This window comes from Mytilus californianus, unplaced genomic scaffold, assembly GCF_021869535.1.
Source record: "Mytilus californianus isolate M0D057914Y unplaced genomic scaffold, xbMytCali1.0.p SCAF_11, whole genome shotgun sequence".
NCBI lineage: Eukaryota > Metazoa > Mollusca > Bivalvia > Mytilida > Mytilidae > Mytilus > Mytilus californianus.
Window position 1 is genome coordinate 2,124,151 of NW_026262593.1, and position 144,179 is coordinate 2,268,329.

Consider the following 144,179-nt stretch of genomic DNA (forward strand, 5'->3'; position numbering starts at 1 on the left):
ATTATATACAATGTTCAATAATGATATGACACACTAATCCGAAATTAATTATCTACTGTTTTTTTACAATTAAATACAATGTTCAATAATAATATGATACCCTTATCATAAATTATTTATCTACTGTCATCTCGTTTATCAATTGCATGATTGAAGTGTGTGGAATATCGATTTTCTTGATCGGATGATTTACCTTGTTTAAAGATGAGAGCATGATTTTTAATGGATATTTATTGTGGAATTTGCCGATTTTATATCTTTATACTTGGATTTTAAACTTATTAGGTGAGTAATGCCTCATATCTTGACTTACATCTATAAATTTACAATGAGGGTCGGTTGAGAACAAAACTTTTCGACAAAAGAGATGATTGCAGCTTCCCAACTGTGAACTTTCAATTTATATGTAGCAGCATTCCAGCAGCGCCTGCGTGTGGAGTATATTTTTCCCAGTTAATACGATATTCAAGGGCTTGCATTTCCTATCTGATTTCTTTGATAGAAGGTTGCTGCTTACAAGGAAGCTTTTAAACCAAGAGATCCAAGTGGTGAAGTTGAAAATTTTACCGACGCCATAACGAGTTGGTTGACCGTTATGGAATATGTGTTTCACAAATGACGACGGATATGTTCCTATTGTCATTGTCGTAACCACAATCCCGTCCTCTTTTCCTTGAATGTGACCAACCAAATTAGACTTATCACCGGATTTGTACTCTCGGTATATTTTCGACTTATGAGTTTAAGTGTCCCTTTGGTATCTTTCGCCTCTGTCATTGATAATCAATAAACTTCTCCATGACATTTGCAAATCGTTCCATTACAATATCATGGTAATGGTTTTCAGGAAATTAAGATAATTAATCAAATTAGTATATTAGATAAATAATTTACGATTTCACAATTTCAGTGTAGCAGTATAGAAAAGCCGCAACATTTATGATTTTAGAAAAAATCTAATGAACTATTTATATATGGAATATGTTAGTAAGTGTTCATCGCTAATCATAACATTACCACCAATTAAAAGTATGTACGTTTAAGCAGAATTAGAGACATTCGTTGCTTCCTTAAACCCGACTTAATGTGTAAATGCAAAATAGGTAGAGGGAAGAGATCAACTGTTAAGGAAAATATGAACATCACCGGTGGTAAATTTTACATTGACGATGACAAATATCTATTCGTTTTTTTCACTGCAGGCTCTGCGATTTCGTATGTTTCTATGTTATTCAACATCGCCATATTTATAATAATGTTTCGTAAAACGTTGATATCGATTTCTACAATACTCATGCAAGGACTAGCTGTAGCTGACTTTTTAACGGCGTTTTCTTCCTATGGACAACAGCCATTGTTCCAGTCAAAATATATATGTGAGTCCAACCACTGTATAACACCATACCCATACTGTTATATGGCCTTTCACATGTTAGTATCATCCGTCACATTCCACACTTCATCTTTCATGATAACAACATGTCTTGGGATACAAAAAGTTATTGCCATCATGTGTCCAATTTGGACAAAAAATAATATGACCAAAAGTAAAGCTGTGTTTTGTTGCGTTGTAATCTTCATTTTGTCCATTGCCATCAGCTTTCCACGACATTTTGCTCTTGAATGGACACAATGTTCTCTCTTTCATACGATGAACAGAGATGGGATACTACAGTATTCTTCTATTTATTACCTTTTAACCCAAACCGTTCTTGTGACAAGCTGTTGCATCGTCATGCTACTGTCTTCAGCATACATCGTCTACAAATTGATTACCAACAAGTTCCGGGGTCGGATGACAGAACAAAGAAGACAGGAAAGGAGATCTGTGATCATGATAGTTATGGTTCTGATGATATTTCTTATTACAGAAGTTCCAAAAGTATCTTTGTACTTGTGGTGGTGTACCAAATATATGTCTGGTGAGTTCTTGTCAAATTTGAATAGCCAAAATAAAGATGATAGTCATGAAGCTAAACTAAGCTCTGTGATGTTGCTGGTAAACTTTGAAGAGGAGATGGCATGGCAGTTGTTTGCACTTAAAGAAATACTTGGTCCTGAATCCATGAATATCATTCGCTATCTCTTGGAGGGAATTAAAATATTTACTGTGGTAGGATGTCTTTCAAACTTCATCATCTATATCATCATGTCAACAAAACTGAGAAATGAAATTATTTCGGTTTTCATCAAAAAGATTAACAGTCTTACACCTGATAAAGAAATAAATCAGATACAAGAACACGGAATCCGAAGTACAAACGAGATAAAAGTGGATCAAATAGAAGGATCCGGTAAACGCCGTAAAAACAAGAAAGAAGTGAATCAAATACATGAACCCGGAATCCGCTGTACAAACGAGGTAGAAGTGGATCAAGTACAGGAAACCGGAAACCGTCGTTCAAATGAGGTAAAAATGAGTGGAACTTCAATCCGCCTTTCAAATGACATACTAGTGGATGAAACACTGGGACTTCGGATTCGCCGTACAAATGAGATAGAAATGGATCGAGTACAAGGAACCAGAAACCACCGTACAAATGAGAGGGAATTGGATCAAGTAGAGGAAACCGGGAACCGTCGTTCGACTGAGATAGAAATGAATCAGAAAATGGAAGGCAGAATACGCCATACAAATGAGATGGAAGTCGATCAAATACAAGAAACAGTTATCCGCCGTACAAAAGACATAGAAGTGGATAAAATACAAGAAACAGTCAGGAACAATGCAAATGATATAGGAGTGGACCAATTGCAAGGAATAAAAAACTATCGTACAATTGACATAGAAATGAGTCGTATACCAGTGAGCGGAAACTTCCATTCACATGAGAAAGGGATGAATCCGGTACATGGAAACGAGACACATTGTACAAACCAAGTGGAAATACATCAGATGGAAGGAATCGGATATCGTCGTACAAACCAGGTGGAAATACATTCGGTACAAGAAAATGGAAATCATTGTACAACCCAGGTGGAAATACATCATGTACATGAATACGGAAATCGTCATATAAACCAGGTGGAAGAACATCAGAAAGGAGGAACCGGAAATCGTCGTAAAAGCCAGGTTGAAATACACCCAGTACAAGGAACGGGAAATCTTAGTACAACCCGGCTAGAAATACATCATGTACAAGTATACTGAAATTGTCGTACAACCCATGTGGAAATACATCAGTTACAAGAAACCGGACGTTTATAAACATATAAGTTAGGAAAGAATTAGATGCACGGAGAAACTGACTGTAAGATAAGTAGTTTTTGAAATGACATTGATATAGAAATGGCTACACTGATGCTAAACTATTGTCTGTCTAAATCTACAAACATAATTTGTCAAACGTATTGCTTTGTTGTATAGGTTTATTATGATGAACATAAGGGACCGTTTAATATTTATATGAGGGGTGGGCCGGTGCAATTTGGGGCGAGGCAAATACTTCTTTATGCTATATATTTGGCACGCCAAAATCATTTTTTTACTAAGAATAGTGGCGAGGCAGAGACTTTTTTTGTTGGAAAAATTTTTGCTGTGAATGGGGACTCAACCTCATTTTTATTTATAATATCTATATGGAACAATAACTATTTCAACAGTTTTTGTAACAATTATTCCTGATCAAAAACGTTTAAATTCAATGTGTATATAAGTCCAAATTAACAAATCTTACAAATGCAGTATTAAGGAATAATTTGCTTTTTGAGTATGCATGCAAAATTGTATAACATTATCTTTTAAAATATGAAAAAAATAACAATTTCTATCATTGACAGACATAATGTATTGAAATTAATTATATGATTTGATTATCTAACAAACAGCATATCTCTAATACTTCTGCATATTGTAACAACAGTATAATCTAGAGATAGAAATTCTCAAAGGTGACTACCGGTATCTGAATTTGTTCCCAACTGAAAATTCTCAATAATCCCCATTTATTTAAAAGCATAAAATTTGTGAATTCCTTCATAATCCTTTTACTCACTGTTTCTATCATACCACAAGCAATTAAAATTAAGTCACACAGCCATATCATACTAAATAACAAGTTATTGCTCTTTTAAGTCACTCATTTGAATATTATTTATTTGTCTTTTAAACATTCCTCTTAAAGTTAAACACAAATTGCTCTTCATGAACACTTGGTTAATTTTGTTGTTGGATTGCTGTCCCATTGAAGTACACACCAAACATCTCCTTTATTTATACTTAACATCAAATATATTTTTAAGATAGGACATTTGAAAATAAAACATATGAAGTTCTCTTTCCCAATGCTTACTTTTTAACTTGAATCAATAATGCACGAGTTACTATGCTCACAGGATTCAAATGCTGTTTCATTGACATTTACACAAGGGTATTTTATCATAGGAATAAAACTCAAAGAAAGATTGAACTCTATATTTAAACCATATTAAATTGATTAAATCAATATTGGCATCTTTCATAGGAAAATTTCAATCAATATTCTACACTGTATACAAAAACAATTATCAAAAGTATTGAAATCTGTTGTAAAAAGTAAAATAACAAAAATACCTAACTCCGAGGAAAATTCAAAACGGAAAGTCCCTAATTAAATGACAAAATCAAAAGCTCAAACACATCAACAAATGGATAACAACTGTCATATTCCTGACTTTGAACAGGCATTTTCTTATGTAGAAAATGGTGGATTAAACCTGGTTTTATAGCCAGCTAAACCTCTCACTTGTATGACAGTCGCATACAATTCCATTATATTGACAACGATGTGTGAACAAAACAAACAAGAAAAATGTAAATGTCTATAGCTGTTGTCTTGGTAAAATAAGAATATATGAATAGAATAGAATAGAATAGAATATTTACAAACTAGGGCCCCAGGGAGGGCATATAAAATTGAGAATGGAAATGGGGAATGTGTCAAAGAGACGACAACCCGACCAAAGAGCAGAAAACAGCCGAAGGCAACCAAGGGGTCTTCAACACAGCGAGAAAATCCCACACCCGGAGGCGGGCTACAGCTGGTCCCTAAACAAAATGTGTACTAGTTCAATGAAAATGGACGCCGCACCAAACTCCAAAACATATAAATGAACTAAAATTTTAAAAATTACAAGACAAACAAAGGCCAGAGGCTCCTGACTTGGACAGGCGCAAAAATGCGGCGGGGTTGAACATGTTTTGTGAGATCTCAACCCTCCTCCTAAACCTCTAGCCAATGTAGAATAAACAAACACACAGCGATACGCACAGTAAAACTCAGTTTAAAAGAAGTCTGAGTACGATGTCAGAAAAAGTAACAAAAGAAACTAAGCAAAATGACAATGATACATAAATTAACAAGGGACTACTTGCAGATACTGACATGCCAGCTCTGGTCTGATTAAAGTTTTGGTTAGCTGTTGAAGTGAATGTCGACTTTTTTGTGCTTTGTATAGAATATTACCATAAAAGATTGGATGTAAAATACCTGAACGTATAAGATGTCTGCATGTTGATTTATATTTACGAATGATGTCCTTGTACCGATGATAAAATTTAGTAAATGTTTTGACTAGTTTGTGATATCGAAAACCCTGGTGTAATAATTTTTCAGTAATACAGAGATTTCTTTCGTTAAAATCAAATATGTTGTTACATACACGATCGAATCGAACAAGTTGAGATATATAAACACCATAAGATGGTGACAAGGGAACGACACCATCTAAAAATAAATAATTAACAATAGGAAATGAAAAAATCATCTCTTTAAGCTTCCCATTAAAGATATAGATTGTTTCGATGGGTCTTTGCTGATTTTAGTCATAAATTGTAACTCATGACAATACAGAAATAGGTCAGCAATAAGTGGTGCACCGTTAGTCCCCATAGGAATTCCGATAACTTGACGATATTCAGAATATCAATAGCTTCGGAAGCCAGTACATAGTTGGAACTTTCATTGTATTTGGTTCTGCTTGTAAAGAAGTAGGTAAAAGTTTATGTGTGTTACAGATGTTATTTTTCGAAAATGGAGTCAGTTGGAATGTTGGTGAATTCGTGATTTCCTTTTGCAGAGCAGCAATGTAAAATTTACGTCAAACAATAATGATATTACTAGCAGCCTTATCAGCCGGGACAAAAACAAATTCCTTGGCGAGTTCTTTTAGCTTATGTTTGATACGAGAAATTGGGCTATTATGGTTGTTGTTAGGAATAAAATGTTCTTTAAAATGTTTATTACGAATATCAACTATGTTCATTACTGAATTAAAAAAAGAATCTACGGGTTTTTGTCAGCTTTTTATCGTTTTATCAATTTCGAGCAGTAAGTACGGAGTGAGTCCTGGGTGATGTTACGACACTCATTCCAATTTATACTTGACAAGGGTGATATTTAGGTCCTTTACTGAGGAATGATTTCAACTCTCGGTCATGAACGATGTTAAGGTCTCCTGTTATAACATGGGAACTGGGGCCATAAATGTATCTGGAATAACTGCAATTTCATGACATAGGTGTATTGTCACTGATATTAACACCTTTACATACTTCGCTAAAATTAAACACATATTTCCGGGTAGATTTTTTGTAAACATAACAAATAAGAGGGAGTTCAATATTATCAAAAAAGCTAGGAATTTGTTCTTTAACAGAATGATCATTAAAAATACCGGCAATATTTACAAAATCATAACCTTTATTGACATAAAATGGTTTTTACGATCTTCAGTGCGATCAATTTTAGGAAACAATTTAGAATAACAATATGCAATTATAATTTGGACGATTTCATACTTAAGACTGCAATATGGAATTGTGTTGCAATCCTCTAAAATTTGATGTAATTTATTAACAGGTAAAGAACAGAGCTTGGTTAACAGACAATGTATGCCGTTGTTTTTTAGTTAGTTTGTTTAGTAGTTAGGTCCGAAATATTTGTATTGTTGGTACGAAATTTTCTCTAATTGCGATTTATTCTACGCCCATGAAAACGGTTTTTACGAACAGTTTCAGAAACTATATCCAAAATGTTAACAGAATCGGTTCTTGATATATTACCAATTCCTATGATATTATCATTAAGACCGAGGGGATAGACTGTCTGTATTTTTTTAATCCAATTTAATTCAATTATTTTCCGTGATCGTACAAACTTTGAATGAGATTCGCCAGGCTGCTTATTGACTACTTCTAAAGATTGAACTGTTAAAAATATAGCATATAAACAATATCATTATAAACAATAACAAAAACAATTAAAAACCAATTGTTCAGAGAACAATTGAAGGTCTTTCCACATCAATTTTCTAAATAATTGATGAGAGGCTAATTTTGGTTTACTCAAAGCTACTATTGGCGTCCATACATAGGTTTCTTCATACCGATTCAATAAACATATGGTTTCTATAGACTTTTGCCTGAAATAAGGGAGATAATTGTCAACTTCCGGTTTAGAAAATATCACTTCCGGTCTCATATGATAGCTTTATTTACACTGATTCCAAAAATATATGGTTTATATATACTTTTGCCTGTAAAAAGGGAGCTAATTGGCTACTTCCGGTTAAGAAAATGTCACTTCCGGTCTCATATGATTGCTTTATTTACACTGATTCCAAAAATATATGGTTTATATATACTTATGCCTGTAATAAGGGAGATAATATGCTACTTCCGGTTTATAGAATATCACTTCCGGTCTCAAATGATAGATTAATGTATGACCATTCAAAAAATATATGGTTTCTATGTACTTTTACATGAAATAAGTGCAAAAATTACTACTTCCGGTTCACTCAAGGTGACTTCCGGTTGACATTTTTCAAGGTCATATGTCACCCAACATTTTGCAAAAGATCTTATGGCTTTATCATGTACCAATATGAAGAAATAATCAATTTACCTTAAAATAAAACATTTCAGGGGCAATAACTCCAATAAGATGTCGCTGGATTGTCTCAGACCAAATGTATCATATCTTCATCACAATATAACAAACATTTTGCATTAGTTCTTTTATATAAAACATTAAAAATATCGGAGAAAATGCAAAAACAAGCAAAAGACAAAATTCAGAACATGACCTTGACCTTTGACCTTGACCTCATTTTCTAAGTTAGGACCTAGGGGTCTCAAATAAAAACATTCCAGGGTTATACGGTTAACAGTTGATTAGTTGAAAACACATACCGACAAATTTATTGTGTAAAGGTAGATAACTCCTATAAAATTTCATCGAATCGCTTCGATCCAAATTAGCCAAAAATTCCTGAGAATGTAACGAGCAATTTGTAAAAAGAATTTTGTCGATAACTTTTTTTGTTACGAAGGAGATGCACACAGATGATAAACAGTTAAAGGGAGATAACTCTTGCAAAGAAAACGGTTCGGCCTAGCAGGGTGAAATTTAAAAGCACATAAACTATACGATACAATATGAGAAATATCTAAGCGACATATTGCGAAACAAACATTTATCGCAAGAACAAAATTTGGCGGAAGAAAAAAAAAAAAAAAATAATAATAATAATAATCAGAACAAATACAATAGGTCTTTCCACAGAAAAGTGGAAAGACCTAATAACATTCAATGCAATGCAATGTAGACAATAGATATGTAACATGTGCAATACAAACAAAACAAAAAAGAAACACACAACAATATAATAACAACATGTCATAATTCAGTTAATATTATGTTGATATTAACTTAAGTGCACCAGGTAAGTGTGTTTTGGCTATTAAATAAACAGGAGGCTTAATTAGTTTGTGCGGAGAAATCTCTTATAAAAAAAAAACAAAAAAAACCCCTCACATTTAACTAAAATGTAAACTGCAAATAACATTTAATAAAGGATTGTATGACTAATCTGCAGCAAGCACCAAGAGTCGATGCTTAAACGGAAGTCCCTACTTGAACTTAATGCAGTTGAGTCAAACTCCCAAACAAAATTTGGGATACAATTTTTAAGATTATAGATTCTGTGTCTAGCCAGCGATGATAATCAAGGGACGGTGCCCCAGAATATGCAATTCTTCTTATGATCAGTGCAGGCTTAACAGAGTATCCAAACTCATATCAAATAGTCATATTGAAATTACCTATTGCAGATTATTTTTTTTTTTTAATTATTAGTATCTTTTATATATTTATAAAGTGCAAAAAGTGCATTTGGATCTTCATTATTTATTAACCAAAAAATGAACTTTATCTTCAACCTCACCTGAGGTGTACCTGAGACAAGTTCGGTTTTGTCAAAGAGTATATGTTTAAAACAGAAATTTGCTACTTTTCCAACAAAACTTTTATGTTATTCTAACTATTGTTTTAAAATAATCCAATGATAAATTAATTTTCTAATTCTAATAAGTCATTAGAATCCAGCCTATTCAAACTCATGCTATCATTAACAATATTGACAGTTCCTTATGTACAAGTTCAACTCATAAAGTTTTTTGTTTTTACTTTGTTCTTCACTATAAACAGATCCAATATATAGAAAGTTCATTATGACTACAAGGGAAATCATTAGAATCCAGAATATTCCAACTCATACAGTTTGGCCTTTTTAGTGTCGGGACTTCCGTCTGCACTAACACATCCTATATAGATAGTTCCTGTTGTAGACAGAGCAAGGGAGTGTGGACCTAAGATCCCCATGTCACGGAGATTGTAGTAGGTAATAATTTGTCCTTGGGCAGTCAGTATACGCAATGAATGATTTTCCATATCAGTAACAACAATATTATCTGATGGTGTTGTTAGTATTCCTACAGGCTTAAATGGATCCTTCTCAGTGTTGACACCAGGGTGACCAGTGTAAGTCCCTTGTATATCTCCTCCTGGTGATAACACAACCAATCTTCCTCTGTGATCAGTATCTAAATGGTCCACCACACAAATATTACCATTACTGGTAATAGATATACATCTAGGGTAGGTAAATAATGGTTTGTTATGCTTGTCATGTTCATATTCCTTAAGTTGTTTTCCTTCCTGATTCATTACCACCACTACACGCCTTCCTGAGGCAGGGAATGCCTTACCTTCAGACCAGGCTCCTATGATGACTCTGTGATCACTGGTCACATGAATACTGATTGGTTTCAAAGGGTTTAAATCATAAATGGAATCTGTTATCTCCCCTGTCATGGCGTTGATTAGTTAAAGTTTAGTCTCACCTTTTGTCTTAATAAGAATGTTATTTGAATGAGTGGTTGCTATTCCATATATCTTAGTGTTTAAACTTGTTATTACTTCAGTTCTATTCTTCTTAAGTTTGGCATGTTTTAACTTTGATCTGGTATTATCCTCCATCCACATAGAACCATCAGAACATACTGCTATGAGGTGAATATTTTTAAGATCTGTTGTATAACTTTCAGATATTTCTAACTTAATTTCACTTTTCCGTTTTGGCTTCAGTTCTATTTTGTTAAAGTCTTCTTCTGCAATTAACTCATGTCCATTATGAACTTTAGTGATACACATTGGACAGATAAGCTGATTACAAGTGTTACAGTATTGACAGCAAGCCTGTTCGAAATGTTCGTTACACTTGAAATTACTGAACATGATTATGTTCTTTGACCCTTCCTGTTTTCCTATGTCCTTTATGTTTAGTATTCGATGGTCTTTAGCAATCCCCAGATGGACTCCGTCCTTACACTTGTCGCACATAAGCAAGTCACATGTGATACATTTCCAATGTATCTTATATTCACCTTCAAATAACTGACATCCAATTGGAATTTGACCTTTTTGTATTGAACTTGCGAATGCCATTTCAAAATTTAAAGATGTCTGTCTTTAATACTTCCTTGTAACATTATCTCTACAATAATTTCATCGGCTTTATGCTTAAGATGACCTCATTACCGGTATTTAAATTGTTATCCATTTAGGGTAAATACACACTGTGAGATCTTTTTAAGATTGAATTGAATATTTCCTGCAAACATATATGGTGTAATACATCAACGCCTTAAAGGCCTTTGAAGCAATTGCTTCCTAGTGAATGATTTCGTAACTTTTATTTTTTATCCACATGTAAAAGAATTAAACCTGACAGGAGTCTTAATTGTCTTGTGACAAGTAACCTTATATCAATAAAAGCGTTATCATTTATTTGTACAATGTTTTACATTTTTCCAGGGGGACGACACGTTTACCCGGCTCACGGTGGAGGTAAACATATGTGCGGAAATGTATATCTCCAGAAGCAATCATAATAGATTATCCCCTGGTAGAGTGTTTATTACTGGGCAATAATTCATATGACAATCCATGCACATGGCTTCGTTATCTTTATTGCTTTAATTTTAATTTTAATTATATCATAATGGGTTTAAATTTAACCATTTAGTTGATGATTTCAACTTTCGTGACGCGAATGTTCTACCAAACTATAGGGTTCTTTTTATAATAAGATTCATCCATTCATACATACCGATTAAAGCTTTTGAAGAAGCGATCAGCTTCTGAAATCTTCATGAAATTCACGTTAACTGTCGATTAACCTGGAAACTGGCTTACGGTTGACCCCTTAAGGCTTTGATAACTAAGGCCAGGTTTTTTTTTTAATTTGTTGGTCTTCAGATTTTTCACATAAAAAGTCCAGTCGGTCGGTCGGAAAAAAAAGAAAAATTGACATCGTACAAGTCATAAATATGTAAAAAATAAGTATATATTTCAGCTAGTTAACAATATTTTTTTTATAGTAGTCTCAGCATCGTCATATAACTTCGAAAAAGGGGTTTTCACGGACAAACATGAAACTAAATCGTTATTTCACGAACAAGAAAAACACTTTGCTTTTTATCAACTTTCAGGAAGCATTGTGAATAATGATTTTCAAGCACGAAAACATGTGAAATGAAATTGCAAACACGTCGATTGAAAATAAGATCCTTATCGTGTCAAAAACGAAGTATAGACTCGTCCACCAGAAAGACGAGGATATCGGTTTTACATTTTATAAAACAGTCAACACCAAGTGATATTAAACCAGTAACATCCTTTATAAAACAGTCAAAACAACTGCTGAAAGGGGATATTCATACCCATTTGCCGTTTATACTATTTGTTGGTTTTTTTTCTTTTGTCTTATCATATATATGTTATTTGTATCCTTGATTAAGATTGTTTTGAATTAATACAGATAATGACTATATTTTCCTTTGCTTATTATTGACAGCCGCATGATGCATGGTCTATAGTTGTTAAAATCCTTTTGTCTTTTTGTGGATAGTTGTTTCAAAGGTAACCAATAATACCATATCTACATGTAAACTGGTACCCGACCGTTTTTTGACTAGTTTGATATTTGTATATTCCAAAGGCATACTGAATATTTTACGGAGGGAATCAACTTAATCTACTTGTTATTATACTATTGAACACCAGTGTGCAACCCAAGCAAAGTGATAAAAGGGAGAGAAAAAAACAACAGTCTTCAACGATGAAAAGATACAACACAATGGCCAAAAAGAATAACGATGTAAATCCTGATATCATTTCACAAACTCTGCATACGAAAAAAATAGTGAGCAACAAAAACTACACCAAAACACGGGGGAGAACTAAGGTGTTGTGCATCGTCAGCAGTTCCTATCCCCCTAATGACACCCACCGTCTTACTTTTGTTATTAATCATTGAGGAGTCATATTCAGTGATCAGACATCTTAATAAACTGGACTGATAAATTTCTGTTTTGTAAAACCTTAGAAGACAGACGGAAAATACCAAAAGGAATAATCAAAACCCATAAGTCGAAAACAAACTGACAATGTCATGACAAAACAAAACGACCAAAAGACAAACAATATCATACAAAACACAACATAGAAAACTAAAGACTGAGCAACACGAATCTTACCAAAAGCACAGGGGAACCCAGATGTTGTTCAAGTGTCAGTGGTTTCTTCACCCCTAATGGTCAAATTATAATTCATTGATGACCCATACTCGGTGATGAGGCTTTTTCAAAATATAGTAAACTTAAAAGTATCTGTTTTATTAACCTAAGAAGAGAGGAGAAAGATGCTAAAGGGATGATAAAACTCGAAAACAAACTGGTAATACCATGGCAAAAAACAAAAAAGGACCAAAAGACAAACAACGGTATACAAAACACAAATACAGAAAACTAAAGACTTAGCATCTACCACCCCATCAAATACCGCGGGTGATCACAGGTGCTTCAGAAGGGTAAACTGATCCAGCTCCGCATGTGGCATATGTCGTGGTGGTCATGTTTTATATACCCGGTGATAAGTCTTTTTCAGAAGGATTGTGGTTACGACATTTGGAACATGTAAGTCGTCATCGGTTAAACAGATGTTACTTTACAATCATCCAACTCGTGACTGCGTCCGTAAAATTTCTAAGAGATGATGTTAACTTCACCACTAGAGCTCTTGGTTTAAAAACTTCCTTGTAAGCAGAAACCCTCTATAAAGGAAATCATTACTTTTTTTTTAACGTAACAATATCTTTTTTGCATATTTGCTGTAAAAACTTACTAAGTTTACAGCTTATAACTTAGTATCCCTCATGTTAGTTTACCTTATAGTTAAGGGAAGCACTATTTGGTAAGATATAACTTATTCATAATATTAGTATCTATAATGTAATTAATTTCACAATTATATTCAATAAATTATTGTGAATACACATACAGATCTTTTGTTTATTCTTTCCTTTTTTTAAACATAACTTTTCCGGAATCCACTCCGTTATCGATATGATCATATGATCCGTGTTCCATTTAAAATATGGGCACATTGTTGATTCAGCAAATATGTGCGTTATCGGATGACCTCGAATGTGTCTAAATATTCTTATCATAAACAGGATTTAACTTATTTGATCAAATTTGGTGAGTATACAAGTTTTTTTTTATAAGTTTTCTACTAATCTATTGTTTGCCGACGTGTACATGTATTGCACAAGTTAAATTATTCATCTGAGAATACACAATATTTCTCTACACTATACATTAATAATCGTGATGATACATGTTTAGGAAATCATTACAGGAAATGTAAACTCTGGAATATCGTATAAACTGGGAGTTGTCTACTCCATATGCAGGGCTGTTTAAATGTTACTACATAAAAATGGAAAGTTCACAATTGGGAAGCTGAAATCATCTTTATTGTCTTGTTTTTATTCTCAAAATATCCTCATTGTCAATTTCTAGATGCAAGTTAAGATATGAGGTAGACTTAACTGTTTCTGTTGTATCCTTTATTTCAAGTTCGATGAACGCATGCGCTCAACATAGTAACAAACTCTGAATTATTTAATGAGAGGACATCCTCTACATATCGGAACGTAAAATTAAGGATGTTCGCTCCTCTTTTTTTTGAATTTTTGCCAGATATTCGGAATCCTCTGGTTTTATCCATGTACTGCCATTAAAAAAATTTCCCCGCTAACCCCTACTTTTCTTTTCATAATTTTATTACATATAGTTTAAAAAGCCATATTTGAAAATGCTATAAAATCCTTGTTATTTTTTTCATAATTTTTTAAAGAAAAAGGGTGCCAATATTAAATGTATGAAAAGTCTAGAGAGAATTATTTCCCGCCAAATTTTCAATGGTTAATATATCGAAAACAAGCACACGGACCCTTCATTTTTTTCTGCTTTTTTAGTTCCTTTATTTATATACTATCAATTTACAACAGTCTTTTAAAAAGCTTGTTATTTTGAAACAGAGTAGCGAACATCCTTAAAGGATATTGCTAGCTTCTTTTTATTCTTCCGAAAAAGCTACTGTATGGAAGTCTGCCCGATATGAGCATAAGAATTTTTTGTTTGAATCCAAGTGGGTTTTCACAAATTACGATCTTTCCTCCCTAAGCCGGAGAAGGTACGTGTTTCTACGTCGGCCTTTTTTTTTTAACAATTATAGCAGGACCAATTCTTTCAATTTGTATTTTAGTTTGGAATGAGGAGTACTTGTGTAAAAGGGTAGAAAGGTAGAATATTTTAATTCTATTGCAAGAGGAAAGAGGCTTAGACTGTATGTACCCAAACAGGTCTTTGGAATAAACTAAAATATAAGAAGCAGAGAATGTGCACTTACTTACTTTATCTTTTAATAGTGGCATATATCAAATGTGATATTATAATAACATTGTAGAGCTTCTTCGTAACATTATGATACATATCATGTTCAAAAATGAAATAACTGAACTGAAAACAATCGATTTTTCTGATTTGGGTACAACTATAGCTCATGAAAAACTGAAAACCCGTTTGGAAACAAATACCACGCAATGTTTTCTATATAGCAGGGAGTGACAATTAAATATACAATATGCACAAATAAAACCAAACACATAACTGTTCACACTGAAAAACCAGCTTGAGTTTCATTGATAATTTCCTTTGTAGTTTATGTGTGTCGAATATTTTCATACATGTTGAACAAGGTGTCATCTCTATAGATTATATATTATTGAATAAACATTGTTAAAGTTAAAAACCGGAAATTGCAGAAAAGTCCTTGCAAGCAACACTTTGTTGTAAGGTTTCTGAAAAGTAAAATGACACAAAAAGAGGGAAAACGAAAAACAAGTAATATAAAATATTTTATATGCTTATTTGCTGTTATATGACCTTTCTATTTTATAAATCCCGCATATTATTTGAGATGTTATCACTAATAGTTTGAACTTTTCGAAAATATTCTTATTGAGATGATTTCATAGATATATATTATCCAAAACTTTTTTCAAATGAATGTCCTAGACTATCTGTTGTTATATTAAAATCATTAGTTTCGGCGTTTGTTTGTTTTTGTTTTTAAGCAGACATTACTGGCATTTTTTTTCTTTCTGAACCAGTGACGAACTTAGCAATTAATGTCACAACTCAATGAAGTATAAGAAGCTGTTCCCCACCCATAACTGTTTAACATCACGACTGTCGCGACTTTCATACAAGTGAGAAGTTTAGCTATCTATAAAACCAGGTTTAATCCACCATTTTCTACATAAGAAAATGCCTGTACCAAGTCAGGAATATGACAGTTGTTTCCCATTCGTGTGATGTGTTTGAGGTTTTGATTTAGCCATTAGATTACGGACTTTCCCTTTTGAGTTTTCCTCGGAGTTTTTGTTATTTTACTATTTGCTACCAGTCGTTATTAAGTTATGAAAACCCGTGTATTAGACTGATACACCAAAGAATTGCATGGACTAACAATAGAACAGTTTAAATATTACTGACCTTCTTTATTTAGTCTCAAACCTTTATATTGTTTTCAATTTCGTCAAGTTCTGGTCAGATAATAATTTCTATGTAACAAATTTATTTAAGGCAGACTTAGAAGTCTCTGTTTAGCGTGTCTTTAGATAACTAAATATACTACCAAGTAGAAAACATGTTGTTTACAAAACGTTGTGTGGACGAGACGAACGTCTGGCGTATTGAATTTTAAGCCTAGTACCTTTTGTTAGCTATTATTCGTGTGTTTCTTTGTCCTATATGTTCTCCCATTTATTTGTATTGTGGTCCTGTCATGTGATGTTGTCGTTTTGGTGTTGTGTTTGACGTTGCCATTAAAGCGGGAGGTTTGGCATGCCACAAAACCAGGTTCAACCCACCATTTTTTTCTTAAAATGTCCTGTACCAAGTCAGGAAAATGGCCATTGTTATATTATAGTTCATTTCTGTGTGTGTTACATTTTTAATGTTGTATTTTTGTTGTGTCGTTGTTCTCCTCTTATATTTGATGCGTTTCCCTCAGTTTTAGTTTGTAACCCGGATTTGTTTTTATCTCTATCGATTTATGAGTTTCGAACAGCGGTATACTACTGTTGCCTTTATTAAGGTTTGCAAAGTCATTTATCACAATTGCATAAGGGTTGGCTAGTGCATATGCATACAGCAATATCTATATGCAAGTATACCTTTGAGCTTGCTTTCAGTAACTGCGAGCAACCTTTAATACGGTATACATTGATAATTATCATTTTTGTTTGTTATCTAATGTCTCATCTTTTTTAATTGAATATAAAAATAAGGGGGTATGAGACAACCGTGAGCAAAACTCATACCGTATAGTAAGCCTCAAAAGGACCCAGTACGACAAAAATTTTAAACAATTCAAAAGAGAGTTTTAACAGCCTGATCATTCTAATGAACGAAAAACAAATATGACAAACAGCGACCAACGACAACCTTCGGATTACAGCTTCCTGGCCAGAGACATGCACATATAGAATGTGGTTTTGTTTAACAGCGATCAAAGCTCCAAAAACCCAGAACAGTGGAGTAACAACATAACATAAAACAAATTGTATGCATGCATGTTCTGTAATACACGTTTTGTTTAATCTCCCAATCGAGATTTAGGTAGGAAAGTGTTATAAAACTAGTTTTGTAGGCTGGCTTATGTATTTGATGGTTGAAAAGAGAAATAAAAAGGTACTCTTTTTGTCTATATATTCTACATATATATGCATGTTGCTGCACTATGTAATTTTTATAGAGCAAGTTGAACTTAAGAATATGTGATTGGTAAAAAATGACATTGTCACTCATTATAATCTAATAATTTAATTTTGGATGTAACGCGTCTTCTGATTGGCTGACGTTGTATTGTTTATCAGCTCATAGACATAACTTTGTCATGTGACCGTAACGTCATCAACGTTTTTCATGGTTTACTCCGGTTAAAAATGGAATTTAGAATTAAATTATAAGAAATGACTGTAATATTTTTTCTGTCTATTCGAAATAACATAAAAAATGTGGTGCACACTTTCGTGTTGATACAGATATGATATTGAAAAAGCCATATGATATTCTCTATGTATTAGTACACATTAATTCATGTATTGATTAATAGGGATATCCTATCCTTTCTTTGCATTTATCAACCTCTGTGAATTGAATTTTTTAATGTATAGTCCTGGAAAGTGATTCGGTGGTATTAAAAAACATCATCATTCCGCATCATTGGCGAGTTTACTTATCATCTACAGTCAACATTAAGGCAAAGAATGTCCCATTTTTTAAACTTATTTTTTCATGCATCGATTCCGATTCTTTTGATTACTTGCTTTCTTGTTTTCGCTTCAACATCCGAGGTAGCCGGGTTTAAAGACTTTATATAGGAATAAGAAGATGTGGTTGAGTGCCAATGAGACAACTCGCTATCCAAGTCACAATGTGTAAAAAGTAAACAATTATAGGTCAAAGTACGGCCTTCAACAAGGAACCTTGGCTCACACCGTTCAGTAAGCTATAAACATGATAAAGGGCCCCACAATGAATAGTGTAAAACAATTCCAAAAGAGAAACCAACGATCTAATCTATATAAAGAACGATAAACGAGAAACACTTATGAACCACATCAACAAACGACAACCACTAAACAACAGGCTCCTGACATAGAACAGGCGTAAACAAATGCAGCTTTGTGTGTTTTGTCAATGTTGCTATTGTCATTATAAAGACGGCATAGTGTGGTCGTCTTGTTAATCTCTGGTGTATTGTCTTACAACTGTCGTCATTATACTAATGGTAAGAACTTTCAACTATCTTTTGAATCCTGAGTGACACTATGATCTTAGTTGCTAAACCGTAGCTCTTGGGTCATCTGTTCATATCTGATTTCTATGACCGAACCACACATTTACATTTCTACTTCTATCAGCTTTAATTTCGGAATGTTTCGTCCCCGAGGATACCACCACCCAAGTAGTTAGCACTCCTGTCCCGACATACAACATCTCTGATACGTCATATTGTTTGGTAATTTTAAAGTTAAAAAACATTTTTAATCATTCGAAATACTAATTTTGTTGTACCCCATGCATAGATGGCATCAGCAAAATTTGTTACTCCTTTTTGTAATTTTCAATGCTCTTCAACTTCTAATGAATTTGGCCAACCGAATGTTTTGATTCGAGCGGTAATGATGAGTCTTGTGTAAACGTAACGCGCGTCCCGCGTACAAAATTGTTAACCTGATATCTATGATGAGTTTTTGAAATAGTAAATACCTTAAACAAATAATCTATTACGACAATTGATGATTTCTGAAACCCTAATCATATAGTTCTACACTAGCAGTCGATAGTATGACGATAAATTTTCACTTCTGTAGTACTGTTGTAACCGGAGAGCATGATTCTACTTGCAAAATTCTCCATCAGAGGGGAGGATGTGATAGTGTGGATTTTTATCATATTAATCATTTATATAGCTATTATGTTTTATAGGTTATTCCGAGACACCATTAATTATATTCTTTCATTTGCAGAGTAGTTTACTTAAGTTTACCTTTATTCTTTTGATTGCCTATTGATTATTCATTGGTCCATAAAATCTAACTGTTTACCTTGTAGCATTTACCTATTATTGATTTTACTATCAGTACTCACTGTTCACTAAGATTGTATATGTTTTCTTGTAATCTGATTGGTTTATAAAGCCTTGCCCCCAGTTTGGTGGTAGTTTCGAAAACAGTAATGGAGGCTTGATGTCTTTGTTGTGATCTTGATATATTTGTATGTTTTGATGCACTTTGTGCTCATAGACTTTATATTGCGATTGATTAGTAGTTCCAAAAGTTCTATGGATCAGTATAGTGATGGAATTCATCCTGGGACAGGACATCATGACTCTATATGAACCATATTTGATGTGAACCTCTGTTACTATTACTGTAGAAGTATGAAGATCGTTATATTATGTAGACTGTCGATGTTAGTTATAAAACTCAGTTCCACAGACTGGGTTTATGATTATATGATTACATCATTGTTGAATAAAGAACCCTAGGAAAAGATGAAATGGACTTGGTGTTATTTGATTGTCCAGAAATTCACCTTTCACACTGTGAAAAACAAATTTATTAATTTTGTAAAAAATGTTTACTTCCGTACTCCTAACAACACAATTCTTATATTAATTATAATTTATTATTATTATATATAGATTTACCTGTGTGCGCTGTTTTATTTAACGCCATTTTGTCCCAAGTAAGAGTTGACAATGTTCCTACATCCTTCTTTATTAATATTGTATGTATATTGTGTCATAGATCAAACTTATTCGTTCAGTGTATGTTTACTTTTTTTTTGTTTAAATGTCTTTTTGATCAAGTTAAGCCATTTCAATTGATATTTTATAATTGTCTTGTTATGTTGTAATGTTACACTACTGTCTCAGTTTACGGTGAAGGTTAGCGCCTGTTAAGAAGTTTAAACCCGCTGCAGTTTTATGCGCCTGTGATAAGTCAGAAGCCTGTTGTTTAGTGGTTGTCGTTTGTTAGTGCGGTTCATAAGTGTTTCTCGTTTCTCGTTTTTTATATAGATTAGACCGTTGGTTTTCCTGTTTGAAATGTTTTAAACTAGTCATTTTGGGGCCCTTTATAGCTTGTTGTTCGGTGTGAGCCAAGGCTCCGTGTTTAAGGTCGTACTTTGACCTATAATTGTTAACTTTTTATACATTGTGACTTAGATGGAGAGTTGCAGTTGCAGAACCATAAAAAAATCATCAAACTGAAAGGTTCAAATTTTAAAGCATCTCTCAAGGTACTCACAATCTGTAAAAAAAAATTAGTTTTAGAAATCTCATGAAAAACATAATGATCACTTCAAGACATACAAAATATAACAGCAACGAAAGGTTCAGATTTATAAAGAAGTAATGGACAACCCTAGTGATGAAATATTCCATACACACATGTTGTGCACACGCTTAACCTATCATACATTGTTTAATTGTCATTCGGAAACGTTTAGGGAGCAACCATTTAACGTCAGGGGGGGGGGGGGGGGGGGTTATGGTTTTTTTTTCTGAGTCAGAATTTCTTTTTTATCAAATGATCAATTTTATTCAGTTTTACGACGCTAGCAATCCAATTATTTTTTTCAAAATTTAACACTATAAGGTATTGGGTAAATCTGGATTCAGAATAATTGTTTTGTCATCTTGACCAGAATATTTTTTTTTATCAAATTGGGGATCAGAATATTTTAGGAAAAAACCATAAACATCATGAGCAGGGTGCGCTTACCCTTCCGGAGCACTTGAGATAACCCATACAAAGGCGTAGGAGCCGGGGCGCGGGGCAAAGGGACAATGGTGCCCTACTCTTGGCAAAGTTATTGTGATTTTAAAAGGGAAATGAAAAAGGACACTGACTATATTCTAGACTTTAGATGTGAGCGGGTTTTTTTTTATTTGCTTGTCACTTGTCAAAAGTATAAACAAAAATATCGAACTCAAAGGTAAATTCAAAAAGGGGAAGTCCATAAAAACTGACAAATTCAAACGTTAGACTTTATAAACCAACGGAACAAATAGAAAACAACTGTCGTTTTTTTTTTTTTACCAAATTAATAAGGGAAGGGGCCAGAACAGCAGTCGACATTTTGACATTGGTGAACCCTGACAGGTCCCTTATTTCCAGTGTTTGCTACTCTCAGTTGTTTTGAGGTAGCAATTTACGAGTTTTGCGGGGACAAAAGGGTTGGGTTTGTACTTTGTGACTGTGTTTAGTCACGAAGTAGTTATTATATCGAGGTATATCACTTAGCCGTTCGCGGGACCCTTGTAGGGAAAGGTGTGAACCCCATGTGATTAATTGATAAATTCCTGGGTATTGGAATTTAGCAGCCGATATTATTAGCAATATTGCCCCTGTTGGTGCTCCTGACAGTTCATCAGCAGAATATATTTTTTTTGTGCTGTTACTTTATTATTGTAGAAGGGAAGAAAGAGTAAGTTGGAATTATTTAGTAACTTGTTTTCGTCACTTTCAACTTTCAGGGAACTCTTTATACAGTGGCGACGCTGTTGTGTTTGGGGATCTCACATTGTATGAGGGGTTCTCTAGGGGAAATTGCAATCGAAAAGTTTCCGTGTATTATATACTGTCAACACCTGGTAGGTAAAATTGAACAGTTCCAAGGCACCAGTGTAAAAATCTGGCATCCTTGAAAATTACTTGCGCAACACCACACACGAAAACATTCCAAATCGAACAACATTCACATGGCAAGGTTGAACATTAATTCGGCCACCTTTAAGGAGTTGTTATCCATTCCTGGGGTGGGCCCTAAAATTGCAGGCAAAATATGGGAATTACGGGATGATCTAGGGGTCCTTGACATTGAGGACCTGAGTCAGATACAGTATTTAAGATTGACACCAGCCGCCCAGCAGGTCATGGATTTTAGTCATTTGTCTGATAATAGGGGGCTTGTGGAAGGAGAGATCCTAGGGCAAAAAAGGAAAGTGGGCCTAGAGAAAAAGTTCAGCGAATGGAGAGCTTAATACAGACTAGGGGTAGCGGTCCCGGGGAACCAGGATATGTGCCCCCTGGGGAAGCAATTGGTTATGATGGAGAGGCTATGTCTAGTCGGGGGCTACGGACCCCAGTGCAAATAACACCAAGGGAGGAGATGTCAGTTCGGTCATCTTTCCCGCCTTTCGGGAGTAGCCAAGACTTTCAGGAATATGGGGAACTTCACCGTGGTTTCGGGGAAGAAGGTGGTGGTTATCAGGACAGGGGGCTAACTCCGCTGCAGAAAATAGACAGGGGGATAGGCAAAGGCCACAGTATAGTCAACCCAGAGATAATAGGTACGAGGGCGCAAGACATTGGGACAGAAACCCTGGGGATACCGACAGGGAAATGGGGGGCCTAGCCAACAGGTATACCGAAAAAGAGACACCAAGGTTTTTGGACTTTAACAGGGGAAGTGAAATCCCAGTATCGAGGCATGTCAGTAGCATCGGGTAACAAGGGGCAACAAGACTGGGAACAGGGAAACACAGAAGCTCACAACGAGTTGCTTTTGAGCGGCAGAAGGGAGTTGGGATGGCATACACCCAGAGAGTCCAAGACCAACCAAGGGGTCCCCCAGGGGATAGACCTCCAATCCTACAAAGAACCCTCAGGTACGATGGAAAAACAAATTGGCAGGCCTTTTATGCCAAATTTTCCCGGCTGGCTCAGGTAAGCGGGTGGTGCCCCAGTCAGTGCAAGGACCAGTTGTGTTGGTCCTTGGACGGAAAACCAAGCGAGTTTTATGCCTTACTGGTAGAAAGAAGGCATGACCTGACCTATGAAGACCTGGTTCATAAATTGGCCAAACGTTTTGGGTTTTATGAGTTGCCTGAAACAGCCCAGGTTTTTAGACAATCCTCAAAGGGAAGGAAAAGGAGTCATTCAAAAGGAGGGCATTGAGGGGATACTTCCAGCCCAGCCCGTCCAGTTTGAATATGACTTCCAGTTGTAGGGAGGGGAACTAGGGGATCAACCAAGCAGGGGACATGCCAGCAGTGCAGGTTGATCCTCTTCGAAGGGGAATAGGGATCTAATTTTTAAAAGGGGATGATGTGGGGAGATATATAACCTCATAAGATGGAAAAGGTAAGCTGTTTCTTGTTTGGCCTTTTTTACCATTCACATTTGGAGGAACGTGGGTGAAACCTAACAGGTCATCCCTGGCTACTCTTAGCTTGGGGACCTTGGACAGGTTTACCCCCACCAGGCCAATGTAATGGCTCTGGCTACACAAATGAAGTGATGGGGGTGTACATAAATGTAAATACGTTTTTTAATATTTCCTATTGTTATGTATCCTGTTACATTGTTTTATTAGGGAAGGGCCTGGGATCTGAGGGTACATCTAGTTGTGTATTCATACCGAAGGGGACCCCTTGTTATATGGGGGGTCTTTCTTGATAAAATTGGGGGGGGGGAGTGTAGTACCCCGGTAGGTATTTAGTCGCACCATCTTAAGGCGATCTACCGGAAGTACCCAGAATCCCCCTCTTTGGAATAATGTATACCTAAAGCAGAAGCTAACAGCCAGCACAGAGCCATCCAAGAGCATCAGTGCGATTATGCACATAACCTAAGGTAAGTAGACGTGTCAATTCTTACAGACGGAAGTTAGTCATAGTGTTGTTTCTGTTGCACATTCTATTAGTATTCTGTTTGATGTACTGTCTGGTCCAGATGCTTTCGACGGATTGACATGTTTCAAGGCCTTTCGTAGTTATTAGTTGTTCAGGTATGGGTTCGTTGACGTATTTTGTTGTTTTAGGTATTGATGTTGATTTGTCAATTGTGAATATACTTCTAAATTGTTGGATTAGAAATTCAGCCTTTCCTTTACTGTCACTGATCAGCTTCCTTTGTTTTTTTTAAAGGTGATACTCTAATGTTATCTGTTTTCCTGGATTTGATGTACTTCCAGATCGGCTTGGTGTTGTTTGTTTCGAGGCCGTTGAATATAGCATCATTGATGTAAGAATATTCTGCTTTGCTGACTTGTCTTTTACTTTGTTTTGGAACTGTTTGTAATTTGTTCACTTTTTAGTTGGTTTAGTTTGTTGATATAGCCTTTGTTTCTTTTTGAACAGCTTCCTTATGTTGTTGCTTATCTAGGGTACGTTGTTCTTAGAGCGGATTTCTTTATCTGAAATGTGTTTGTCCATACTTTAGAAAAGTTCTTTCTTGAAGGTGTCACACATTTCTTGTACATTTATTCCACGATCCTGCATCTGTCGGGTTTTTTGTTGATGTCAAAGTAATCTCCTCTTTTATGTTGTTCCAATTTGCCTTTGAGTAAATATAACATTACCTGGGTTTGCTACGCTGATAGTACGGTTTGGTGTCACTGTCTGTAACTATCATTTCGTGGTCTGGTATGCCAGATATGTTTTTGGATGTTTTGACAAGTGATGGGTTTGTAGTTAATACTATGTCATGGAGGTTGTCTTCTCTTTGTGGTGATTCATGAATTTGAGTGAGTTGGAAGGATGCAACTATTTCCATGAGTTAAGTTTGTACCTCTTTGTCACTTGAGTTATTTGGTACTGATATTTATTCCTAGATTATATATAAAAAGTAAAATCACAAAAATACTGAACTCCGAGGAAAATTCAAAACGGAAAGTTTCTAATCAAATGCCTAAATCAAAAGCTAAAACACATCAATCGAATGGATAACAACTGTCATATTCCTGACATGGTACAGACATTTTCTTATGTAGAAAATGGCGGATTGAACCTGGTTTTATAGCTAGCTTAACTTCTCACTTGTATGACAGTCGCATCAAATTCCATTGTATTGACAACGATGCGTGAACAAAACAAACAGACATAATAGGTAAAAATGTCAAAAAAACAGCAGTCAACATTGTGTTCTAGTTCGACTAGGAATTTATAAATTCTGTGTTGCATGTAGAATGAACCAAAAAGCAGCTCTTTTTTCTTTAAGATGTATTTTTACCCATTCTATTTCACAATTGGTGACTAGACTAGATTGTTCTACTGATATGATGTCTTTGTGGACCAGGATAAATACTCCCCCTCAAAGAATTCCCCTGTCGTTTCTGTAGGCGTTGTAGTCATCTGGGAATACTTCGCTGGATTTTATAGCGTCTTTAGTGCTGGTTTTCCCTGTTTTTCCTCCTTTGCGCCAGGATTCTGTTCAACAGATGATGACAGCTTTGATGTAGTTAACGGTTGCTTTTAATTCTGAGGTCTTGTCTTTTATGCTTTGGCAATTGACTATATTATCAGGTTCCTTTTTTCAATTAAGTTAAATATGTTGTTACTTTGCGTTTTACATCTATTACTGCAACTTTTTGAGTTGTTTATTGTTGAGGATTGTGTTTTGACGCTTGAACTGCTGGGCTTTAGAGGGTTAAATATGCTTGATGAGACGGATTCGAATAAAATTTCATGTGTGAGTGCTCATAGTAATTTGATGTGTTCAGTTCGTAGCTGTGAAATGAAAAGAGGACACATTTATACTCTCGCATTTACAGAATTTCTTTATTAATAATTTTAAAAACTTCAATAGCCACTGTCGGTTATAAGTCTATGTATTATTTTGTAAACCATGCCGACTCTAAATAAGCTAATTGATAAGTGTTATTTATTTATTTATTTATTTATTCTCTGATAGGCCTCCACCGACTCCAATCGCAACATTAAGTCCCAAAAACTGAATAACCGGATCCAACGCTCTTTATTTTTGTTGTTCACTGGTTTCCGGTCTTAAACGGAAGGGGACCAAAATATATCCTGTCATCATGTCACATGCTGCACCCGGAAAACAATACAGGATAAATAATTGTTAATTTCTGTGTCATTTTGGTCTCTTGTGGAGAGTTATCTCATAGGCAATCATACCACATCTTCTTATCTTTAGAAAGCATGAAATATCTACAAACTCAAAATTCTGTTTTCGTCATTCTTCTCACCTACATATCAACAAGAGTTTACGGACAAAACCCGGCCCCATTATGTACATTCAAAACCCATAAAACGGCACAATCTGAGATGAACAAGAGGCTACAACCATTGCTTGGAAGAGTGTATGTATACATTTTTTTACTCTTAACTATTTGACCTAAACGACGTTGTTTTCACTATAAAATTAACTCTTTGTGAAGACAAACTAGTGCAACTGAAAATGCGAGGGTCTGTCAGCCACAGGTATTTGTTTCATGCGATGGTTAAGGCCGTCCCTCTTTCATTGTTTTGAAAAGAAAGAGGGAGGCCTTTATTATGAGTACACCCAATAACCCAAAACTAGTTAATTCCGAAAAATGTTTGATATAACCCAAAAACTTTATTTTTATATTGACTATTATTAGTCTAACATTAGCAAAAGTCGAATTAAATTTGGTTTGATCTAGTCCAAATATTTATGACGTCTTAAAAGGCATTTTGAATTTTTTGCTTTGACGCTTTCCTACGACGAAATAACACCAAAATTTAATCCATTGTTTTCTGCTTGACTTTGAGAGCAAATATTTTCTCAATTTTGAATCCCAATTTTGCCATGAAATATTCACTGAAGATCCTTAATTTCCGGATAATATAAATCGAACGTTCCGGAAATGAGGGTCCGGCAAATTTTACAGAATGCTTTGTAGATTTAGTTTATACTCTCCGAAAGTGAAGGATCTTGGGAACTATTTGAAAAAAGAAGTAGGTCATCGTCATCTCGGCTCGAAATGTAACTTATTTTACCATTACTTTTGAATATTTCTGGAAATATCTTGCACGAACAAGCACACAAAAGGTAAGAATTTGTTTATATTCAAACATTTCTAGCCGTATGAGAAGATTCGTGGCAAAATCTCAATGTTGAGAGGAAAATAATGGCTTAGGCGTTATGATGTCGAAGGAAGGCGTCAAAGCAAAAAAATAAAATAACCTTTCATGATGTTATAATTATTTGGACTAGGTTTGATCTAGCTGTAGAATGTTCTTTCTTACAAATAAAAGTTTTCACATTATATTATGTGTCAAACATTTACTAGTACTTGTAAAAACATGAATAAGGTTATAATTTAAAATAATTTACACAAGTACTATCTTTAAAAAAGATATTTGATGCCTTCAGATGGGAGCATATTTTTAAAAGTTAAATTTTTTATATCTTTTTGATCATATTCAAATGCCTTTTATTTACCGTCAAAAGTCTGACAATTCTGAGCATTGAGCACACGCACTTGCTCTGACAAATATACATATATACCGTTTATTAACTTGTAAAGGTATGTAGAGTGTTTTCTCAGAGACAAGTGCCTGTGAAATTAAGATAAAATATATATATGTAACATAACAACTTTAACAAAAAACTGTTTTAAAACAGGGAAGAAATGTCAATGATAACATACAAGCATCAATTTAACAATCAAAGACCCAAACCCTTTCGGCGTGTATAACGGACAGACGCCGAAGGGAGATAATCTATAACAAATCTTTTGACAGGTCATTAAATTTGTTATATATATTTTGACATTCTTTATTTCAAGTATTCTATTTTGTACCCATAAATATTCTTATACCGATTCGTAATTATGTCTATCAAATTTTTACTGCACTTGCATGTACACAAACTTTGATTAATGTGGAAACTGAAATTTCTCTTGATACGTGTCAATGAAAGATATTGTATAGCATTCGAGCTAATAAAACTTCAATTGTAGATGTACTGAACCTGATATAAACCAAGATTTACCTGTACAGACGGTATAAATAGACATAAATGATTAAAGTCATATGAAACGAGTTTCTTTAAATTTTAATGTTATCGAAATTATTGAACCAGTGCATGCATATATACTAAACTAAGTTCAGTATGCACGTTTTTTTTTTATATTTATTACGGATCTATAGCGTATTATCGTCAAATAACATTTCATTCAGTGATTGTTGATATCAAGCTTATTAACTTTCGAGTTAGTTGCCGCAGTTTACCGGATAGTGACATTGATAAACAATTAACACAGAGCACGTAGAGCTCGTGATAAATAAGTGAAGTGATAGAACCATGATATTTGTAATTTTTTACGCGTTTCCATTTGTTCCATTTGTTACTTTAGCTTTTCCTAAACAGTTGTTAAATGATTTGTTGTATTAGATTTGTTCTTTTTAAGTAAGTTATTACTAGTTACCTTCCAGTGCACGTTTGTGTACATTCTTTCATCACGGTTTTCCCCTCGCACTTGCGCTGTGTGGTGGCCGAAGTTCTAACGAGTGGTCATGAAGTTAAGGTCACTGCATACGCGAAATTATCAGCGAATCAGTGTACGGGAAGACAATAATTCAATATCAATTCATCTATGAAGATTTTGATGATATAAAGGATTTTCTTTTACAAGAAAGTTAACATACACATGTTATATAGTCAAACTCAGTCTGTTCCTATTGTATCCTAGTTACACCAAAACCGTTGCACCAAAAATATTAAACTATAAACAAGCGTTACAGGACCTTGATTTAGAACAATACCTAAAAAACCCTCTGACATGTGACTGTTCCTACTCGCCTTACAATTACAGCCCCTCTGGTCATGTTATTACTGGGGATCTAAACATAATTCAACATGAAAATCTCCGAAAGGTGATTTCTCATGGTCCTAAGTTTAGAGAACCCCAACACATCAATTGGAACCATAACTTCAAAATAATTATGGATTCCATTGAGGACTACTCCAGAGCATGGGCTAAACGAGAAGAAGTTCAACTGGACACTTTGTCAGAATGGGTCAAAACAATCAGGTCTCTGATAAAACGTCGCATTCATAAGTTGAAAAACTGTGTGAATGATCGACCAAAGTCCGTTTTCAGAGACAAAGAGGCTGTGCAATGTCTATCATCTCTTCACGATAAGTATGTTGTTGTTCTTGCGGACAAAGCATCAAATAATATTGTCTTTATATGTAAATCATATTACTACGAGTGTCTTGTAAAAGAATTACGAATAAATGAGCACTCAGGTAATCCCGATTCAAAAACATATCATTTGACAAGCATGAGATTTTGGCGAATCATAAGTCCTTCATGGCTTCAATGAACATTGCATTGAACAACAAATCGGAGGACTTACCTTGTTTGTATTGGATACCTAAACTTCACAAAATTCCGTACAAACAACGGTACATTGCCGGCTCATCTGCATGTTCCACTAAAGAATTGTCCATTAGATTGACTAAAATTCTGTCCGCAGTGAAAGAGGGTCTTCAGAAATACTGTGAAACTGTTACTCGCGTAGTGGTATTAACCATATGTGGATTCTTAAAAACTCTAAAGAACTTCTGGATAATTTTAAATCTCGGTCTTTTTCTGAAATAAGTTCTATTAAAACTTTTGATTATTTAACCTTGTATACCACCATTCCCCATGTGAAATTGAATAACCGTCTAAAAGAAATAATACACAATGCTTTTCATCGTAAAAATGGTAGCATACGCTATAAATTTATTACTTTGGGATACCATAAGGCATATTTTGTTAATAGTGAACAAAAGGGTAAAACATGCTACATAGAGGAACAAGTGATCAGTATGCTGGAGTTTCTTATTGACAACATATTTGTTGAATTTGGAGGTAGACTTTTTCAACAAATTGTCGGCATTCCTATGGGAACGAACTGTGCGCCTCTCCTTGCCGACCTCTTCTTATTTTCATATGAATTGGAGTTCCTTCAGACACTTGTCATAAACAAGAAGATCAAAGAAGCCAGGTTATTTAATTTCACTTTCAGATATATTGATAAATGTTCTTTCCATTAACAATCCGAACTTTTCTGATTGGGTTCCATTAATATATCCACCAGAACTAGAAATTAAAGAAACAACAGACATGGCTTCATCCGCCTTATTTTTAGACTTATACCTCGAATTTGACATACACAGTCATCTCAGTACCAGAATCCATGACAAACGAGACGATTTTAATTTTGAAATTATCAATTTCCCCCACCTTAGTAGCAATATACCAATTTCACCTGCATATGGGATATACATTTCCCAACTTATTCGGTATTCAAGAGCTTGCAGCTCCTACTCAGACTTTGTAAAACGTCACCAGTGTCTGAGTAGAAAGTTGATGAACCAGGGGTATGTCAAAGAACGTCTCGTCCTTTATCTAAAAAAGTTCATCGGAAGGTACCAAGAACTTGTTGATAAATATTCCGTATCAACTTCACAAATAATACACGATGGTCTTGAAGTATAGATTTTGCATACTGACGTTGTTTATCATCTTAATAACGTGTTATAGTATTCTTTTATTTGTCTTTATTAATATTTCTTTTACTGTTAAGTCTGTTTTTTGAGATATCCATTTGACGTGACTCTGTGCTTATGTATCCCGTCATACTTTGAACGACAAAATTATTTTATTTATTAATATTACTTTTACTGTTAAGTCTGTTTTTTTGTGATATACATTTGACGTGACTCTGTACTTATGTATCCCGTCATACTTTGAACCACACAATTATTTTATTTATTAATATTACTTTCACTGTTAAGTCTGTTTTTTTGTGATATCCATTTTACGTGACTCTGTATTTATGTATCCCGTCATACTTTGAACGACAAAATTATTTTATGTCTACCTGTGCGAATTTCAAACGCGCGATTTTATGCCAGTATTTAAAACCTTCCATCCTTTATGGGTGGATTTTGTGCTTCTTCGTTACATTTGTTTGTTTTTATAGTGATTAAGATGATAACACAATGTTGACTGTTATACCCCTAATTTTGACATTTTTACCTATTGTGTCTGTTTATTTTGTTCACGCATCGTTGTCAATATAATGGAATTTGATGCGACTGTCATACAAGTGAGAGGTTCAGCTAGCTTTAAAACCAGGTTCAATCCGCAATTTTCTACTTAAGAAAATGCCTGTACCAAGTCAGAAATATGACAGTTGTTATCCATTCGTTTGATGTGTTTGAACTTTTGATTTTGCCATTTGATTGCGGACTTTCCTTTTTTAATTTTCCTCGGAGTTCAGTATTTTTGTGATTTTACTTTTTAGCCATTCAAGTATATAAAACATATTCGACTTTTTTTTTTAAATTTGAAGTTTCATATGACTTTAAGAGCGCGCGATCACGATGACTGAAAACCTGCAAGTTTGGAACTAATTTCGTATTAGCGTTAATGAACATTTCAATAACTTCTTCATTATGTTTATCTGAATGTTTTCATAGTAAAGATGTGAGATTTCCTTCCGTAAATAATGTTTCATCTTGAAAAAAAATTAAAAAAATTTTGACAATTATTTATTAAATATTTGCCAGGACCTATAAAATTCCTTCAAATTTCAAACTGGGCTCAAATTTACTGTAAATAATTATTAAGTATTCGTTAATGGACCATGTGATAACCACACAACTATGATTTCTTTTAATCTTATTCTTTCAGATTTGAGACAACAGACTTTGAAAATCTGTACAGCTATAATATTGGTATATGTGTGAATGCTGATCCACAAAAACAGTTTGGGGAAAATGTAGGAGTTGTACAAAATCTAATTAGAGATAGATATCCTAAACATGGGATTATTGGCTATTACAATAACTCCCAGCTTATAGAAGGAAGTACGTAATTAGATATAAGAAGATGTGGTATGAGTGCCAATCAGACAACTCTCCATCCAAGTCAAAATTTATAAAAGTAAACCATTATAGGTCAAGGTACGGTCTACAACACGGAGCCTTGGCTCACACCGAACAGCAAGCTATAAAGGGCCCCAAAAAATTACTAGTGTTAAACCATTCAAACGGAAAAACCAACGGTCTAATCTATATAAAAAACGAGAAACGAGAAACACTTATGAACCACATCAACAAACGACAACTACTGAACATCAGATTCCTGGCTTAGGACAGGTGCAAACAAATGCAGCGGGTTTAAACGTTTTAATGGTACCAAATCTTCACCCTTTTTCTGAAACAATAGCGTAACATCACAACATAGAAATAAGCTACATATAGGGATTATCTTACTATATAAATAAGACAGCAACCCTACAATACACCGCTATTCAAAATGAATGTCAATTCAGAAATTCAAATTCCCTTTTCTATAGTTTATCCTTTCTCTGCCTCCTTATAAATGAAGTATTGACAAATTAAAACATCCAATAATCATGATAATACAACACCATTTCTGATTTCACATATAAAAATAACACTAATAGAAAAAAAAATATACTTAACTTTATGTCTGAACACAACCTGTCTACCACAGAAATTGGAATTACCTATACACGTACAAGTGGCACTCATCTTCAGCCATAGATTATATACTCTTTCAAGACAAATTTGGATGTTGTATACTTAATATTGAAAAAGCTGACATTATCACAAACGTATCAGATAATTATCCAATTTTACTTAAACTTAAATATGAAACACTTCACAATAACTCTCTTAGTCATAAACTCAAATTGAACTAAATTGATAAAGACATAAAAATGGAATCGAGGATGGTATTGCCTTATTAAAAGACGACCCAAAGAACCCATTTGAACTTGATTAGGCATTCGTGACTCTCAATCAAACAATAACTAAAGCTACATTAACAGTTGTTCCCAAAAAGAAACAGAAATGACAATTCATGACAGAGAGCATTTTTCAGGCATCATTAGGAAAAAATATTATTTTATGAATGGAAACAAAATGGTCGACAATCTGATCCTAACAACCCCTACTCTCTTGAAAAGACAAATATCACCTCTTCACTAAGGAAACAATGCAGAATAGAAATTGCACTCCAAAGAATCCAAGAATGTCAGAAAATCAAAGATACAGGACATAAAGACTCAGAACTTTTTATAGCCTTATAAAAAAACAAAGAAGAAAACTTTCACGTTTTATTGAAGAATTGACAGTCGAGAAAGAACTCTTCCAATCTCAAGAAAACATAATGAAGGTTTGGTATAAACATGGTGGAGATCTTGCCAAATATCTAGCAATACTACTTTTGACACTAAACACTTAAAATCTGTTGAAAAGGAAGCTACTCATATTATCCAGATTTGCAAGGATAAATATAATCACGAGGACGATTCAATTGAAGAGATAAAAAGGCTGTCTCACAACTTAATATAAATAAAGCTGAAGACTTCTAAGGTATAACTGCAGAAAATATTATTCATGGTATCGAATATCTACTACTATAAAGCCAACAATTGTTAGATATTTGCTGAAAATTCTGTTACAAACCAGATTTACTGAAAATTGGAATTTTATTTCCGGTCTACAAAAATAAAGGGAAAAACAAAAAATGCCAAAAAATATAGAGTGGTATATTTATTTATTTACTCGAAAATTATAGAAAAAAATTTAAAGGGAAAAGAAAATCCTAAACTTCTAAATTCTCAAAATCCACTGCAAAAAAGCTTCACCGAGGGCTCTTCACCACTGAACTTCGAACTATTCATAAAAAAATTTGAAAGAGAGATCAAAATCCTTAAACTCCCAGTTTTTATAGCTTTATTAGCTTTATTAAGCTGACTTATACAAGATTTACATTAATCCACTGCTCATCATTCTAAGTACATCATGATTTGGCGGTAGAGTCGGAAACATCAACTGCTGGACCAATACCTGTGCGGATGATGTTGCACTTGTCTCTTCTTATAACCCTCTAGACTTACAAACCATGATTGACATAGCTGTAGACTTCAGCAAAAGGGAAGGTTATTAATTGCAATCTACAAAAAGTGTAGTCATCCCGGTATAAAACCTACCGGAAATATTTTGAAATTGAGGATTGTTTTTGGAAATTAAACGGAAATAATATGACAATTGTCCCTAACACCTCTTATATAGAAATTAAAACATCCGATAAAGACTCTGCAGACTTTGCTGTAAATGAAAACATAAAGAAAGCACGAAGAGCAATGTATAGCATAATGAGTACAGGCATCAATAGAGAAAATGGTTTAGGCTGTGAAACATCAATTTCTCTAATAAGAACCTATAATTGCCGATTTTAACTTATGGTTTGGAAATTTTATTTCCGAAAGGTAAAATACTGAACAATATTTCTATTCAATTCAAAAAATGGATTAAACAAATTTTGTCCTTGGATACTAATGTAGATTACTCTGCAGTTTATATTTTGTCTGGACTACTTCCTATTGAAGCTGAAATCCATGATAAAGCTGTCAATCTATTTGGAAATATAACAAGAACCATTGGCGTATCGATTGATTGGCGGCTAGCTGAAAGAAAACTACATATAACATCTCACAATAGCCATAGCTGGTTTATTGAAATTAAGGAAATATGCTTAAAATATGGCATTACGGACTTATACGATTATTGAATAACCGTATTTCAAAATATCAGTTGAAAAAGTTAGTTAAGTCGCATATTTACACTTATCGGAAATTAAAAATTATTGATGACTCCAAATGATATTCAACCTTAAAATATATGGACCATAAATATAGCATTGGATCTGTACATCCCTTTGGCTATTTTGGTCAGTGCAAACCTAAAAGATATAAGAAAAGTTCAAGTACGTCTCAAGATTGCAACTGGGAACTATATCCTACAAGTAAAAAAAAATCATTTACAAAGAAATATGTCAGCTCAAGTTGTAAATTGTGTAACTTAGCAGATGAATCAATTGAATACTTTAATTTATTATGTGAAAAGTTAGAAGAAGTCAGACAACCACTGCTTTCAAAAATTGTAAGAATTGGAAGTCAAATTCTAACAAAAGACAAAACATCCCAATCGGTTGATCTTTTACAGATAATCATCAAACCGTTCTGTTAGGTGGAGATAGATGTAAACAGAAATGTTTTTGAGAGCACCTGTAACATATTAGAACCCCTATGTAAACAGTTACTCTATGAACCGCATAATAAACGTTATGCCTTATTAGCTAGTCTTGATAACTTGGTCAGAAGAAAATCTAATTTCGGAATGCTAATAAGTCTTGTTTTTATCAATAGCTTGCATGGGCACACATGGTCATAGAATCTTGTTTTCAAAGAACTTGTAAGTCCTTTTACTGCTGATCGATTTTATCATTTTAAATATTTTTGTGGCTGTATTTATCCTCATGGTGGTGGACACATTTCTGTATATATCATTTGGAGATGGTTTATAAACATATTAATGATATTGTGGATTGACATTGTCTCCCGAATGATTGGAGGTGTGCCTTGATTGGCAAAAATTCGAATACAGATTACTGATTACAGAACGGTCTTTTTGACCTATACTTGTAAGCAAATGATTACCCCATTTGAGCAAATGATTACCCTATTTGACCAATAAAATATATCAAGGGGAGCTTAGCTGGAATGCAGTTTTATATGTGGCTTGTTACCCTGCTTCATCTCTGATCTGAATCCCTAAGGGGAGAACTCACATTACCAGCACTGTTCATTTGAAAAAATATGGAAACATTGATTAACTAGCAGGTAGATTAAATAGTTAATTAACTATTTTAATTAATAAATATAAAAATATGAGATGTATGGTATGATTGTGAATGAGATCCCTAAAGACTAAAGGGCTAAAATATGAAGAAATACAGGGCACTGTACAGCCTGCGACAATGGGAAAACCGTTACCATATAGAAAGCTATAACAGGCCCAAGGATAACAACACGTGAAAACAATTCAAAAGAAAAAAAACAATGGCCTGACTTATACTACAACAATAAACAGAAACTATGTGACAATTAACAATCATCAACAACCACTGGATTGGACGCTCCTGTTTGGGACAGGCACGAAAAGAATATATCGGGAATAAATATGTTTGTGTGTGCTCAGTCCTATTCCTAACCTGAGAAACTGGTGTATCAACACAATATGAACAAACTGTAAAAATCAATTGGCAAGGGCTTGACTCGTCAGATTGTTACGAAGCACAAAACAAATAAAAAAAGAGTTCTTGCAGTTACTGATAGCGAACTACATGTAGTAAGTTAAGATACGATATCAAGATGTCTGACCGATAATAGTATTTTATATGTATTTTAAAGTAAGCGCAGATAACTGTAGTTTTATTTTCAATACTATGAAAAAGTCTGGTATAAGGTAAGCAAAATATTCTACATTCTGAAATTCTGAAAGTTACGATAATCACTGTGAATAAAAAGCCAATCATATCTTTTATTTCAGCTGACAGGTTAATATTAGAATATTTAGATGGACAGCAATATCGTACCCATTGTAGGAAAGAACCAAGGAAAGCCAGGATAATGATCACATGTGATAATAATGTCAAATCTGGTGTAAGTTGTCTCCCTTAGCGTTAATAATGTTTGTAAATATCTTTTTGGGTTCGGGCTTGATTCATATTTTTCTGGTCAAACAACTATGTATAAAAATGGCAATTAAAGTCAAATACATTGTACATCAATTTTAACATGTTTATGACATCACAGTGACATCACAAGTAAATCTTCTGTACTAACGTGTCCAGGTTATATAAACCTGAGTATTTATCAAGAAATGTTTCATAATTTTTAAAGGCTTGAATATTATTTTGTTTAATTTCAGGCGCTGTTATCATAGCTCCTTTTTGTCTTTCCTTATTATCTTGAAAATACCATAGATATATTATTGTGAAAAGTATAATAGAAAGACAGAAATTGTTAATAGCAAAAGTGTTCATTAATACAAGTCTACAAAGAAGTAATCAATTGACTCAAAATAAGAGATATTTTCCTATAATGATGATTTTTATGAAATTTTGATGTGTTTGGATACAATTTTGAAAACAGTAAAACAAAGAGAGAAACTGTAAACAGTAAAATTGATATACAAGCAAATTGAGATCTACATATTGTTGCATTTGACTTTTATAGTCTGCTCTATTTTGTAAATGACCATTTGAATTAAGAATGGATGAGGAGTGGAGCTAGGAAGATACAACCCTCCACCCTAAAAAAAAATCCTGATCTGTTCGTAATTATTTTATCGTTTCTAAATAAAACTTATTTTATTTCGAAAAAAGGTAACAATAAATAGCAAATTGTCATATTTTTGCCAGATGATAGATATAGGCTCTCAGGAACTTATTTTCTAATTTAACTTTTGTTATTTTATATTTTAAGGAAGAAACAGTTAAAGTCATTGGAGAAGAATCTTGGAAACCACATGATTGCTATTTCTTATTTGAGATGTCAACTCCTGACATTTGTATAAAAGAACCATATTACAATGTGCTCTCTTGTTCACAAAGTGTGCACATACCACAATGTTTAATGTCCGTCATACTTGTTTTTGTTTATTGTTATATCATAAATGATACCGTTGGTTTTCAAGTTTGAGTTGTATCACATTTGGATATGTCGATGCCTTTTATAGCTTACTATGCGGTATGGGCTTTGTTCATTGTTGAAGTCCTTATAGTGACCTAAAGTTTCTAACATTCACGTCATGTGGTCATATTTGACTAATTGAAAATCATACCACATCTCCTTATTTCTATATCAATGTGTTGTTAGCCTATTCTTTACACTTGTATTACTGCATTAATTTACAAAAAAAAATCCTTCATGACTCTGTGACATTCTTGACATGAACAGGAATGATTGTTTGCTAATCATTGTAAACATGACATCAAAACAAGAATTGATTCACATTAATGAATGTGACAGGTCAATATTTCTATGAAACCAAGGGTTGTCAAAATGACAGGAAACCGGGTTTTAAATACATTTATTTGTGTCAATGTTAAAGCAGCCAAGAGTAATAGTAGTTATTACTGAACAGCAAAATTCAAATCATCAAAACTAATCTTGACATCCATTTTGTCATCAGTAACAAAATATTAATATTCCATCAAACGATCTCAAATTATTGCACGGATCAGTTGCAATTGTCATTTCCAAATCAATGAAGGACCATAACTCCTGAATGGTAAGAGTTAAAATCGTTGATATATAACTAAACCTCCACTTTAACTTCGTTCAAAACATATTAAGATATAAAAAGCATTGGGTGCTACAAACAGTTTCGTATGAAATACTAGGGGTTATTCGTCGAATAAAAATAGCCATGGAGGGAAATCCCTTTTTATTACAGAAGAAATCAACCGGATAGGATGACATATTATTAGGGAAAACAAATATTCTTACCTTAATCTTTCTAATACAGTGGGAAATCTAGTGACAAAATATTACCTCCTTTTCCTAAAACTGTACACACAATAGTAAAAATATTTTTATAAAAAATTTTATCTTTAATTTTTGAACCTGCACAGACAGGCTTTAAAATTGTTACATTCACGAAAAGATAAAATTGAGAATGGAAATGGGGAATGTGCCAAAGAGACAACAACCCGACCAAAGAGCAAAAAACAGCTGAAGGCCACCAATGGGTCTTTAACACAGCGAGAAAATCCCGCAGCTGTTTCTATATTGAATGTTACGTGACAAGAGCAGACCGGTGTACTCGAAAACTTAGATGTGAAAAAGAAGTATATTTTGGGAAACATGCTAAGGACTTTGTGGAACACCCTGAAAGTTGGTGACCCGAACGATCTTCAAATTTTGCATGTACACGATTTTTGTCAATTTTTTTATCAATATGCAGCAGCAAAGATTAGCATTTTTTAGATTTCAGTTTCACAAGCTTCTAATTCAATTATCTCTATGAATACTGAACATAAAACATCGTGTATTTGCATGTATATTTCTGATAACACAGTTTAACAAATAATTTACAATTGTTGTTTAGAAACGACTTTTGGTCAGTATCGTCACAAACAATGTTTTGTTATTGATTTTCTCGGCTTTTCATAAGAAGAGTGAATTTTCTATTGTATTCTTTCACTAGATTTCCCACTGAATATTTCTTCTAACTACTTCCTCCATTTCAATTAGTTTCATCAAAAGACCTTCTAACACATCAACCATGTTTTCTATTTTGTCAAAGTGAATGATAATTCATTTTTGTTTCATTTATTATTTATAGTCCTAAATAAACATAACTAACTAGACAATATGATCAGTGTTGATTTCCACATCATCATTTTCAATTTTCCATAAAAGTACATCAGTTTTCATGTTTATCTTGATACCATGATAATATCTTCATTTGTTTCTTTCTATCTCTGATATTATCTTAGTGCCACTTTGATACCACCATCTCTTGATTTCCATGTGTGTCTGACGATAAATAAGTGGGGAATCTCGTTTTCCTTTATCTCTTTTTATCTAAAAGTACAGGGGTGAATGATATTTTTAATTAATTATTTCATTAATTTAAAACTATATGACACATATATATATTTCCCCCTATCTTTGAATTATATTGTTTCTTCAGAATACTTATTATTTTATCCTTTTCTATATTAATGATGTAAAAAATATCTTTAATATTTCATATTACATTTGGTGTTTCTACTTATTTTTTATTCATATAAAGATTTTCTTCAGAATGCTTATTTTAAATTACACTCCATCACATTTGATGCTTCTATTCAAATACAGATATTTTTGTATGAAATGTTAGTGCTGTAAAATAATGTTTATATGTTAAACTTTTTCAAATGTTATTAGTATTGTGTTGTTGTTTCTTGCTTTAATTATCACCTTCGTCCAGAGAATGTATTCATCAGATTATCAGTTGTTTACTAATCAATAATTATCATTCCTCACTCGACATGCTTCATTACACATTGTAGACACTTCAGAGTAAACATCTAATGAAGCATGTAGTATATCCATAGCAATTTTGTTCATGATAAGAAAGAAAATGTTTAAAGCTGTTTTTTATTTTCCCTTTTACTTGTTTCACATTGTTTATTAAATTACTTTTGGTGCTTCTTTTTTATTCAATGAAAGATTGTTTTTATAAAATTTTTAGTGATGTTTGTTACACGATGAACATAATTATGTTATTTTACAACTTTTTTACAAATGTTATTTTTTTAGTATTGCATTGTTTATATAATCTTCACCAGTTTATCAGAAAAAAAGTTTGTTGTGGTGAAAAATTCCATCCATCCGTTCTTAATAATATTTTTCAACATGTTAATTTTTTTTATACGTACACACTTTGTGATAACATAAATATTTTTGGAAACATATGTTCTCGTTTCAAATATATATATATATATATATATATATATATTGCTGACATTCTTTCCTGATGAAATTCTTTGTTCTTTTCCAATTATTCTCTTTAACTATTTCATGACTTAGGATAACTACAGTTTTATTTAAGTTCAATATGATGTTTTTTTTCAGATTTAATTTTATTAACCGAATTTTCTAAGGAAAAATCGGTTATTGATTCGGGGATGTACGGCCGGCGAGCAGTTTTATTATATGAATTTGAGTTATTTCCCTTTGAACAGAAATTGTGATTTGCAAATATCATTTTCAATAGATAATAATCTATTTTCATTAAAGGATATATTTCATTACATTACATTGTGTAGATAAAATTGTTGACATTGATAGATGAGTTGCAGATCTATATTAGTTTGTGACAAATATAAGAAAAAATATAGGAAACTGTAAATTAAATATATATAAATTTTGATTACACTAAGTGTTTTTAAATAATTTTCACCTGTTAATAGAGTACAAAGCATCTGGAAAATATCTGATCACACAATTATAATTGGAGTGACAGATATTTTTGAAAATTTTCAGTTTCCGAAGTATTGATGATAAGATCTGCAGGACTTATAAATAAAGTTTGAAATTTATTGTTCATTATTAGACATTTTGAAGATAATTACAGATTATTTTTATAGATTTTTAATAGAAATAATGACATTTTGGATTTGTTTTTTTTCTTTTCTTTTGTAAATTGTTTGAAGAATTTTGTGGTTGGGTTGTTTGTTATTCTATATAAACTTATTTTCTGAATGCTATATATATTTGTTATGCCCCCGCCGTATCGGAGGGAGCATTAAGTTTTATCCTTGTCCGTCTGTACGTCCGTCCGTCCGTACGTCCTAAAGTTGGTTTCCGTTCTCTAACTTTAGTTTGCCTCATCCAAATGTTAGGAAACTTATACATACACAATTCTTATTACCACAAAACACAAATCAAGTTTGAATTTTGGTGACCTCACTTAAACCGTTCTAGAGTTATGCCCCTCTACAAATGGAAAAACTGCTGATTTTTTCGTTTCCGTTCTCTAACTTTAGTTTGCCTCAACCAAATGCTATAAAACTTATACACAATGATTATTACCACAAAATACAGATAAATTTGAATTTTGTTGATGTCACTTTAACCGTTCTGTGTTATGCCCCTTTACAAATGGAAAAATAGCTGATTTTTCGTTTCCGTTCTCTAACTTGAGTTAGCCTCAGCCAAATGTTATGAAACTAATACACACATCTTATTACCACAAAATACAGGTCAAGTTTGAATTTGGGTAGGGTTACTTTTAACGTTCTTCAGTTGTGTCCCTTTATAGCTTTATATGATATTCAAGCGGAGGCATCATCTGTGTCCCATGGACACATTCACCATTTATTTTTGATGAAGCAAACTCCTTTAAAACTAAGCTTAGTTTGTCTATTAATAAACATATATTTAGATTTCTGATTTTTGACCCAGTTTTTCAAGTTGGTCTAAATCGGGGTCCAAATTATACTGTGTTTAATTTCAACATAAATTGAATACATATAGGGTTGCTGAAGGACGCCTCCGGGTGCGGGAGTTTCTCGCTGCATTGAAGACCCATTGGTGGCCTTCGGCTGTTGTCTGATCTATGGTCGGGTTGTTGTCTCTTTGACACATTCCCCATTTCCATTCTCAATTTTATTCTTTGAAATGCAGAATCTGAACCTGTATCTGTTTTCATTATTAATTAGATAATACCCCATTGAGGTCCAAAGGTCATAAATTAAACTTTTGTTTGATTTCATCAAAAATTGAATTCTTGGGGTTCTTTGATATGCTGATTCTAACAATGTTATTAGATTTTGGATATTGGACCATAAGAGGTAAATGTTCGATTTCAAACTTTTCAGTTCTTTGACCACATTCATTTTGTGTCACAAACCTATGCTGTGTCAAATATTCATGCAATCACCATCCAAATTCGGAGCTGTTTTAAGCTTAAATGTTGTGTCCATACTTGCTCAACTGTCCAGGGTTCGACCTCTGCAGGAAAATCCGATTAGCTGTCACTCTGACAGCCTCTTGTTAAAGTTATTATGATTAAAATTTATTTCAATGTATTAAATCCATTCCTAATATTATATATCTATTTATTGATTGACTGATTGATTGATTGGTGTTTAACGCAACTTTCAACATTATAGTGCTGTTTCGTGGCGGTCAGTTTTTATTGGTGGAGGAAGCCGGAGTACCCGGAGAGAACCACCGACATTCGGTTGGAAAAGCGACAATCCTAGTCAATAAGTCGAGTGCACCTGCCCGTACGGGATTCGAACTCACAACCACAGTGTTGACAGGCTAGTGATACAGTAGTTCGACTACTTAGACCACTTGGCATCCGAGGCCCCTATATTTATTGAAGGTAGCCTATTAGATACAAAGAATTGTCAACAGAAATTTTGTATGTGTTTTTTTAAATGAAACAATTCATTACAGGTCTTATTACACTCGAGGCTTCGATGTGTTTCATGTTTCACATCATTTTTACATCGTACCATGTGGTTCATGTTTTTCATGTTTGTGCTATTTTGTTACATCGTAACAGATGGTTTGTATGATGTCACCTTTGATAGTGTCAAAGTAGGTTACCTTGTTGCGGATTTTTGTTACATCATGACCGATGGGTTGTATGATGTTTACATTGTCAGGTCAAAGTAGGTGACCAGGTAGCCGCCGTAGGCACAAATAGGCTTTTTTTTCCCTCTCTTTTTACACTACTAACGTGAATTTGGGCGAACGGACCCAGATACAAAAGTATGTTCTTCATTTCTGTAAATAGATTTTTTTTTACACTGAGTTGTAACGGTTTAAAGTAATATTTTTTTTTTTTTTTACATTTTCAAAATATATCAGCAACACGACGGGTGCAACATGTGGATCAGGGTTCGCTTACCCTTCTGGAGACGTAGAATAATCGGATCGCCAACAATCATAGAAACAAAAGCAAAAATAATATTTTACTAAAACTAAACTGAACAATATCAAACAAAACTAAACACAGTTACGAAATGCAAATGAACACAAATCAAATAAATGTACATGCAAATGAAGGTATGATAGCAAACAAAAAAGCCATAAGACACACAACTAAAAGTTAGTAAAAATTAAGTAATCTGCAAAACATGTCTCGTCACTTATATTACCATACACTCTTGACTACGGGTCAAGATCTAGGACGATACGGTATTTGGACTTCAAATACTTTTGGATCAAATTAATCTGATTTTACTTGTTTAACTTTTCACTGACTTCATTTCAACTTTGAAATGTCTCACTATTTACTTCAATACGATGTATGGCTCTCTATATATTTGCACTAATTTCACAGCTTTAATCATGGCACTTCCGATTGGTATTATTGTTTCATGTTCAATTACCAACCTTTAAATATATATTTCGGATTAAGAATACAAATAGCATTTACTCTATAGAATACCTCCGGCAATTTGTACTTCACCAATATCTTCCGGTTTCTCAAATAAACTACCATGAAATTTACACAAACTTCCGGTAAATCAAACACCAACTTCCGGCAAAACTAATACTAAACTTCCGTATTCGCAAATTCATATTTTCTGCTTCTTTACATATTTACTGGCTGATTTTTGAAACGATGAATTAATCTTTGTAACTGGTATTTAGGAAGATCTGTGTCAATAAATGGAACTTACTTTGTCTGACCATTAAACGGTGTCGCTTCGAAACTGAGCATAAAACTAGATGGAAAATCTCCTGAAACAACTAAATTAACCCCAAATAAAATTCGTACTCAAACGAAAACAGATTTCAAACCATAAATTGACAGCCACGTGGTGAATAGGCTCTAGGTCTGTTTGATATGCCAAAATGACAAGCATATGATAACACCGTTGAAAATAGAAATAAAAGTTCCCACCAGAGCAAATTCAATATATTTTCCTGTGAAACTCCCTGTCAAGTATTGACTATTCTGATGTATCACCACGCATTTTGACACTACTCTGAAATTTCTGCCGACTACAATTATGTCATCCAAATACACCAAGCAAATGTTCCACTGCAGTCCAGCAATAACTCTTTCCATCAACCGCTCAAACGTTGCAGGAACACAGGCAAGCCCAAATGGCATTTTACGAAATTGGAAGAGGCCAAGCCGTGTTGCGAACGCAGTTTCAGGGTGGTCACTCTCTTTCACCTCAACCTGCCAATAACCTGAGCGAAGGTATAAAGTTGAGAACCACTTGCTACCGGCTAGCTGCTCCAATGAATCGTCTATTCGGATAACGTCTTTTACCGTAAGGTCATTGATTCGACGATAATCTACACAGAAACGAGTCGATCCGTCCTTCTTTTTAACAAGTACGATCCCTGATGACCATGGCCCTTCAGACGGCTCGATCACGCCTCGTTCTAACATATTGTTTGTCTATTTCTTCACGCATGGCTACCGGTGTCCGCCGAGGTAGTTGTTTGACAGGAGAATTCGTTCCGGTATTTATGCGGTGGCGTACGATACTGGTACAACCGAGATCGTTATCGGACAGCGCAAAAAGCGACTTGTATTGCTTCAAACACTTAGTAACATGATGCCTCTGCTCCTAAATAAATAAATCAGAACTTGCTTTAACCAGGGCCTTGCCACTTAAGCGTTGTCCCTTTTTACAAACTTCTCGCAAGGTTCAATAATGCCTATCTGCATTTTACTGGTTGAAGTATCATAGTCGTTAATCTTACAACGCGAAAAAGCTTCTGTTCCTGGTGGTATACTGGTATCCTCTTCGGCCATTCGGTAACAGCCTATCTGGCCACAAAACGCCATAGGATATGTGTTACTTTTGCATTGAAGGGTTTCCCGTTGTAAATCTATTTTGCAATCATTTTTTTTCATAAAATCTAAACCAAGTATCCCGTCAATAGATAGATCGGCAACCAAAGCTTCAACTATAAACTTCTCTTTTCCAATCTCTTTACAGAACTTTCCTTAACCAGCTACGCTCAGCTCTGTCCTATTTGCTGAAATAATGACTTGGGTTATTGGTTCAAGGTCTGGGCGTTCCTTTTTCTGTAAAACAAAGCGTGCGAAATTAAAGTTACCGTGGCACCAGTGTCTATTAGAAACTTGGTAGGTTGATTATGAACTGAGACGTCAATATACGCTCTGGCTTCCATACTTGAACTATCTGCTCCCACGTTAATTTTTCTTCTTTCAACACGCCTGTGCCGACTGTGGTAGTGTAAAGAGCCACTGTCCCGTTTCCCCTACCATTGTTTCCATTGTACTGCTTCTTAGGAGTTTTACATTCATTTCTAAAATGGCCAAATCTTCCACAATTGTAGCACTGTATCTTGTCTTTCCATCCAGGTCTATAAGTATCGGAGTCTTTCCTGGTCATATCTCTTTTAAAACTATCAAGGTCTTATTGGAGGGAGTCAATATATTTTGAAAAGGCTTCCATCATTTTTGCAATTTTGTCGTAAGACTTGTTTGGTTCAGTGCAGGCCGCGCGCTAATGACCTCTGCCAGTGTCGTATTTTCTTTAAGCTTTGTAAAAAGCTTCTAATTCTGCGTCAAGACATACTGTTTGATTAAGGTTTTCCAGCCTAGATTGTTTTATCCTTATTCTCATCTCTAAATCCGCAAGAAAATCTTAAAATTGTTCCCTTGCTAAAGTTTCTTTAACCTCGCTTGGTCCGTTTGGATAAGCCTTGTTTACTAATCTTCTCATGGCATGACCAAGCTCTGGCAAACTTTCACTTGCTTTTTCTCTTCTTTCTTTTAATAGTACTCGGTAGAGCTCAGTTCGGTTTGGCGGCAAAAATCTCTCCTACAATGCTTTTATCAATGTAGTATAATCCATTCTTTTCTCTGTAGGTAGATCACTGAACAGTCCCTGTGCTTGTCCTCTTAAAGCTGTTGCGAGGTAAAGATCCTTCTCTTGGTCATCCCAATTGTTGATCATCGCACAGGCATCATAATGAGACTTAAAATCGCTCCATTCACTGGTTCTATCATAATTTGCAAGCTTAATTTCGGATTTTTGGGGTAGAATGTAAATTTGCACTTACTCGCTGGCTCAAAAAAGAGGGGCGAAAGATACCAGAGGGACATTCAAACTCATAAATCGAAAATAAACTGACAACGCCATGGCTAAAAAAGAAAAAGACAAACAGACAAACAATAGTACACAAAACACAACATAGAAAAATAAAGTCTGCATTCTACCGCTTAATTCTTCTTCTAACAAACTTATTTGATTAAACATGTCCATTTTTTTTTTTTTTTTTTAAGTTATTTTTTTTTCTTAATATAACCAGTGCCTTGCTGTATCCCAACGCTGCCACCAAAAACTATGTCACGTACCTGGGGTACGCAACTGTCAAGGATTTGCCGCTATTACTACCAACCAAACCCAAACAGCAACTGCTCTGCTCTGGGTTTCGTACCAGAGTCGTTTCTCTTGATACAGCCAAGGCTTAACAATTGGTAGTGTTGATTTATAAATTAGATATTCGGGTACTCTATACCTAGATGATGGGCGTCAAGATTGAGTAGGGTCTGGGTATTAGACGATAGGTGCCAAGGATGATAATTATAATGACGTCCCTGTTTGGTATACGGCTTTTCTTAGTATTAAGGCTTTATCTACTTTTGCTTAACCAGTGCTTTCTAAAAGCCACGGCTTATTTATTTATTTATCAACTATGTACTGAGTCAGTGCTTTACTTGTGGCCACTGCTTAATATCTACTTGGTCTGGGCCAGTGTTTTACTGGTGGCCACTGTTTGTTAAACTACTTGGTCTGAGTCACTACCTTGTTTGTATCCAATGCTTCACCTTCTAGAAATGCTTCACCTTGTATATAGCCAATGCTTCTCCTTGAAGCCTCTGCTTCTTCAGCAGCTATAAAAACTTAAACGCTTGGTTCCTTATTCAGGAACACTGCTAATAATTCTTATTCAAAATTATACTTAATCTCACCTTTAGTCTGTATCTGTAGCATCCAACTGGTTTTCTTTAAATCTAAACTCAGAACAACCTAAACTGTGAAAACCTTGGATTATATACTAAATTGTTGACTCTAAAACGACTTTATCCCTAAAACGTTTAACAACACCTAAGCATAAGATACAAAGCGTTGATGTTACGGTTATATACTTTGTTACAACTGATCGCGGGAATTCCGGATCCTGACCCCTTAAACAATTACTAATCACCTAGTAAAACTGTAAACAAATCGAAGGTGAATGTAAAAAAATGGGTGAATAAATCAAGGGTATGAATGATATTTCTTTCTGTTGGATTTTACAACTGGATTATAAAATAAACAAGAAACAGGTAAGTTAACAATTTCATCACAATATCATAAATAACAATTAATGAAAAATAAAGAAATAATTCATAAAAAATAAAAATCACATAATGAAGTTCGTTACAAGCACCCGAGATCACCTTCGGTTTTCGGTGGGATCTTGTTGCCCAGACTTTAGTTTGTCTATTTTGTGATTTTTAGATTGTTGTTTGTTTTTTCGTCATTTTTCGGTTGATGAGGTCACTTTGTCTCCGACCTACGACAATTTGAATATCCCTTTGGTATTTTCTGCAAGGGCGTTGGGGCCGGGACAGGCGGCTAGTGGGCAATTGTCCTCCACTCTTGACAAAATTATGGAAAGTAAAAAATGGAATTGAACACTGACTAATAAAAAGGTTTATTTCCTCTGTGATATTTTTTCCGGTGGAAAATTTGTCACAGTAAATAGTTTCCAGACATGGTATTTCACGGGTAGATTTTTTCCGGAGGGATGAAACTCTTTCCATCTGATACGAGCTTGTAAAATACAATCCCATTGTCTACTCTATTAGGTACTCACAATCTATATATACCTGACCATGATGATAAATGTGTCACCAAGGTAGGACATATTTGCATAATTTATCAATCAATGGGAGGTAATTATGAGAAATTTTCATTTCATGAATACCATATTCCGAAATAAATTTCATAGTGAAATTGATTCCTTTATTCTCATTTTTTTAAATATAAAAGGATGACTTTAATTAAAAATTAATAAGACAGAAAATATTTCACAAGTAAATACTATCCAGCTGTTTATAAATTGTTTTTGTTCCTATATATTGTAATAACTGGAATAACTGACATTTATTCATTTCAACAACCTGGAATTTACCAATTCAACTGAAGAAAGAAATCAACTACATATGGATATAAACTTTATTGGTGATAATCTGCAACAGAAATTATTATTGACTTTATGAACATTAATTTGAACTGCACATATTGTAACATTTGTATCTTTTAACTTTTTTTATTTTGTTTTGCAAGTGCCCCCTTCCACTTGTTTAACCAAACTCGTTTTACTTGATAATATATTTTTCAAAGATCATAAGGTTTCTGGCCTAAATATTCATATACCTGAAATTATGTTTCAATCCATTATAAGTCTAAGAAAGTGTTTAAGTGAGGAAATATTTAAGAATTTTCTATCGGTCAAAACCATGTTTCTCGTTTCTCTGTGAAGAGTCATTTTACTGATCATGTGACCGCAGTAGGAAATAATTTTGTCGTTGCAATTAGATACCTTAAATTTTAAGAGTAAGAAATAAGTCATTGTATTAAAATTTTTATCAAAGCTTCATTGTTTATACCTGTAAAAGAATATTCTATAGGAACTATATTATACCAGTTTACCGCTGGAATATAATATAAGTACTCCCGTCGTCTGCTAGTACTACACACTGCTAGAACTTGGAAACCAGTCTGGTAACAAAGTTTTAAGCTTCCATCTATAAAGTTTAATAAAGAAAAAGTTAAGACTATGTCACATCCACATGATAACTAATGGACAGGCATTTTAATGTTCATTTTTTAATTAATTTCTTAATGTGCCGATTTTCCTGTCAGGCTCATTTTTTGTCCGACATTTTCCTGTCAGTCCTGATAGGGTTCTCATTGACCCCCAGGGATCCCAGCCTAGATCCTTTGTTTTTGATTGGCTTTCGGGGATCTCCAAGTAGTATAAATAGGGCTCTGCTCAGTGAAATGGTGGATAACTTGTTAGTTCAAGTCTAACTGCTAACTAGTAAGCTGCTTGTGGTGTATGCCCTTATATTTTTCAATTATGGGTTGTTTGCCTGTGAGAGAGCTTTCACATGTTTATTATATCTTTGACTTGGATGGAGAGTTGTCTCATTGGCACTCATACCACATCTTCTTATATTTATTTACCGCAGGGTTTGTTGCTCGTACTGTGTGGATGCAGTAGAATGTGACCCCGTGCTTGTGGTGTATGCCCTTATATTTTTCAATTATGGGTTGTTTGCCTGTGAGAGAGCTTTCACATGTTTATTATATCTTTGACTTGGATGGAGAGTTGTCTCATTGGCACTCATTACACATCTTCTTATATCTATTAACCAAATTTCCCGTATTTTATTCAAGTTTATTATTACCAGACCAATTCCACAACAGAATAGCCAAGCAGGTTAATATACTTAAATTTATGATAAGATGAAGTATTTTAAGGAAAAGTAAATGTAGCGGCAGTTTTCCCCCATCACATTGAGTGCCTTAAATGACCAGAATATAATGATTACTAAGGCGTCTTCATTTGTGTGTGTGTATATATATATATATATTAAAATTTAAAATTCGCAGACTCCATTTCACATCAAATAATAACAGTTCGTTAAAATATTGTCACTAGCGCTTTCATGCCTTCTAGCAATCTTCAGGCGACGATTTAACTGTGTCCTTGACGACACTACCGTTGGTAACGCTCATTACTTCCTTTACAATAATGGTAAAGGGAGATAAATCAAACGTGTTTACGTAGATCCGTTAAATTTTGGCTGAAAGACCTTTATAAAGTGTGCTTCATTTGCCAATCTTTTATATTTATTAGATTCGTTCATTTTATAGAACGGAAATACAGTAAATTTTCCCCTACTGCACGTTTCTAAATGTTCGCTCACATATTGCATTCGTTTGGTTGGATCTCGTATATGTTGTCTGTGAATACGGACTCTTTGACATATTGAATGACCAGTCTGTCCGATGTACCATTTATTGCAAGTGCTGCATACAATACAGTAAATAAGGTTTACCGTTATGCAATTAATGTCTGTATTTGGCACAATGGTTTTGCCGTTTAGTAATATTAATTACGGCCGGGTTTCCATATATTCACAAAGACCACATCTAGGGTCATAACATCTTAAAACGTTGTATTTTATTCCAGTTGGGTCATAAAATTTAGCCCTTGTTAAAATGTTTTTAAGATTTCGAGGCTGTCTTTTGCTTTTTAGGAATATTTCTGTAGGGAAAAGCTTTTTTTTATTTTTTTCGTTTTTTGTAAAACCAGTAGATTTGCTTTCATGACGTTGAATATGTCAGGATTGTATGGGTTATGAGTGCTTACAAACAGAATAAGTTCTGTAGTACTCTCTCTATGTGCTGTGGACCTGAGTTCCGTCATTGGTATTGCTTTTGCCTTTTCTATTCCCTTATCTATTAGTGGGTTTGGATAGTTTTGTTTTTTCAAAAACATCTTTAGTTCATTCAAACGTAATTCCTTCGTGGACTAATCACTTACAATTGTACATACACGTCTTGCAAGACAAAACGGGATGTTTCGTTTCGTGTGTGAAGGATGACATGAATGGAAATTCAGGTATTGGTGGGTGTCCTTCTTCTTATAATATATATCTGTGGTTAAGGTTGTTCCATCTTTAATATTAAAATATCCAGAAATGGCATCCTATGCTCGTTTGTTTCGATGGTAAACTATATCGAAGGATTAAATGTGTTTATCAGATTATGAATTTCTCTAAATTGTGACTTTTGTTTACAATAATGAAACAGTCGTCTAAGAATCTCTTCCATTCCGATTTTATGTACACTTCAAAAGCTGTATCAAATTCAATTTCAACTGGTTGATACATTTTATCCTCTAGAAATCCCATCACGAGAGTTGCGTATGTTGGAGCAACTTTTGTTCCCATAGCTGAACCAGAGATTTGCAGATAATATTTTCCATCAAAGAAAAAGGTGCTATTATCTATTATGATTTTCAATCCTTCCTACAAAAAATTATTCGAAAATCTTTGGTCAATAATATGCCTATATGACTCAAGCCAAAATTTAACAGCATCTAATCCTAGTTAGTGCGGTTTATTGGTGTAAAGACTGGTTACGTCGAAGCTTACCAATATTGCATCTTCTTTGAATTCGGCTGGTAAATGATTTAAAAAATCAAAATTATCCCGGATAAAACTAGGTACATATTGGCATAACGGTTTCAAAATTAAATCAATGAAATGGCTCAATCTATGAGTTGGTTACTGCGGTCCAGCAACAATCGGCCAAAATTTTTAATCTTTTGGTGATTTTATTTCGATATATGCGCAATTTTGTTGTTGAACTGCTGTTTCTATTTCCTTACTTTTGTGGATTTTAGGTAGTCCATAAAAATTTCTTGTCTTTACCTCAAATTTCGTAAGATAGATAACTTCTTTATCAGTAGTACAATGAGGAAATTTTGAAATAAGTTTGTTTATATTTCGCTTAGTTTTCTTGTCCATATTATCGTTGAGTTCCCGATAATATTGTTTATCATTGAGCTATTCCTGAATTTTGTCTCGGTAATATATTCTGTCCATTATTACTATTGCACCACCCTTATCAGCCACTTTAATGATTATCGATTCATCTTTTTGTAATCTGTTTAAAACTTGCTATTGTTTATTAGGTAAATTATTTTTTACTGTGTCTTGTGGTTTCGGTATTAATGGAAAGTTTGACAGATGATCAATGTACAAGTCTAAATTTTGATTTTTTCCGGTGTCAATTTAGATTTATTTTTTAACAATTGATTCGTCATCTGTCTTTGATTCTTGATCTCCAAAATGATTTTTTAGTCTTAATTTTCGGCAAAATTCTTTAATATCCACTGAGAGTGTATCAGTGTCGGCTGTAGGTGTCGGAGTATATTTCAGTCCTTTATTCAACACTTTCATTTCATCGGAATCAATTTTGCGATTAGACATGTTAATTATTTTTGGGTCGACCCTGTTACTTGTTTCAGATTGGTTTTGGAACGTTCCTCTATTTAGTAGGCGGTTTTGTTCCGACCGACACCTAAAAAATGAATCCGTTTTGTTCTCCGTTCCACATCGTTCCGGTCTACAATTTTGATCTTAAATGGTAGACTTTTGTTTCCATTGTTTGGAGTCTGGTTTCTATTAGGTTTCAAGTTAGGCCTTTTGATCTTTGGTTTCGAAGTTGGTTTTTTATCACGATTTTTAACCACTTCGGAATACAAGGGTTTAGTATTTTTTGTTTTTTGCCGATTTTTACTCCTGCTTCTTGACCGACTTTGTGATTTGTTTTTATTCCACTGTGTTCTTAGTTGTGTTTTACTCCTCTGTCTTTGTTCTGTATAGTTTTTAGGTTTCCGTTGTTTTTGTTTCTTGGACTTGTGTTGCTGGTTTTGTGGATTTTCTGGCTTTCCATAATTTTCTGCATATGATTCCAGCCACTTCTGTTTTTCACCCCAGCGTTTTACAGATTTTTCTTCTTCATTAGAAATTTCTTTCGACCATATCTCCTTCAGTTTATCGGCAACACTGTTCTTTGAAATTTGATCGATTTTTTGGTTGATAAGGCTTTCTATATATATATGTAAATAAATATTATGTACGCTAGAACTTGTATTTTACAACTCAACTATGGATTATAATAAGTGCATTGTCTCGCATCCATTCGTCACCGGAGGTAGAAATTCCAAGATGCAGTATATTCCTGACAAGAGTACAATGGGCCCTAAGATTGCCAACAGACCCTTCCACAATAACTCATTATAATTGTTTTCCTCTTTATATTGTGTTTATAAAATAGAAAATTTGTCATTCAAACGAATGATATTTTACTTAAAAATTATTTCAGGATATTATTTTTTAATCATCATCTGTGATACTATTTCCCATTATAATACAATTATTTGGTTTTTTATTCACTAATTTAGCTTTTATTTAATCACTCCATTATTAGTCCATAGTATTTGCAAAGATTTAGTTTTTTATTAACTTTTCAATATTTTAATCGTTAAAACTGACTACTTTGGCTGAAAACAACAATTTCACACCTTCTACTATCTGTAAATTTTTCCGGAAAAAAAAATCATGGCAATGGAAAATATTACAGTGAAACCTCAGGAAAAATATTACAATATAATCTGCAATATTTTTTTCCGCCGGATGATATTTCATTCGAATAGAATTTTGCTTTACACTAACCTCTAGACTATAGATGTGAGCGGGTTTTGTTTTGTGTCTTTTGCTCCTATGCCACTCTTCCGTCTCTCTTTTTGATATTACATGAACTTTTGTAAGATGGATTAGCATAATGCTTCTTTTACTTGAGATTTGATTCCGATGTCGGTTAAACGCATCTAGTTCGTTCATCCTGTTACCTGTCTGAATTCACCCTTTATAATGGTCACTCCCAAAGGGATTAATTTAGGTTATAAAATATGTACATTTAAGGTTTAAATATATTAATACCTGTACAGTAACACTATAAACCAGGAAACTCCTACTTTCACTTGATAGACGGACATATTTCATAAAGAGTAGTTTAACTCTTATTCATCATGGTTGTCCGTTTTGTATGTAGACCATAGTGTAATATTTTAATGTTTTGTAAATATTGACCTCTGGTTAATTTGGCTTTATAACTGTTTATTTGTATACAGAGAAAATTAATGACGCAAGGCTAATTTGACAAATGGCTAGTTTTATTATCTGAAGTTAAAATTGAACTGTCAGATGTAATTAAGACAAGTAACGATGTCTTGGGGTGTAGGGAAATAAAATTAGTTATGCCTATTTGTTTTGTCTAGAGAGAAAGTTATTAAACTCTATGATAAAGGTCAGTTGGTCAAGATACTGGCAGATGGTGTATCAGCTGTGATACTGTAAAGATGTAGATTCTGGAGGACTTGTATTTAAAGTTTATATGTTTAAACTTTGTAAGCTAACTTTGTCAATAAGTCTGAAGTAATGTACATTTGTGAATAAACTTGTAAATAGATACCGCATTATTTAGTTAATGGAATTCACCACAGGATACATTGTCGTGCCATAGTATGTTTATGTCCGTCCGTCTGTGTCGTTGTCGTTCCTCCCCTCGGTCACGTTACAATAGAATAAAGTTCTTGTGATATTCTCAATGTCTCTGATATTTTGTTGTTTGATATTTACTATTGGCTTGGTCTTTTTAGACGATGAGTCAAAGATAAACAGCACCATATGCCCTTCATTCATAATTTTGTCAAATGTCTCATTGCCTATGTTGGTGATCATATATGATTTAAGAGTTGTTAAATGCTTATCTCTCTCAGGTTTCAGTGCCTTACATTCGTGCACAAAGTGTACTGTTCTTCCTTAGCTAACCCGCATAATGGGCACATGTCCTGTTCCAAATTTCTGATTAACTTGGAACGGTCAACTCGTAGTGTATAAGTCCTGGTTATGAGTTTTGCTTTTATCTCTGTTTTTTTTTTACTTCTTAAGTACTGTTTGAGAAGAATTTCTATATTTGATGCGGATTTCCAATTGGCCTTGTCCTAATATCAATGAATTTTATTGTAGATTTTTCAGATTTTTCTATTTCCCATTTTTCTGTCCAATATTGCTGAATGGCACACTTTACAGTTGTTTTCTATTTTTCCCTAGTTGGTGTGACTTAACTTTTGGTAGGTAATATTTTGATAACGCAGATTCTAGTCTACCTATGAATGAATTTGCATTTTGTTTTGACATTATAAGTTGTCTTTCTATAATTCTGTATTCTATGCTGGTGTTGTCTTGAACTATACCTCCAAAAAATGTGAGCAAAAGTCCGCCTACAGTTGACTGTATTGGTTCTATACCCAGTAAATATAGTTGGCAGCACTAGCCACTCTTTTTGGCAGTCCCTGCATCTGTCTGCATATCTGTAGTTGGAGTCTATCAAATTTTACAATGTCAGCTTTTGTGTAGTTAAGGACCTCAATGTCAAACAGACTTCTTGGCAAGGCGTAAGTTTGCCAGAGTTTTGCTGAGACAATTGGCGACATTTTTTTTCGGGCACATAGTCGAGGACAAAGGATGGCATATATAGTACGTCTGGCAACTTTTAAACGGTCTTCTAGATTTACTTTGTTCTTTATCGTTCTTATAAGTCCAAGATGCTTTACCTCTTTCTTTTGGTCAATTTTGTTATTTCCTAGATATACATTTATTTCTTGTTGCGCTTTTGTTAATGGCACAATCTCAGATTTAGTTGGGTTAATTGATACAAAGTCCTTATTTGTCATATCATGAACTATATCAGTAGAGACTGAACCTCGTGCTCTTTGCTAGCCAGTATGGCAATGTCATCCGCACAAGTTGGAACGACAATATTAATGTTGCCTATTCGTGCACCTATGTTTTACCTCTCTAATGCCTCTAAGATGTTGTTGTTATAGCGTTTATATAATAGTCGATAACTTTGCACCTTGTCTAATGCACATTTCTTGCGTTAATTTATTTAATATGCAATTGTTCCACTTCAATTTAACTGTTACATTCCTATACATATTTCGTAGCAATAACCGCATATTTCCAACAATTCCATCATGATAAATCTTGTTGAAGAAGATTTCGTGGTGTAGTTTATCATAAGCCTTTTGAGCGTCTAGTGTTAGTTATATGAGTTCTTCTATGATCTCGTCGTAAAAATCTGCAGCAGCAGATACGATAAGGACAGTTTTTAATGACAATGTTTTTTTCTGTGAAGCCTCTTTGTAGCTAACTCTGAATTTTGAGTAGTTTGGGTTCTAACCTGTCTTTTAAAATACCTTCTATCAGAGCAGAAAAGGCATTAGTTTCATTTATATGATTTTAGATTAAAGCAACTATATGCACAGGATTTTTTTGTTTATACACAGTTTTGATTTAGAAGAATAACCGACATGGTTAGAAAAATTCAAAAATACAAATAATAACACCATTACAAACACATTTCCATTTTAATATTCGTGTCATAGTCAGAAAATACATAAAATAACACAATTACAAACCCAATCTTATATTCTTGTACGTGTCTACAACTCTTTATTAAATATATAAATAAGAGAATGTGGTATGGTCTCAAGTAAGACAACTCTTCACCAGAAAGACAATGTTCTTCAAGAGACTAAATAACATAGAAAATAGCAACTATAAGTCGCTCAACAATGAGCAAAAACCCATACCGCATATCAAATAAATTTAAATTGTTCCACTTTTTCTTTATGAATGTAAATTCCATTATAAAGTGTGTATGATAAAGAGAAGTTAATTAAACGTAAATAAGAGAGAGTTGTGATGAGGATTTACAGAATAGATAATAATGGGCAAAAAATATAAAGAATAGAGAAAAATGGACCCACCTACTTCCTGCACTTCTAAGACATTAGCATTGTCAATTTCTATATTTCTTCCCATTTCTATTTCTTCTATTCTTTTGTTTTGTTTCTCTATCACTTTAAGTTTTTTCGTACTAAAGTTGTGTTGGATGTTGATATTGTCTAGTTTAACTAGATTTTCAAAGTAATTTTTCCATCCGCTCATCCTTATCTCTGGATCTGATTCTTCAATACCATTAAATACCATAGTATCAGTAAACACGTTGTTACATTTTCTTTTGGCCTTTTACAAGTTTGTTGAAGAGCTTAGAGTCATTTTGAAATTCCGTCATTATTTTCTCAGTTAGTGTTTTTCTTTTGGAAGCATGTGCACGCCTTTGTGCACTTCTCAGTACTTTACATGCCTTGTTCATTCCTTTATACTTGCTATTGTCCAACTTATCATTCTCCCATTCGAAAAAAGCCAACTTCGACAATTTTGATGAATTGCTTATTTCTTTATTCAAGGTCCCTCTTCCAACTGATTTTACTGTGATTGTTTCCCTGTAGTTAATGGATTTCCTACCAGCACTATGAAGTAAATCTACTAGTTTAGAGATTTCACTAGACGCATTTTCCAGGTTGACAGTATCTATATTGGCCACTGATTCTCTGATTGCTTCCTGATATTTCTCCTTATCGCATCTTGCCCAGTTTAGCCTTTTAATAGTTTGTTTTTTTAACCAGGACTACTCTATGTGCCTTTTATTATCCAAGGTATAATGGCTATTAAAAGCGTATGATAGGACACATTCAAACAATGTTGGTACTTTTGGATATTTATCTGTAAACATAAGCCATTATTTCTCTACAAAGCACTTAAAGCGTTTATATCTTGGTCTATCGTCCCTAAAGAGGGAAGCAATCATGTCAATATGGCTTGGAACCCTGTGTGATGGTTCTTTTCTATTATCGCTTCTATTTGCGAGAGAATGTCAATATCTAGTTCATCTCCATGTTTATTATGAGACGGCATGTAAACGACAATAAGATATAATGGGTTATTTGAAATGTTAAAAGTTAAAACAACTATACGGTCATTGCCATTAGATGTAAATCTCAAAAAAACTCTATCAATATCTTTTCTCCAAAATACAGCAGTGTCACCGAATCCTCTATTCTTTACTAGTATCTCTGTATCTAAATCATCATCCACAGATTTTGCCTAACATATATGTGTATCATTTACTTCTTGTAGCTTATGTTTATCACAAAAATAAAACCAATGTTCTTGTACAAATAGTATGTCACATTTTTGCAACACGTTTACAAGGTAGAGTTGATTTGATAGAGCATTCTGCACATTAAGAGTTCCTATTGTAAATTGGCGTGTATGGCCTTCTGTATCGAGGCCCGGCATGTGCCCTTAAAATGATTTTGATCTCTATCCTCAGTAGCTATTATTGGTTCCTTGACTGAATCGCACAAATGTTTATCAGAGTGTTGTCTGCTACAGCCTATGTTTGTTACATCTGCGGAGTTGTCTGTAGGATCATTGTTTTTATCCAACTCGCACCTGTCCCAAGTCAGGAGCCTCTGGCCTTTGTTAGTCTTGTATGTTTTGTTTTTTTAAATTTTAGTTCATTTATATGTTTTGGAGTTTAGTGTGACGTCCATTATCACTGTACTAGTATACATCTTTGTTTAGGAGCCAGCTGAAGCCCGCCTCCGGGTGCGTAATTTTCTCGCTGTATTGAAGGACCCATTGGTGGCACATTCCCCATTTCCATTCTCAATTTCATTCACTATCTCCATCTTTCAGTACAGTAGTGGTACATGTAGCTAAGTTGTCTGCAGTTTTGGCCTTTTTCAGATATTGGCGACTTGCCAACAATATCTTGTCGTACTAAAGGTCTGTTTCTATTATATCTCATATGATTCTGCTCATGTTTCTGATTACTTAGTGTATGTTGCCTTTGTCGAAAAGGTTGGTTTGTTGTGTGTGTGACTAGACAATCGCTGATTTTGATTGATTACGGCCTGATTTGCTTGCAGATGACTATTTTGTTGACTGTATGAATATTAGTTTCAAATTTCCTGTGGTTGGAATAAAACATTTCAATATTGATAGCTATTCACAGGAGCCATTGTTTGATAATGTCCTGTTTTATGTTTATTGATTGTGACATATTATGAGGATGTACCATATGGGCAAATTGTGATGTAGTTTGATGGTGTAGTCTCGGTGGTGCAGTTGTAAATGGCTGATGAAAAACAGGTGGTGCTGTTGTTATTGGCCGCTGAAAAACAGGTGGTGCTGTTGTTAATGGCTGGTGAAAAACAGGTGGTACTGTTGTATTGAATTGTTGCGGTACAGATGGTACTTTACTGGTTTCCTGTTGTGATATACGACCCATCTTTGCCTTCAATTCGCTTTCTTTTAGGTGATGGTTCTTATTGAGTTCATGAATATTGAATTTATGCTGCATCTCTATCTTCAATATGTCAAGTTGAGATTTGATTGTAGCTTCAAATTGGTGTAGTCTGTTATTCAGAGTATATGTTTGTTCGTTTTGCTCGTACACTTTGTTCTCACTGGCAATATTGTTACTATTGAGTTTTCTCTGAAGTAATGTGATTGTGTTTTTATAATCTCTGTTTTGCTCCTCCAGCATTATGATGCGGGCATTATGGGCTGATAATTGTTCATCTGTTTCAGTGTAAACTATCTTCTTATTTCTCTTTGTTTTAGCTTTCGATGAGTTTAGATCGTAACTTGGATTTATTTCTGAGGCACTTGATTCATTTTTGTTCCTACTGAATATCGATTTTACCAAGGTTTCTTCACTGTGTGATTCTTTTAGGCTAACAGCCTGCAGTATTTTTTCCTGTTTTGTTCATATATTTTGTCCTATTCTCAGATGGTTTATTGTTCATTTCTTATGATAATTGGGGTATGACATTCATCATGAATTGTAGATGCACAATCATCTTGGTCGAGGAGGGTACAGAGATGACACTTGTATGGCATATCTATATTATTAGTATGTAAATCAAAGAGCTCATCAGAGAAGACAGTACAGTATTTGTGTATCCACATGTCACACACATTACATTCTATTGAATCGATATATGTTTCTTTTCTAGTTCACAAATAGGGCAAATATAATGATCTACACTGTCCTTTCTATTTTCAGATTCAGTAAGATTGACATTAGTTTTTGGTGAATTTTCGATTGACTGCAAGATGTTCCCATGAGTCCTTGGTATCTTTTAATAGTTATCTATAGTCTCAAGACTGTACACTTTTGTATTTTATCACTCTGATTTTCTTTTGTGTTATATATTGCCATATCAGAGGTTTGGGTTGTTGATTTAGGTCGATTTGCTAGAACTGTCAAACAGATTTCTAATAGTTTTTTCGTTCACCAATTTCGCCTCCTTTTGATTCGGAGTCTATATTTTCTGGAAGATCATGACACATAAAGTTCTGATATAACCTGCCATTTACATCGATTTTGCTTGTTTTGTAGTGTTAACGCTTGTCACTATTAGCAGTTCCTTTCTCTATAGCCTTTTCTTACGACCTGTTATTAGATTTGCTGGTCTTTATTGTTTTACTATATATTTTTGTTTTTCTATTATCATAGAATTTATGGATGTAGCTCATATGCCTCTGGTGTGAAAGTCACAACTAACGTTCCTCTTTTCAGCTGTATGTCCACATTGTGTTCTCTTTCAGCTGCTTCTTTTTTACTGTCTACTATTTAAGGTACTCACAATCTATAGATATAAGAAGATGTGGTATGAGTGCCAATGAGACAGACTTCAATCTATAGATATAAGAAGATGTGGTATGAGTGCCAATGAGACATACTCACAATCTATAGATATAAGAAGATGTGGTATGAGTGCCAATGAGACATACTCACAATCTATAGATATAAGAAGATGTGGTATGAGTGCCAATGAGACATACTCACAATCTATAGATATAAGAAGATGTGGTATGAGTGCCAATGAGACAACTCTCCATCCAAGTCACAATCTATAGATATAAGAAGATGTGGTATGAGTGCCAATGAGACAACTCTCCATCCAAGTCACAATCTATAGATATAAGAAGATTTGGTATGAGTGCCAATGAGACAACCTTCCATCCAAGTCACAATCTATAGATATAAGAAGATTTGGTATGAGTGCCAATGAGACAACCTTCCATCCAAGTCACAATCTATAGATATAAGAAGATGTGGTATGAGTGCCAATGAGATAACTCTCCATCAAAGTCAAAATTTGCAAAAGTAAACCATTATAGGTCAAAGTACGGCCTTCAACACGGAGCCTTGGAATGACCAAAAATGACTAGTGTAAAACCATTCAAACAGAAAAAACAACGATCTAATCTATGTAAAAAACGAGAAACGAAAAACACTTATGAACCACATTAACAAACGACAAACCCTAAACAACAGGTTCCTAACTTAGGACAGGTGCAAACAAATGCAGCGGGTTTAAACGTTTTAACAGGCGCCAACCTTCACCCTAACCTGAAATAATAGTGTAACATCACAATATAGAAAGACACACTATGAAATATCAATTGAAATGGCTTAACTCAATCAAAAGACATATTAACAAAAACAAGTAAACATACACTGAACGAATAAATTTGATTTACGACAATACAAAATTCATAAAAAAAAGGAGGGTGAGATGTAAAACAATATCAGAAAGATAACTAGAACCTTGGACAAAATGCCGTTAAATAAAATAACGTACAGGGGTAAATAAAAATAATTTTGTTGAAAGGAGAAAATGGATTACGGAAATAATTTTACAAAATAAAAAAAATTGCTGTTCATAGTACGAGAACAGAAGTGAACTTTTATCGCCATACTTATCAAAGGTGGTATATATTAGAAATTGTGAGATATAACACAAAATAAGTAAACATTAAATAACAATGAAAGCATCATGGATGTTGGGATTCAGCCAATTTTGTAGCTAGTCTGACATTTTTTCTGACCATACTTTCAATAATTATTTTGTTATCTTCATTTCCATAATCTTTCTATAAAATTTCTATTCTATTGCCAAAAGATGGAGTATTTTACAATCTTGATTCAAATTATTATGGTATTTCAATTGAAGACACTGTCAGATTTTTTTTACATCTTTTTTATTAGAAACATTCATTTTGAAATTCAATGATTTTGACAAGAATGTTAAGGAAAATCTTCAAATGTGTAGTATATTCTTTATATGTCATATAAATAACTGGCTTAATAATTTCCTGAAAGAGGCTTTAACAATGCCCGTTCTCAACAACAACAAAAATAAATAATTAACTTTTATCTAATTTGGTGTTCATTCTTCATGAAGGAAAAAATACATTTCCTGTATTCAAATATACATGTACAAATACCTATTGCTGAGATAATTCAAATTACTGTTAGATAACAATATAATAGGGAATATGCAAATAAAGTTATTGCAGAAAATGCACAGGTAAGACTTATGCAATTGTGTTTATTGCTTCAACCAAATTACTGATAATTGTAACTTAAATAGACCTTAATTATTTTTTAACTTGTATCAGATGATTATGACACTGGTTTTATAACTATCTAGGTCAAGATTTTGTGTATTCAGTTTGATAATGGATGTGTAATAAATTGAATACACAAAGTCTTGACCTCAATACCAGTATGATTATTAACTGTCATGATATATTAATATAACTGTGGTCAATTAAGACAACATTTGAGTGGAGTTTAATCCAGTTAATACTATCACCTTTGAGAGCAAAAGTTTGAAAATCCTGGCAACTGTCCATCATACTGTTATTGTATCAATAATATCATTTACCTAATGCAAGAATGGGAATAATAGCATTTCAAAAAAGTGTGGGAATCAACTCTGATATCAATACACATCTTGAACCAAATTTTATTCAGTGGTTTATAGGAACATAAGATACTGATAAAACACTCTCTATTCTTATCAACTACTTAAATTTGATAAATCACATTTTCCACATTAATTGATAAATGGCAATTTAATATAAGTTTTGATTGACAAAGGAACTATATGCAAGTGTATATCTAAAATGAATATGTTGTTCACCCAACATTTTCTTAATTTAATTAATTTAAGGACAAATAGCATATCAAAAGTTGGCAGTTGATGATTAAAATGGTGTATACTAGTACATTTATTCTAAAACCAGTTGTTGGCATGATACGGGTAATGTTCTTCTCATATATTTTATGATGGTATGATACTAAACCCCTAACGGGAGGGATTGTGCTTGATTTTCATATGATGAAGGCATAAAATTTCAATCAGTTTAATTGAGGTCTAGAGCTTGCATGTCAGTAACTGCTAGTAGTCCTTTGTTAATTTATGTATCATTGTCATTTTGCTTAGTTTCTTTTGTTACCTATTCTGACATCAGACTCGGACTTCTTTTAAACTGAGTTTTACTGTGCGTATTGCTGTGTGTTTGTTTAATGTACATTGGCTAGAGGTAAAGGGGAGGATTGAGATCTCACAAAACATGTTTAACCCCGCAGCATTTTTGCGCCTGTCCCAAATCAGGAACCTCTGGCCTTTGTTAGTCTTGTATTATTTTTAATTTTAGTTCATTTATATGTTTTGGAGTTTAGTATGACGTCCATTTTAACTGAACTGGTACATGTTTAGGGGCCAACTGAAGTCCGCCTCCGGGTGCGGGATTTTCTCGCTGTGTTGAAAACCCACTGGTGGCCTTCGACTGTTTGTTTTTTACTCTTTGGTCTGGTTGTTGTCTTTTTGGCAAATTCCCCATTTCCATTCTCAGTTTTATAAAATTTCTGCAAGTCATTGACACACATAATTTTTTTCATGGCATGTCTTCAACTTTGAATTTTGCACCATTTCCAAATCCAGAGTGATCGCATAGATCAAGCACGGCTGAATCAAAAATACATTACAAATTGTATCAACAGGTTAAATTAACACGTACGTACGATTTGAGAGTGCTCGCAGTTACCTAAAGTTAGTTAAAAGCCAAAAACAATTAATAATAAAAAATCATGCATCAGAGACTAAAATCAACTAAAACACATCCCAGGGATTTAGTATTTTAACGTCATGGACAGTTAAAGAAGACATGACTTATAGAATGCCAAAATAAAAGTATCGACAGACAGTAGGATAGTTAGGATTTAACTTTTTAATAAATATGTATAATGTTATATATAGTAATCTCTATATAGAAAATGAACGTGGATGTGTATTTATACATCAAAAAAAAAAAACAAAAAAAAAATATTTGAAAAGAATACAAATTTAGTTATGTTTTAATTTGTTGATGACAATAAAATTATCAAATTATAAAATATAAAATTTAGGATGTGAAATACCGCTTTTAATCATTTTTCTACAGGTAAAGTCAAATTTACTAACCAAATATTTGTATCTATGAACATGATGAAAGAATTTAGTAAAAGTTTTAAGTAATTTATGGTAACGAAATCACTGACTTAATAATTTACCAGTAATGTATTGATTACGTTCGTTAAAATCTTTGACATCACTACATACACGGGCATAAAGAACGAGTTGGGATATATAAACACCGTATGATGGAGCCAAAGGAACATCGCCGTCAAAAATGGAAAATTAACAATAGGGAATGAAAAATCGCCTTTTGTCGTAAATTTTAGTTTGGAGTTTCCCTTTGGTAATTCAAATGTTTAAATCTAGAAAAGGACAACTACTGCTGTTTATGTAAGATTTATTTAAAGTAAGTTCCTTTGTGTAAATTTCGGCAGTATACTGAACAATGTATTTAGAGAACTCTGGATTATTTAACCGAAAAAATATCATCAAGATAACGGTAGGTATTGTTGAATGTATCAACCAAATGTAACAATGACGCGTCTTTACTGAGTTTGATCATAAACTGATATTCATAGCAATACAGGAATAAATTAAAATCTGCTATTAAAGGGGCGCAATAAGTGTCTATTGGAATACCTGCTACCTGTCGATACACTTTATCGCCGAAACGTACATATAGAGATGTCCAAGAGAAAATTATTTAAAGCTTCTATCATATCTTCACATGTACAGTAAGTGTATCTAGCATACTTTCCTTTTTCGTTACAGAAAAGGGCTTTAAACGAGTTACATTTATCTATACCTCATCATAATGCTGAATGTGTCACCAAGGTAGAACATATTTGCATAATTTATCAATCAAAGGGAGGTAATTATGGAAGATTTATGTTTCTACCTTAACTTTCTTTTATTGTACTCACACCTGAAACAACTCACTTGTACCTGTATTTCACTTACTTTTTTTTATTGATCAGGATATTATTTCACAATTAAGATCTGTGAAATTATTTCTGGTTTTGTTACATATTTTTCATGATAATTGTTTTCCCTTTAAATTGTGATTATGAAATTAAAAAAAAATTTGTTTCAAACTACTGTAAAATACTCTAAAATTATTTCCGGATATTATTTTTCAGTTAACATCTGTGGTTATATTTCCGTTTACATTACAACTGTTTGTGGTTTTTAGTCATTACTTTAGCTTATATTTAAAGGGGCATTAGCTGTCAAACACATGTTCACCGATTTCACTCAAATACTCATATTTGATTTAATAATATACTAAAACGTATATCCAAATTATAAAAAGTCTAAAATTAATAATTTACAATGCATGGGTTTGATAATATGTATTTCATGTGTATTTTAGTGTAGACGCCATCTAATTAACCATCGAGGTGACCTCCGAAGACTGCCGACGGTCATATAGCCCAATATAAACATAAATATAGATATACATGTAGATATAATTAAATAGATAGCGAAGTCGTGCTTTTAGATTTTTCTAGGTTTGTTTGATTTCATATAATAGGTTAAAATTATTATGTTAATCATCGTTTTTACCTGTATAAGAATGAGTTATTGTGGATCGAATCAGTCAATCAAATGGTTTACCCTTGTATCCCTTCAATGACGTTGACATTCTTTTCCTTTTGGTAACTGAACACGCCTAATTCATGCGTAACCCATCTATAGCTAAGGGTTTAAATTGGAGGCCACATGAATACGGATTCAATGAGGTCGAATTATTCACTTGTAATTGAATAACTCATCCGCGATGTTGCTTAACTTATTTTGACAAAATTGAACCAAACTGGCTCCTAAAGCGAATTATTATTTCACTATTTCACTTTCATTAATGATTGAACAAAAAACAATCAATTTAGTTTTTTATTAACTTTTCGATATTTCAATCGTTGAATGTGACTACTTTGGCTGAAAACAACAATTTCAAACCTTCTATCTGTAAAACTCGCCAGTTGTTATTTCATCCGGATAGAACTATGCTTTACATTTTTACGTGTTAAAACTTCAAAATATTAGGAGTGCTGTGTGCCTTGCTTTCTTCGGTACACCATCTTGGGCCAAAGTTTGTCATATGATGACCGGATCCAACGCTCTTTATTTTTTGTTGTTCACTGGTTTCCCATCTTCACCTAACATGCATAAGGGAACCAGAAATATATCCTGTCACCGTGTCACATGCAGGACCCGGAAAACAATACAAGCTAAAGCATGAAATATCTACAACCTCAAAATTCTTTTTTCATCTTTCTTTTCACTTACATATCAACAATAGTTAACGGTCAAAAGTCGGCCCCATTATGTACATTCATAAACCATAAAACGGCACAATCTGAGATGCACAAGAGGCTACAACCTTTGCTTGGAAAAGTGTATGTTAAAGTCCATTACTTGTATATCTTGATCTTGATATTATATATATATATATATGTAGGACTCTGGGGGACGCTGAAGTGTGTTGGCCTACGCCGAAGTGCGATGGTGCGTTCGCTGATGTGCGATTGTCTATTTGACGCATGATGGCTTGTTTAATATCTACAGATGTGTAATTATTATGAGAAGCACATGTAGATTTTTTTTAATATTTAGTATATAAATTTACATTTATTATTGTCTATGTATGTCCTTAATTACAGTTGCATATTAAATGAGAAATCGTCCTCTTTGTTTTTCTACATGTGGACATAATTCTGCATTAACATTTTATCTTTACTTTGTTCCTCTCATGAGTTCCTCGTTTACCGTAATATTATAATAAGGAGAGTCTGTATGTATTTAGAGAATTTCACGCTCCATCGTACATAAAAGGAACCTTTTGTAGATTTTGAAAAAAAAATCGCTACAGAAGATTAACTTTCCCCTATCCACCAATCCTCCCAGTTGTATTTAAGGTTTATAAGCCCTTCATCAATTTGAAAACCTGGAAAACTTCTTTGCACATACAAACTGACTTCTACATCAACATGAAAAGCATTGGAAATGAAGTTTGTGTTGACCATCGCACTTCAGCATGATAAAAAAACGCACTTCAGCGTCAAACCATTGCACCTCAGTGTGACCATCGTGGTTCGGAGTACCTTTGCAGATAAGAGTCCTACATATATATATATAAGGTTCTGTATCTGTATGAGTGTGTTATGGGTACCAATACTGGCTTTAATACAATGGTGGAGAGAGCGCTGTCGATTTATTGACAATGCAGGAGAGTTTGTTCAAGTTAATTACCAGGTTTCTCACAAACGAAATCAAAGTTACTCAATTTTATTATGGCACAATATATAGTAATAAGACATACATGGCATACAAATATATTTCACAGAACATGATAAAGAATTTAACTAGCATTCACACCAAAATTTTTAGAAAGCAAATAAGTGATTAGCTATTAGAAATAAATAAATGTAATTAAGCCAAAGAGATCAAATACACATTTGAGCTAGCCACACTTAAATAAGCACTGCTTTATTAATACATACATAAAATAAAAATTGATTAACACAGTTGTAAGCGGCGGGTGGGTAGGTAAATAATTTTTTCAACAATAAATTTCAAATGTGCCGCAAACCCTGAAACAAAGAAATATATTTGAGCGTCCTGTATCCAGGTAACATGCTAAGCAATCAAAATAAAGAATACTTGGTGAATACCGGTAATTTCTTCCCAGTCAAAAAACAGTGATCCACATGGTAATTATCAATTTCTTAAAACTCAAAAATTTCACTCAAGACTCGGTGTGAGCACTACAGTGTCTCCAAGATTGTTCTACTCCATCACTGTTTTCACCAAGAATTGTTGGAATGTTAAAACACTTTGTGTTGTTATTTACTTGTTTTACCATATTATTTATTGTCTTGTTGTTATCAAATTCCTTGGCAGTAATTGTACTTTTTAGACAAGTCCAGATCCGTTCGCCCAAAATCACGTTTATGCCCATTCATGTTCGCCCCAATTTATGCTTGTACCCCACATGTTGCACCCTTTTAAAAAATCTTAGATATATATAGGCCATACGGTTGCATATAGGTTGCACTTCTGTAGATATAGACAATGCAATTTCCCATAGGAACTTCTTTTATGGCTAAAACTGTGCCACTTTTACTATGAAGTTTCATAAAAAATTATATACTAGAATGGGAAGTTCATATGCACTACTATTTTTTTCAAAGGTCAAAACATAGGGCTGCGCAGCATATTTTCAACAATTATTACCCCGAACTTCTAAGAGTTCAAACTTCAATTTCGCCGCTATCCATGTGTATTTATACTGGTAACACTCCCAAGTTATCTCTCTACATGCTCTATGAGATGAAACATAGAGATCATATCTGGGAACCAGTACATAAACAAAACAAAATATCTATGAATATTATGTATCCGTCAAAAAGAGGCGTGGATTTGTGAAACAGCTGTATTTACAAACTGCAACCAATATTAACATTTATTCAAATAAAGAAATCTTGGAAAACACCTTTTTCTAGCAACAATACGTATATATCAGAAGCATAGCCTAAAAAAAAATCACTGCATATACTCTAACTTTTCTTTTACAGTGAATTTTATACCCCCACCCCTGTTTCAATTTTTAAAGAATTTGAAAACAAGACTTTAATTATTGTCAGCTTACCCAATGTGCATGTTTTCTGACATGAAATATCTAGAACCTGTATGAAACTATTCAGATAACAAATTGAAAGCATTTCAGAATACTATAAATGTAAAGTTTAGTAGTTAATCATTCCAACATTCAAGATTATATAAAGTATCTAATCCTGCCTATGTCTCCTGTTCACATCTTACTGTGTGCCTATTTATTCATAAAAGTTCACAATGTCTGCCTAAAATGGTCAGTTTAGAAATTTTGACACAATAATATCATCTCTTATCATATATCTAACATAATTTGGCTAATATATGAACTAGGAAGTGTTTAAACAAAGCCATATTGCAAAATTTGTATGTATGAAGTTACCAGTCTGATATTTGAATTCACTAAAAGTTTTATAGAACTGACTGCTAAAATCTGTTTTTTGCATAACTTCAAAGCACAGTTATTGTCTTCTATAGGAAAGACCTTTATAATAATAAAATCATAGCCTTTGCAGGTTAAATTATCTGTTTTATGACCCTGGGGTTAGGGATTTTTCTCTGTTTTTTGCCACTGGGGCCTCACATTTTCTAAATAATTCTGCTGTTTCTGTGAATATGGAATATTTAGTACATTTTTAGGATAGAACACACTATTGTTAGTTTTATTGAGGTATTTTGTATCTCTAGATTGTATTTTTTTATGAAGCACATTCAGGCGTTACAGCTTACTTATGGGTTTTCCACAGGACAGAAGCACCCAAACAACAATTTTCATCAAATATCTATGAGTTTCAATGACTGTGAAGAGTAAATATAAGCACTTCTTAATAAATTAAATTACAAATATGCATATATTATGAATTTACTTTGCATACAGGGCTTTCGGTAAACTATGCATACTGTAAACTGTGAATTTATGCTGAGTCATCATAGTTATAGCTTATTTTTATATGCCATAATAAAAAGGAGAATAATGAATGTAAATATAACAGACAAAGAGACCAATCAAAAGATATGAAACAGGTATTAATGCGAAATGGGGTTTTCGTCATTGAGACTTCAACCAAAAGAGGAGTTCAAAGGTTTTATCAACATCAAATTGCAAATGAATTTCCCCCCAAAACAGAAATAGCTCTGGGGCTCTTTTCACACAAAAATCTTATGACTAAAATTTATCATAAGTTATACCAAGGATTTATATAGTAATATATAAATCCTTGGTTATACAGAACTGTTCATGACTTACAAAAAGTTTTCTTGTAAGATTTTTTGTGAAATGATTCCTGGATATTGCTATGAAAATAAAGATAATAACTAAGTTAATTTAATTGTTTTTAAATTAAGGATTAAAGTGGCATTCTTAAAACGTAAAAATGTAAACAGGTTTCAATTGTGTTTTGTGAATTTTATTATTGACAAAATGAATAATAGTTATTGTCATGACGATCAAAAAACCAAAATCACTCATCTAAGATTTTTAAAATAAAGGCAGAAGATAACAGTAATCATAAATAATTAACATTTAAAAATTAATCATCTAATAAAAACAAAAACATTTAGAAAATTCATGAATTTTGATTTATGAAAATGTAAATAGTTGGATACATACATCTTAAAAAACATTAAATAATTCAACCTGTATTTGAATAAAAATATGGTGGGAACAAACCCAGGGGGCGAACGTGTAGGGTGCGAATGTGTTCTGGGAGCGAATAGACGCAATACCGAAAGTTTGCTTTCATTAATATTCATCTGGTTCTACAGCAGGAACCAGCCCCTCAACAGCTTTGTACAAAAATATAAGCTTTTGGCTTTAGCATCTTGTCTGAATATCTTGAAGTTATGTATTTTTGAATTTTTGGCTCATGTTTTTTAAGCTTAAGATATATTGGACCATCAGAGTTCACTGCTACTTCTTCTGATTGTTCTCCTTCAACTACATACCACTTTCATTTTCCTGTTTGTCAAGAACCTATTCAGCCAGTTGATTATTGGCCCTCTTAATTCCATATTTGATTTTTTTGACTAGTTCCTTTAAGGATTCTGTGTCTAAATCTTTGGAAAAATCTTAAATGGCAGTATAAACAGATTATTATTATAAAACATGTATATATAGACTTTAAAAAGAAAATCCTTTATATCATCCAAATCTGATTTACTGATTGCTTTTCTGTATGCAGTGACCTTAACATAACACCTTTCAGAAAAAATTTGACAATCACACTGTTCCAAGTGTGAAGGGAAAAACCTGGAAGAAGAAAAAAGTAAACAAAAATGGAAAGAAGATTGTATAAAACAATTCTGAAAGAAAAGTTTGAATACACCTACTAATTTAACAACTTTTATGACAAAGTTTGAATACACCTATTAATTTAACAACTTTTATGACAAAGTTTGAATACACCTATTAATTTAACAACTTTTATGACAAAGTTTTATTAAAAAAAGAGAATGCATAGAAAATCTATGGAAGATACAAAACTCTATCATCTCACTCTTTATACAACTCATCTCAACATCCATAATTCTGTGTTGATCATGTTTACTGTTTATTAAGGTCATGGTTGGTAAACTTTGGCACGATACCTGTAAGTTAATTTCATGTAGCAGCCAAAGTTTTCTATTATCAATCACTGAATGAAATTGTTTTCGATTTTAAGTAATGGGCTGTTTTGTTTTGTTGTACATATAAGTAGGGTAGAATCTGTCTAAAGTTATGGCAATTTCGCACACTTGCAACAATTTATCAAAGAAAAAATTTCTTTAACGACAACATACAGTCAGTTTTACTGCATATAAAAGTATTCTAAAATAGGTCGTATTTGGGACTACATGTAAGTAGCAAATGAAAATGATAATATAAATAAGAAGATGTGGTATGAGTGCCAATGAGACAACTCTCCATCCAAGTCACAATGTATAAAAAGTAAACAATTATAGGTCAAAGTCTGTCTCCTACTTTAGATATCTTTTAATACATTGAACATATTCCTGTAGATAAAACAAGGAACCGTTTCTATAATTCACAATTATTTTGACAATTATTAATAATTACCTATTTACAAGGACCCATAGATATGAAATTTCTTCAAATTTCAAACTAGGATCAATTCTCTGTAAATAAATCACTGTGTATCATCGGTACAGCAGATATAGGTACTAACCAAGCGGTTGACCTGGTTCTCTGTTCATTGTCTAAGAAAAACAACATTACTGTACAAATACCAGTGTATAGGTACCCAGGTAGCCATATCCGCTGTCCCGATGATACACGGTGTAAATATTTGCTTAGAAAACAATGTGATAGATATGATTGAATCTTTAGTATTAGTTTTCATTTGTTATTTGGACCATGTGATCATCTGGCACATGACTGTTAGTGTATTTTTTTTTAATCTTATTCTTTCAGATTTGAAACAACTGACTCAAAAAACCTGTACACCTATAATATTGGGATATGTGTGAATGCTGACCCACAGAAACAGTTTGGGGAAAATGTTGGAGTTGTACAAAATGAAATTAAAGATAAAGGTCCTTTAAAACATTGGATAATTGGCTGTTACAATAACTCCCAGCTTATAGAAGGAAGTATGTAAAACTACATGTAGGAAATATTTTACTGTATATAAATTGGACAGCAACCCTATGTGATAGCCTCTTTATTTTGTGTATTTTTAGATTGTAGAATAAAGATGTATAATTATGTAAATGTTAGATAAAACGACAAAACATGTCTTCTCTAAATTTTGATTACATAGAAATGTTTGCATACATTATTGACGTATTGATGAATATTCATGGTTATTTGGATTTCTAGTAATCTGATTGGTTGGTTGAAAGTTTTTAGCTCTATTTTTGTTTGAGTTAAAGAACTAATGGATTCAAAATGGACAGATGTTTAAGTCCAGTAGCCATTGAAATTATTGAGAAATTTTATTGAATGTATTGAAATTTTGACAAATTATAAGCTGTTGTATAGAAAATCACTTTAATTTACCAGTATAAAGTTTGAAATGATTTGTGCCAGGGGCTACCTTGCTCCACAAGTTGGGTTTTTTATGGTACTTTTATATATGAAGCCCAAAAGTCTATTACACCTACAATACACTGCTATTAAAAATGAATGTCAATTCACAAATTGACAACTTCGCTTCTCAATCTTTATTTCACCCATTTTCTGACTCCTGATAAATGAAGTCTTGACAAATCATGTCTGTTAAAAGCTCAATAGAGCTCTAATGTGCTTGTTTTGCAAACTATACTGACTCTAAATAAAGCTTATTTATTTATTTATTTATCTTTAATTACTTATCTATAATTATCAGAACATCCAATAATCGTGATAATACAACACCATTTCTGATTGGTCAATTTGACCTACATTTGTAAGTAATTGATTTACCCCATTAGACCAATGAAATCTATCAAAGGGATTTAAGCTGGCATGCAGTGTGGGTTCGTGGTCTAGTGGTTAAGACCGATGGCTACAACCCTAAAGGTCCCAGGTTCGATTCCGACTCAGGGCGCTGGAAATTTCAGTACATCTGAAGGGTGATTTCACCCTCCCACACACTTCTCTGGTACCCAGACTGGAGTTTTAAACTAGAATGGGTACTTTGGAGGCCTCGGTTGGGCAAAGTTGCCTCCTACTTTGACCTGGAGATCAATCTGCCGATATGTCTTCCGTTTGTCTGTTCACGCCGAGTGTCCTGGTGGTTCTCTCTGAGTACTTCGGCTTCCTCCACCAAATTAACAGACTTCCCAGTGTCCTAGCACTCCCTTTGTGCTGGGGTGGGGATTGTCCTTGTAAATATTGTTATAAATACGTTAGTGACACATCTCCATTAATCCCGATAGGGAGTTACACGGATTCCACTGTACCCTCCCAGCTCTCGAGAGGTGCTCCGAAAAATGGAGGAATCTTCCAGTACATACAGATACATAACGGTGTATGTGGCCTGCTATCCTGCCTTATTTCTGCTCTGCATCTAAAAGGGAAGAATTCACATAACTAGCACTGTCCATTTGTAAAAATTTATAACATTGATAAACCAGCAGGTAAATTAAACGGTTGATTAAGTATTTTAATTGATAAGTATAAAAATAATGAGATGTATGATATAATTGTTAAAGAGATAAATATCCTTATATAGGACTTAAAGGCAAAAATATGAACAAATACAGGCCACTGTATAGTGTGTGACAATGGGAAACCCCCATTCTGTATAGTAAGCTACATGTATAACAGACCCATAGAAACAATTTTTAAAAAAACAATGGCCTGATTTTTACTACAATAATAAACAAAAAACTGTATGACAGTAAACAATCATCAACAAACTCTAAAGTGGAGGCACAAAAATAATATGTCAAGGATAAATATGTTTGTGGATGCTCAACTCTCTTTCTATCCTAGAGAACAGGCATATCATCACAATAAAAAACAAACTGTTAAAATCAGTTGGCAAGGGCTCGACTCATCAGATTGTTACAAAGCACCAAACAAATAACAAAAAGAGTTCTTGCAGTTACTGCAAAGATACTATATCAAGATTTCTAACCTTAAATAGTATTTCAATAATTTTAAAGTCAGTGTAGTAACTGTAAATTCAGAAATTATTGCGTGCATTCATTATTGCGATTTTTGGGGAAAGGACTAAAATGCGAGATTAATTATTGCGATTTTATGAAAATTTGCATACAGTTATATGCTTTGGATATTGAAATGCGAGTTCTTATTGTTGCGACATTCACTCAGTCGCATTATTCACATTAATAAAAACCTTGCAATAATTTCTGAATTTAGAGTACCTGTAGTTACAGAAATGTACAATAATCACTGTAGAATATAAGCCAATTATATCTTTTATTTCAGCTGACTGGTTAATATTAGAATATTTAGATGGACAGCCATATGCTAACCACTGTGGACATGAACCAAGGAAAGCCAGGATAATGATCACATGTGATAATAATGTCAAATCTGGAGTAAGTTATCTCCCCTCTTTAATGATGTGTGTAAAGATCTTTTTAGGTTACAAGAGCGCAATTATTCGTAATGCATTTTCCATAGGGTACCAGTGGTGTTCCATATTTTTTTTCTCGAAGACTACACAGACTAGAAAAAAATGGGTAGCAGTTCCTGTTACTAGAAATGTCAGTGTTGCATAACAACCAAAAAAATATATATGGTCATGCGGCAAAAATTGACTTAAAATGCAGTTGAAAAACATGTTCTATTTTTTTCGCTTAATGAAAAAAGCAGATTTTTAATGGCTCCGACTTGCAGATATTGAATATATTTTCTATAGTTTGTAAAATGTGAATTTGATTTTTCTGGATATTTTAAACCTAATTGGATAAGCTTTCGATTAAAAGTAATTCCAATCCTGTTTCATCCAATCAGAAGCCGTCCAAGATTCTATTCTGAGTACCATCTTAGAAAACTTGCCGGTAAAATGTAAACAAATAATTGCGCTCTTGTAATCTATAGGTACCACCTTGTCTCGTATCTTTTTTGTCAAACAACTATGTGCAAGATTTTTATTTCACCTGGCTTAAAAGGTCATTTGAGCTTTTGCCATCACTTGGCATCCTTTGTCGATGTCTGTCCCTAGTCTCTCCGTAAATTAAAAAAAAAATCTACTATTGGGCCAAATGTTACCATACTTTACCTGAATGTTCCTTAGAGTTTTTAGAATAGATTAAAATTGATTAAGTGCCATTTGATAACCAGAAGAAAAATCTGTATCATTAATCTGATTTTATTCACTGTTTGTAATGAGCTTGAAAACTTTCGGTTTCTCAAAAATGAAAGTAGCATGATTTAACTCCTGCAGATTTGCAGTTTTAAGTGATTCAAATCATTGCAGCTTCAAACTGTTGCATTCCACATATTATTCTTTTATACTTTTACAGAAACAGGTACGAAATTTTATGCAGTTCGTACAACCGTTGATAGAGGTTCATTTATGTTGTGATGTCTAGTATGAATTTGACAGTTTGAAATTTAAGGTTCTGGTTTTCTAGTCCTCCAAATTGACTGAAATTGTGTAAAGAAATTTCCAAACCCTTGCTCAAAACTAAAGCAGAAAGAGCATATTTGACAAAAGGGTTGAAATGATAAGCAGGTCAAGATCCTCTCTTTGAAATTAAAAAAAAATAAATTAGAAAACCTATTTTGGAGTTATTTCCCCTGAAATGTAAATTTTTAGTAAATTCCAAGTTTTTGGCTTATGCAGTGGACTCTAGTTATCTCGAAGTCAGTAGGACCAGAGAAATATTTTGAGATACCCATAGTTTGACTCAAGCGAATACCGGAAGTTTGACAGACACAATTCTCACTTCCCTTGGTAAGGCTAAAATAAATCCTCATAAATAAGCTGGGATAGATATTCTGGTCTAAAATCTATTTATCTGCAAATAATTGTCTTTTATAATTATAATAAAATATTGGTTTTTTTTTTGCCTCATTGGTGTTTTTTTCCAGTAGATTTCGGCCAAGAGAATAATATTTGACATTGATAGAAAGAAACTTAAATATGCAAAAATAATCAGCAAGACAAGATCTACAAATAAGTCAACATGGTTTAAATCGTCTGATGACTCCTTATTGGAGTTGTTTTTTTTAATAACGATTTTTATGCCCCCGTCATATTGGAGGGGGCATTCAGTTTTACCCTTGTCCGTCTGTATGTCCGTACGTCCCGAAATTGGGTTTCCGTTCTCTAACTTTAGTTTGACTCAACCAAATGTTATGAAACTTATGCACAATGCTTATTACCACAAAACACAGATCAAGTTTGAATTTGGGTGGTGTCACTTTTACCTTTATAGAGTTATGCCCCTTTAAAAATGGAAAAATTGCTGAATTTAACATTTCCGTTCTCTAACTTAAGTTTACATCAACCAAATGTTATGAAACTTATACACAATGCATTTTACCACAAAACTCAGATCAAGTTCTAATTTAGGTAGCGTCACTTTTACTGTTCTTGGGTTATGTCCCTTTATAATGTTATATGCAAGCGGGGTCATCATCTGTTTCCCATGTCACATTCCCCATTTAATGTCATTTTTTCGCTGTTGCCTAATCTCTGAAAAACTACATTAGATAGATAGAAACTTATAAGCAAAATTGATCACCAAGACTAGATCAACAAAGAAAAGATTTTTGTCTGGAATTCTAATAGAACGTGCTTCTTTCGCTTTGTAAACAACAACGTGATAAAATTCCTGATACATCTATACTTAGCGCAGACTCAGAGATGTACATAATAATGGATGTTACAATATGCCTCCGACGTAAATCCACATGTATCGTAACCTATGTGCAAACTCTATGCTGATTTCGCTATGTTAAAAATTGCAATTGAAAAAAACCTACAGAACCTTTATTCTTGTTCTGATGCATAACAAAAAGAATTAATGCATTAGAGCTCAGAAAAATGTACAAAATCAAAATAAAAAAAAATTCTGCGAAATTCCATTAATGTATTGGCACATTAAAGTCGTTTCAAGACGATAGCTTACGAGAACAAAATTTAAATTAGAAATGGCTAATGTTTAGGTTGAGAAATGAAAGAATTAAACGAATTTTTTCCAGCAGTTATTTAAGAAATAATTCATGCAAGCTATAGATTTATTAGAAATTTTAAGCTTTATCTAATAGGGGTAAAATAGCACAGCCACACACACGGCATACCCGCCCTTGCTTCAGTTTTTTATATGACTGCAAAAATTTTTGCGGTCGTATATTGGTATGACATTGGTGTCGTCATCGTCGTCCGAGGACACATTGGTTTTCGCACAATTACTTTAGTTTAAGTGAATGGATCTCTATGAAATTTTAGCATAAGGTTCAATACCACAAAAGGAAGGTTGGGATTGATTTTTGGGGTTATGGTACCAACAGTTAAGGAATTAGGGGCCAAAAAGGGGCCAAAAATAAGCATTTTTGTAACTTCCAGACAATAACTTGTGTGTTAGTGTATGGATCTCTCTGACATTGTACCACAAGGTCCCATATCTCAAAGGGAATGCTGGGATTGATTTTGGGGGTAATTGCCTCAAAATTTTAGGGAATTAGGGGCCAAAAAAGGGGCAAAAAACAAGCATTTTTCTAGTTTCATGACAATAACTTGTGTGTAAGTGTATGGATCTTTCTGAAATTGTACTACAAGGTTCCATATCACAAAGGGAATGCTGGGTTTGAGTTTGTGGGTAATTGCCCTAAACGTTAAGGAATTTGGGGCAAAAAACAAGCATTTTTCTAGTTTCCAAACAATAACTTGTGTTCAAGTGTATGGATCTCTCTCAAATTGTACTGCAAGGTACCATACCACAAAGGGAAGGCTGGGATTGAGTTTTGGGGTGATGAATCATAAGTGGGTTCAAAAAATTTGGGGGGGGGGGGGATTTTTTTTTTCCTTTATTTTTTATTTAAAATTTTCCATTTTAAGTTGGTTATTTCTAGTTTATATATAAAAGCAAATAATAATGATATGGTTTGATTTCATCAAAAATTGAAATATTGGGGTTCTGTTATATGCTGAATCTAACTGTGTATTTAGATTCTTAATTTTTGGTCCCGTTTTCAAATTGGTCTACATGAAGGACCAAAGGGTCCAAAATTAAACTTATTTTGATTTTAACAAAAATTGAATTCTTGGGGTTCTTTGATATGCTGAATCTAATGATGAAGGTTTTTTGTTTATTTTAAGGCATGATTATGATGTCATTTTCTATTTTAAAAATTATTTAATTTTAGCCATGATTATGTATGTGACGGAATTTTATTTTTAGATATTACTATTTAATGTTGCTGATGAAAGTGTTTTAATTTTAGGCATGATTATGATGTCATTTTCTATTTTAATACTTTTATGATGTATTTAAATGGGTTTTTATGGTTGCAAAGTCCTAGCTGTCAATTTATTTTTAGAAGTTACTTTTAAATGCTGTTGAAGGAATTTTATTTTTAGAGATTACTATTAAAAGTTGCTGATGAAGATTTTTAAATTTTAGCCATGACTATGATGTCATTTTCTATTTTAATACTTTCATGATGTATTTAAATGGGCTTTTATGGTTAAAAAAAGCATTTTTCTAGTTTCCAGACAGTAACTTGTGATTAAGTGTATGGATCTCTCTAAAATTGTACTACAAGGTTCCATACTTCAAAGGAAAGAATGCAATTGAGTTTGATGGTTAATGCTAAAAGGGGGATTCAAAAAGTTTGGGGGGAAGGGGGTTTCCAATTTTTTTTTAAAAGGGTTCATATTTTTTTTTCAAAATTTTCAAAATTTCAAATTTTTGAAAAGTTTCAAGAAGAAATCTTCAATTGCACAGTATTGCGCATTAGATTTGTAAGATTTTTGACCACATTTATTTTGTGTCAGAAACCTATATTATGTCAAAAATTTGATCACAATCCAAATTCAGATAGTATCAAGCTTGAATATTGTATCCAAATTTGCCCCAACTGTTCAGGGTTCGACCACTGCGGTTCTATCAGGCTGCCCTCAGTGAAGCATTTTATTAAATGACTGTATTTGTCCTATTAGAATCGAAATAATTCATGGAAGCCAAAGATTTGTTGTAAATTTACACATGGCCTGGGCCGTGATATTCGTTAATTTTATCCCTCGCTAAGGCTCAAGATAAAATTCGAATATCCTGGCCCATGCCATGTGTAAATTTCCAACAAATCTATGGCTTCCATGAATTATTTTCTTAATTCTATTCTAGTCCACACTCCACAATGATAGAGGGTATCCATTGATGAAGATGCACATAGACCTAGGTGAGCGACACAGGCTCTTTAGAGTTTCTAATTTAAACTAGATACCGGAATGATGATTGTGGCCAAGTTTAGTCAAATTTGACCCAATGGTTTCAGAGGAGAAGATTTTTATAAAAGTTAACAGACGACGACAGATGCCAAGTGATGAGAAATGCTCACTTGGCCAGGTGAGCTAACAAGTGATGTGAAGGGTCATTTGAATTAAGAAGGGGTGAAGATGGGAGCCTGGGATATCCCCCCAATTAATAACATTATAGAGAATATCGTCATATTTTGCCAGTTGAGTGATTCAGGCCTCTTTTTGTAACTTACATTTTGTTATTTTATATTTTAAGGAAGAAACAGTTAAAATCTTTGAAGAAGAAATTGAAAAAACAGAGGATTGTTATTACTTGTTTGAGATATCAACTCCTGACATTTGTATAAAAGAACCACCAATAACTATTAGTCTCAGTGTTGGCTCCATATTAGTTATCATGTAGGTACCAGTTGTATAACAGTAGATTTAGAACCACCAATAACTATTAGTCTCAGTGTTGGCTCCATATTAGTTATCATGTAGGTACCAGTTGTATAACAGTAGATTTAGAACCACCAATAACCATTAGTCTCCGTGTTGGCTCCATATTAGTTATCATGTAGGTACCAGTTGTATAACAGTAGATTTAGAACCATAGATAACAATAAATCCCAATGTTGGCTCCAAACTAGTAATTGTGTAGGTACCAGTTATAAAACAGTAGATTTACCAGTATGTTCAATAGTTGATATTTACATGCAAATATAATTATACCCCACTCTAATAATGGTTTGCCAATACTTTAAATTTTTCAATACTACATGTTGAATGAACTTGGAATTTTTTTTATAGTGAAGATATCATTAGTGAGCTTCATCTATTTCTAGTCAATCCCAATTTACAAGTTAGGAAGATTCTTAATTATATTATCATGAATACTGTACTGAATTTTATTTCAATGTTCAGTGAAAAGTTCTGAAGTTAAGCTTTAGAAGTACTTAAAACAGATCAAGACTTCCGCTCCTATTGCTGTGAAAATATCAAAATTGTTCATTTGCCCAAAGACAAGACTATACAAAAATCTACTTTTCTGGGCAAATTTTTGACTTGTCCCATCTTGTTTTGCTATTACAGAAATTACTGGTCATGGACAATATGTAGTGTTTTGTATAAAACTATTGTTTGTCTTTTCTACGTCGTTTGTAAGATTCTGCTTTTCATTTCTCCCAAATGTTTTACTGATTTTTGTCTATTTGTATTAACTAATATAATATAATTGACTTGTACTTGGAACTAATTGTTTACATAATAATTTTTGTGGTGGTGTTCCTGCACTAGGAGCTATATTTTTGTTTTGTTTACAGATTCATTGTGGTTGTGTGCCTGTACATCCTATTAGGATTTCTGTATAACAGACTGGTACTTGGAGCTAAAGGCAAAGAACAGATACCTAACTACAGTTTCTGGCAGGACTTTGGCAACTTACAAGCTGTATGTAGTTATGTTGATATCTCTACAGAAAAACAACAGAACTTAGGCCATTAAAAAAATGTTATCTTCATAGGCAATTTTTTTTCATTTTTTGGGGCAGGGAGGCTTTTATCCAACTACCTGCAGTTACAAAAAAAGCAACAACAAATTTTACTATCAGAAATTACCTAGCATAAAATCTTTGTCTCATGTTTTACTAAATCACATTGGTCATTGAATTATAAGCACTTCAAACTGTTATAAGCATGATAAAAATAGTTTGAATGACCAAGATAGGGATATATAATGATAGAAAAATACTGTAACTTGGAACGAAGAATTTCCAGATTTTGCTGATTTAAAAAATAAAAACAGTGCATGCTGGGGAGCCTGAAAAACTAATATTGTTTTTTATTGGCCTGTGCGACTTACAAACTGTTGGTAGTCATAGTTACATCTGTAGTGATCCTTCCATTACAATAAAAAAAAGCTTCTGTTTTGGCAGGAATTATCATTTGACATGGTTTAAGTATCTTTAGAAACAACTTTCAAAAATTGTTTTCATATGTAGAGGTCTTTTGCAGTGACATAAATTTTAGAGATCTTTTGCAGCGACATAAATTTTAGAGGTCTTTTGCAGTGACATAAATTAAGAGATTTTTTGCAGTGACATAAATTTTAGAGGTCTTTTGCAGTGACATAAGAATTTGAGTCTTTTGCAGTGACATAAATTTTAGAGATTTTTTGCAGTGACATAAATTTTAGAGGTCTTTTGCAGTGACATAAATTTTAGAGATTTTTTGCAGTGACATACATTTTAGAGGTCTTTGCAGTGACATAAATTTTAGAGATTTTTTGCAGTGACATAAATTTTAGAGGTCTTTGCAGTGACATTATATTTAGAGGTCTTTTGTAGTGACATTGTATTTAGAGGTTGTATGCAATGACATAATAATTGAATATGAAGAGTTCCATTTAAAATGATAGGTTTTAATCAAATTCGATTATTGTGTTAATGAAGCAATCAAAGTGTGGGAGATAATTTTCATTAGTTAATAGAAGTCAAAAAATGTCTATAAGCAATTTTCTAAATCTGATCACAATGATGGCAACTTTATACAGTTAACACAAACACTTGAGCTTAATATTATTACTAAATTGTGAATTGCATTTAAAACCAAAATTTTTTGTCAATTTGAATGTTTTTATATCAAAATATCATCAACAATATAATAATTTTATCAAATCAGAAAGGAGTTAATTGTCAATATATGTTATATACATTTATTTCTTTTGAAAAGGAACATGTTTTAACTTCTTTTTTTCTTAAAAGTTATAGAGCTAAATAATCCATTCTTTATTAATTTTATATAACAGAAGTACTTTATGTAAGCAGTTAACAATAACTTTTCGTCGAAAGTAGTTTTTGATAATTATTGGGGTATTAGAAAAATATCTAAATTTTCAAAATTATACAATGTTCCGTGATATTCCTACATATTGTCACCTCAGGATTTCTTTTTTGTGCCCCCGCCGTAGCGATGGGGGCATTAAGTTTTACCCTTGTCCGTCTGTACGTACGTACGTACGTCCCAAAATTGGTTTCTGTTCTCTAACTTGAGTTTGCCTCAACCAAATGTTATGAAACTTATACACAATGCTTATTACTACATTATACAGATTAAGTACGAAATTTGGTGGCGACACTTTTACCATTCTTGATCCCTTTATAAACATAAAATTTGCTGAATTTTTCGTTTTCGTTCTCTAACTTAGTTTGTCTCAACCAAATGTTATAAAACTTATACACAACCGTTCTAGAGTTATGCGTGTTTACAAATAGAAAAATTGCTGAATTTTTCGTTTCTGTTCTCTACTTAAGTTAGCCTCAACCAAATGTTATGAGACTTACACACAATGCTTATTACCACAAAACTCAGATCAAGTTCAAATTTGGCTAGCGTCACTTTTACTGTTCTTCAGTTATGTCCCTTTATAACTATATGATATGCAAGCGGGGGCATCATCTGTGTCCACATGTGGACACTATCCACATTTATTTAGTTTTTGTCTTTGGGTTGCTGCATCATTTCTTCAATAAATTTATTTTACTGTGGCTTCATTTATTTTGCTTGGAACTAATTTAAGTTCTGCCAAAGTCAGCATACAAGCCTTTAGAAACTTTGTTCTCTGTTTAACATTTAAATCTGTTGTTACTTTTAAACCACAAAATCTATGAAAATTGGTATCCACTAATAATAATATATCCAGAGTACACAGTTATACCCCTGGCTACTATGCCCCTGACACAGAAGTGCCAAGTCAATAATAGTTCTTAAAATATGGATGTGAAAACAATCTGTTGATATGTATGGTAAGAGTAAATAATTTATTAATTGTTTTGTCCTCTCAATTTACAGGATGGTTGTAACTATATTTGTCGTACTGGAAGTAGATCAGAATCTAAACCATACAAAGGTTTAGGGGATGACCAGCTACAGGAAGAAGATGACCGCGATGACCATTTACTGCCGATGTAAAATGCAGTTGTTTATCGTTGATTGTGAAACTACTTTTATCTGGAGAGTTGTCTGTCATGAAAAGTATTTATAGACCTATCAACAGATCAGCTCAGGAAAAGATTCTATAAAGATACAGCTAATGGCCTATAATGACCAAACTGGATCCAAGTTAATTTCAGCAATTCTAACTATGGAAGGGTACCAGTGTTAGGGGCAAATAGCTGAGTGTTGATATGCCTATTTATATCCAGTTTGAGCTTGGAATTAAGGAAATGTTATATGCTGTGATAAAAATATGTGTTTTGCCGATTGAACATTCCAAATTAAATTAATCTTTAGTATTAAATCTAAAATGGGTGTAAATAGCAAAAAAAAAAGAAAAAAAAGTCATAGGATCTTATACAAAATATTCTGTCCTAGTTCATCGAAAATCTTTTTTTTCATGGTGGTCCTTCAAGAAAATCTGCTGGTCCTCACTATTATTGCAAAATACCAAAATTGTGTCTGTCCTTTGCCAAAGTTTGGTGGTGAAAACCTTCCGACCACCACTTTTTTAGAACTCTGTTCTGTAATCATAATAGATGCTAAGATATCAGGTGTATTTTAGTTTAAACAAGTTATTAATAAATTCTTCCTGTACATAGAGGGAAGTAAAATACAATTCAACAATCAGTACAAAAATAAAATTAAGAAAACAGAGCAGATTTTTCTTATAAATTAACCTCACAGTGACACACCAAATTTTACTAGATATATTTATTTAACTGAGTAAAGTTTTTTAAGGTTTGTTAAGAAAAGACAACACCTTTAAATTTTTCGAGACTTAATCTGTTGATTTGAATAATATTCATCTGCGCTAGCTATTATAAAGACTTATGATCTAGTCCCCTCCTCTCCACCCTTGGTAGATTAAGCCAGAATTTGTTAATAGAATGCTGCATCATTATGGAGAGGAGAGAATTAGATCCTAACCCTTGGCTAGCAAAGATCAATATTAATAAGCAAAAAAAACAAAAAAAAAACAATCAGGTTGAGATTTCTTTTGAATCAGTTAATTTTTGCATTCATGTTAAATGTGTGTATTCATTTGTGAAGTAAGTAAGGTGTGAAGTAAGTAAGGTGTGAAATATTAGAGTATCATTACTGCACATTTGTACATTGATGTTCTCCCCACAAATTTCATAAACATCCATAAAATATATGGGGCACTAATTTAATTATTCATCATGTCACTTTTATGACCGGAAATGTGTGGCTGTTTAAGGCAAATGTTCAGGTCAAAACTGAAAAGATCGCATGAACTTCAATTTTTTTGTCTGAACTATGTTATTAAAGTGTCCGTTTCATCTTCAACACAACAAGTCATTTATATAATTTATCGTACTTGTCCGGAAAATATGACCGTTTTGGAAGCACTGGGGCCGCCCCACTAAATATCATATCACATACTGTGGATTCATTTATTTTAGTGGTTACCAATTTTCGTGGATTGAGGAAAAATTGTATTTTGGTAGTTATTTGATTTTATGGTTTTGCCAAAGACTGCATACAAGCCTATAGAAAATTTGTATGTGTACTTCAAAATTCATGGTTCTTCTTCATCCAAAAAATCCACATAAAATAATGAATCTACAGTATCAAATATCATATTGTTGTATCACTTCACATTTAGATATATTTTTTGTTGTTGTTGAGAATACATGAATGAATGTTACTAGATAAAATATATAATTAATGATATAAACGTTTTGAAAGAAAAAACGTTGATAAATGAACAAATGCACATATTATAGATATTTTAACAATATGTTTTTAGTGTGAGTGGGTACAATAAGAATATATATATATGTTTATTTGCTATTGTGTCATTATTGGTCATTATTGTTTCTATTGTGTCATTGTGTAACAATGAAAATTTTACAATCTTCTTTCTCCGAGTCTCCTATTACCATGTCAAGTAACAATCATTTATATATCAGTTTTTAGTCCACTACCGACGAAGTCAAAGGGGACTTTAGGTTGGCACTCCGTCCAACAGTCCGGCAAATAAGTTTTTCACACTTTTTTTCTTCGTGCTTGAAGATATTGATTTGATATTTGGTGTATTGTTTTATCATGACAAGTTACAGATCAAGTTCGAATTTTGTTCCGGTCTGATGATTTTGTGCAGAGTTATGGGCCTTGGACTTAGAAAATTCACTCAAATAATCAGTTTCCACACCTTTTTTCATCATGCTTGAAGATATTGACTTGATATTTGTTATATAGTTTACACCATGACAAGTTATAGATCAAGTTAGCATTTTGTTCCAGCACAATGAATTTTTAACTGGTAGGGGACTATGTATTGCATGGCAATACTCTCAGAATGCTAGTTGATTTGACCTTTTGACCCTGTTTATATTTCCTCTATTGTAAATACACAAATTTTTGCAAGCATTTATATTGTGATTTTTTGCACAATGGACAAAATATATTGAGATTGATTATTGCGATTTCAGGTAATGCTGCATAAAAGTAATAATAATAAACTACAAAACAAGTTTTTATTTTGGCAAAAAGTATCCTGTTGCAATAAACAAACACCACAAAATTTTCTGAATTTATGGTATTTAAAATCAAAGGGAAAATATTGATAAATAAAGGACTTTTATTTTAAAGACTAGCAAACAAACCTTTTAACTAGGCTTTTCTTGCATTGAAAAGGTAAATTTGTAAATGTATAACTTAAAATTTATTTTTTATTTTGTGTGATAATGTAGCGTTAATTGGTATTAATGATTTTAAGAATTTCTACCCTATATGATAAAAATGGCTGAATTATTCATAGTCCTTCTATTGATCTAATCATTTTATTCCCAGTGTTTTGAAGGAGGAATTAGAATTGAATTTTAGATTTTCATTTTTATATTTTAATTCATTTAGTATAACAAAGGAAACATTGTGATTCCTATCAAATGTTTTAATGCTTTACTATCGTATCTTATGGTTTGCAGGAAGTTTACTTTTTACGTAATACTGAATTGAAATCCATTTGTTCATGTGATTAGAGACATTTCCATCATCATTTATACATGAAAGCTTTCCAAAGTATAATTTTTATTATAAAATAGGGGAAAGGGTTTGAGGTATTCCAATACATTAATTTCTGTGTTATTTTTAATTTCTTAGGAGAGAGATCACACGTTTGACATAAGTTATACTTTACACATACACAAAAGTTTGAAATGTTTACATTTATTTATTGTGTAATACTCATTTGTCATTATATAGTGCTGTTTTGTGTATTAAATGTTGTGATTTATTTGTGCGTATTTATGTGTATTCAAAGAAAAAAAAAACCTGAACAGTGAAATATATATCTTTTGTTTATACCTAAGAGACAGATCTAGAAGAGGGTTAAGATTTGATAACCTTTGAATAAATATAGAGATCCAAGACTTTTATTTAAAGAACTATTATTGATTGAATTTTGTTGGCTTAACTTCAAGTGGCAAAAACTCTGAAGCTTCAGTGTAATATATTTTTCAATTTTTTAGGAACAGGGTATTAAAAGAGAAACATTTAATGTCCTGAAATAACACCTTTAAACTCATTTCTTATATACCTGTGTTTTACAAATACCGTGGATTCATTTATTCTTGTGGATACCAATTTTAGTGGATTGAGGAAAAATTGAACTTTTGTGGATATTTGATTTAGTGGTTTTGCTAAAATCTGCATACATACCTATAGTAAATTTTCATTTTGTTGAACATTTAAATTAGTGCTTTATCTATTCCATGAAGTCCATGACAATTGGTATCCCAGGAATAATAATGAATCCAAAGTATTCCATATTTCCTGTCATCTCGATTTCTCCTTGTTATGTCTTGTATTTTCATTCAGATTTGGTGTTGACTATTTTTATGACAATAAATTATAAGAAAATAAATTGTTTTAAGTTCTTTTACCAGTAAAAGACACTAATAAACCAAATTTGATATGAACAGCTCTTAAAAGGCAGAACAATAAATTATGAAGGCATTTTCAGTCTTTCAGTCAATTTTCAGACACCTCCATTACAGAAAATGTCTTCACACTATCATTTGTTGACTTTGAAACTATCTACTAAAGTTCAAATGAAGTGGATGTAAGCAATCATAGGCAATTATGGCATTCAACAAAGAAAAATAAATGCAGAATGTGTCCATGAGACACAGATGATGCCCCCATTTGCATATAACTTTATAAAGAGGTATAACTCTAGAAATGTAAAAGTGACACCACCCAAATTCGAACTTGATCTGAGTTTTGTGGTAATGAGCATTGTGTTTAAGTTTCATAATATTTGGTAGAGGCAAACTAAAGTTAGAGAACGGAAACGAAAAATTCAGCATTTTTTCCATATATAAAGGGCCAGAACGGTAGAAATGACGCCACCCAAATTCGAACTTGATCTGTGTTTTGTGGTAATAAGCATTGTGTATAAGTTTCAAAACATTTGGTTGAGGCAAACTAAAGTTGGAGAACGGAAACCAATTTTGGGATGTACGGACAAGGGTAACACTTAATGCCCCTCCAGTGACAGCAGGGGCATAAAAAACCATACTGTATAGTCGGCTATAAAAGGCCACAACATGAAAAATATGAAACAATTCAATTGGGAAGACTAACGGCCTAATTTATAACAAAACAATTTACGAAAAACAAATACGAGATACATGAACCGACAACCACTGAACTAAGTTTGTGACAAGGTCAATCTAAGGGGAACCACTTATGATAAGTCAATGATATTTGGCATGCAGTTGAATAAGGAATGTCATATCTTATCTCCATGGAAATTATTTGGTGTTGTTCCTTTAGGCATGGTTCATTGACTGAATATTTTGGATAATTTACATGTGAAAGCATTGCTATTTAATTTCAACATTTGCATTTTACTCATAAAATACATTGTGCATTGTGAATTGAGTCAACACTATTTCCTGAAAGAGGATATAAGTTCCTACTTTGTTAGTTTGTCTGCCTTCCTGCTGAATTAGTAAGCTTGCCTCAATGCATGATTTGTGTATTCCACCTCTAGTATTTATTTACCATAATACAGATCACTTAAGATTTTCTAAATGACGTTTTAAGTATGCTTTTGATGGCAAGCTTGATATTTTGGGTAATAAACCAATTCATAGTTTGAGTTAGATTTTCATTATGGTACATGATAGCTTTCAGCAGTTATGTCCCTTTGATTAGGAAAGATACTATGTGTACAAGTAGATTGATATCTTTCTATAACACATATTACTCCTGGTTTCAACAGAAATATTACCCAAGCTTAAGTTTTCACTGTTTCCATGGATATGATCACATGTCTTTGTTTGGTATGCCAGTCTTGACTTATTGATTTTTCTTCTAACCTTTTTTAGAATAAGGTTTTATTTTTGTCATATCACAGCCTTTTAAAGCTTACTGTGCAGTATCTGTTTTGCTCTTTGTGGAAGGATACAGAGTGACCTATAGTAGCTAACCTACGTCATTTAATCCTTGTGGAAAATTGTCTCATTGTCAATCATACCTCATCTTGCTTCAAAACCCCTTGAACTGACCTAATCACAAACTAATACATGTAAACTAAGCTAAGTTTAAAGTCAATAGACCATGACTGAGGGCGAGGCGCCAAATTATCTCCATGGAAATGAGATGTGCCGATGCTAATACAACTGCATAGCAAATATCATTCTTCTTGTTTCGTTAATCAGCAACAGAAAAATACCATCACGCTGATGCTGTGTCATCAAGTGCAGGTGCTGTACAAGTTGTGATCAACAAAACCGAAAAAATAAATAAATATATACAAGGTTAAAATTGTGGTCGGTGCAGGATAAAAGCAAGGATGATCTTTACAGCATCACTGTGACTCTGGTCTCAGGATGGAAGTGTGACCAGAGATTTTCCTTGAAAATGTCTGAGTCAGTGTAAGTTGCGATGTTTTCTGGTAGATGGTTCCAGTCTCGGATTGTTCTCGGGTAGAAGCTGAATTCGTATTCGGAGGTGTTGCATTGTAGCTGCATGATGCTGACTGTGTGGCTATGACGTGTTATCCTGTTGTTGACGAGGTAGAATTTGGGAATTTCGGTGGCTACTTGGTGGTACAGTATTTTCTGAAATAATATTAAGAGATTTGCTGTTCTTCTTGTTTCAAGGGTAGGCCAATTCAAAGATTGTATAATTGCGGTCATAGAGCCGGGTTGGTAGTTGTAGTTCTTGGTTACAAATCTTCCCGCCCTGTGTTGTACCATTTCTATACGTTTGATGTCCTTCCAACGGGGTCCCATACTGAGCTACTGTATTCCAGATGTGGTCTTACCAGAGCAATGTAAGCGAGTTGTTTAATTTCTTGAGGGCATCTATATAAATTTCTTCTTACATAATTCAGTTGTTGTGAAGCTTTGTTAATTTTTGAGGTAATGTGATGGTTCCAATTGAGCTTGCTGTCCAGCTCCACCACTAGGTATGGGTTATGTTCTTTTAGTTCCAGCTTTGTAGAATGTTTGACCTACCACTAGTGGTTCCCCATAAACTGACCTAATCATAAACTTATATGTAAACTAAGCAAAAGTTTTTAAGTCAATAGACCAAGACTGAGGGGGCAGAGCCAAATAATCTCCATGGAAATGAGATGTTATAATGCTAATACCAAATATCATTGACCTTACTACTAGTGGTTCACCATAAACTAGACCTAATCACATACTAATACATTGTCAAGGCTGCAGCCCCAGAAAAAGCATACCTATGTCTTGCTTTTTTACTCCATCAAGGCGAGAAAAAATGACTTCTTCTGTTCTGCCACCGTTATATACAATTAATAAATAATTTCACAATAAAAAGATAAAATTATCTTTGATTATAATCTGTATGCACCCATATAACAACCAAAATTTATCATTGGTCGAAAGATTCAAAATATAATAATAGCAGTTGTCAATATTTACATTTTATTAATAAACATAACATTTATGACATGGTGTTTGAATGTGATGACATGATTCCAAGACTGCTTTACCTAAACATAATGTAACATACTAAAAAAAGGTGTTTTTTTATATGACCCTTTTCCAATCTTTTTTTCAAGATCTAAATGTTTGAGGGCAGCCCAGAGTGAAAAATAACAAACAACATTAATCAGCTTTTTCAGATATTTCCATTAAATTAAAAATAAAATGGTCACATGATTAAAACAGAAGCAATTTATCTTAAATTTTTGGCAAAAGTTCTGAATGTTTAATCTCTACGTATCTTCAGGATATTTGAATATATTTGTTCAAGCTTTTCATACTGATATAACTGACAATAGTTCAGTCTTTCAATTTGATGGGTTTTCAGAGAAATTGTTTTTTTCGACAGTCGACACTGGTCAATATTGTCCCGCTATACCCAGATTTTACAATAATAACTACATATTGTCCACAATGTCATAATCCAATCCTATATCAACCAGATCACTTCATCACAACATGTTCTATCTGAAACTTCAGTTCCTTGGCGGTGGTGGTGGTCCCCTCATACCAGGTGGTGGCGGACCTCTCATACCTCTGGGTGGTGGTGGTCCACGAGGTCCAGGCCCTGGTGGACCTCTTGGTGGACCTCCCATGCCTGGTGGAGGAGGTCCTCTCATCCCTGGGGGTGGGGGTCTTCCACCAGCTGCAAATAATGAACAATATGTCATCTTATTATCTATTAAATGTGTTGTAACTATAGGAAGACAAATATAAAATACAAATACATTCATTCCCAGTCAAAAATTTCCATGAAATTAGCTGATATTCTAGAATTGTTTCTGAAATAAGTTTTAGCCCCTTAAAAGCATGAGCTTGCAATATTAAAGTCTCACTTTATATGGGAACATATAAAACATAAAGTTTTAACGTATCCTTCAAGGTATTCGAAAGATTTATGTTATACATATCTTTTACAATCAGACAAGGACAGAATATATCCAATACTGTGGATTCATTTCTTTACGTGGATCAAGGAAAAATAGTTTTATGGGGATATTTGATTTTGAGGTTTTGTCAAAGCCTATAAAAGTAAACAAGCCTTTAGAAATTTGTTTCTTCATTGATCATTTAAATTCGTGGTTTACCTATATCCAAGAAACAATGTAAATTGGTCCCCCACCAATTATAATAAATCCACATCATACTCCTACATTGGCAAGTTATAACATTTTGATTTACTTACGGAAGGGTGGTGGTCTCATTCCTGGTGGTGGTGGACCGTTCCATCCAGGAGGTGGAGGGGGTCTCATCCCTGGTGGAGGAGGGGGTGGTGGTCCTCCTTGTCCTGGGTATGGTGGTCGCTGCTGGTTATTCCATCCTGGAGGGGGAGGTCCTGAAATGAGTGAAATACAAAGATGGTATTAATATCAATTTCATCTCCTTTGTCAAATATTGACAATAGATTTATCTATGAAGCTGTGTGGATGGAATAAAATGTATGTGCTCTTAACTGTATACACCTTGTTGTTTTTAGGTTAGGGAGTGTTAAGCATCTCTTTGTTTATAATTCAATTGAATTAAAGTTGCAGTCGAATTTTATCAATAACAAAGTCTCCAGTCTATTTTACATTGCCTTTTTCTTAAGTAGTTTTCCAATTAAGCTCAGGATTTTGGTCCCTTGTAGTTATGATGATACAGTGTTTTAACTTAAAACAAATAATATAGCAATTCCAACTTATTTCTGAATTTACCCACATAGCCAAAAAAACAACAGGAAAAGATATCCAAATGCTTGTATTTATCAAATGTCACACTTATTTTCATTTTTTGTCATATTTAATGAACATTCATACTTTAAATGAATTCCTCACATAATTTCTGTATTAAATGGGAGGCAGTTCTAAATATTAATCTGACTTTTGCTTCAAATAAACGTATCAAGATGGTACCATTTTTTTATGTGTCTTAATAGGATTAATGTATAGCTTAAATAAAGAAATTTGTTTCAACTTCAAAGTAAGGTATTAAAAAAGTTTGCACTTTTGAAACTTATCAGAAAAAGTCTATAGGACAAGGGAGATAATTGAGCTGCATAAATATCTGTATCATCTTGGAAAACATCTCATCTGTATTCAATACATTATTTCTTCTGGTAAGATATATATTTTTACTGAAACAGTATAATAACAAATTAAGTGTGATGCAAGCTTGAAGGTTTACTTAGTGAAATGAGATAAATGTGACAACAAGCTGCATGGTTGATTTCCAAGAAAAAATACCAGCAGAAACATATTTTCTTTCATTAATTCTGTGGAAGAATATCTAGGCTTAACCTTTAGCAATGCACAAAATCCTATCAAATTAATGTTTGTTTCATAATTAAATTTATTTTGGAAATGGGCAACCTAAATGCACCCCAGAAGCATGGAAATTGAATATCATATGTCATAGAGTTATTGTTCTTTCAGGGCTAAACCTAGCAATTAATGGAATTCCTAATCACGGAGATAAAATGTAGCCGAGCAACATCTTGCTACACGTCTCCAGAAAAACTGCATTTGCGACCCTCAAATCACCAATTGACGTTGACAACTCTTCAGTTACAGTACTGTTATTCCTTAATCCATAATTCTGTTGTTATACATACCTGGATATCTTGGGGGTCCTGTTGTACAGGTAATTCTGTTGTTATACATACCTGGATATCTCGGGGGTCCTGTTGTACAGGTAATTCTGTTGTTATACATACCTGGATATCTTGGGGGTCCTGGTTGTGAATAATGTGGAGGGGGTGGATCATGTGATACCTGTGCTCCCTTTGTACAGGTAATTCTGTTGATATACATACTTGGATATCTTGGGGGTCCTGGTTGTGAATAATGTGGATGGGGTGGATCATGTGATACCTGTGCTCCCGTTGTACAGGTAATTCTGTTGTTATACATACCTGGATATCTTGGGGGTCCTGGTTGTGAATAATGTGGAGGGGGTGGATCATGTGATACCTGTGCTCCCGTTGTACAGGTAATTCTGTTGTTATACATACCTGGATATCTTTGGGGTCCTGGTTGTGAATAATGTGGAGGGGGTAGATCATGTGATACCTGTGCTCCCGTTGTACAGATAATTCTGTTGTTATACATACCTGGATATCTTGGAGGTCCTGGTTGTGAGTAATGTGGAGGGGTTGGATCATGTGTTACCTGTGCTCCCGTTGTACAGGTAATTCTGTTGTTATACATACCTGGATATCTTGGAGGTCCTGGTTGTGAATAATGTGGAGGGGGTGGATCATGTGATACCTGTGCTCCTGTTGTACAGGTAATTCTGTTGTTATACATACCTGGATATCTTGGAGGTCCTGGTTGTGAATAATGTGGAGGGGGTGGATCATGTGATACCTGTGCTCCCGTTGTACAGGTAATTCTGTTGATATACATCCTTGGATATCTTGGGGGTCCTGGTTGTGAATAATGTGGATGGGGTGGATCATGTGATACCTGTGCTCCCGTTGTACAGGTAATTCTGTTGATATACATACTTGGATATCTTGGGGGTCCTGGTTGTGAATAATGTGGATGGGGGTAGATCATGTGATACCTGTGCTCCCGTTGTACAGGTAATTCTGTTGTTATACATACCTGGATATCTTGGGGGTCCTGGTTGTGAATAATGTGGAGGGGGTGGATCATGTGATACCTGTGCTCCCGTTGTACAGGTAATTCTGTTGTTATACATACCTGGATATCTTGGGGGTCCTGGTTGTGAATAATGTGGAGGGGGTGGATCATGTGATACCTGTGCTCCCGTTGTACAGGTAATTCTGTTGTTATACATACCTGGATATCTTGGAGGTCCTGATTGTGAGTAATGTGGAGGGGTTGGATCATGTGGTACCTGTGCTCCCGTTGTACAGGTAATTCTGTTGTTATACATACCTGGATATCTTGGAGGTCCTGGTTGTGAATAATGTGGAGGGGGTGGATCATGTGATACCTGTGCTCCTGTTGTACAGGTAATTCTGTTGTTATACATACCTGGATATCTTGGAGGTCCTGGTTGTGAATAATGTGGAGGGGGTGGAGCATGCGATACCTGTGCTCCAGTTGTTCCTGGCATTGATGAAGGTGGAGGGGGTCGCTGCATTGGAGGATGCATAAATGGCATTTGTCCTAAAATTAAATAATAATTGTTTGACATAAACAGTAAATCTCGACTCAAAAGGATAATTATCAAATAAATTGATTATCACTATTTTCTTAAATTTTGCCTTGATTTATTTGGTGATATTTTTTTAATAGTATCTGAGATCTAGATGTTTAAAGTGTTTTAACATACATAAAGACCTTTTATCTGCCTAGAACAGTTGACAATAAACCTTTTCCATAATTTATTTGTCGATTTCGCTGATAAAACATATTTTTTCTGATTTTCTTGTCTCCTGACATTTTCAAAGAAGCAACGTTAACTGTTTACATTTAAAATAAATGAACTTATATGTTACCAATAAAACAGGTTTACCAAACATTGTCTTACTAATACCTACCTGGATGTCCTGGTGGGAATGGTGGCATTCCCATGGGTGGCACAGGTGGTGGTGGCAGATGCTGTGATGATGGGGGTGGCACTGGAGGAGGGGGAACATTTGACATCGATGTTGGAGGACCTGAAATAGAAATTTTATTAAAGTTTTGGGTTTTCAGTTAGATCCTATTTGTTCAGGACAATAATTGTTTTTACACAATAGATTGTTTGACGACAAATTTTATTCATCAGGTCATGTTTGCTTTACCAATCAGTTGATTACATAGTCATTAGGTGTATTCCTTTTTCTTTTGTTTTGTCATTCTTTGAGATCAAAATTGTACCATTTTTTTAATACATTTTGTTTACTTTGAATTCTTTTTTGTGGTTAGAGGAAATATTTGTTTGGTGCATACTTGTGTCATGGTTTTTTTAGGCATATAAGATTATGGAAAATTTTATTATTTTGAACACTTTAATTTGTTGTTCACCTGTACATGGTATTACCACAAAAAAAGTTATACTCCTAAAGTGTTTCTTTTCAAAGGGGAAAGAAATGCAGAAATCACACTCACACAAATTTGCTAACATTAAACTCTTCCATCAATGATGTAGGACCCTAATTAAAACTATATAAGGATTTGGAACATGTCAGAGTAATCAAGGCTATCCTGAGCTAGTTAAAATACATCTGAATTTATTTATTGTATATTTGCAATAATGCTTCTTGCCTTCTATTTACTCTGGTAAAACAGTTGAAAATGATTTTTTTCCAGAAGTGAAATGGTTTTATAAGACACCTAGAACTTGTTGTTAAATACTGGAGTTCCCATGAATTAAGCCTTTGTAGTCCTTCAGTAAAATTGTGCAGTACTTTACACTTTTGGAAGTCCCTTTGTAGAATCGAGTACCACTTTTGAGCTCTTTGTGTAAACTTCAGGTTTTTCTCTCAAGATTTGTTTTGTGTTGTCTATTAATCAGCTAACCACTGTCCAATACTGTTTTTTTTTTTTATCATTTATTATATTTGTATAAAATTTAAACTCAATATCTATTATTTCCACAAAAAAAATCTATCCTTTCTTTGACAAACCTGCTTGTCCTGATGACATTAATCCTCCCATTGGTGGAGGTGGAGGAGGGGCCATGGATGATGGAGGTCCTGGACCTGGGGGTTGTTGTGGAGGGGGTGGGGCATCTGCAAACAACTGATGTGGTCTGTCTGTTAATGATAATGGATTTTTGGCAGCCAGTAGTCTTTCTGGAATAAAAATAACAAGAAAATATAGTTTAAAATTAAAAAATCTAAAACATTCTGTCATAGAGGAATATTACAAAAGTCTTGTTTCTAAAATTCTTAGCTTCAAGCTAAGGGCTATTCCATTAAAATGTATGTGGGAGGGTAGGAAGGGAAGTTTCATTATTGAATGTGGGTCATGGGTCTTTTTTCAGTATGTGTCTATTACCATTTTGCAAAATTATCTAAAAAATGGTTCTTGGTTGTAGGGATATTTTGAAAGTCCCTTCCTACCCTCCCACATACATTTTAATGGAATAGCCCTAATTAAAATTTTAAGATAAAAATTAGAGAAATCAATTTTGAAATTATATAACAGTACAACATTATAAAATCAAGGTACCTTAATGACAAAATGTGCTAACAAAATTCAAAATACACAACATTCTCTTCTTTGATATAAATACACATTCAGTTTAAATCTTGTATTTTTTTTCAAGTAAATATTGTTATTTATTTGGCTATTAGAATTCTGTTATCTTCTTTAATTTTAGCTCTACAAAATATCTAAGATTAAAGGGTACATATTTTCCCAACTTGAAATACTGAATATGAAATTTTGATGAGTTGACATATAATTACATACATCCATTACATTTGAAGCCTGGTGGATAGTGGTCTCATTGGCAATCATACCACATCTCCTTAATTTTATATAAATCATGGTCCTTGTATTGTAACGATCGAAACAGAAATATTCCACCGCCTTCTGAGTTAAACTTGTGATTATTATCACTGTTTCATTTCCTTCTATCAATCATCTGAACGAAGACCATTAAAGAGTAAAAAAGTTTAAAATGTCTGATTTATTCTTCCCTGCATAGATTAAGTATTTGGACGAGAAATCAGAAGTTACATCAATATTGACAAAATTGCAACATGACTGTGATAAGACAAGTTCAAATATTAAATCCTGTACCAGCTTCACAGCAAGTTTCTTAGTTTAAACGAAGAACTAGAATCAAGCCCTGTTATAGATTCTTGATCATCTGGATTGGTCATTGACTCTTCAAGTCTAGGGAGCCAATGTAGCTAACCTTGAATCTAAAACAGGTCCAATACAGAAACAGCCAGTTATTACCACTATAATATAGTACCTCAAACAGACTGATAAGGTGTCAATCTTAATCTGAAAGTTTTACCAAGAAATCATGAAAGTTCAAAAATGAACCCCCCCTTTTCAGCCCCAAGTATTCAAACCTGCTGCAGATCCATGTCTTTCTCCTTTTGAATCTTTTTTAAATGCATATGAGATCGTTATAGCTCTATTGCACAAATATTGTCCATTCATAGCTTCTATGGCAGCATCAGATGCTTCAAAACTGGCAAAGTTAATAAAGGCATATCCTTTGGAGTTCCCTGAATCGGGATCTCTCATGATCTATAATAAAAATAAAGACGATGAAGTCCATGACAAGAACTCACAAAGCATAAAAATACATATCATTTAGATTTCCATGAAGCTGGATCTCTCAAGACCTATATTCAAAATAAACAAAAATGATAACAATAGATTCCCACCACTTACTTGATTCATTCAACTTTTATTTGTCCGAGCATTTGTACAGAATCATAAACAATTTAGAAACTGGTCCTTTTTAGTTTTACAGGTATACTCTTAATTAAAGTCAAGACTACCTCTAGTTAATCATTGAATTCCAAAGATTGATAAACAGTGGCGGATCCAGAACTTTTCATAAGGGGGGGGGGGGGGGGGGGGGGGGGGGGGGGCAGCCCGCTCCAGTCATGCTTCAGTGATTCCCTATGATAAAACACACACACATAGTGATATCATACCTTAGGTGTTTGTAATATGACTCCAAAAGCACTGAATGTATCATATAACAGTTTCTCGTCAACTTCAGGATCCAAGTTACCAATAAATATATTGGCTCCTACATCCAAGTTCTTCTGATGTGCAGAGGCCTACAAATATTCAAAATGAATTTTGTGTATATAAGTTTTAAATCATTTTAAGTTGGTGTCAGACTTTAGTCCTCTACTATGTATTCAAAACTATACCAGACTCAGATTGAGTAAGAGCTAAACCAAGGTATTGTTTTCTTTTCATAACTGTGAATTCATTATTTTCTTGGGTATCAATTTGTTCATGGATTTAGGAAAAACTTGTATTTTTTTCTGAAACTTCTTTGTGTGTTTTTGACAGTCTGCATAAAAGCCTATAAGCAATTTGTACTAAGTTGAACACTTAAATTCATGGTTCACCTATTCCCATGAAATCCCCATGAGCATTAATCATGGATTGTTTTCATATATATCATTGTCATTTCAGACGTACTATAACCTATTACAAATAAAATAGCACATCCTAATTTTTACGGTGATGTTGTTTACTGAGCCTGTAACTTTAGATACGATCTGAGTAAATCTATCAATCCTTTGAACTTATTCTTAAAGGTTATCAATTTAACAATGTAATTAGATCTTAACAATGTAATTAGATCTTTGAATATTGTTTTTACCTGTACAAATATTGCTTTAAAATAAAACTTAATGTTATTGCTAAACACATATGTACATTCGCGTCCTACAATCTATATATTGGCATTGCACAAGGACTGTAAATGACATCTTTAATTAAATCCATTATATGTTGGATGTGTACTGATTGATATTTTAGTCTTAGATACATGATTTTTTTTTAGTTGTTATTGGCTTTGAACTGGCTTCCAGTAACTGAGAGTACTCTCAGATCTGTACTTTTGTGTCTTTTGTGTTTTTTGTTAGTTGTTTTTGTGCTTTGTATTGATCTGATAAGTTAAGCCCTTTTCAACTGATTTTTTTAGTTTTGTATTTTTGTGTTGTACTGTTACACCGATGTCTTAGGTTAGAGGGAGGGTTTGGCGCCAATAAAAATACTTAAACCTGATACATTCAGTATGTGTCTGTCCAAAATCAGGAGCCTATAATTTAGTGGTTGTAGTTCATTGCTGTATATCATATAGGTTTTTCTTTTATTGTTATGCACATAAATCAGGCTGATAGTTTTCTCGTTTCAATTGTTTTACATTTGTCATTACGTGGCCTTTTATTGCTTACAATGAGGTATGGATTTTACTCATTATTGAAGGCCATACAGTGACCTAAAGGTGTTAACTTCAACGTCATTTGGTATCTTGTGGGAAGTTGTCTCATTGGCAATCATACCACATCTTCTTGTTTTGATATAAGATGTATCTGCCCCTGAACTGTACGTCTTTCAAGTCACCAGCTTAAGTTTACCTTATTAACCCGGACAGGTTTACCATATAATTTTATCATGTTCATAATTTTTATTGCATAATCTGCATCTTCTTCTCCCATGAATTCCACAAAACCATATCCTTGATGACTCTGTGTTACACGGTCCTTGGGCATGTGGACATTCACTGAAAAACAATAAAATACAGAGGTTAGAATATTACATCTTCTAACCGCTAACCCAAGAAGAATATCTTGCCCTGTTCTTGATCAACCATTCTGATTTTTTCAAATACTTGCGGTATTCCACTAATCACATACAGATACGAGGGTTCAACTTGTCCAAAGAAACTGCTTATAGAAAGAGTACCTGATGTGCAAACATACAAAAATGTACAAGAACTTTCTTTCATGTACCTACAAGACTTGCCTGTAGAAATTCCAATAAAATGGACTCTTACCTAACAGACCCTGCCTGTAGAAACAGCTCACATAGTATGGCCTCAGTCACTTATCCATATGACCTGCCTTAGGAAAGTTTCCCACAATATGACCTCCGTCAGTAACTAATACACCTGTACAGGATCTGCCTATAGATAGTTCCCACAGTATTGCCTCAGTTTGGTGAGTTTTTACTTACCTACAGAATTTGCCTAAAGATACAGTTGCCCTAGTATTGCCTCGGTTACTTACCCACAGGTCCTGCTTGTAGAAACAGCTCCCATAGTATGGCTTCTGTTACTTTATCATCCAATCCACCAACATAGACAGTCGCATCTAAAACATTCAAATTTGTATTTTTTAAATGTATATTTTGAAACAATCAAGGAAAACCTAAAATTTCAATATTAAACCATGACATGGTTATTAAAATCCCTCCTTTAACATGTTTAATTTCTCTTCGTTTAAAGTCTTTTCCTAATCATTGTGCTAAACATGCTAAAGGGTCCAGTTGTTATCACTCTTTAGCTGTTTACCTTTTTCACTTTACATAAATTGTACTGTAAAACCTCAACAAATGAAACAATTCTTTTTTTTTAAAAGATTCTTTCTGTTCATCTAATGCATCATTGTCTGCAACAACATTCCTTTTAACAGGGATACAGAAAACAGAAGCAATATCATGTCATGAGGTCTCGTGTTTCTGTTAACCTACATACCCTAATTCTCAGTGCCACCCTAAAGATTGTGTTGTCATTTTAGAACAAGAACTATTAAAGTCAACTTCCCTTGTTTAAATTGGTCCAAAATTCAACAAAAAAATTATTTCCCTATCTTTCTATCCTAATTTTTTCAGTATGTTAATGGAAACACAGGTTGTTTTTTTTAGGCCTGATGGTATATGTAGAAGTCAGACGATACCTTGTCAGAAGTTTTTCGTATTTTCCCCGTATCTTTTTTTGTAACATGAGCTGTAGATGCATTACCTCTTTTTTTTTTCTTGTAAAGCTTATTTTGTCCAGTGTTAACTTTACCCATGCATGTTTTTAGAATGGGAATTGGTTGACTTTTAGATGATCCACCTAATACTTTCTTATCATCATATTTTTTTTTATCGTAAATTATGATTAATTATTCAAAAATAAACCAGGGATTCCATGACATGTATCCGTATTGTCTAATTCTAGTAACTATATGAACGCCATTTATATGACAAAAAGTCCCAAGTCTTAAATGGTTTCATCAAACCTATTTTCTTGTCTGAGATAGCTACCGTAACTGTAAAATTGTAATTACATAGGTTTTATTTCTTTTTTTAACATCAATACAGGTAACTTTGTCAAACCTTCATGGAATTTTATGAAACCTGGACAGAATAAAATTGAGAATGGAAATGGGGAATGTGTCAAAGAGACAACAACCCGACCATAGAACAGACAACAGCAGAAGGTCACCAACAGGTCTTCAATGCAGCGAGAAATTCCTGCACCCGGAGGCGTCCTTCAGCTGGCCCCTAAACAAATATATATACTAGTTCAGTGATAATGAACGCCACACTAAACTCCAAATTGTACACAAGATACTAAAATTAAAAATAATACAAGACTAACAAAGGCTAGAGGCTCCTGACTTGGGACAGGCGCAAAAATGCGGCGGGGTTAAACATGTTTATGAGATCTCAACCCTCCCCCTATACCTCTAGCCAATGTAGAAAAGTAAACGCATAACAATACGCACATTAAAATTCAGTTCAAGAGAAATCCGAGTCTGATGTCAGAAGATGTAACCAAAGAAAATAAACAAAATGACAATAATACATAAATAACAACAGACTACTAGCAGTTAACTGACATGCCAGCTCCAGACTTCAATTAAACTGATTGAAAGATTATGTCTTCATCATATGAATATCAGGCACAATCCTTCCCGTTAGGGGTTTAGTATCATATACCATCATAACATACAATGTATATGAGAAGAACATAACCCCTGTCATGCCAACAACTGGTTTTTTTAAAATAAATGTGTTTAGTGCCGATGCAAAGACCCTATAAGTGAATCAATATTAACGCCAAAATATGCAATCTTTAATGACCTGACAACAGTATCGTAACTATATCCCTTCTTAATAAGTCTATTTAAAGGTTTTGTTATCTTCAGAGGTGAATACTGACATTTTTGTGCTTTATAAAGAATATTTCCATAAAAAATTGGATGTGAAATAACTGAACGTATAAGAAGTCTGCATGTTGAGCTATATTTACGAATGATGTCCTTATACCGATGATAAAATTTAGTAAATGTTTTGACTAGTTTGTGATATCGAAAACCCTGGTGTAATAATTTTTCAGTAATACATAAATTTCTCTCGTTAAAATCTAAAACATTGTTACATACACGAGCGAATCGTACAAGTTGAGATATATAAACACCGTAAGATGGTGACAAGGGAACGTCACCATCTAAAAATGGATAATTAACGATGGGAAATGAAAAATCATCTCTTTTATCATATATTTTAGTATTAAGCTTTCCATTAATGATATAGATATCAAGATCGAGGAAAGGGCAGTGGTCATTGTTAGTATTAGCTTTATTTAAAGTAAGTTCAACAGGATAAATTTCTTTAGTATACATACTGAAGTCGTCATTATTGAGAGCCAAAATATCATCCAAATATCTAAAAGTATTATTAAATTTGTGTATCAGATGTTGTTTTGATGGGTCTTTGCTGATTTTTGTCATAAATTGTAACTCATAGCAATACAAAAAAAGGTCCACAATTAGTGGTGCACAGTTAGTCCCCATTGGAATTCCGATAACCTGACGATATACGTAATCTCCAAAGCGAACAAAAATGTTATTTAGTAAAACTTCAAGGGCATATATAGTATCAAAGCATGTCCAATTGACATAGTTTTTTTGTTTATTGCTACTAAAAAATGACCTAAAAGAGTTTGAACATATATATTCACATTCTGACTTTTTAAATGCCCATTTAATTAGGTGTGTGAATTTTTTCTTAATGAGAATGTGAGGCAATGTGGTATATAGGGTAGAAAAATCAAAACTTTGAACAGATTCAAAATCACCAATATATGCATGTAATTTATCAAGTACTTCCAACGAGTTCTTGACACTCCAAAAGTAATTAATTCCACTATTTTCGAAGGCCTTATTTGAACAATTTATTATCAGGTTTTTGATTGTACCAAGTGTACTGGTAAGAAGAATAGACAATTTAGTAGTGGAACAATGGCTTGAAGACGAAATGAATCTATATTTGTAAGGTGTTTTGTGTAGCTTCGGAAGCCAATACATAGTTGGGACTTTCATTGTATTTGGTTCTGCTTGTAAAGCGGTAGCTAAAAGTTTATGTTTGTTACAGATGTCGTTTTCTGAAAATGGAGTCAGTTGGAATGTTGGTGAATTGGTGATTTCTTTTTTCAGAACCTCAATGTAAAATTTACGTCAAACAATAATAATATTATTAGCAGCTTTATCGGCCGGGACAAAAACAAATTCCTTGGCTAGTTCTTTTAGTTTATGTTTGATACTAGAAATAGGTTTATTGTGGTTATTGTTAAGAGTAAAATGTTCTTTAAAATGTTGAATACGTATATCAACTATGTTCATTACTGAATTAAAAAAAGAGTCCAAAGATTTTTTGTCAGCTTTTTCCCGTTTTATCCATTTCAAACAGTAAGTATGGAGTGAGTCGTGGATGATATTACGACACTCATTCCAATTAATAATTGACGGGGGACGATATTTAGGTCCTTTACTGAGGAATGATTTTAACTCTCGGTCTTGAACGATGTTAAGATCTCTTGTTATAACATGGGAAATGGGTCCATAAATGTATTCGGAATTACTGCAATTAAATGAAGTAGGTGTATTTTCACTGATATTAAAATCTTTACACAATTGGCTATAATTAAACACAAATTTCCGGGTAGATTTCTTGTAAATATAACAAATAAGAGGGAGCTCAGTATTATCAAAATATCCCGGAATTTGTTCTTTAACAGAATGGTCGTTAAAAATACCGGCAATATTTACAAAATCAAAACCTTTATTGACATACTTTATTTTAATAAACTGTTTTTTATGATCTTCAGGGCGATCAATTTTGGGAAACAGTTTAGAATAACAATACAATGTATGCCATTAAAATTTGAACGATTTCATACTTAGGACTGCTATATGAAATTGTGTTGCAATCCTCTAAAATTTTATTTAACTTATTAACCGGTAATGAACAGAGCTTTGTTAACAGATAATGTCTGCCGTTGTTTTTTGAAATAGAAATTAGGTCCGAAATATTGGTATGATTGGTCCGAAATTTTCTTTGATTGCGATTTTTTCTACGACCATGAGAACAGTTTTTACGAACAGTTTTAGAAACTATATCAAAAATGTTAACAGAATAGGTTCTTGATATATTACCAATTCCCATGATATTATCATTAAGACCGAGAGGGTAGACTGTCTGTAATTTTTTAATCCAATTTAATTCAATTATTTTCCGTGATCGTACAAACTTTGAATGAGATTCACCAGGCTGCTTATTTACTACTTCTAAAGGTTGAACTGCTAAATATTTAATAGGATGATTGTGCTTCTTAAGGTGTTGATAAATGATACTTTTGAATTTATTGGGTCTTTTAAAACAATACAGATGTTCTTGAGTGCGTTTAGATAAATATTGTCCAGTTTCACCTACGTACTGAACAGAAGCCTTTTTCGTGATCAGGAAATCGCATCTGCAGCCAAAAAAATTGATCCAAATGTAGACCACCTTGACGCAGGAATGTAGGATGGCTATATATATTACTCATTGTTGAAGGCTGTACGGTGACCTATAGTTGTTAATTTCTGTGTCATTTGGTCTCTTGTGGAGAGCTGTCTCATTGGCAATCGTACCATATCTTCTTATTTTCATATGCATGGCTTCCACAACTTTCGTAACAGACACAGCGAGAAAAAAAACCCAGACTTGAATTTATTTCAAGAAAAAAGTTTGAAGATATTGCTGAGATTCAGACATTTTCACATTCTTATACAAAGGCATATGTATGCTTCAGTGTAATTGTCAGGCTACATTTTGATGTTCAACGTTAGATATTTTTGGTCATATTTCTTTTATTGATATTACTCTATGGCTTTGTTCTAAGTTTAAAACTAAAAGGAGATATGTTGAGAAAATTGTACTGTTATAACAGCATTTAAACATATCATAATATAAGAATACAATATAATTCACTCAGATCTGGAAACATATATTTTTAAACATCTTAACGAATCATAGTTAAATTGTACTTTGAGTAAAAATGACTAATATCTTGAAATTATATACTTTAATGTCTGTAAAAGCAGTATAACACCATATAAAATCAAGTTCTCGGGTCAAATCAGAGCCCTCGGGAGTCGTGGTACAGGATTTATTAATATATTTTTTTTAATAGGACGAAAGGACCCTATACCCCAGTTTTTGGTGGGTTCGTGTTGCTCAGTCTTCACTTTCAGTTTTCTATGTTGTGTTTTGTAGACGGTCTTTTCGCAGTTTTGTATATTTTTGACATGGCATTGTCAGTTTGTCTTGGACTTATGAGTTTATATATCCCTTTGGTATCTTAGAACTGCCTCAATTCTATGGACCAATGATTTATATTCTTCCAATATCTTCATCTGTTCATGTGCCTAGGTTATTTGACAGAGTGGTAGTCTCATAATCTGATGTCTGTGATGATAATGAAAATAGGAAATTACACTTTTTACCATTTTTATTGTTGACCAATCTGATAAAGGTGGAATTTACAGACTTCGCAGTGAAGGTATACTACACACACACCCTGTAGACCAAGCAACCATTCTAAACAAGCAATTCCAATCTGCCTTTTCCACCAAGGACACATATAATGAATACGAGTTTAAATCCAGATGCAATATGCCAGGTCAATATCCCTCAGCAGAGGAACTCAACATCACAGAAAATGGTATACTCAAACTTCTGACAAAAATAAATCCAAATAAAGCAGCTGGACCAGATACTATAAAACCTAAACTACTCAACGAACTGGCCACAGAAATAGCCCCAATCCTTACAATCATTTTCAAAACATCAATAGAAACTGGGGATGTACCACCTGACTGGAGAAATGCGAACGTAACACCAGTATACAAGAAAGGAGAAAGATATAAAGCAGAAAACTATAGACCAATCTCTCTAACTTGTATTTGCTGCAAACTAATAGAGCATATAGTTACAAGCCATATCATGAAACATGCTGATCAACATCAAATCCTCTATCCGTTACAACATGGTTTCCGTAGTAAACGCCCGTGCGAAACCCAACTAATCGAATTCGTGGATGACATCACTAAAAATATGAGTGCAGGTAAACAGACAGATGTTCTTATAATGGATTTCTCAAAGGCATTTGACAAAGTCAGTCATAGTCTCCTGGTACACAAACTAGAACATTACAGTATCAGTGGTAAAATCAATAGATGGATTGCCAGCTTCTTATCCCATCGAACGCAAGCAGTCGTAGTGGATGGAGAGAGCTCATCACATATTGATGTAGAATCTGGAGTTCCCCAAGGCTCTGTACTTGGTCCTGCATTATTCTTGTTTTACATCAACGACATGCCAGATGGGGTCAAATCCACTGTCCGCCTATTTGCTGATGACACAATAGCATATCTTACCATCTCATCTGACAACGACTCAAACGACCTCCAAAGCGACCTGGACAAACTGGGAACATGGGAAGTCAAATGGAAAATGTCCTTCCATCCGGACAAATGCAACGTTCTTACCATCAGCAGCAAAAACAACACCATTCCAACATCGTACACATTGCATGGCCACAAACTTGAACCTGTCAAGAGTGCTAAATACCTTGGTTGCACCTTCACATCCGAACTGAAGTGGAATGATCATATCAATAACATATGTAACAAAGCCAATAGGACAATAGGCTTTCTTAAGAGAAATCTAAACATAGGAGCAACTTCAGTCAAAGAAAATGCATACAAAAGCCTCGCAAGACCAATAATAGAGTATGCAAGTCCAGTATGGGACCCATACTTTAAAACCCAAATAGATCGTCTAGAAATGGTCCAGAGACAAGCAGCAAGATATGTTTCCAACAAACACCATAATCACTCAAGTATCAGCAAAATGATTGAGCACCTGGAATGGCCATCTCTGGAAAAAAGGCGAAAAGACGCCAGACTTACTATGTTCTATAAAATAGAAAACAACAAAGTGGCTGTAACTAAGGAAGGTCGTCTTATGCAACCAACACGACTGTCGAGGAACATGCACGACAAAAGTTTCCAAATTCCAGCATCCAGAAGTGATTACAGGAAGTACTCATTTTTCCCGAGAACGATCAGGGATTGGAACGCTCTCCCTCCTGCCGAGTCCTGGGGTAGCATCAGCACCGTCAGTCAAAGCTTTTAAAGCCTCGCTGACAAAGCTGAACTAAATTATCAAATTGGGGGGTGGGGGAGGGGGTCTGTATGCGCACCTAAGTCATGGCATAATAATCAGCTCGTTGATTGTGGCCATTATCAGGCAGAAGCAGAAGCAGAAGACTAGGTAACAGGTTACGAGGTTAACCTCCCCCTTTTTCACTTTCTACAAATAATTGGTTGATTGCGAAATTGTCTTTTAAGGCATTCACATCGTATTTTGAAAACATACTGAATATTTCATTGCTGCTATATTTTACCTTGATTTCTTTCTGCAATAGGCCCTGCTGCCATCGTACACGACGAACAGCGTGTGTACGTTTATTTTAGCAATGTTTTTAGAAGATGGCGCTATATACCGGAAGTTCATTTAGCATTATTGCCCTTTAATTTCCCGCCATATACATTATTTCTCACATATGAAGTTCATAGAATTTTATTTAATGCAATTATGTGATGCTGAATATATATACTTCTCAGCAACAAAAAGTACATTATACAGTTTGATATAAGGTGACAGATATTGTGAAAGACTAGGGTCAATAGCTTACCACAAATACCCCCTCCCCCCAAAAAACCCAAAAAAAACATTTAAGAACACATTAAGAAATAGTTCAAGGTTGATGATCCCTTCTGTAGGCCTGTGTATTATAAACTTTATAAAGGGCAATAATCTCAAAATAGAAAAAAATATTGGAACAAAAGAGAGGTGCTATTTTGTACATGTATATATGAAAGGGTAGGAATGGGGTACCCCACATGAAAAAAGAAGATAAAATATTTATTAAAATAACGTTAACGATAAATATTTTACTCAATTTGATGCTTACGGTAGCTACAAAATAGATTTGACGAATGACATTAAAAAATTAAGGCTCATTTGACGCTAATGGTAGCGAAAAACGGACGTTTATAATAATAATAATAATAAATTCTTTATTTAACAAAGGTAACTCATTTAACATACAATTGTTAATCTCACACGAGGCCTTCACACATTAAAATGAACAATTAATACATATAACAATCAATGCATATAACACAATAATCAATAGAGATGTACACAATTACAAATTTATATACACAAGCATGAAAACAGACTGTAGAACTAGCATGGCAAGAATGTCCTAAGAAAAAAAAAAAAGTTTGTCTACTCATTTTGTTTTGTGAAAAAAGATTAGCACATTTCACCTTAAAGCTTTCGATATGACTTGAATCCTTTATAACATTTGGCAAACTATTCCAAATAATTAGACCAGAATATTGAAAAGTCTTTTTGAAGTATTCAGACTTTGGCCTTGGTAAATGAAGATGTCCAGATGTTGTTGACCTAAGAGAATAACTATATAGATCACTGCACGCAGTAAATTTACTAGTAAGATAATCTGGCGCTAGTCCATTCATACATTTGAACATTAAAATGGCTTGAAAATATTTTATCCGTTTAAAAATGGTCATCCAATTAAGTTCTTTAAACATTGATATTGATGGATAATCAAAACGTTTGACAATAAAGGGCATAGTCCTTCCCTCTTACTAGTGTTTCATCACATTTAATAGAAAATGGGAATTTAATATTAATGTATATTTTGATATCATTTTGTAGATAAAAGCAAAAACAAATCGTATTCAAGAGTTGAAAAAAGTGTGGAGGGAATATTAGGGAATACTCAGCTGCACATAGCTGATTGTTATACGACCGCAAAAAAATTTTGTGGTCGTATATTGGTATGATGTTGGCGTCGTCGTCGTCGTCGTCGTCGTCGTCGTCGTCGTCCGGCGTCGTCGTCCGAATACATATTAGTTTTCGCACTCTAACTTTAGTTTAAGTGAATGGATCTTTTTGAAATTTGACCATAAGGTTAAATACCACAAAAGGAAGGTTGGGATTGATTTTGGGGGTTATGGTACCAACAGTTAAGGAATAAGGGGCCAAAAAGGGGCCAAAAATGAGCATTTTCTAGTTTCCAGACAATAACTGTGGAACGGTGTATGGATCTCTCTGAAATTATACTACAAGTTTCCATACCACAAAGGGATGGTTAGGATTTGCTTTGGGGGGTTATGGCTCAAACCGTTTAGGAATTAGGGGCAAAAAAGGGGGAAAAACAAGGTTGTCCTGGTTAATGGACAAATACTTTAGGTAGTACAAAACATAATTTAAAGCAGTGTAAGGGAGATAAATCAAATACATCAATGAAATTATCTCCCTTACACTGCTTTTAAATTATGTATAAAGTAATGGTTAATGAACAATAAAGATAATCTAAAACAGTGTAAGGGAGGTAATCCAAATACACATTTTGGTTACTTCCCTTACACTGCTTTTAAATTATGTTTAAAGAAATGCATATTTTTAAAGAAATGCATATTTATAAAGGAAGACCAGTAAAAATATCTGCAAATGTTTTCATCTTTTTTTTTTACAAAAAAATCCATATGAAAGATTTGACACTATATTTTTATTAATTCTATTATAACATAGATTAAGTTAGCACTATGGTAAATTTAAATGGGTAATTATGGTTGCCATCTCCATTGGAAATTTGAATTGAGATTATGACCATATCTTGAGGGAAAGAATTTTTTTTGGGGAAAAAGGGGGGGGGGGGGGGGATAAAAAGAAATTGTGGGGGGCCAATTTTTTCTCATTTCAGATTTCAGAAATTAAAAAGAATTATTCTTCAAATATTTTTTATTTTTTTTTCAAATTTCAAATATTGAAAAATTTCAAGAAGTAATCTTTAATTGCACAGTATGGCGCATTAGATTTGTAAAATCTTTGATCACATTTATTTATTTGTTATGCCGAATCTAACAGTGTATTTAGATTTTTAATTTTGGGTCCAGTTTCAAATTGGTCTACATTAATGTCCAAAGGGTCCAAAATTAAACTTTGTTTGATTTTAGCAAAAATTGAATATATGAGGTTCTTTGATATGCTGAATCTAAACATGTATTTAGATTTTTGATTTTTGGCCCAGTTTTCAAGTTGGTCCAAATTGGGGTCCAAAATTAAACTTTGTTTGATTTCAACAAAAATTGAATATATGGGGTTCTTTGATATGCTGAATCTAACCATGTATTTAGATTTTTTATTTGTGGACCCCGTTATCTAATTGGTTCATATTGAGGTCAAAAGGGTCCAAAATTAAACTTTGTTTGATTTCATCTAAAATTGAATTATTGGGGTTCTTTGATATTCCAAATCTAACCGTGCATTTAGGTTTTTAATTTTGGGTCCTGTTTTTTAAATTGGTCTACATTGAGGTCCAAAGGGTCCAAAATTAAACTTAGTTTGATTTTAACAAAAATTGAATTCTTGGGGTTCTTTGATTTGCTGAATCTAAACATGTGTTTAGATTTTTGATTATGGGCCCAGTTTTCAAGTTGGTCCAAGATAGGGTCCAGTATTTAAACTTTGTTTGATTTCAACAAAAATTGAATATATGGGGTTCTTTGATATGCTGAATCTAAACATGTATTTAGATTTTTGATTATGGGCCCAGTTTTCAAGTTGGTCCAAATTGGGGTCCAAAATTAAACTTTGTTTGATTTCAACAAAAATTGAATATATGAGGTTCTTTGATATGCTGAATCTAACCATGTATTTAGATTTTTTATTTGTAGGCCCCGCTATCAAATTGGTTCATATTGAGGTCAAAAGGGTCCAAAATTAAACTTTGTTTGATTTCATCGAAAATTGAATTATTGAGGTTCTTTGATATGCCAAATCTAACCGTGTTTTTAGATTTTTAATTTGGGTCCCGTTTTTTAAATTGGTCTTCATTGAGGTCCAAAGGGTCCAAAATTAAACTTTTTTTGATTTCAACAAAAATTGAATATATGGGGTTCTTTGATATGCTGAATCTAACCATGAATTTAGAATTTTTATTTGTGGGCCCCGCTATCAAATTGGTTCATATTGAGGTCAAAAGGGTCCAAAATTAAACTTTGTTTGATTTCATCAAAAATTGAATTATTGGGGTTCTTTGATATTCCCAATCTAACCGTGTATTTAGATTTTTAATTTTAAGTCCCGTTTTTTAAATTGGTCTACATTAAGGTCCAAAGGGTCCAAAATTAAACTTAGTTTGATTTTAGCAAAAATTGAATTCTTGGGGTTCTTTGATATGCTGAATCTAAACATGTGTTTAGATTTTTGATTATGGGCCCAGTTTTCAAGTTTGTCCAAGTTGGGGTCCAAAATTAAACTTTGTTTGATTTTAACAAAAATTGAATATATGGGGTTCTTTGATATGCTGAATCTAACCATGTATTTTGATTTTGGACATTGGACCATAATAGGTAAATTAAAAAAATTCAAGTTCTTAGACCACATTCTTTCTGTGTCAGAAACCTATGCTGTGTCAAATATTTAATAACAATCCAAATTCAGAGCTGTATCAAGCTTGAATGTTGTGTCCATACTTGCCCCAACTGTTCAGGGTTCGACCTCTGCGGTCGTATCAAGCTGCGCCCCAGCGAAGCATTTTATTTTATTTTGAATTTACATCATTGTTTTATATTGACCTAACAATCCATGTAATTATGTTAATATATGTAATTTTGTATCAGAAATAAACATAAGAAAAATAATTTTTAAAATTCGAAAAGCAAAAGGGGAGAAAACTCAGTTGTCTTTTGGTCCACATAAAAATATAGATAGAATAGTAGTAACACTTGAAATAATAATGGTATTTAAAACAATTAAATAATTAATTAGATAAAAATTAAAAGGGTCAAAGTAATTAATACAAAGTCTCTAGTAACCACTATTATTGAATTAGTTGCTTTTAAGCAATGATTTTTATTGAGCATTCTTTATTGTTCCTATTTTCAGTCACTGGCATAATTAATAAGGGGAGGCCAGGTTAAGCACTCACAAAACATATTCTGTTCCCAAAGGTTGAATAACTGCTGTAGAACTGCTGTTAACTTTGACTTGGGATATCTTGCTTAATTGGTAGTTAGTGAAAGAGAGCATATTAAGTGACTAAAGATAATTGGATAGTCTTTAGTGAAGAAAAACGATGCTATATAATAAACATAGAATTATGTTGATGGTTATTAACGTCTTAACCATTGACCAGTATTACAAGGGTCATTTACATCTCCATATGGTCAATTAATTTTATGACAGTTTTACAAATTAATGGTCATAGAATGGAAACTAACCATGAAATAGATATGAACTGGATGATGTATTCATATTTTCTAATGTGTTAAAATCATCAGGGTTGAAAAGACCATTTATAATTTGTTAATTGAAAGCAGATTGGTTTTAATTTGGACGTGAGTATTTAAAGAGAATTCTGAAATTCAATTAATCAATAAATAAATTTATATTATAGATCACTGTATTGCATAAGGTAGCACTCCACAGTTAGGTGTGTAGTTTCGCATTTTGGCCCCTGTGGATTTTTCAAATATGATAGCTAGTATAGAATGAAATTCATTTTTGGATAGCTGAAGATTAAAATAGCCTTCATAGTGGGTTTATAGGAACATCAAGATTATGTAATGTATGTAATATGGGCTGTTTTCTGTATGACAGTCCGTATTTTCATATCCATACCAAATATTGGTCCGGCAATTATTGTAATGTTTTTTTCCAACTTTTTGTCGCACGAACTTTGCAATTAAATTTTACGAAAAAATGAGGCGAAAGACACCCATTTTTTATTTGATCATTTGGTAGATTTATATCAACAGTTTCTGAAAAGGTATCACTGAAAGGCATTGAAATTCTAGTTTGAACCAAATTTTGGGGGAATATGTGACATTTTTACCCCCCTTTTTGCAATATTTTATGGTAAATAAATGCAGAATGTTGCCATGGATACACAAAAAAGGAATTATATTTCACCATTTTAACTTTTAAAAATCAAATCTATGGAAGATACTGATTACATACATATGCACATGTATAACACAAACAGCTAGGTTAATGTATTAGAAAGCCAGGAATAGAAGATGATAAAACATTTTGTGGTTCAATTTTAATGTTTTTTTCTAACTGTGGAGTGCTACCTAAAGAAAACCTTAATAGATTCTGAAATGCAAAACAAAACATAAGTAGCACTGTCAATCATTAAAGGTAGCTGACATAAATAATTGTTGATTGGATGAGAAATTTTTGACTTTTTTGGAACAACACGGTCAAGTAATGCAAAGCAATAATGAAATGGGCATTGTGACTCTGTAATCCTCTTTTAAATGTACAGCTCCACCTATCATCCAAGATGACAAGAAGAGTCTTTTATTGGTACACACATTTTGAATCCAACTGGTAAAGTGGTAATTTTGTCCCATGGTGGTCACCTTTCAGTTTTTATTGTCCCCCGCACAACACGATGCGGGGGGACAAAGAAATACTGTCTGTCCATCCAGTCTTGTTAGCACTCTCACGTGTACAATTCTTAGAAGATTTTGATATAACTTATATCATAGGTTTATATCAGCAATGTCTCAGACAATCCGAAAATCAGTGCAGATCAACAAGTTTTAAAAGAGTTATGCCCCTTGGAAATATTAATTATATCGAAAATTGCATTGTTAGCGCTCTTATGTGTACAGTTCTTGCCAAATTTTGATGAAACTTATATCAATGGTTTATATCAACAATTTCTCGGACAAGTTCGAAAATCAGTGCCGATCAACCATTTTTAAAAGAGTTATGCCCCTAAGAAACATTAATTATATGGAAATTTGCATTGTTAGCACTCTCATGTGAACAATTCATGCCAAGTAACCTTTATTTTTTACAGATCAATGTAAGGAATAGGGCTACTTGATGGAGAAGGACAATAAATGAATCGGATGGCGAGATTGACAGAGAATTTGAAACTGACTGACAAAACTAAAGTGCAGCTGTTTTAATAATGGATGTTTATTAAGTACCAACATTTAGAGAACCTACCATTAGTATGTCTTCTGAATTAGAAGTGAATATAATTTTAGTCTGATGTAACTTCACAGTAGTCTGGGGGGAAGGAGGGAGGTTTACAGACCTTGCAATGAATTTTGAGTCGTAGTTTCTATCAAAGAAGGCAACTACATGCCTATGAATAAAAGGAGATGAGGGTTATTTGTCAAATGACAGCAACCCAATAATAAAGGAAACAAAAACATTTAGAGGTCAACAATAGACAAGTATTTATTATTATTCCAGCTTTAAATGCTTTATTATGAACCAAATTTTCATCATATGTTTCCTTATTAATGAATACTTCTATCTTGATTAATGCCATATTATTTGTACCCTGCATTTTTATTATCGATTGTTGTAATATAGATGTTATAAAATAGATTTTTTTTAATTCAAAAACTAATCTGAAAAAAAATGTCATCTATGTGTAAGTCAAATTCCTTTATAAATATTTTGCCATCAAAGACATCATCTAAATACATTATAACCATTTATTACACAGCATGACTGTAATCAATTGGATATTTGACTCTTAAGTAAAATGTGCAATATTACATGTGCAGGAAAGGGATAATGATTAACTTATTATAACATCTGTTTCAGAAGTCAACGACAAGGAAATAAAGCTAGAGTTGTGGAATTCTTTGTTTTTTTGAAAGGTAAGTGGACACTGTACACAGGGAAATTAAACAAATGAAACTAATAATGACAGGTTAAAGATCATAATGGGCAGGCAAAGTTATGAAATTATAACTGGAGAAAATCAAGAACATGTAAAATAAAATTGTATTAATTTCAATTGCTAACCGCAAAAGGTCAATCGGTTTATTTTATCATGATTTTATACATACACTACCAGAAGAAAATGTTGTAATCGCTAGAGCAACAGTCAATCACAGATTTATAAGTTTTTTGACAGGTGTATTGATGAATGGAAATATTGGATAGCACCCTAGACCACATTTTCATGTACCACTGATTCACAGGAATTTTGACTATTTGATTGTTTTGAATGGGTCAAGTGTTTGAGTACTGGCCTATTCACTAGTTTAAAGCTCAAGTTTAAAGTTGCTTTTGAAATAAGGATTCAGGACTCTCCTCAGAAAAGTGAAGTGAGATAGATAAGTCCCCCCTTTCCAACAATGAAAATAATAGATTGTTTTTATGCCCTACATACAATAGTAAGGGGTATTTTGTATTAGTCTTGTCTGTTTGTCTGTCAGTTCATTACCAGGTCAAAGTTTTGGTTCAGGTAGTTTACCATATAACAGCATCAAACTTACTATATTGACCTCAGCTTTACGTAATTTCCTTCTATGATCTATTTCTAGCGAAGAAAAACCCATATAGCTTTTGTCCAAACACTATTTCACTGATTTCAAGCTCAAATTGGACTGGTAGTAACATATGCCATATACAAAGAAAACTGCATATGGATGATACTAGTAACCAATATGAGACTCTTTCCATTATTATCAGTCCTTATTTATTAATATCTACTCGGATAACAATGTTCTTACCTATATGTCTTATTCTTATCAGATATTGTTCTTTGAATATAAATATATTAGTTCAAACATTAAAAATAAAAAAGAGTTTTGTCCCCCCTTTTTTCTGCATGTTGATGAGGGGTGTTTTTGATAAAAAAAAACCAAAACAACAACATACTTATGTGCAATAACATGGATCTAAAAGAGCAATTTATCTATTTGCTAACTATACATCTTGCTAAACTGGTTGAAAATAACATTTGATGCGAGATTTTGGAATTCTTATAAGATAAGATAAGATAAGATAAGAATTTTATTAATCTAATCAAGAACCCATAAAGGGCATCATTTACAACAATATTAAGCACAATATGATTGGAAAAAAGAAAAACTATATCCTAATATAATACTATCATATATTGGACAGGATCAGAGCCTAACACATCATGTGTCTTACATAACATTAACAATAATTGCATAATAATTTTATATATTTTGTATCCACCTGGATCTTATTTCTAAACACTTAATTATATAATTGCCTAGGCACATAAGAGTTGGTAAATGCTCATTTGTGAACAGCCAGAAATATTTTTTATCCTTGGGTAATTCTTTAAAATTATTACAAAAACTGTTTACTTTATCCCATAATAATTTTCTCTGTTCGTTATATAAAGGACAACTTACTGTGAAATGGGTCTCATCTTCAATAGAATTTGATCCATGTGATAGGCAGTGATGACATAGACGCTGACTTCTCTCTATGTATTTTTTACTATACCTATCTTTCTCAATTTTAAGATCATGTGCACTTATTCTCAATTTACATATAGCTCTTCTTATATTAAAATCTTTAATTGATAAATAAGCCTCCTTTACGAAGTCAGTCTTGAGGTTGAAATAATTTTCTAATTTACTATTACCTTGTGATAAGGTATCAGATCTTTTGACCCCCCAAAATGTTTTAAAACTGTTACAAAGTTTACATTTTACAAATTTAATTAATCTATTGAGCTTTGTATTCAAATTTTGTATATCAAGTGATTGAAGGACATATCTCATAGATGAATACCAACAATTAATGTTTCCTGCATCTAAAATTTTATTACAAACATAAGCATCATAAAGTAACCCATCGTCCAATTTGTTAAGCCTGTGTACATATTTTACCATAGATATAATGACAGAAAAATAAAGAGGAAATCTTGCAACCTCTGATAACACTGCCAAATTTGAGGCTTTTTTATTTACACCAAGAATATATTTTAGATACCTGAAATGTGATTTTTCCAAATAATCATTTATGTAAATTAATTCAAATAGATAATAACTTTTTTTCTTGCAAGCAGCAGAGTTAATCTTAAAGGTACCCCAGATTTCACTACAATATAATAAAATTGGTTTTATTGTGTGATCATATAAATGGATTGCAGTATCAATACTTGGATTACAAGCTGACATGGATTTTTGTAGTTTAAATTTTGCCTTTAAGGACTTTTTGAATAGCTCTTCTTTCCCCTGCTGAAAAAGACCACTGGAAGTAAAGACTATCCCTAAATATTTATATCTGTTAACACATTCTATAGCCTCATTATCTAAACAAAGTGATAAGTATATACCAATTTCCTAAGTAAGTCAAATGAAACAATAAGAGTCTTAATAAAACATAAAACTCACAAGATGATTTGACATAAAGCTATTTTATTACTATAATACCAGTCATAAATTACATGTTTTATTGATGTCAGTCTAAAATAATGCAAAAATTTCAACTTTAGGTTAAATCATAACTGTATGCATGCTAAATGACCAAAAAAGGGTGCAATACCCAGTGTATCAATTTTGAAGACTATATTTGACACCAACAAAATTTTTCAACAAAAAAGTTAATGCAACATGAATACTAACAACAAATGTGATCAATTTTCACAGTATTGGGTACAATTTTCACTGTAATGGGTACAATTTTCACTGTAGTGGGTACAATTTTATAAATTTATATTTCACATGTCATTCTGTAAAATGAGGTGAAAGATACTAGAGGGTCATTCCAAAACACAAGTCAAAAATAATTTCTGTGTCATAATACCACCGCTTTAAAAAAGTGGGGGTATACTGTTTTACCACTGTCCGTCCGTCCATCCGTCCGTCCGTCTGTCCGTCAGTCCGTCTGTCCGTCCCATGAATATTTTTCGTTGCATCTTTCTCAGAAACTACACTACAAGGATTATTGAAATTTGATTTCAGGGTTTATATAAGTCAGCTATACCGTGTGATGCGTTTTCAGATTCATCACTCAATAACTGCCTGTTTACTGTCATTTATTTGGGCGGGGGTATCATCAGTGAGCAGTAGCTCACAGTTTCACTTGTTTGGTCTCTTGTGAAGAGTTGTCTCATTGGCAATCATACCACATCTTCTTTTTTATATTGACAACACCAGTATAATAACAAAACCATTAATTCATAGACCCTTTGCTTTCTATGTTAAATTCACCAATTTCAGGCATTCATAGCTATTTGTCTTAGTTCAAATAAAGTGACATTCATTTCATGTCAAAACTATACCTTACCTTGAATTGTGCTGAAAAATTGATTTGTGACAAAGTAAGCAGAAAAAGGAAATGGACGCCACACACTAAACTCTGAAATTTTCAAAAGAGCCAAATTAAAAAAAACACACCAGTCTTACAAAGGCTAGAGGTTCCTGAATTTGGACAGGCACAAAAATGCAGTGGGATTAAATATGTTTTGTGAGATCTCAAACCTACTATACTTCAAGCCAATGCGTATTAAACAAGCACAAAGCAAAACACACAGTAAAAGTGAGGGGGTGGACAGGAGGGTACCCTTCTCCCACCTCCCGCCCCCCTATCTCTCACCTCCCACTTTTAGAATCTTTTTTTCTCTCCCACCTCCCACCTCCCTCAAAAGCTGTCCACCCCCTCAAAAGTCAGTTTAAAAGAATTCCGAGTCTGATGAGTTTAAAAGAAGCCCGAGTCTGATGAGTTTAAAAGAAGTCCGAGTCTGATGAGTTTAAAAGAAGTCAGAGTCTGATGTTAGAATAGGTAACAGAAGATACTAAGCAAAATGACAATGATCAACTTAAATTAACAAAGGACTACTAGCAGTTACTGATAGCAGAACATGATGTGTCATATGGACACATATTCTTGTGTTTAATTTATTCTACTTTTTTTAGTATTTAGATTTTAAGAGTAATGTATTTAGACTGGAATGCCTCTGTTGATTAATATGGTTGTTAGAATATTTACACTTTCCCTGCATAACAGAATCAACACACTGTCAAAGCTGTCCTTTGCCCTACGTTGTCATCTGTAGGGTCATTAGCATTCCACTTGATCATCACACTTTTTGTTATGAAACTATTACATATAAAACATGCAAACTTGGATCTAAGTGTTTAAAGCCAGTTGCAATATTGTAAAAAGTAAAATAAAAAAAATACTGAACTCTGAAGAAAATTCAAAACGGAAAGTCCTAATCAAATGGCAAAACATTCATGCTTTTAAATAAAATGCTTCGCTGAGAGCAGCCTGATACGACCGCAGAGGTCAAACCCTGAACAGTTGGGGCAAGTTTGGACACAATATTCAAGCTTGATACTGTCTGAATTTGGATTGTGATCAAATTTTTGACATAATATAGGTATCTGACACAAAATAAATGTGGTCAAAGATCTTAAAAATTTGAAATGGGTCATTTAATTTACCTAGTATGGTCTAATATCCAAAATCTAACAAAAACGTAAAATCACAAAAATACTGAACTCCGAGGAAAATTCAAATAGGAAAGTCCCCAATCAAACGGCAAAATCAAAAACTCAAACACATCAAACGAATGGACAACAACTGTCATATTCCTGACTTGGTACAGGCATTTTCTTATGTAGAAAATGGTGGATTAAACCTGGTTTTAAAGCTAGCTAAACCTCTCACTTGTATGACAGTCGCATCAAATTCCATTATATTGACAACGATGTGTGAACAAAACAAACACAATAGGTAAAAATGTCACAAATAGGGGTACAACAGCAACACGAACCCCACCAAAAACTGGGGGCGATCAGGTGCTCCGGAAGGGTAAGCAGATCCTGCTCCACATGTGGCACCCGTTGTGTTGCTAATGTTATTACAAAGTGGGTAAATAGTCTAATTCGGTAGGTCACATTCGTGAAAAGGCAACGGGATTGTAGTTACGACATAAGGAACAACATGGTTACATTCAGCATATAAAAAAACACCAAAAATTTTATTTTAGTTGAAATAAAAAATAGTTTAATTTTGGACCCTTAATTTGAAAACAGGGCCCAAAATAAAAAATCTAAATGCACAATAATATCCAGCATATCATAGAGCCGCAATAATTCAGTTTTTGATGAAATCATACAAAGTTTAATTTTAGACCCTTTGTACCTCAATGTAGACCAATTTGAAAATGGGGCCCAATATTCAAAATAGTATTACAAGGTTAGAACCCCAAAAAAATAAAGATTTTAAATTAATCCCATTGAAATTGGTTAAAAGATTTGTATTTATTTTCAATTGAAGATTTCTTGCTATTGCGTAATACTGTGCTATTGGGCAATACTGTGCTGTTGCACAATACTTAGTTAATCTGTTATATATTATAATTTACACACCCTGTTTAATGTGTATCGCCTGCCATATCAGTATTTGTTGCTTTTATATATAAATCAGAAATAATCAATGTAAAAAGTTGAAAATTTTTGGGAAAAAAACCCCCAAAATTATGAAGAAAAAAAAATCCCCCCAAAAAATTGTCCCTCAAAATTTGAAATTTTGAAAAATCTTAAAGAAAAAAATTATGAACCCCCCAAAAAAATTTTGAAGAAAAAAAATATGAACCCCAAAAAATATTTGAAAGTAAAATCCCCCCCCCCCCCCCCCCCCAATTTTTTTTTGAAATTTTGAAGATTATTTTCTTTTCAGGAAAAATGTCTAATTTCATAGAGTTCCATAAACTTTAACACAAGTTATTGTCTGGAAACTAGAAAAATGCTTGTTTTTGGCCCCTAATTTCTAAATGTTTGGGGCGATTACCCTCAAACACAATCCCAGCCTTCCCTTTGTGGTATGGTTCAGTATGGAACCTTGTGGTACAATTTCAGAGCGATCCATACACTTAAACACAAGTTATTGTCTGGAAACTAGAAAAATGCTTGTTTTTGGCCCCTTTTTTGCCCCTAATTCTGAATGTTTGGGGCAATTACCCCCAACTCAATCCCAGCCTTCTCTTTGTGGTATGGAACCTTGTGGTACAATTTCAGAGAGATCTATACACTTACACACAAGTTATTGTCTGGAAACTACAAAAATGATTGTTTTTGCCCCCTAATTCCTAACCTGTTGGTACCATAACCCCCAAAATCAATCCCAACTTTCCTTATGTGGTATTGAACCTTCTGGTAAAATTTCATAGAGATCCATTCACTTAAACTAAAGTTATTGTCTGGAAACCAAATGCGTCTACGGACGACGACGACATGATAACATTATACGAACGAAAAAAAGAGGCAGTTAAGATACCAAGGGGATATTCAAATATAAAAAGTTGAAGAAAAACTGACAATGCATGGCAAAAGATGAAACAAGTCTACCTAACACAACACAGAAAACTAAAGGCTGTGCAAAATGAACCCCACCTACAAAGGGGATTAACTCAGGTGCTCTGGAAGGGTGAGCAGGTCCTGTTCCACATGTGGCACCCGTCGTGTTGCTCATGCAAGCACAAATCTGGTAATAAGTCTCATTTGGTGAGAACATGTTTACCAATACCTGGTAAATTTAGGAGGGTCAGACCTATATTCAGACATTCCTATAGTCCGTCAATCCTTTACTCTAACAGTCCTATAATCCTACAGCCCATTGGTCCGACAGTCTTATAATCTGACAGCCCGTTGGTCAGACAGTCCTATATTAATCTGACATAGAGCAAATCTATGACTTTCAATAATGGGAAATATAAGGTGGTCGGTGGGGTAAACTTGAAGCTGCATGGCAGCCAGCTTGAAGAAGTTGAAAGTTATACCCACATTGGTATACAGAGAACCTGTGGCAAGTCAAATCTTATACATGAAAGAATAAAAATGGCAAGGAGAACTTCCTTTGCGATAATAGGGGCAGGACTTCATGGTTATAATGGGGTAAATCCGAAGGTTAGTGTCAAGTTATGGAATACATACATTTTATGCCAAGGTTGATTTTTTGTCTCGAATCAGTAGTAACAAAGAAAAAGGACTATGAAGAGCTAAATCAATATCACAAGAAAGTTCTGAAGAATATCCAAAATCTTCCAGATCGAATTGCAGATTCAGCAGTATACATTCTCTCTAGGCAGTTACATATTGAGTCTACAATACATTACCAAATTTTGATCAGACTCGGCAGTATCCTGAGAAATGACTGCATTGAAAAGGAAATTTGCATTCCTCAGATATTAGTTAAAGATGACACTTCGAATAGTTGTTTTATCTATGCAAAGAAATTACTTGACCAGTGTGATTTTACATTCATTTTTACGCTTAGGGAGCGACCATTTGATTTTTATGGGGGGGCTTGGATGAAAAATTTTGTCCTGCATTTTTTTTAGTTGTAATCTTTGTCCTGCCTTTTTATTTTTCACTCTATTCGGTCCTGCCTTTTTTTGTTTTTTAGTTTATCCTGACTATTTTTACCTAAATTGTCATCCTGACTTTTATTTTTGCAAGTGTCTCATCCTGCCTTTTTTTTTAACTCAAAACTCCTGTCCTGCCTATTTTGTTTTCAAATTTCATCCTAGCCCCCCCATAAAAATCAAATGGTAGCTCCCTTATTGGAAATATGCCATCTACAACTGTATGGAAGAACATGGTAAAACAGAAAATAAGTGGCACTGGAAGAAAATAGTGGAAAAAAGATGCAGCAAATATGTCAAGTTTGGTATATCTAAATCGAACTGCAACACATAGTACACTTCACATCATTTGGATATCTGCAGGTCTAGAAACCGTGTCGATCAAGAAGGCATGTGTCAGAGCTAGAATTGCTACTGGAATATATATAATACAGAAGGATATAGGCCCAAATTGTATGGTAACAGAGAGAAACCAATTTGTCGGTTGTGTAATGATGGCGAAGAAGATATTGAACATTTTATATTAAAGTGTAAGACATATTAGAAAATACTATGAAACATTTTATAAATAGCCTGGAAAAGTTGGTGGAACAAATGGACAGTTATCTATTAAATCATATAAATTGTAGTAGACAATTTTTGTAGATGATAATAGAGTGATTAGTACACCACCCATCTGCCATTGCCAATGGTACTACAAGCTATTTGGAAATCTCATCAGATAGAAGCGATGTCCAGAGGATTGTGTTTTGCCTTACACCGAGAAAGATGTTCCAGGCTTGATATACACGTTGGGTGAGACTGGGGTTGGTCCAAGGGTTAGGTGCGTTAGTAGTCGATTTTACCTTTTTAGTCCTTTTACCTTTATATTAACAAGTTAAATTTTCATTAAGGTTTAAAATGGATTAAGAGGAGAAATCCTTTGGCATTTAATTATTAAACTACCATATCTTAAATTGATTAATTTTAAGGATAAGTTTTAAGATTAAGAGAAAGTTTCTCATATTGATTGGATGTTACGCAAAGCTATGTCATTTTATAGTGAAAAACTAACAGAGACAGTTTTTGAACAGTTTTGTTTTAAATCACATGATGATACGACTTTTTTAAATTATGAAGCTATATGTGATTGGACAGAAAAGACTGATAAATCCAATAGTAGACTTTTAAAATTAAGAGTGCTCTACATTGCGTTTCCTTATAGGTGGTGGGTACATGTGTATATAACTACTTGTATGATGCCGGACAGACTATATTCAACTGTGTAGTGCGAAGACATAAACCTAGGCCCGAACATGCAGAAGAAGTTTTAAACACGTATACATATACATTTTAAATCCGTTGCTCTGATTACACAAATACCCTGTGGTGCTCCAGATAGCGGAGGGATTTACTAAAATAAGATGTGATAGGGTTTATTTTTTCTTGAGATGTATTGTTTGCAAGGCGCATTTAACTTTAACGAAATAATAGCTTTCTTGTCGTTTTTGTATTTTTTTTTTAAATACAGTTATTTTTACTTTTATTTGATATTTAATTTGTTCATTTTTAGTTTTGGAATATTCATTCTTCATACATTATTCATGTCATTCCTGTGTTTTTATTTGGGTCATATTTGATATATATTTTTAGAGGTTTCAATTTTCGTATTGGAAAGACTTCCAAGCAATTCAAAACAGGGTGAAAAAGTACTGTTATGTTTTTAATAGATTTACTTCTACTTCTACTTCTACCGCTAAGTGACCACCGTCATCATGTAGGTTGACTATCCTGTCACTGTTTGGTGTGCGCTTGCTTCCAAAAAATAATTTAACAGAAATGAAAAATTTGTGCTGTACATAACATTTATACATTGTGCAAATAAAAACATGGGACTTGAGATCTAATACATGTATGTGCATGCAGTAGTCTCTTGAACGAGTCAAGACTTTCTGCAGCGGTCACCGAGGCAGGTAAGGTGTTCCAATCTGACTCTTGTCGTTCGTGAATAGAAGTACTCTTTCCTGATGCTGGTCTTGCATGATGGTATTTGGAAAGAGTGAACGTTAGTATGTCTTGATAGTCTGTCTGGTGGTATCAATTTGTCGCCAGCATCAATCTTTCCTTCGACATTCGAAATTTTGTATAAGAGGGTTAGTCTATCGTTCTTTCTTCTCTCCTCTAGTGTTGGCCATTGTAGTTTTTGTAGCATGGATTCAACTGATGATGTGTTGTGGTACCTGTTTGTTACATACCTTGCTGATCTTCTTTGTATCATATCTTGTTTATGCTTGTATTTTTGTAGGTGAAGATCCCATACTGAACTTGCATATTCAACTGTTGGTCTTACTAAAGCTGTATATGCCTTTTCCTTGATATCACTGTTTGCTATATTTAAGTTTCGCTTAAGGAATCCTATTGTCCTATTAGCTTTCTGACAGATGTTGTTTATATGAGCAACCCACTTTTGATCAGATGTTATGGTGACTACCAGATATTTGGCTGATGATACATGTTCTAAGTTGTGCGCCATGGAGGATATAAATATTGTGTATTGGTTCCTTCTTTTTGGTGATTGGCAGAACTACACATATATCGGGATGGAACTGCATCATCCATTTTTCTTCCCACGTGGCTAGCTTGTTGAGGTTTTCTTGTTGAATGTTGCTTTCTAATGAGACAGTGAGGTATGCAATGGTGTCATCTGCAAATAGCCTCACTGTTGACGAAATGTTGTCCGGCATGTCATTTATGTAGAAAAGGAAGAGGCTTGGTCCCAGTACTGATCCCTGTGGGACTCCGGACTCTACATTTATGATGTCAGACTTCTCCCCTTCTATGACAACTCGCTGCGTTCTATCAGAAAGAAAGCATTTTATCCAAGCATTTGTTTTTCCTTTGATTCCATAATGATGAAGTTTATGGATTAAGAGACTGTGGTTTACTTTATCGAATGCCTTCGGGAAATCCATGATGAGGCAGTCTGTTTGTTGTCCATTGTCAAGGTTCCTCGTGATGTCTTCGATGAAACCACTAGTTGTGTCCGCATAACAATTGTTTTCGAAATCCATGCTGCATTTTGTAGAGGGTGTTATTCTTATCTGCATGATTCATTATGTGGCTGGTGACAATATGCTCCATAATTTTGCAGCAGATGCAGGTTAGAGATACAGGTCTATAATTGATAGCTTCAAATCGTTTACCTTTCTTAAAAACTGGACATACATTTGCTGTTTTCCATATCGTTAGTACTATTCCAGTTTCATATGATCTTCGATATATCATTGTTAAGATTGGTACTATTTGTAATGCCATCTCTTTTAATACTCTAGGTGTTAAGTTGTCTGGGCCTGCTGCTTTATGTGGGTTTAGTGCTAGTAATAGCTTTTTGATTCCATTTTCTGTTATGGTTATATCTGTTGCTGTTTCAAAGTTTCCAGTCATTTTGCATCTCTGTTTGTATTGGGAGCTGGTAAATTCATCTTTACTGGAAAACGCGTCTTTAAACTGCTGATTTAATATATTGGCCTTATCAAATGAATCTTCGTGAAGTAGGCCATCTGATTTCAGTGGTGGTATTTCATTTCCATCTGATTTTTGTGTTTTATATATGACCAGAAGCGTTTCATACAATTTGGTTTTTCACTGCTTGGTGTGACTATGTCTTCTATATATCTCCAGTATGCCTTGCTTATTTGTTTCTGTGCTTCACGTTTGATTTCTTTGTACTGTGAGTTGTCATTTGCGTTATTTGATTTTTTCTTCCTTTTGTATGCTCTTAATTTCTTCCTAACAAGTCGACGGATATCTGTGGTAATCCATGGGCAATCATTTTTAGTACGATCTGTTTTGTGTGGGATATTTTGTTTTAAGCTGTCTTCAGTTGTTTTACAGAATAGTTCCCAAATGAATTCCACACTGGCATTTTCCTTAAATAATAATGCAGTTTTAGCTTGTACATTTTTAAGGTCTTTTTCTACATTTTCCCATTTTGCCTTCTTGTAGAGTGGGATCTCTCTTGGTTTTTGGTGGATCTTTGCTGGTATCTTATTGACCTCTGTATATGCAATGTCATGATCAAATATTCCTGGTATAATCTCAGTTCTAAAACTTTCTGGGTAGTTTGTAAGTATAAGGGCTAAGTTTTAGTGTTTGGTGTTCGAATTTTGATTTATGTCCACTGCCAGCTTCAGTGACAACTGTTGCAGTTTATTTATCATATTTGATACAATCCGAAGTGTCATCTTCTGTTTTAAATGGCACTTTTTATGGAATAAAATTGGAACATGATTTAAACCTGTATAGTAATGTGTTTTCAAATAAATTTTTGTCAATAGTTCTAGAAGTTGGAGTCAGACTATTATCAAAACCAGTCAAAAAGAAAGAACCAATCACTTAAATTACGATATAATAAAGAGAGTCGTATACTAGTTTGGCTCATCTACTAATCTAACAGACTTGAGAATATGCTGTTTAGTTCTTTTGAGCTACTAGTATGCGGGATTTTTACAGTGAACTTTCTCATTTGAAAGCTTCGAATTTACGATTTTACGATTCACACGTCGAAATTTCTAGTAAAACCTGGGAACCGTATATCTATATATGTTCCTGGCGAAACCGACTTTTACAGACAAGGCAATGTCGTTGTGATAGCAAGAACTAACACTGAGTTGTAAAAAGATATTTGAAAACAGCAAAAAAATTTCCCTAAATAAGTTCTGTGGTTCTCATGTATACTTATATGATGATACCCGGATGTGAGATCAAATTTTATAAGGAATCCGTCTACAATTACATAATTCGTAGCTTCAGAAACTCCTTCAAATTATTTTTTTTTTTCTTTTCAATAAAATTGATTGACGTCAGGTAAAGGAGTAACCTTTCTTTTCCTTTTACATTGACGGAGACCGTTAATGGATTAACCACGTGAGGAAAGCATGCAATGTTTACATTTTACTGCGGCTCCGCAGTCCAGTATTTTGTTTATGTCTCAACAAAACAAGCATGTTTGATAGCTGATATATTGTTGTTTAAATGAGCTGAAGATTGATTTTCAAAAAAGGAATTAAATAACCGCTTGAAATAACATTTAAAACAAAGTTATGGGCTTGTAAGTACTGTATCTTTCCAAAATGCAAAATTACAATTTAGATTTCCGACCCAAAAAGTGCTTGGTGAACTGCTTTTACAATTTGTATACTCATAATCCCGATCTTGTAAATGATGTATATACTTATCTGTTTCAATACTGCCTCCCGGTTTAGAGTCTTGATGCCTTTTCTGGACATTGGTCGGCAAAGTGTCCTGCGTTGCACATACTATCGCTCTTCTTTCCACCGTAGTATTCGGACTGGGAGTATACGTTCTGGGATGAGTTGGAGGGTCTGCCTTTAAGTGATTCTTCTGAATATGATGTGCAAGTCCTACAAAAAAGATCAGCATTACCTTTTTCATTGCTGAAATCGTTAATTCTGTTATAGCTGGGACTATTCCCAGGTTGTAGGGGCTGGTCCTCTTCTTCTCACGCGCCTTTTTACGTTTTGCTTAATTTGGCTCTAAATTCTGCTTGACGCAATTTTGTGGCGTATTCTGAATTGTCTGTTAGGGGTCGTCCATATACTCCTCGACGACGTACAGCCATACTTGTCGGCATTTCTTATTTCTTTTTTTTTTTTTTTTTTTTTTCTTAAAATGTACTGTTCCAAGTCAGGAAAATGGCCATTGTTATATTATAGTTCGTTTCTGTGTGTGTTACATTTTAATGTTGTGTTTCTGTTGTGTCGTAGTTCTCCTCTTATATTTGATGTGTTTCCCTCAATTTTAGTTTGTAACCCGGATTTGTTTTTTTCCTCAATCGATTTATGAATTTCGAACAGCGGTATACTACTGTTGCCTTTACTTATGACCTTGTTATACTCTTTCAGAGCCTTTTCCGATTCCCCAAGCAACTTTGAAGTGGCTTCTAAGTAACCCCTCTCGATAAACGATTTAACTTTGAAGATTTCGTCCAGACGAAGATAATTCAAAGAATGGTGCTTGCTATTACCTTCAAACTTAAACTCCTGTGTGTGGACTGTGGAACGAGTGCTATTTTCTAAGGCTTGGGAACTTAGCTACAGGTCGATTTCAGAAACAATTAATACTCCTTCTTCTGTCTAGATAAGGCTGCATCCAGCTTTGTTGAGAATACGGAAAGTACGTCCCAATGGAGAAAAGTGCTCATGAGATCTTCGGACTACTCGACTTCCTATATCGTGTACCATGACGTCAGGTTCGTGCGGAATTTCTTCTCCGCCACTCAAGGCTGAACTTGTATAACAATATAACTGTAGAACTCGCTTTTGTGTTTTCTCGATAATTAGAAAAAGGCGCAAAAAGAATTATATAAAGACATGAAGGTCTTAAACCGAATTACTTCTTATTACGGAGAGAAAAGTAAATAAAAATATTTTAATAAAATAAAAAAATATTAAATTTTGTTGCTCCCGATGTTTTTCAGAGATTGAAGATGGTTTTTGAAAATTGAATTGAAATGATATGCCAATTGTGCCAACTGCCTATCATTTAGGAATTAAAAAAAATGATTAAGAATCTGCAGACACTACTGCGTTTGAATTGTTTTACATTTGTCATTTCGGAGCTTTTTATAGCTGACTAGTCGCCCAGTATGGGTTTTGCTCATTGTTGAAGGCCGTACGGTGACCTATGGTTGTTAACCTCTATGTCATCTGGTACCTGGTGGAGAGTTGTCTCATTGGCAATAATAGCACATCTTATTTTTATTATGCCCCACTTAGGGGCAGGGGCATTATGTTTTTCGGTCTGTGCGTCCGTTCGTACGTCTGTTCGTCCGTCCGTCTGTCCGTCTGTCCCGTTTCAGGTTAAAGATTTTGGTCAAGGTAGTTTTTGATGAAGTTGGAGTCCAATCAATTTGAAACTTAGTACACATGTTCCCTATGATATGATCTTTCTAACTTTAATGCCAAATTTGAGTTTTGACCCCAATTTCACGGTCCACTGAACATAGAAAATGATAGTGCGAGTGGGGCATCCATGTACTATGGACACATTCTTGTTATATTTATGTAAAGAGAAATGTTTTTGAGGAAACCAGTAATATCTTCAAAACGACAGGAATGGATTGCAACAATGAGAGGCAGATTTACAGATGGAATTCCATCTAAAAAAGTGCCAAATCCTAAGAGTAACAACAAAGCAAAACACTGTTAAGGTAAACTACACCAACCACTGCCATATCCTAAAAGAAGTTGACTCGGCGAGATATCTTGGCATCTCCATACACAAAACATTAAATTGGAACAAACACGTTGATAACATCGCAAAGAAAGCTAAGTCCACCCGAGCTTTTTTTCTCAGAAACATAAAAAATATTGTCCTAGTATAAAACTAAAGCCTTATGTTAACAAACGCTTGTAAGACCACACATGGAATACTCACGCACCATCTGGGATCCTGATTATAAGGACAACATAAACAAATTAGAAGTTATACAACGCCGAGGCGCACGAATTGTATTAAATTATTATAGAAGAACAAGCAGCGTAACATCAAAGCTACAGGCACTAAATTGGAAGACACTATACAGGATAGGAGAACTCAATGTAAACTCATGTTTTATAGAGTAGTACACGAACTGATTGTCATACCATATTACAAACTTACAGCCAGTAACATCAACAGTAAGAGGACACAAAGAACGAGTCCTCATTCCTTTCGCCAGGACTCAAGTATATCGATACTCGTTTTTCCCAACACCATCAGAAGCTGGAATGGACTGCACAATCCCATAATCTTTTTTGAAAGTCAATCAGGCAGCAGAAAAAATATAACTTAAAATACCCTAGTCAAAGGGAGATTAATGAAACCTTTCGAACACAATGATTAGATCGTCAAAAAGAACTATACCAAACATGAGACCATCAAAGGAGAATAAGAACCTTTTTTTTAGAGATAGGCCCAGGAAACAGAAAGAAACGTCGCAAATCACTATAGGAACTTTCAATGTGCAAAGTGTAAAAGGGAACATGACATTCTTGACGCATCGGAAGGTATAATACAATCTTGTGAAGATGACCATGCAGGAAATCTTGTTACTAACTTTGGATGCAGATAAGGCTTTTGATAAACTGGAACATGAAATATTATTCAACAAGGTCTATCACTATGGCATTGAAGGTGACATGTGGATCCTACTCCGTAATATGTATAGAGAAATGAGCATTAGAATTAAATGGGACAACCTTGTTTCTGACAAAATATCTGTCAACCAAGGAATTCAGCAAGGAGCAAAACTGTCAACCTCCTTGTACAAATGCTATAATAATGCCATTCTACTGGTGTGTAACAGAAAGTGGATTAAGAAGCTATATAGGGACAATAGACATTGCTACACCAACATGAGCAGATGAAAGAGGGGCGAAAAATACCAGAGGGACAGTCAAACTCATAGATCGAAAATAAACTGACAACGATATGGCTAAAAAATAAAAAGACAAACAAACAAATAATAGTACACAAGACACAAAATAGAAAACTAAAGACTAAGCAACAAGTGACAGGTTTTTCTCCTCTTGTATCCCACAATCTCTGGAAGGTATATTCTGTTCCAAAAATGACATATGGACTGGAGGTCATGCCAATTAAGAAAAAAGAAATGGACTTAATGGAAACCATGCAAAGGAAAATCTTAAAGCAGCTACAGGGCCTTCCCAATCAGGTAGTCAACTCGGCAGTCTATACATTAATTGGGGCAGTACCGATCCGTATGGTGATAGACCGAAATATGCTGTCGTTGTTGATGAACATAATTAGAAACAACAACTCATTAAAATTTCAAATCCTAGAACGTCAACTTGCAATGAAAAATGAAAAAAAAGCAATATATTAGATATCATCAAAATAGATTCTGACATCAAGTATGCTTAGAAGACCAGTCCAATAAAAAGACATTGGCATACCTTCAAATACAGGAAAACCAATCCTTTATGCTGCATAATATCTGGCAGTGTTCAGGAATCAACCCAAATAATGTGAAAACAGGATAAATAGAGAGCAGAGTAGTCACACAAACATACATACTACAGACAGTTAGGTCTAGACACAATAAGAATATATCACCAATATGTATATTGTGTAGTACAGCAGATGAAGATCAAGAACACTTCATACTATCATGCAGTAGACATAAGCATACACGTGAAAGGCACCTCCAGAAAATAAAATCATACCTTGAAAACTTAAAGAATGGTCTCTCTCAGAACTTAGTTGACTGTGACATGCTAATACAAATTGTGATGTGAAACAACAACAAAGCATAGAACTAGAAAACCTAACACGGCTGTTCTGCTTCGATATATATAAAAAAAGAAGATGTGGTATTATTGCGAATGAGACAACTCTTCACAAGAGACCAAAGGACACAGAAATTAACAACTATAGGTCACCGTACGGCCTTCATCAATGAGCAAAGCCCATACTGCATAGTCAACGATAAAAGGCCCCGAAATGACAAATGTGAAGCAATTCATGCATACAAGTAGAATGAGACCGATGGCAGGGTAGGGGCGATAGCGTAGTGACGGCATATGAAGAAGCATTTTATCTTTTCTAAAATGACAACAATCTGCCTGAGAAGTGCTTATATAAATATATGGAACATATCTCTATCTAGTGCTTAAAGGGCTATCTACGTATTATTTATTTGGACATTTTACTACATAATGCTTTAACTTTTTTGCCGCATATTGCTTTAATGTGCCTTAAATGTTGAACATATTCTACATAAACTGCAGCTGAACGCATCAGTATATCCAATATTAACATTATATTTTAAGTAGAAGACATTAACCTTTTAAGTGCTTACCTATAGACTGCTATAAAGCTAATGTTTAAATCCGCATACCTAGCATATAATAGCAACTATAGTTTTAGGCTTGGAGCAATGATGATCATTTAAAGCGCATTATCCGTCTTAACCGATTGCACTGTAATGCACGATATATAAACATGTATATGACAACACAGTATTTGTACAGCACGCTTTTACCGTTACCGTTATATATATACGCATCAACTGGTGGATTGGTGGCACGTTCTTTCGTGTGTTGATATGAGTTTTTAGTGGGTGCGGGTGTATATTTGTATATAGCGCATTCTACTTCTTCTTCGTATGTCCTTCCAATTAGGTTAAGGTTTTAAATACACAAGAAAATGCCTGTACCAAGTCAGGAAGATAACAGTTGTTATCCATTCGTTTGATGTGTTTGAGCTTTTGATTTTGCCATTTGACTACGGACTTTCCATTTTGAATATTCCTCGGAGTTCGGTATTTTTGTTATTTTACTTTATACTATATACATCGGATAGTTTAAAATATAAAATGGTTTAACATTCCAACCCCCATGTACAAGACAAAGTGCCATCCAATATATATACAACATGTACAACACTATCGTGCAAAGCTGGTCAGTGCAACATATTGTAACGTGTAACCGGGCGGGGACGTTTTAATATGTTTATCCTCGGGTTCGTACCAGTTTCCTGGGATTTGAAGAGCAATTCAAAAATTCTTAAATCAATAAAAAGTTTATGCTATCACTACCAAATAATAAAACAAATACTACATAAAACGAAGTTCAACACCTATTAACTTAACCCGAACCTGGCAAATTGAAACAGTTTAACAAAACCCTTTCAGTCTGATATTAGTTTTAAACCAAATGTTCGAAACTAGGCTGAAACCTAAATGTATGAAACTGGCTGACACCTAAATGTATGAAACTGGCTGAAACCTAAATGTATGAAACTGGCTGACACCTAAATGTATGAAACTGGCTGAAACCTAAATGTATGAAACTGGGCTGAAACCTAAATGTATGGAACCGGGCTGAAACCTATTAAAACGAATGTATGATAACTATTTCAACTGGTGTAAACTTTCGGCGTATGAAACTTTATTTAAATATATGTATAAAACTGTTGGAATAACAGGGCAGCACTAAGGTATGGTTTAACAGCAAACACTCACTGCAATAGTGAGAGATGTGGAACGCAAAACCTTAGCACTAGCCCTGTTTAGACAACTTGTACTGAACCAATCCTATCTTTATCCTCTCAGCAGGTTTCAAACACTCCACTTTGTTTGACTTATCCTGCTACTCGTCTTAAACAATTAACTGTCCTACCTTTCTGCTCTACTTCTTACTATCTCTACGGCACAAATGACAACTTGAACTGAATAGCTACCCATTATTTATACTTCGAACGCGGACCTCGAAGAGAGCACCCTAGCAACAACTGTACAGGTAAAGCGTCTTATAGCAACCAAGGATAAAGGGATGATTTGGATACTGTTTTCAACGATAAAAAGATCAAACAGGAAAATTCATAGATAAATCGAAAATACATAACTGTAGATATATTATAACATTCTTAAACTGTAATTTCGTAACAATATATACATCCGTTTCCTTGGGTTATACTGCAGGTAGATTAAAATGTTTATCGAGTAAGCACAGTGTCTAAAAGATCGCTTATGTTCAAAGCTAACAAGATTCATTTCTTTCATCCGGATAGGATTTTGTACAGTTAAAAGTTAGTTTTACGTGCAAATCACCATAAAATATATTTATATTTAAAAGGCATAGTTTGAATTCCTCACATACACGTAGAATATGGTTTAAAATAATTCAGTACTTTTATGCAGCATTCACACATTAAGATAAGCCGGATATGTTCCTATATTAAACAGTTTGTTTAAAAGTGACCTATCTCTAAAATCTAAGAGTGTTTGCTGTTTGTTGGTTGGGAACCCTTTAATAGTAAAAACATTCAGTTCCATTTTCAATTTTAATCTTTTATGATGGATTTCAAGGCACATTTCACTTGTTGCTTTTGTTATATGCGCTAAATTAGGCAAAGATTCAATGTCTGGCTGTAAAAGCTGGGATCAACTATCAGCTGTGTTATTGAATGTTTGTTCACAAATATTTCATTACTATTCTACTATGTAGGAGTGCGCCGATATAGAACGACGATTCATACTTGTAGAAAGAAAGATTGACATTGTCCTCCGAGTGTTTGGAAGTGTCCCTTGATTGTCAGAAATGCGTTACAGATTACAGATAACAGATTACTCGTCAATCTAATATATATATACAGATACAGATGCCAAATTGTACAGGTGCCGATTTGTCTGTTTGCCGAAGTGTCTACAATTTGACAGGGGATCATCTTACATACATACAATGGCGTTCGCAAGTTCGAAGAGTAACATTAAAATAGAAACATCTAAAAAATATTCAGCAGATCTTAAAAATATTAACTTTATGGTTGCATGTTCTGATGGTTCTATGTGGATGGGGGATAATATCAGATCAAAGTTACAACATGTCAAACTAACGGAAAGTAAAACTGAAGTTATAACAAGTTTAAACACTAAGATTTATGGAATAGCAACCACTCATTCAAATAACATTCTTGTTTTGGATTCAACACCAACTAAACTCAAACAAATCAACACCGTGACAGGGGAGATAACAGATTCCATTTATGATATAAAACCATTGAAACCAGTCGGTATCCATGTAACCAGCGATCACAGAGTCATCATAGGAGCCTCCTCTCCATTGAGTCGGGTAGTGATTGTACTCGATCAGGAAGGAAACCAACTAAACAGATATGAAAATGACAAACATAACAAACGATTATTTACTTTGCCTAGATATATAACTAGCAGCAGTAATGGTAATATCTGTGTGGTGGACACATTCGATAGAGATTTCCACGGTAAAGTAGTAATATTATCACCAGGAGGAGACATACTAGGGACTTACACTGGTCACCCTGATGTTGACACTAAGAAGAAACCATTTAAACCTTTTGAAATACTAACCTTACCATCAGATAATATCATTGTTACTGAAACAGATAAGCATTTATTGCATATACTGAGTGACAAAGGACAAATTATTACCTACTACAATCTACATGACATGGGGATCGTACGTCCACACTCCCTTGCTCTGTCTACGACAGGAACTATCTATATAGGATGCCTTGAAAAGAAAGCATATTTTGTTAAGCCAAACAGAAAGGCCAAACTTTATGAATTGGAATATTCTGGATTCTAGTGATTTCCTAAGTTTATTCTAAGGAACTATATCTATAGTGTTAGTAAAGACAAGGATTTGTATAGTATACTATATACAAATCCTTGGTAAAGAAGAAACTACAACATGTACAATGTACAAAGACCAAGTATATTGAATAAGAATAAGATTCAGAACTAGTTTAACAATGGAATATTTTGAAACAATAACTAGAACAATATAACACTACTAAGTGAAAAGTAGTAAATTTTTGTTTTGAATATATATATACATATATATATTCTAATTTTACGAAGACAATTTATAAACAACCACTACCTTAATTGTTTTTGTATTATCATTATGAAACACTGAATTCAATCTTCATGCCAAGACTTATTCATGATACACAAATAGCCACAAAGTATCAAGTTCAAACTCAGCCTTTTTAGTGGTTTTACTAGTTTTAAAAACTGGTACAGGGTAATACAGACTACATCATCTCTGTTAACAATGAAGCTATATATTATAAAGTGTAGAGTCCTGACGGAAATTTCCTCTTTACAGATGCCTATATTGATTAGATTTTGTGTGGTTTCAGCAGTGAACTCTTTCTTTCAGTTTGACTCCCATAATAGATTTAGAATACATGTACCCAGTATGTTAAGATCAATGAGACAGCAATTGAGTGCTTTGAGCAGGATAACTCGTGCATTTATAATTGGTTCAAATTATAAAATAAAGTAATTAAAGGAAGAGAACTTCATATATTTATTAGAATTATATATAAACATGATAAAATATGTTTCATCTTGAAAGTAAAAATAAAGGGGACTTTGGGTATGTACTTCAATGGGACAGCAATCCAACAACAAAAAATAACCAAGTGTTCATCGTGAATATTAAGCAATATTCAGAATTAAATTTACATTGAAAATTATATTTAATGTTTAACATATGAGGAATGTTTAAAAGACAACCAAATGATCGTCAAATAGACCTTACTTAAAAGAGGAATAAAGTGTTATTTAGTATGATATGGCTGTGTGTTTTACTTTGTACTAGGATTATTAAAGTACTGAATGTGGTAAAATGGACACAGTGAGTACACAGATTATCCAGGAATTCACAGGGAAAATTACAAAAACCTGTAAAACAGATTTATTATAAACATTGTTTTTGGACATGATGGCTCACAGTTTAACCAGGAATTCACAGGAAAAATTACAAAAACCTTAAAAACAGATTTATTATAAACGTTGTTTTGGACATGCACAGAGGGCTCACAAAATATCCAGGAATTCACAGGAAACATTACAAAAACCTTAAAAACAGATTTATTATAAAGAATATTTTCGGACATGCACACATACATGTACATGTATTACCCAGGAATTGGCAGGGAAAATTACAAAACCTTAAAAACAGATTTATAATAAAGATTGTTTTTGGATATGCACATATCTAGAGGGCTAACATTCATGTATTATCAAATTACAAAAACCTTAAAAACATATTTATTATAAAGAATCTTTTTTGACATACACAGACATGACAGAGGGCACACATATTATCCAGGAATTGGTAGGGAAAATTACAAAAACCTTAAAAACATAGTAAAGATTGTTTTTGGACATGCACAGAGGGCTCACATATCTAGGAATTGGCAGGAAAAATTACAAAAACCTTAAAAACAGATTTGTTTGTAAGGGTCCATTCAAGCAGGGTGGTCATTTTAATCCCCATACTTTGATGTAGATTTATCATATTCCCCTCCTAAGTCCTATCTGTTTGAGACATTTCTGGATGTATTTGAATTCCAATAAATTTATAAAAAAAAAAAATATCATATGTTATATATATAGGATGCTTTCTCTTTGCTGTGTGATGAGTTTTTACACTGAGGTTCCATGTTGTTGAGCAGGTGATTGTTTACAAAATGGGAATACTTTATTTATACTAGAAACTGCAGTTTACAAAATGGGAATACTTTATTTTTACTAGAAACTGCAGTGAGATTGCAATGTAGGAATGAAACAGGACCAAACTTTGTTTCAAACCCAAAAGATTGAAATTTATAATTAAAGATTGGGAATAAGGTTTGCTAAGGCCCAATTTATGGCCCCTCTTTCTAGCGAAAATTTCAAATAAGGATTTATTGACCAATATCACAATGAATCATAGCTAATACAATGACAAGATAAAACATATTTCTTTTTGTTGAAAATTTAAGTACTTGCTTTCAATTCATGACGTCACAAATAGCACTCATTTTGATTGTCCATGAAAAATTCAACAAAACTGGTAAATTTCAACAGGAAACAGTCTGTGCCGCTGATGCATCATTTTATATAATGTTTGTTTTTTACCATTTTCCATAAACACAGAATTATCAAAAATAAGAGTTTATTAAAAATTCTAGAATGAAGATAGATTTTAAATTTAAATCTCCACAGGGATTTTGTTATGTAAACAAACACAAAATGTGTGTATTGTCCAAGGTCAAGGTACTTTGAGCAAACATTATTTTAATTTTGCTTTTCACACAAGTTCAATTGATATATGCTTATACAACCTGACATTTGACCATTCTGGAACGGTTACGATATTACATTGGCTAGTTTGGAATAAGAAAAGCAGATATTGGATTTGAATATTTAGTCTGATAATGCCTGTACTCAATGTTTCCTAGACCTAAATTTGGTTGAAATCTGTACTATTTTGTTAAATTTTGGAAAAATCTGTATTTTGGCCTATTTTTGGATTTTAAAAATCTACATATACGCTTTAAAACATTATGGTGGGTTAAACCTGGTTTTATAGCTTGCTAAATCTCCCACTTGTATGATAGTTGTTTATAGTTCCATTATATTGAAAAAAAATTAGGTGAGCAACACAAATCATATATGAGAGTATAATGTGACCATAATGATTGGTATCCAGGAGCCAAAACTGTAAGCATATAACATATAACAATTTACATCAAATATACCGAGTTGCATATCTAACATGAATATGTAGTGTGTACATGGATTGGAAGCCTGCCATCTATGTTTTCTAGGCCTTAATTTGGGTAAACCCATATTTGGCCTATTTGAGATGCCAATGCTTTATAATAAAAATAGTTCTATTTCACTTAAGCTTGTTTTTCATCAGCTTGAGACCCTTTTTATCTTGAGCATTGGATTTAACATTTGGGTCCAAAAATGGCCCTTACTGAACTTACTGGAGTATAAGGGAATATTAACCCCAATAATGACTGGGGAATAGAAATATGGGCACTCCTGGTCTTTTTCTTACAAGTAGTAAAGTCTTTTTCTTACAAGTAGTAAAAGAACTATTATTTTGTATTCAAGGAGGGTGACAACATCACCATTTTGCAAAATCATTCATTGCAAATGACTTTATTAGTAAAATTTGTGATTTGTTTCTCCAAAATTTAATGGCTTTAAGTTATGAACTTCCCCATACTAGCCTGTAAATACTGGCATGACTAGTAAAGCTTATTAATATAAATGTTAGATTAAGATCAGCATAATATGATATAATCCTTTGTATACAATTTGTCTTTGACCTTTAAAAAATTCATGAAAATTGTATATTAATACATGTATCTTTTTAATATGCAGGTTTTATTGAATTTTAGTTTAAACATATTTATTCGTCGTCATTTCAAATATATCAACATACAAAAATATTCAATAGGATTCGGAAAAACAAACTGTACATAGCTTATGTTATTGAATTTTAGCATGTAATTGATAGGAAAGTCTTAAAGATATAAATGAATTCAAATTAAGTATTTGAAATTTATTAGAGTAACTTTTGATTGCATCAAATCTTTTTTTTTAGATTGAGTTATCTCCCATTATATTCATCAGAGAGCAGACAACTTGTTTCATATTTTTCATGAAGGGGTGGTTTTTTAGAGCAGACTATACAGTATGGGTTTTTCTCATAGTTGAAGGCTGTACAGCGACCTATTATTGTTTTTGTCTTCGTCATCTGAAATTCAAAGTTGGATAGTTGTCTCGTAGGCAATCATACTATGTGAAATATACATATTTTTATATTAGTTAAACATATTTAATGTTTGAAAGCAGAACTTCTGTATTATGTACAGTGTTAGTGCATATACTAAAGGTGTGCACATTGTCAGGATTTTGATTTTTTTTTTTTAAATTTTCCTCAAATGACAGGTTGTTAAACTTTATTCTTTTATCATAAAATAAGGTATACAGGGTACATGGTGTGTCCCTAAATGAGGAATTTTACCAATTTTTTTCCATTTTTGCCTATTATTATGAAAACTATATAAATACAGTAGATAGAAAGAATTTTTGAAACTAATATTAGCAAAAATGATCGTCAAGACAAGATCAATTACAAGGTATATGTCCAAAATGGTCGGTAAACTTCTAATTTGAGTTATTGCCCTTTAATGACAATTTTTACTCATTTAAGTGTTCTGCCTATTATCTTCAAAACTATGGTATATAGATATAAAGACACTTTAAATAGCTAGCAAAAATAATCACCAAGACAAGATCAACAAATAAGTCATTTTTTAAAAATTGTTAGTAGACTCTACAGAAGTGCTTGCTCTTAATTGACAGTATTTTAACCTGGTTTTTTTTTTTTTGGTGTTTTTTAGGCAAAAACTAAAAGAAGAAATAGAGAATATCTCTGAATGAAAAACAATCAGCAGCACAACTTATTAACAAAACAGAGACTTTAGTCAAGAATTGTTTTATAGTCCCCATGGTTGTGCCCATGGTTGAAGATGCACATAGACCAAGGTGAGCGACACGTCAGGCTCTTAGAGCCTCTAGGTTACAGTCAACATTACACCTTCATACAAGACACAGGCTTCCGCGTTTAATACAAATTTTTCTGTAATATGAGGCAAACAGAGTACATTGTAAACACCTTTTATAGTTTTCAAGCTAGAACTTTTATATTATGTAAGGTGTTTAAAACATATGCGGAAACTGTGCATATAATCAGGATTTTTATTTTCTAAAAAATTTCCACAAACCACAGGTTGTTGAACTTTGTCGTTGTTTGTGAAATTAGACATGGTTTGTCCAGTTTCTTCTACAGTTTTCAAGCTAGAATTTTTATTTAAGTTACTGTTTGTTCATAAATAAAAGATGGACAATTATTGCAGAGGCATCAACATCACCATGACTAAATAAAATTGAGAATGGAAATGGGGAATATGTCAAAGAGACAACAACTCGACCAAAGAGCAGACAACAGCCGAAGGCCACCAATGGGTCTTCAACGCAGCGAGAAAATCCCGCACCCGGAGGTGGTCCTCAGCTGGCCCCTAAATAAAGTTGTGTACTAGTTCAGGGAAAATGGACGTCACACTAAACTCCAAAACATATAAATGAACTAAAATTAAAAAACATACAAGTCTAACAAAGGCGCTCCTGACTTGGGACAGGCGCAAAAATGCCGCGGGGTTAAACATGTTTTGTGAGATCTCAACCCTCCCCCTATACCTCTAGCCAATGTAGAATAAAAAAACACAGCAATAGGCACAGTAAAACTCAGTTTAAAAGAAGCCGATGTCAGAATAGGTAACAAAAGAAACTAAGCAAAATGACAATGATACATAAATGAACAAAGGACTACTAGCAGTTACTGACATGCCAGCTCCAGACCTCAATTAAACTGATTGAAAGATTATGTCTTCATCATATGAAAATCAAGTACAATCCCTCCCGTTAGGGGTTTAGTATCATACCATCATAAAATATATGAGAACATAACCCGTATCATGTCAACAACTGGTTGTGAGGGAGGGCAGCTTCATCTTTGTCTAGTTTTTACCATATGACTATTCATACTATGAATATTATAGGTTGTATTTTATGCCCTGCAATGATAGGTTTAAGATGGGGGTGTTATTTTTTGTCATGGTTTTTCATGGAGATTTTCTGTAACAAAAACAGCTCAGAATATAGAAATCTCTTTTAAAATATTGTTTACATCAGGAATGATTAGTTGGAATAAATAAATCCTAATTTGACCAGCGGACACAGTTAAAATATTGATTACATGGGGAAAAAATCTGTTTATTTATAATGTATACACAGTGGATAGTTGAGCAAAATTAATTCCCTTTGAAAAGCTTGACATTGACAACGGATTTCACGGATTTTAGTTTTAATGTAGATTTCTTTTTTAAGGTTTGAAACTTGAAACAGAATTGAGATGCTTTGAAGTTTAACTGACTTCTTTCTTAAAATTCATAACATAATTTTTTTTACAAATAAAGAAAGAAATCCCATTTGATGATTTTGAGCTAAGGAACTAATGTTTTAGTGCTACAATGAAAGAGGGTCTGGATGGGGTTTACAGAATAGAGGATAATCGGTAATAATTGCAAAATAAAGGGCAGCAAATGTAAAGAATAGAGAAAAATAGGCCAAACAAATACAGAATGGAGAATAATAGGGTGCTAAAATATAAAGATTAGAGAATAACAAGCAAAATGTATAAAGAATACAGAAAAATAACCTTAAAAAATTAAAAAATACAGAAATGAAGGACCCCCAATTCCAAGCCCCCATGAAACAAGAACTGTGGATTTTGTTGAATACATCAGTTAAGAAATTTTAATTTTGCTAGAATCTTCATATTTTGACCTCAAGACCTTAGTGGGTTTTCTTTGTAAAAAAAAAGATACATATTAGTTGGACAGCAAACTTGCTAAAAGTTTTTCTATGATTATTGCTGTCAAGTATGTTTGGAAATTTATGAAATGAAATGTTACTTGGACCTGCATTAAATGTACAGATATCCTGGTTTTTCATTAAACAATTGTATTTGTCACATTGTCAGCAATATTTATCAATTAAGGACTTTTGACAGGTTAATACTGTTATAAATGGACCTGTTCAGATTATATTGACCAGGATGAAATCTGAATGTACTTAAAAATAGAAACAAGGCTTCAGGTACATGGACTTATCCCTTTGAATCATGTGACCGTACTAAACATTGAAAAAAGAAAATGCTACATCATTATAATATCCAACTCACATCAAAAGATTGTTCAAATGATAAAATTACCACCAAGTTAATAATTGCCTATAGATTAAAAGAAATAATTTTTAAGCTTGCACTCTTTAAATGTCTATTCTGGTAAGTTTATGTTGTTGGGTGGCTGTCTCATTGAGATTTACCGTGGATATATCCCTTTATTCATCATATACATGTATATCTTATTGGTTGATGACAGACTTTATTCTATAAATATTGACTTGAATTCATTGTTATGATCGACACAGATGTTATTAAAGTAGTAAGTTATTATAAACTTGAGTGTAGTAAAAACATTTTTATTGTAATAGTTTTTATTGACATGTTGTATTGTCCAAATAATAAAATGTCAACTAAACTGTCTGTCCTAAATTATTATTAAGTAAATTTTTGCACTTAATTGTGAAAAAGAAATTATTTTATATTGTCCATACTTTGAAAATGATTTTTCTAATAATATCTAAAAATCACTATATTACTTATTAAAATTCTTTATAAAATTTATAAAGGTTCAGTATGTTAGGTTGGTTTTAAAAGCATTTTTAGAATTTCCCCCAACTTTCCTCACTTGTTTAGCCACTTAAAAAATGCATTTTGTATACAATAAAACTAAAACAAAAAAACATTCCCACTCCTTCCAATTGTTTAAGATATTAAGGCAGTTAATGACTTCACATCAGATCTCACAAGTACTACAGACTGGTTCACAAACATGGTTTTTAGTTTAAACATATTTTATTTGCATAAACACAAATTGGATAAGACACAAGTCTTCTCCATTTAACATATTTAACAATACAATATATAAGAGCATGCATACATTACATATTATTTCAACATTTGTATAAATTGGACAGAAAAATTAAGTGGCACAAAAGCAGTAGAGAGAGAAAAAAATAGAATAATAGAACACAAAAAACAAGGAAATAAATTAATAAATAAAAAAAAAGAAAAAAAAAGCTGATTAAAGTATGGGTTTTGCTCATTGTTGAAGGCTGTACAGTGCCCTTTAGTTGCTTACATCATCATCATTTGGTCTCTAGTGGATAGTTGTCTCATTGGCAATCATACAACCTCTCCTGATTTTTATCAATGATTGAAAACAATGGACTAAAATGATCTCAAAAAAGAAAGAATTTAGATGTCTCAATTAAGGGTAAACATCTCTTCTTTGCAAATTGATGGGAATTCAGCAGTTTGGAAATCTGTCTGAACCCCTGACTTTCAGACAAATTCTGATTTGTTGGACAGGCATTCAAAGTTTTTCTTACCAAATACAACAGAAACTTTGACAAAGCTACCACAAAATATGCTTGAGTTTGACAGATTGTCTTAGGATTCATTATGATTCCTTGGATGCCATTTTTCATGGATTTCATGG

At 33.5% G+C, this 144,179-nt stretch overlaps 2 protein-coding genes and 1 long non-coding RNA gene across 16 annotated transcripts; 2 read left to right on the forward strand and 1 right to left on the reverse strand.

Annotated features, from left to right (window-relative positions):
* Positions 1–26,073: 26,073 nt before the first annotated feature.
* Positions 26,074–87,583, forward strand: LOC127719359 (cation-dependent mannose-6-phosphate receptor-like). 2 transcript variants are annotated; one of them, XM_052225462.1, is made up of 6 exons: positions 26,074–26,359; positions 31,718–31,893; positions 74,710–74,822; positions 79,974–80,116; positions 81,022–81,148; positions 83,548–87,583. In XM_052225462.1, the coding sequence occupies exons 1-6, from the start codon at positions 26,199–26,201 to the stop codon at positions 83,665–83,667; spliced, it is 840 nt and encodes a 279-aa protein (XP_052081422.1). In that variant the 5' UTR covers positions 26,074–26,198; the 3' UTR covers positions 83,668–87,583. The 2 variants fall into 2 exon arrangements, with proteins under 2 accessions (XP_052081422.1, XP_052081421.1); XM_052225461.1 differs by lacking the exons at positions 26,074–26,359; positions 31,718–31,893 and adding exons at positions 66,375–66,619; positions 72,244–72,422.
* A 3,026-nt stretch (positions 87,584–90,609) lies between these two features.
* Positions 90,610–107,934, reverse strand: LOC127719356 (splicing factor 3B subunit 4-like). 12 transcript variants are annotated; one of them, XM_052225445.1, is made up of 15 exons: positions 107,838–107,934; positions 100,345–100,428; positions 99,694–99,839; positions 98,248–98,376; positions 97,651–97,831; positions 96,247–96,414; positions 95,176–95,295; positions 94,725–94,801; positions 94,527–94,625; positions 94,230–94,328; positions 93,833–93,931; positions 93,536–93,634; positions 93,379–93,436; positions 91,873–92,022; positions 90,610–91,332 (listed from the first exon to the last, which is right to left on the reverse strand). In XM_052225445.1, exons 1-15 carry the CDS (start codon positions 107,869–107,871, stop codon positions 91,163–91,165), a joined length of 1,713 nt encoding a protein of 570 aa, XP_052081405.1. In that variant the 5' UTR covers positions 107,872–107,934; the 3' UTR covers positions 90,610–91,162. The 12 variants fall into 12 exon arrangements, with proteins under 12 accessions (XP_052081405.1, XP_052081407.1, XP_052081406.1 ...); XM_052225447.1 differs by lacking the exon at positions 93,536–93,634; XM_052225446.1 differs by lacking the exon at positions 93,379–93,436 and having other exon boundaries at positions 93,577–93,634.
* LOC127719364 (uncharacterized) lies at positions 93,261–94,681 on the forward strand. 2 transcript variants are annotated; one of them, XR_007990236.1, is made up of 3 exons: positions 93,261–93,291; positions 93,988–94,049; positions 94,645–94,681. It is a non-coding gene; the product is annotated as an uncharacterized LOC127719364 (long non-coding RNA). The 2 variants fall into 2 exon arrangements; XR_007990237.1 differs by lacking the exons at positions 93,988–94,049; positions 94,645–94,681 and adding exons at positions 93,889–93,950; positions 94,249–94,382.
* Positions 107,935–144,179: the final 36,245 nt, after the last annotated feature.

Excerpts from the sequence above, each read along its gene's own strand:
- LOC127719359 (XM_052225461.1), top strand. The coding sequence starts at position 66,459 with ATGAAATATCTACAACCTCAAAATTCTTTTTTCATCTTTCTTTTCACT. Across the intron at positions 80,117-81,021 it reads GGCTCCATATTAGTTATCAT|ATTCATTGTGGTTGTGTGCC; the intron begins GTAGGTACCAGT and ends TTTTGTTTACAG. Across the intron at positions 81,149-83,547 it reads ACTTTGGCAACTTACAAGCT|GATGGTTGTAACTATATTTG; the intron begins GTATGTAGTTAT and ends CTCAATTTACAG.
- LOC127719356 (XM_052225445.1), bottom strand. The coding sequence starts at position 107,871 with ATGGCAGCAGGGCCTATTGCAGAAAGAAATCAAG. Across the intron at positions 98,377-99,693 it reads AACCTGTCCGGGTTAATAAG|GCCTCTGCACATCAGAAGAA; the intron begins GTAAACTTAAGC and ends GAATATTTGTAG. Across the intron at positions 93,635-93,832 it reads CCTGTACAACGGGAGCACAG|GTATCACATGATCCACCCCC; the intron begins GTAACACATGAT and ends ACGGGAGCACAG.